General features: G+C 37.5%; 9 protein-coding genes, 3 long non-coding RNA genes and 1 pseudogene across 14 annotated transcripts; 6 read left to right on the top strand and 7 right to left on the bottom strand.

Moving 5' to 3' along the window:
* The first annotated feature begins 23,303 nt into the window (after positions 1-23,303).
* On the top strand, positions 23,304-24,132 carry LOC121760700 (annotated as a pseudogene).
* A 301-nt stretch (positions 24,133-24,433) lies between these two features.
* Positions 24,434-24,904, bottom strand: LOC121760699 (uncharacterized mitochondrial protein AtMg00240-like). The gene has a single exon (XM_042156332.1). The coding sequence runs from the start codon at positions 24,902-24,904 to the stop codon at positions 24,434-24,436; it is 471 nt and encodes a 156-aa protein (XP_042012266.1).
* Positions 24,905-33,066: 8,162 nt separating this feature from the next.
* On the bottom strand, positions 33,067-56,676 carry LOC121762892. Of its 2 annotated transcripts, none has more exons than XR_006042300.1 (6): positions 56,531-56,676; positions 34,857-34,924; positions 34,329-34,524; positions 33,573-33,642; positions 33,396-33,470; positions 33,067-33,127 (listed from the first exon to the last, which is right to left on the bottom strand). It is a non-coding gene; the product is annotated as an uncharacterized LOC121762892 (long non-coding RNA). The 2 variants fall into 2 exon arrangements; XR_006042299.1 differs by having other exon boundaries at positions 33,573-33,630.
* Positions 36,625-37,000, top strand: LOC121762893. Its single transcript, XR_006042301.1, has 3 exons — positions 36,625-36,688; positions 36,768-36,892; positions 36,989-37,000. It is a non-coding gene; the product is annotated as an uncharacterized LOC121762893 (long non-coding RNA).
* A 1,502-nt stretch (positions 56,677-58,178) lies between the features above and the next one.
* Positions 58,179-58,685, top strand: LOC121760698. Its single transcript, XM_042156331.1, has one exon. It carries the CDS (start codon positions 58,179-58,181, stop codon positions 58,683-58,685), a length of 507 nt encoding a protein of 168 aa, XP_042012265.1.
* Positions 58,686-58,935: 250 nt separating this feature from the next.
* LOC121762891 (malonyl CoA-acyl carrier protein transacylase-like) lies at positions 58,936-62,910 on the bottom strand. Its single transcript, XM_042158908.1, has 10 exons — positions 62,497-62,910; positions 61,930-62,015; positions 61,270-61,336; positions 60,850-60,992; positions 60,652-60,700; positions 60,424-60,561; positions 59,787-59,867; positions 59,535-59,711; positions 59,369-59,455; positions 58,936-59,276 (listed from the first exon to the last, which is right to left on the bottom strand). Exons 1-10 carry the CDS (start codon positions 62,809-62,811, stop codon positions 59,214-59,216), a joined length of 1,206 nt encoding a protein of 401 aa, XP_042014842.1. The 5' UTR covers positions 62,812-62,910; the 3' UTR covers positions 58,936-59,213.
* A 13,510-nt stretch (positions 62,911-76,420) lies between these two features.
* LOC121760697 lies at positions 76,421-76,960 on the top strand. The gene has a single exon (XM_042156330.1). It carries the CDS (start codon positions 76,421-76,423, stop codon positions 76,958-76,960), a length of 540 nt encoding a protein of 179 aa, XP_042012264.1.
* A 218-nt stretch (positions 76,961-77,178) lies between these two features.
* LOC121760696 lies at positions 77,179-78,399 on the top strand. Its single transcript, XM_042156328.1, has 2 exons — positions 77,179-77,886; positions 77,962-78,399. The coding sequence occupies exons 1-2, from the start codon at positions 77,179-77,181 to the stop codon at positions 78,397-78,399; spliced, it is 1,146 nt and encodes a 381-aa protein (XP_042012262.1).
* Positions 78,400-82,549: 4,150 nt separating this feature from the next.
* Positions 82,550-84,754, bottom strand: LOC121760989 (laccase-3-like). The gene is made up of 6 exons (XM_042156571.1): positions 84,641-84,754; positions 84,410-84,561; positions 84,072-84,316; positions 83,866-83,994; positions 82,832-83,773; positions 82,550-82,758 (listed from the first exon to the last, which is right to left on the bottom strand). The coding sequence occupies exons 1-6, from the start codon at positions 84,731-84,733 to the stop codon at positions 82,628-82,630; spliced, it is 1,692 nt and encodes a 563-aa protein (XP_042012505.1). The 5' UTR covers positions 84,734-84,754; the 3' UTR covers positions 82,550-82,627.
* A 1,789-nt stretch (positions 84,755-86,543) lies between these two features.
* On the bottom strand, positions 86,544-88,954 carry LOC121761026 (laccase-3-like). Its single transcript, XM_042156608.1, has 6 exons — positions 88,856-88,954; positions 88,611-88,762; positions 88,268-88,512; positions 87,784-87,912; positions 86,752-87,687; positions 86,544-86,674 (listed from the first exon to the last, which is right to left on the bottom strand). The coding sequence occupies exons 1-6, from the start codon at positions 88,934-88,936 to the stop codon at positions 86,544-86,546; spliced, it is 1,674 nt and encodes a 557-aa protein (XP_042012542.1). The 5' UTR covers positions 88,937-88,954.
* Positions 88,955-90,933: 1,979 nt separating this feature from the next.
* On the bottom strand, positions 90,934-99,451 carry LOC121762699 (N-terminal acetyltransferase B complex auxiliary subunit NAA25-like). Of its 2 annotated transcripts, XM_042158662.1 has the most exons (19): positions 99,140-99,451; positions 98,879-99,038; positions 98,689-98,807; positions 98,528-98,602; positions 97,423-97,516; positions 97,203-97,321; positions 96,848-96,918; positions 96,161-96,296; positions 95,911-96,083; positions 95,112-95,314; positions 94,608-94,738; positions 94,227-94,303; positions 93,772-93,846; positions 93,390-93,582; positions 93,154-93,273; positions 92,943-93,081; positions 92,765-92,805; positions 92,288-92,551; positions 90,934-91,931 (listed from the first exon to the last, which is right to left on the bottom strand). In XM_042158662.1, the coding sequence occupies exons 1-19, from the start codon at positions 99,284-99,286 to the stop codon at positions 91,245-91,247; spliced, it is 3,024 nt and encodes a 1,007-aa protein (XP_042014596.1). In that variant the 5' UTR covers positions 99,287-99,451; the 3' UTR covers positions 90,934-91,244. The 2 variants fall into 2 exon arrangements, with proteins under 2 accessions (XP_042014596.1, XP_042014597.1); XM_042158663.1 differs by lacking the exons at positions 98,879-99,038; positions 99,140-99,451 and having other exon boundaries at positions 98,528-98,598.
* Positions 99,452-105,400: 5,949 nt separating this feature from the next.
* On the bottom strand, positions 105,401-106,883 carry LOC121762683. The gene is made up of 2 exons (XR_006042271.1): positions 106,014-106,883; positions 105,401-105,654 (listed from the first exon to the last, which is right to left on the bottom strand). It is a non-coding gene; the product is annotated as an uncharacterized LOC121762683 (long non-coding RNA).
* Positions 106,884-110,002: 3,119 nt separating this feature from the next.
* Positions 110,003-114,538, top strand: LOC121762825 (sorting nexin 2B-like). The gene is made up of 5 exons (XM_042158831.1): positions 110,003-111,219; positions 111,395-111,604; positions 112,071-112,331; positions 113,799-113,885; positions 114,166-114,538. The coding sequence occupies exons 1-5, from the start codon at positions 110,143-110,145 to the stop codon at positions 114,241-114,243; spliced, it is 1,713 nt and encodes a 570-aa protein (XP_042014765.1). The 5' UTR covers positions 110,003-110,142; the 3' UTR covers positions 114,244-114,538.
* The last annotated feature ends 22,379 nt before the right edge of the window (positions 114,539-136,917 follow it).

The following is a 136,917-nucleotide window of genomic DNA, read 5'->3' as shown; positions in this document are numbered from 1 at the left end:
TTAAGCACATTAAAAGATGTGTCACTTCTCCTATGTGAGATAATTAACACTAGTTAATTATTCCCTAAGCTCAAACTCCAAGCTTTAGTTAAAAGCTAATTATGCCCAACTTTAATCCACTATTTCTCACTCACCGGAAATCGGATTTGAGAAAGTGAATATACTACATTTATCTACGTAAAATGTAGATCGACGCTATATCATTTAATTTCACAAAATTAGATGTGTCGTCACATTTATTATTTGGTCAAAATCCATTGACCGGGCATATTTTATTCCATGATTTCTACAATCCCCCACAAGAGTGGAAATAGCCAAATGCATATGCAAGCAGACACAAGCTCAACCCTCATGAGATATGTAAGTATTATGATAGGTAGTTTGTGGCTTTGAACCATCCATAGTCAACATCATCGGATACACAAGCGGACTAGTAGCGCGATGCTTTGAACTATTCCTTCATCGCGTGCATCGAGACAATAGAGTTAACACTTAAACACCTCAACCTCATCCGTTCTCACGTTTTGTGTCCATTTCGGCCTTGGACACCACTTTGGGTTCATAAGTGCTTAATACGAAGCGACCACACTTCACACTTACATAGGTGATTCCTATTTGAGTATCTTGCCCTACTCTATCTCCTTGAGAAGTTCATCTCTTAGAGATCTTTAGGATTCATTAAAAGTCATAGACTTATCCTCACCACTAGGCAAGCTTAGCAACACTCCTTTTTTGTCTGAGGAATAGATTTAGGTGAGTGTTTCACACGAACTCTCATAGCTTAGTTTTCCCATTGAACCAAGTTCTTGAGATCTCCAGTCATCGTGGTTGGGTTACCACTATGATCATTCCTTAGTTTGTGGATTTCAGTCTCATTCCCTCTACCAGTTTGTTCATTTGATCACGGTTTAACCCTTTGGTTAGCGGATCCGCTAGATTATCTATTGACTTCACATAGTCAATTGTAATCACGCCAGTTGTGATCAAGAGCCTCACGGTGTTATGTCGTCGACGAATGTGTCGAGACTTCCCGTTGTACAAGCCATTATTCGCCCTTCCAATAGCGGCTTGGCTATCGTAGTGAATCATCACCGGAGGCACAGGTTTAGACCAACATGGAATATCCTCGAGGAAATTCTTAAGCCACTCGACTTCCTCACCAGCTTTGTCTAAAGCTATGAATTCGGATTCCATAGTTGATCGGGCTATACAAGTCTGTTTCGTGGATTTCCACGAGACAGCAGCACCCCCAATAGTAAAGACATATCCACTAATGAAAGTGAGTCTTTATTATCGGATATCCAGTTCACATCATAGTACCCTTCAAGTACCGGGGGGTATCTTGCAAAATGCAGCCCATGATTTTGAGTATGTTTTAAGTATCTCAAAACCCTTACAAGAGCTTTCCAATGCTCTTTGCTTGGATTACTCGTGTAGCGTGCTAACTTGTTCATGGCGCAAGTAATATCGGGTCTCGTACAATTAGTCAAGTACATAATGCACCCGATAACCTTCGCATAATCTTCTTGTGCGACAGGTTCGCCTTTGTTCTTGCTAAGGTGAACATTTAGCTCTATAGGCGTCTTAGTCGGCGTGCTGTCATAAGCATTGAATCTTTTTAGCACTTTCTCCACATAGTGAGATTGTATTAAGGTGATTCCCTCGGATGTTCTTAGTGTCACACCTCAATCCCTCTGATGTATACTCTTATAATAAATAAATCCCTTATCATAAAAGCAATCAATACACAAGTCTAATTCATAGAACACCCATATTATACAAGTTCAACCAACACTTATCCGATACATATTTCAAAATATCCTGTAAAGTAGTGGAACCATCTCACCACTCTATATACTATACATTTATCTACATGCAAAATGATGAGGAGGAGAAGGTTGTCAATATGCGTCAGCCGCCGAACCTGATAACACGTGGAGTTCTTATGACCCACGTAAGTCAAAACATTACTGTTATCTTATTCCTGAAAATTTTAGTGGTTTATATGAGCCACAACTCAGTATATATAAATTTCCACATTTAATCTCACGTGATACAAACATCAAGCATATTCTTTTATCAATACATATAATCAGAAACAATATATATAACATAATTTTTAAACAAACCATTTCATATTCATATGCATATGCCACTCTATTCAGTTTATTATTCTGTAACAGTCAAGCCTGGTATCTCCCCGGGATTCCTCTATGACCCGAAGGTCTCTCTGTAATTGGACTCATAGGTCCTCTGTATTTGACCCGAAGGCCTCTCTGTAATTGGACTCATAGGTCCCTCTAAAATTTCAGATCCAGTACAAGGCTGTCACAGATCCTCTTTAATCACATGATTCATGTACTTTCAATATCATATGTAAAACATCAATTACATATTTCTATCATGTAATTCATTTACAACATCATATCCATTGCACCAATCACATATCCATATCATATTCCACCATCTATATCAAATAACACATACTCCCTCCGTCCCTGAAAATTTGTCACCTATTTCTTTTTTCGTCCGTCCCTAAAAATTTTTCACCTTTCACTTTTACCATTTTTGGTAGTGGACCCTACATTCCACTAACTCATTCACACTCACATTTTATTATAAAACTAATATATAAAAGTAGCACCCACATGCCACCAACTTTTTCAACCCACTTTCTATTACATTTATTAAAACCCATGCCGGGTCAAATGGTAATGAATTTTGGGGAACGGAGGGAGTATAATACTAAAAGTGTGATTTATACATACCTGATCACGGTAGATAAATTACTCAAAAACTCGACCCCTTTCTCTTCGTTTTCCACTCACAATTTATACATAGTTGTTACGTCTAAATTCTAAATATTATTCTCCTTATTATTTTCTACTTCTGCTGTTCTTCTCTCTCTTTTTTTTCCTCCTAACTTTCGTCCCTTTTAATACATGTATACTGTAGCTTCCTCCACTATCCTCTTTTTTTCCCTTCTCATGAAAAAAAAGAATATACTATATAGTCCTAATACAGTCAGCTGCAAAACTAGGTGAGTCACTTAGTATCATACTTTATATTTATACTAAAAACACGTATAAAAGGAAAATTTAGAAACGTGTAACTTTGAAAAAAATTAGACTACAAAATAATACATAGTAATGCATTTGCTACGCCACGTACACACATTTATTTTTTTAATGTATGTAATCTTTGTCTATCCACAAACTAATATTATTAATATGTATATATGTAAATAACATACATGAATAGTACTATAAACCCATTTACATATGCTCACGTTACAACACATGCATACACATTTATATTAATCATTTAATACAAATGAAATAATCGATACTAATTATATATTATATACACTTACATAAAAATTCTCGTGAAAGGAACTATCTATTTATTCGACTATATTGATTGATCATAACACTAAATACATCTTCTATAGGACACACTTAATATACTATAGTAAAAAATGACAATTTAATATGCAATGACATTATAATATGATAATATGCAAAATAATGCATGTTTCGGGTTAGGGATGTCACACTTAGAATCTTCATTCCAAGAATTACATCGGCTAGACCCATGTCCTTCATGTCAAAATTTCTTTTCAACATGACTTTAGTTTCGTTAATTATTCGGGTGTTACTGCCCATGATTAACATGTCATCAACGTAGAGACATACTATAACATATCCGTTATTAGTATTCTTAATATAGACACACTTGTCACACTCGTTGATTTTAAATTCATTTGATAACATTACATTATCAAATTTTAAGTGTCATTGGAGCGTCGCTTGTTTTAATCCATATAAGGACTTAACCAGTTTGCAGACCTTATTTTCTTGTCCATGTACTACAAAACCTTCAGGTTGTTCCATATAGATCTCATCTTCGAGTTCACCATTTAGAAACGCAGTTTTTACATCCATTTGGTGAATCTCAAGATTGTGCAATGCAGCAATCGCGAGAAGCACTCTTATAGAAGTAATTCTCATTACAGGTGAGTACGTATCAAAGAAGTCATGTCCTTCCTTTTGTTTAAAACCCTTGACTACTAATCGGGCTTTATATTTATCAACTGTTCCATCGGCCTTAAATTTCCTTTTAAGGACTCATTTATATCATAGAGGTTTAGCACCTTCGGAAAGATCAACCAACAGCCAAGTGTGGTTTAGCAAAATTGAGTCAATTTCGCTTTGAACAGCTTCTCTCCTATGCAGCCCGTCTGGGCCTGCATAGGCTACTTTCAAAGACGTTGGTTCTTCATCCAACATGAAGGCAATGTAGTCGGGACCAAAAGATTTTGATGTCCCTATTGCTTCGTCTCGTTACTACCTCATTTGGATCAGGCCTAGCACGCTTGCGAGATTCGGGCTCTTTATCTAATGACTTAGAGCTCGTTATGTCATCCTCAATTCTTGCTTCAGAATTAGATGCTACATTTTCTTGATTTTTACAAGGAAATGTATTTTCAAGAAATACAACATTTCTTGATTCAATTGTTGTTCCAACAGTCACAGTCGATATTTCTGACTTATGAACAACAAATCTATATGCACTACTGTTGAGTGCATATCCAATGAAGATACAATCAACCGATTTAGGTCCGATTGTAACTTCTTTGGGCGGAGGAACCATCACCTTTGCCAAACACCCCCACACTTTGAGGTATTTGTAGGATGGCTTCCTTCCTTTCCACAACTCGTAGGGAGTGACATCCTTACCTTTTAGTGGAATTTTATTCAAGATATAGTTAGCTGTCAAAACAACTTCCCCCCATATGTTGTGTGGTAATCCTGAACTGAGTAGCAGTGCATTCATTATCTTTTTTAGAGTTCGATTTTTGCGTTCTGCAACCCCATTAGATTGTGGTGAATAGGGAGCAGTTGTTTGATGAATTATGCCACTTGTGTTGCATAGTTCTTCAAACGGGGCTACATATTCGCCTCCTCTATCACTTCGAATCATTTTGATTTTAAAACCAAGTTGATTCTCTACTTCGTTCTTGTAATTTTTGAATGCTTCAATTGCTTCATCTTTACTTCTTAAGAGGTAGAGATAGCAATATCTTGTGCAATCATCTATGAAAGTGATAAAGTACTTTTTACCACCTCTAGTTTGCACCAACTTTAAATCACACACATCCGTGTGGATTAGTTCAAGGGGTTTCGTGTTTCTTTCTACTGAATGAAACGGTAACTTGACCGTTTTGGCTTCAAGACAAATTTCACATTAATCTTTAGTGTAAACTTCATTTGCCTTTATTGACTCTAGATTTACTAGTCTTTTAATGGCATTTGAACTTATGTGTCCCAATCTGCAGTGACACAAATTTGTACACTCGGTCAAGTAGGAGGAAGTAGATGCTTCATTCTTATTAGCCAATGGCTTTGGAATTCGAAGTGTTGCTACATTAAGCTTGAAAAATCTGTCGGTTACATAATCTTTTCCGAGGGACTTCCCAAACTTATACAATGCAAACATATTAGATTCAAATACAAGTTTAAAACCCTTATTCACTAGTATTGATCCTGAAACTAGGTTCTTCCGGATGTCCGGAACGTGCAGCGCATCCTTCAAGGTGATTGAGACGCCAGACGTCATTTTGAGGATTACATCACCAATTCCGAGGACTTCAGACGAAGCTTGATTCCCCATGTTAATCTTTCTCCATTCAACGTTGTTGTAGGTTGAGAACATACTCCTATCTGCACAAACATGTGCAGTAGCGCCGGTATCAATATACCAGCCACCCTTGTTGTTAACAATGTTGACTTCTTCGGTGACCACAGCGATGAGGTCGCTTTCATCCCAGTCCTTGAACTCATTCTCAATGACGTGGGCAGCCGGCTTCTTCTTTTTACTGCGGCAGTCCTTTGCAAAGTGGCCCGGTTTGCCACATTTGTAGCAGTCTCCTTCAAACTTCTTTGTAGGCTGCTTTTCCTTTCCTTTGTCACTTGGACGATTTGGGCGAGGGCGTTTGTTGGAGGGACCGCCCCGTTCCAATAGGTTGGCTTTTGCATCAAAAGAGCCCTTAGTCTTTTGATCGATTTTTCGCACGTCTGCCTCAATGCGCAGCTTCACGATCAAGTCTTCAAAAGTCATCGCCTTTCGCTTGTGCTTGAGGTAGCTTTTGAAGTCCCTCCATCTAGGTAGAAGCTTCTCAATGGTCGTGCTCGTTGTAAAGTTGTCGGGCAACGCCATTCCTTCGACAACAAGTTCATGGATGATCATTTGGAACTCATGAACTTGTTCCATGACTGGTCTTGTATCGACCATTTTGTAGTCAAGGAATTTAGCTATTACAAACTTCTTATTTCCCGCATTATCACTGCGGTACTTTCTCTCTATGTTTTCCCACACTTGCCCAGAGGTGTTTACAACTGAGTATACATTGTACAAACTATCATCTAAAGCATTTAGAATAAAGTTTTTACAAAGGTAATCTCCTCTGCGCCATGCATCATAGTGGGCCATGACCTCGATGTTCGTCTCTTGGTCACTTGGTGCGGGCGGCTCGTCTTCTGTGAGGAAGTTCACGACGCCCAATGTTGTCAAGTAGAACAACATCTTTTGGTGCCACCTCTTGAAGTCCGAACCTCTAAACTTTGGCGGCTTCTCGGTGGGTGGCATCATTCTTGGTGTCATTGGTCCCGGATTGACCCCATGGAAGGAGCCTATCCCGTTGCCCCCATAGGAGCCAACAGTTGGGTTGGGCATAGAACCCCCCAGGTTCGTGTTGGGCATAGTGCCCCCCACATTCGTGTTGATCCCGAAAGATCCAATATTAGTATTGAGCCCGAAGGCACCAACACTCGATCCATTAAAGGATCCGAAGGAACCACTAAAAGTGGAACCAACCGAACCACCAAAGGTGGAACCAGTGGACGCCCCAAAGGGGTTGTCCGAAATCCATGGGACAGTTGATGAGGCGGCTGGGAAGCCAGGGGTCGGCATCATCGAGATGGTGGATGCATTGGCAGATGCACCGGTTGATGGAGTGGAGACGGCGGCGTTGGTGGCCGGAACAGTGGATGCGGCGGTGGCCGGAGTGGTGGCAGCGGTGGTGTTGACGCTGGTCGACATTTCCAGCAAAGGATTAAGTTTCGAAAGTATTTATTTCGTTTTCTTAAAGTCTAAGGTCTTTTGTAGTGGATATCTCGTCTTGCGATTGTTGGGGATATAGCTATAAAAACACTAACCGGGCGTAATACAACCCAAGAGAAGATCGAAGAAAAGAAAAACAGAAACGAAAATTACAATAAGAAATTCAAAACTGTAAAGATGAACTTAGCCGAGTTGAGGAAGGCCTCTTTCCGCAAGACGAGATACGCCCCGGTAGTGTTCTCGGTTTTGGCGCGTTGTCCCCAAAGATAAAATGACTACGTCTCATTCGTTGCAACACCGCAGTTGGAACGAGCTCCGGCAAACTGGAAGAGGGCAGAGCTTCGAAAAGACTATGCAGAGAGGAAGTATGCTTTGTGATATTCAGTGTGTGAAATGTTGTGGAATGGCTAGCATATTTATAGGCCAAGCCACCATGCAGGGTCAACCAAGCCATGAACGCTCATCATGGCTCATTCGTAACCGTCGGCGGTTACAAGCTTGTGGCAGGAGTGTGCCTTTCGCGTGTGGAGCGTGTGGATTTCTCACGTGGTAGCCGTGTAGGCTTTGACTGTGCCACGCTTGACGATGTGTCAAGCCACTTGGATTGCTGACTCAGCGGTGGTCTAAAAAGATTACTACGGGTCCAGACCTGGGCCCAAAGACCAATTGCCAAGATCTAAGTCCAAGATCGAGACCGAGACCGAGGCCCGCGAGCACGAGCACGAGCACGGGCTCGGGCTAGGGCGGGCGGCGGCGCGCGCCGACGCGCGCGTGTGCCCTCTTTCACCCATCTTTGTCCACTATAATTATTAAGTAACATAAAGTCACTTAATTTAAGCACATTAAAATATGTGTCACTTCTCCTATGTAGGATAATTAACACTAGTTAATTATTCCCTAAGCTCAAACTCCAAGCTTTAGTTAAAAGCTAATTATGCCCAACTTTAATCCACTATTTCTCACTCACCGGAAATCGGATTTGAGAAAGTGAATATACTATATTTATCTACGTAAAATGTAGATCGACGCTATATCATTTGTCACACCTCAACCCCCCTGACGTATACTCTTATAATAAATAAATCCCTTATCATAAAAGCAATCAATACACATGTCTAATTCATAGAACACACATATTATACAAGTTCAAACCAACACTTATCCGATACATATTTCAAAATATCATGTAAAGTAGTGGAACCCTCTCACCACTCTATATACTATACATTATCTACATGCAAAATGATGAGGAAGAGAAGGTTGCCAATATGCGTCAGCCGCCGAACCTGATAACACGTGGAGTTCCTATGATCCACGTCACTCAAAATTTTACTGTTATCTTATTCCTGAAAAATTTAGTGGTTTATATGAACCACAACTCAGTATATATAAATTTTCATCTTTAGTCTCACATGATACAAACATCAAGTATATTCTTTTATCAATACATATAATCAGAAACAAATATATAACATAATTTAAAAACAAACCATTTCATATTCATATGCATATGCCACTCTATTCAATTTATTATTCTGTAACAGTCAAGCTTGGTATCTGCCCGGGATTCCTCTATGACCCGAAGGTCTATCTGTAATTGGACTCATAGGGCCCTCTGTATTTGACCCGAAGGTCCCTCTATATTTGGACTCATAGGTCCCTCTAAAATTTCAGATCCAGTACAAGGCTGTCGCAGATCCTCTTTAATCCAATGATTCATGTACTTTCAATACCATATGTAAAACATCAATTACATATTTCTATCATATAATTCATTTACAACACCATATCCATTGCACCAATCGCATATCCATATCATATTCCACCATCTATATCAAATAACACATAATCTATTGGATCCCATCATATAATCAAATCATTCATTTTGTTTAACACCTAGCAAGGAAGCAAATAAAACATGTAAAATTAAAAGTGTGATTTATACACACCTGATCACGGTAGATAAATTACTCAAAAACTCGACCCCATTCTCTTCGTTTTCCACTCACAAATTGTACATAGTTGTTACTTCTAAATTCTAAATATTCTTCTCCTTATTATTTTCTACTTCTGCTGTTCTTCTCTCTCTTTTTTTTTCTCCTAACTTTCGTCCCTTTTAATACATGTATACTGTAGCTTCCTCCACTCTCCTCTTTTTTTCCCTTCTCATGAAAAAAAAGAATATACTATATAGTCCTAATACAGTCAGCTGCAAAACTAGGTGAGTCACTTAGTATCATACTTTATATTTATACTAAAAACGCGTATAAAAGGAAAATTTAGAAACGTGTAACTTTGAAAAAAATTAGACTACAAAATAATACATAGTAATGCATTTGCTACGCCACGTACACACATTTATTTTTTAATGTATGTAATCTTTGTCTATCCACAAACTAAAATTATTAATATGTATATATGTAAATTACATACATGAATAGTACTATAATCCCATTTACATATGCACACGTTACAACACATGCATACACATTTATATTAATCATTTAATACAAATGAAATAATCGATACTAATTATATATTATATACACTTACATAAAAATTCTCGTGAAAGGAACTATCTATTTATTCGACTATACTGATTGATCGTAACACTAAATACATCTTCTATAGGACACACTTAATATACTATAGTAGAAAATGACAATTTAATATGCAATGACATTATAATATGATAATATGCAAAATAATGCATGTTTCGGGTTAGGGATGTCACATCATTTAATTTCACAAAATTAGATGTCTCGTCACATTTATTATTTGGTCAAAATCCATTGACCAGACATATTTTATTCCATGATTTCTCCATGTGCGTGGATTTTATTTTGCTTTTGCGTTTTAATTGGCTTTTAGACAAAAAGTAGAGAGGTTTGATTATTTGAAATTAAATGCTCAAAATTATTGTTGGAGTAGGTGGTTTTGACAAAAAGTAGAGAGGTTTGATTATTTGAAATGAAATGCTCAAAATTATTGTTGGGAGTATGTGGTTTTCTCTTGAAAAGTAGTACTCAGTTGGCTTTTAGACAAAAAGTAGAGAGGCTTGATTATTTGAAATGAAATGCTCAAAATTATTGTTGGGAGTATGTGGTTTTCTACTCAATTATGTGATACATTTTTTTATAAGAGATTTAAGAAAATGATGTTTAGAGAATCAAATAAAATGAAAATAAAATTAGAGATATTTTACGAAAAAGTGTAAATAACTCATTTTAGGTGAGACATTACTGTAGGGATCAGACGAATTCCGGATTCACTATTTACCGAGACCTCTTTGGTCTTGTTACAAGATGGCTCAGTCAAACCATCAACCAAGCGACTGATATGTACAAAAGATCTAGCTATTACAGTCAAGATACACAATAGCTATTACAGACTAAGTCCTTGTGCTTAATCAATTCAAGACAAGCATCAATAACCCTGCACACTCAACAAAACCTTGTTAGTATCACAAGGTAATAGATCCAAACGGATCTGGTACAATAAAGGCAGAATACCGAACGAAATCACAAAGAAAACAACAATCAACGGCTCAGCCACCCGCCGATGATACAAGCCTATTCTCCAGAACACAGATCCAAAGGAGCACAGCTGAATCTGCCGGTGATTGACCTCACACTCCAGATTCCAGGCCTAACCGACTCCTACACTTCAGATCTACACCGTTCGAGAACAACCTCGCACAGAAACACTCCAAACAGAAACCCTAGTTCCCACCCAACTCCAGCAACCGAAATAGTTGCTTCCTCTATTACTGTAGCAAGATCTGAAGCACTTTCAACCGTGCAAGATCACACAGAATCACCAGAGAATCGTCGGAGAAGAAGGGAAGAAGAAGAAGAGTCAAAGAACTCTGAGAGAGAGAGAGAGAGATATCCGAAGAGAGAGAGTGAGAGTATTGAATAAGATAGAGAATCAGGAGACTCACACACATAACAAGCACACCCTACAATCCGACGGCTGAGAGCCATGATCCGAGTGGGAGAACACGTGGCTGAATCTGGAGTGGAAGTCATGAGTCTTGGGCCAGGCCCAAATCAGCAATGCATGGGCCAGTAACTAAAACCAGCCCAAATGAGAGTCCACCAAATATTCAACATGCTCCACCTTGGACTTCATTATGGGAAACCAGCTTGCACCACACGGCTAAGGTGTAAATTCATCACAGCCTACATGGTAGCCCCCTCAGCCCCAAAGAACAAAGTTCACTGGCATTTTTGGGAACCACCAAGTTGCCTCTAGACACCAGAGGGTTGAAAACCCATTAGTCTAAGAGGACTTGTTGCCTCAAGTCACCCATCACCCTTACCACAGAGGATTAGGTAACTGAGGTCTTTTTTCCCCGGGACATGCACTTATCCAAAATCAAAATGCAAAAACTTAATGCAGAAAATTAGTTTTTCAAGAGGTAAGCATTTAGTACCCATATCAGCTGGGTTCTTATCTGTGTGTACTTTAGAAAGAAAAACTTCACCTTTTTCTACAATATCCCTAATGTAATGAAATCTTACATCAATATGCTTAGTTCTATCATGGAAAACAGGATTCTTGCACAGTTGAATAGCAGATTGAGAGTCAGAGAATACCACAGGAGGAGTTTTCACAAAGTTAAGTTCAGAAAGTACTCCCTTTAGCCACACAGCTTCTTTCATAGCTTCAGTGATAGCAATGTACTCAGACTCAGTAGTAGACAAGGCAACAATATGTTGCAGTTGTGACTTCCAACTAATGCAGGACCTACACACAGTAAAAACATAGGAAGTGGTGGACTTCCTCTTATCCCTGTCATTAGCATAGTTAGAATCAACATATCCAGCAAGTTTAACACCTTCTTCACACTTAGAATAGCATAAACCATACTTTGCAGTATGCTTCAAGTATCTCAACAACCACTTCAAAGCTTCCCAATGCACAGGACCAGGATTAGACATATATCTACTCAAGCATGAAACAGCATAAGCAATATCAGGTCTAGTACTGACCATTAAGTACATAACAGATCCAATAGCATTAGCATAGGGAACTTTCTTCATGGAATTGATTTCAAGATCAGTTTGAGGGCAAAGGTCTTTACTCAACACAAAATGAGCAGCTAAGGGCACTGAAGCAGGCTTAGCATCATACATGTTAAATTTTTTCAGAATTTTGTACACATAGGGTTCTTGATGCAAAACAAGAGTATAATTCTTTCTATCCCTGAAAATATTAATTCCCAGAATTTTCTGAGCATCCCCTAAGTCTTTCATGTCAAAATTCTTGCTCAAAGCAGCTTGCACAGCACTTATGGTGTTCAAACAAGGACCCATGATCAGCATGTCATCAACATACAACAATAGAAACACAGGAACAGTACCAAGGTTCTTCACATACAAGCAAGCATCAAAAGTGCTTCTCACAAAGCCCAAATTGTGCATACAAGTATTAAACTTAATGTTCCACTGCCTAGGAGACTGCTTTAGACCATATAGAGCCTTTTTCAGCAAACACACATGATTAGGAAACTTTGGATCTACAAAACCCTCAGGCTGTCTCATGTATATGGGTTTATCAAGATCACCATGCAAGAAGGCAGTTTTAACATCCATTTGCTTTAATTCCCAATCAAAATGAGCACACAAAGCAAGCATTAACCTCACAGTAGTAAACTTAACAACAGGAGCAAATATTTCAGTATAATCTACCCCCTCTTGTTGAGTAAATCCTTTAGCCACCAATCTGGCCTTATACCTCAGCCCCTCCACCTCATTCTTTAGCTTATACAACCATCTACAGTCAACAACAGAGGCACCAAGAGGCAGGGGTACAAGGATCCAGGTCATATTAACTTTCAGAGAATTCATCTCTTCAATCATAGCATCATGCCACTTAGCCCAGAATTTAGATTTTTTAGCCTGCTTAAAGGTTTGAGGCTCATCCCCATCAGATTCATGCACATTGAAAGCCAAGTTTATGAGAGCAATTAGCCCTACATATCTAGCAGGTTTATTCACATTCACCCTTCTGGATCTATCCCTAGCAAGCACATAGTCATTCAAATTTGGTGCATCAATGACATTTTGAACTCCAGGAGGACTGTTTAACACATTCTGAGCAGGCACAGGAGCATTACTCCTAATAGGACTAGCATGCACATTGTCATCAGGTAAAGCCACATTGTTAACATTATCCTCAGGTAGATTTCCCTCATTAGGTGTGTCACTAGGACTATAGGCTGGCACTGAGTTCCAAAAAGGTTGCTCCACCTCACTTGAAGCATCCACTGGATGCTCCACATCAGTGGGTAAAATTGTGGACTCCTCCTCACTTGGAGGGTCACTGTCCACACTCTCTAGAGCTGAAGGATCAGTCAACCTCAGACAAGGAAAGTCATGCTCATTGAACACAACATCCCTGCTGATAATGACCTTAAATCCAGGCTCATCTCTCAGCCAGATCCTATACCCTTTAACACCCTCAGGATAACCCAAGAGAACACATTTTCTAGACCTAGGTTCAAGTTTGTCAGACTTGGTATGCACAAAAGCAGAGCAGCCAAACACTCTTAGGTGAGAAAGGTTCAAAGGTTTTCCATAAAACACATATTCAGGGCACTGCCCCAATAAAGGCACAGAGGGAGACCTATTTACCAGATAAGTAGCAGTCAACAAAGCTTCACCCCAAAATTTTTTTGACAAACCAGATTTAGAAAGCATGCATCTAACCTTTTCAAGTAAAGTCCTATTCATTCTTTCAGCTACTCCATTTTGTTGAGGAGTATAAGGAACAGTTTTATGCCTTTTAATACCATGCCCAGCACATAAGTCATCAAATTGGTTATTACAAAATTCAAGACCATTATCAGTTCTGATTCCTTTGATTTTCTTTCCAGTTTGGTTTTCAATCAAGGTTTTCCAAGTAGTAAATTTTCCAAACACATCAGATTTATGTTTCATCAGAAAAGACCACACTTTCCTTGAAAAATCATCAATCACAGAGAGAAAGTAGACAGAACCAGAGTGAGATGACACAGGAGCAGGTCCCCAAACATCCATATGCAAATATTCAAGCACATTCTTACTCACATTAGCAGGGACAGGTGTAGGAAAAGATACTCTATGTTGTTTACCAAGCACACAAGTATCACAGAAAGGTAATTCACCACAGACATCAGAATCAGATAGAATGTCATGTTTTTTCAGAATATTCATACCCTTCTCACTCATGTGGCCTAGCCTATTATGCCATAGCAAAATTTTGTCAGACTTTACAACATTAGCAGATGCTTTTTCACAAGTAAGAGGCACAGCATTGCAGACATACAAACCACACCTTTTTTGAGCTTTAAATAAGCACATAGAACCTTTACAGATTTTCATACAGCCATCCCCCACTTCCCACTCAGACCAGAACCTTCAAGAGCATTACATGACATCAAGTTATAACACAGATCTGGAACATATCTAACACCCTTCAAATTAAGCACATAGCCATTACTAAATTTTAAACACACTGTGCCAATACCAAGAATTTCACATTTCTTGTCATCAGCCATTGACACATAAGTGCTAGAAACAGGCTTCGTGTCAGAAAACACCTGCTTGAAGGGACTTACATGGAAAGTGCAACCAGAATCACATAACCAGTCATTTAAAGTATAAGGACACATAGGGGAAGCATTGATATTCAACAAATCATGCACCATAAACACAGATTCATTGTCAGTTGTTTCATACTTAACCATACTGGCAATGTTTTCAATCTGAGAGCTGTTATTATTATGGTGAGGAGGCTTATTCTTCTTAGGCTTGGTACATTCCTTTTTATAATGTCCAGTTTCTCCACAATTGTAACATTTTCTGAAGGATTTAGGGTCCCTACTACTGGATCTGGACCTAAATTTCTTCCTTGAGTTGGATCTGTTATTAGAACCACCATTTGATTCATATCCCCCTCTTGAATTAGACCTACCCCTAACATTAAACACTTTATTGGCAGTAGATTTGTCAGAACCCCTTTCCCTCAGATCAAGTTCCTTAGATTTAAGGGAGCTAATTATTAAATCAAGAGGAGCAGAGTCTCTGCCATATTTAATGGCAGCCTTTACATCACTATAGGAATCAGGTATGGCATTCATTAGGGCAATACTTGTATATTCATCAATTGTTTTATCACCTGATCTCTTAATGTCTTGCACAAGTTTCTGAAATCTATCCACATTATCATCTATATCCTTAGACAAATCAAGTGTGAATTTAAACAGCTTTTCAAGCAAATACATTCTTGAGGACATAGAAGTTTCTGTAAACAGAGTATCAAGGAGTTTCCACATTTCAGAGGCAGATTCAACATGATCAACTTTCCTAATCACAGAGTCAGATAAATTGAGAATAATAGTGGCTCTAGCCAACTCATTCATTTCATCTTGCTTTTCAGGAGAAACATCATCAGACAAAGTACCATCAACAGACTTGAAAACCTTTTGCTGAATCAAAATACACTTCAATTTTTGTTTCCAAATCATAAAGTCATTTTTTCCATTAAAAGGAACCAAACCAATGGGCTGAGACATTTTGGACATCAATTCAGCCAAAACACAGTGAGCAAGGTAAGAACACACAACTCTGCACACAATAGGGAAAAGAGACATGCAGGCTAGGGCCTAACACAGATTTTCACAGAAGGAGCACAAAAGAACACGAAGTCAAGTACCCAGAGGGCAGTAACAGCTATCTGAACAGAAAATTTTCTCAAGAACAAAAAGAAAAAACACCATACACACAGGTCAAGCCCAAATCCCTGACTGTCACGAGCAGCACTGGCTAAGGCTATCCCAGATCGCAAGCACTCACTCTTGGAGGGCGCAGGGGGTCACTTAGGCAGTATATGTGCTTGGTGGCCAGGTAATAAGGGGTCAGAGAGACAGATAAAACAACAATCAAACACGGAAGCAGGTAAACACAGAGAAAACAACACAGATAAGCCTAAAACCTTGCCAAGGTTTGCTACCAGCAGCAAAAGCCCAAACCTAGGGTGGCTTTAAACAGGAAAAACAAGAAAACAGAGAGAGTCACAGCCAATTTACCAGAGCAAACCCCCTACTCGAGGGAGGGTTCCACTTGCCCACCTCCTTAATGCGACTCGGCGTGCCGGAATCGTCCCCCCGTGGCTCTGATACCACTGTAGGGATCAGACGAATTCCAGATTCACTATTTACCGAGACCTCTTTGGTCTTGTTACAAGATGGCTCAGTCAAACCATCAACCAAGCGACTGATATGTACAAAAGATCTAGCTATTACAGTCAAGATACACAATAGCTATTACAGACTAAGTCCTTGTGCTTAATCAATTCAAGACAAGCATCAATAACCCTGCACACTCAACAAAACCTTGTTAGTATCACAAGGTAATAGATCCAAACGGATCTGGTACAATAAAGGCAGAATACCGAACGAAATCACAAAGAAAACAACAATCAACGGCTCAGCCACCCGCCGATGATACAAGCCTATTCTCCAGAACACAGATCCAAAGGAGCACAGCTGAATCTGCCGGTGATTGACCTCACACTCCAGATTCCAGGCCTAACCGACTCCTACACTTCAGATCTACACCGTTCGAGAACAACCTCGCACAGAAACACTCCAAACAGAAACCCTAGTTCCCACCCAACTCCAGCAACCGAAATAGTTGCTTCCTCTATTACTGTAGCAAGATCTGAAGCACTTTCAACCGTGCAAGATCACACAGAGAATCGTCGGAGAAGAAGGGAAGAAGAAGAAGAGTCAAAGAACTCTGAGAGAGAGAGAGAGAGTGAGAGTATTGAATAAGATAGAGAATCAGGAGACTCACACACATAACAAGCACACCCTACAATCCGACGGCTGAGAGCCATGATCCGAGTGGGAGAACACGTGGCTGAATCTGGAGTGGAAGTCATGAGTCTTGGGCCAGGCCCAAATCAGCAATGCATGGGCCAGTAACTAAAACCAGCCCAAATGAGAGTCCACCAAATATTCAACAATTACAAAAAGAAATACGAGTTGCTTATGATGGGACGAACTAGCCATATAGTGTGATCAAAAGAGAACTACATTTAAAATGAGAACTAAGTGTCACTTATTTTAAAAAAAATTATTCGAAAAATGGTATTATTATCAAAATGTCGACATGCATCTTCTTACACTTGTAAAATGAAACCGACATTACTCTATACAATTGAGGTTATAAGTTTAAAATGAAAAACACTCCATATTTAGTTGTCAATAATATCAATATCAGTTAAAACATTTAACATATTTTAGTAACAATTTTATCGTATATTTTTACACTAACAAAATAAATGGGCGTATCAATTTACAATACAAAAATATCAGTGGTTTTTAACATCAGTATCAATTAAAAAATTCAACATGTTTTATTAACAAATGTATCGTATTTTATATTAACAATAGAATTGGGCATATTAGTTTATAATGCAAAATAAATCAGTTTCAAACGCAAAACATATCAGTTCTCTTTAACATCAATATCAATAGAAAAATTATTACTACAAATTTACAAGTATTCTGCTTTTTGCAAATATATGAACATGATACAATAATTTTTAAATTAATTTCTTAATCTGAACTCATGCAACTCGGAGTTTGTTAGATTTATGAAAAAATAATTTAAATCAAAAGAGGTACGTGAAATTCAAAGTTTATAGATAATTCTACTACAATAATGATACGAAGATCTATGATTTTTACTTTAACTCTTGTTGTTATTTTGACTTTTCAGTTACTTTTACATTTATTTGTTTGACCATCTTATAGATGAATGATTGCATTTATTATGAGATTCTAGAGATGAATAGCATTTGTTTGAATAGTTAATAACCAACAGCTTTATTAACAATAGTTGTAAAATTTGATTAGTGTGTATGAGTTGGTCTAGTGGTGCAGTGATAATGCCCTAAGTCTAAAGGTCTCAAGTTTGAGTCTATCTTGATGCAAAAAAGTATTTAAGATTTGAGGATCTTGTATGAAGGAATTGAATCTTCGAAGCTATTAAAACTTTTGTATCAAGTAAATTGAGAAATTTGAGATCTTATATGAAGGAATTGATTTTCGAAGCTATTAGGATTTCTTTGTTAATCATTAGAAGTGGGCTTATTTATTGGGTATTTCAAGAGAGTGCATAATCTATCTTAGTTATTAGGATTTCTTTGTATAGATTAATTGATATAGAACCATTGTTATCGAAACCTAGAACGCTACCTTCTCTTTATTTATTTGCACACTTTATTTTTATTATTCTTTACATAAATTGAATTTGTTAGAAGCATAGAAAATCAAATTCAATCGTTAATTGTCTAAATAATGATTTAGATTGATTTGTGGTACTAAATCTAGTCCAATAGTTCTTAGAACATCCACAACGGAGAGCATGTGCTCGTTCGTCCGTCAGTGCCAGCGGCGCGGAGGAGCTGTCCGCCGCTGCGCTCTTGCCGCTGGCACGGCGCTGCTCGATGCATTGAGCACGTCCGTGCCAGCGATTAGGCGACGTGGCAGCGTGTGATTGGCCAACGACATATCCGTTGAAAAATCATTTTTTTTAATTTTTTTTAAAATCGAAAATAATACAAAAAAATATATATATTCCCAATCCCAAAAAAATGGCCATTTTTTTTGCCAGTTTTTCTGTATTTTTTTTATTTTTTTTCCCCAAAATCATCTATAAATACACACATACATCATCCATTTTTAACATCAAATCATCTCTCATTCATCTCTCATTCATATTTTTCATACAACTTAATATCTACACCTTCATTTCTCACTCAAAACCTCAAATGGATTTCACTCATCTCATTGCGGAAGCGGAGTGCGAAGAACAAGAATACTACTAACAACATCGTGCCGCTTATGAAACATTGTCGCAGCGAATACCCCCGCCCATCCTCCTCAACCAACTAGATCGACTTGCCGCTACATCCATCGTGGCCGGGAGGGTGCCCACAAAAGGCTCGCTGCCGGCTATTTTGCCGACCCTCCGCGGTTTCCGGAAGATTACTTTAGGCGCCGTTTTCGCATGTCAAAGCGCTTGTTTATGCGTATTGTCAACACATTGTCCGCCCCTATTGAATTCTTCCAAGCAGGTCCAGATGCAGCCGGTCGGCAAAGTCTCTCGGCTTTGCAGAAGTGTACGTGTGCCATCCGACAACTCGCTACTGGGCAAACGGCCGACCTCTTCGACGAGTATTTGCATGTCGGTGAGTACACTAGAATCCTTTGTCTTAAAAAATTTTGCGAGGGCGTTCGTACAGCTTTCGGTGATGACTTCCTTCGGGCACCCACCACCGATGATTGCCAACGGTTGCTTCGTCTTCACGAAACAGTCCATGGCTTTCCCGGTATGCTTGGCAGCATTGACTGCATGCGTTGGAGGTGGAAGAATTGCCCGACTGCTTGGAGGGGGCAACACTTAAGCGGCCACAAAGGCGGCGGCCCAACACTTATCCTTGAAGCGGTCGCCAACTACCGCCTATGGATTGGTCATGCATATTTCGGTGTTGCCGGATCCAACAACAACTTGAACGTGCTCTATTCTTCACCCCTCTTCAATGATGTGTTGAATGGTGTAGCACCGGCGATCGACTTCACCGTCAACGGAAATGTATACCACATGGGTTACTACCTCGCCGATGGTATCTACCCAAGGTGGTCGACTTTCGTGAAGACGCTCAGCAACCCGCAAGACCTGAGATGGGTTCTTTTTGCGCAGCATCAAGAGTCCGCGCGGAAAGACGTCGAAGGAGCCTTTGGGGTCCTTCAAGCCCAATTCAATATTGTGAAGGCCCCGTCTCGGCTGTGGTACGTGAAAAATATCGCCGACATCATGTACACGTGTATTATCTTACACAACATGATTATAGCCGACGAAGGACCGAGGGCGGCTAGGTTTTACGACGAGGATGAAGCCGGAAGCTCAAGCGCGAGGTCTCCCCCATGCCGAGGTGTGCATACGACGGTGGGTGAGAGGATCGAAACAAGACACACAATGAGCGATACCCGAACCCACGTTGAGCTACAAGAAGACCTAATCAAACACATTTGGGCGAAATTCGGCCACGAGTAGTGGTTTTTTTTATTTTAGGAGTTTAATTATGTACTCCCTCCGTCCCGTGCTACTCGCACGTTTGCTTTTCGGCTCGTCACAAAGTCCTTACACTATTTATAATTTAAGTTAGAATTAATGCATTTAATTAATATGTTAGTTTAAGTTAAGAGCTCTTTTATTAAGTGATATCTCATTACACCTAAAATTCTTTTTTAATTACACAAAAAAATCAATCCCAAATTTACGGCCTAAAATGAAAAGTGCGAGTAGCATGGGACGGAGGGAGTATTTTTTATTGATTAGGAGTTTAATTATGTAAATTTTTAATTTTTAGGATTTTAATTATGTAATTTTTAATTTTTAATTTTTAATGTATTTTGTAACATTATTCCGGGTATTTTTAATGTATTTTATTTTTTTTAAATGTTTTTATTTAAATTGAATAATGGAATGGTGGGACCCTTGTGCTCGTCCTTGCGGAAGAGCACGGATGTGGGTGTTGTGCTCTTGCCTAAGAGCAGACAGAAAAAGTGGGGTCGGGCCCATATCCATGCTCGTTGGTAAGAGCACGATGGTGAATGCTCTTACACTTTATAAGTTACTCCTATTAAGGAAGCGAGTCAACGTTAATGTATGTAGCAGAGCTAACACCTGATTGGGCTTCTTCTGTTGGGTCTTCATCAAATATTTATTACTTAAGCCCAACCCATGCTACATGCAACACTTGTCTAAACCTTACAAGGCTATATTACCTATTTCCGATACAGGCACAAATCTATTACGAAATTTCATCATATTTACAACCTCGAATTTATCCTAATTTAAATATGTAGGCACGATAATCATTTTTGCTTTTGATTCTAGATTTCATTACTATGTTTATGTTTAATCGGGGATGGGAATATGAGTATTGTGTATTGACTCGATTTGATACTTGTTAGCTATTGGATACACGATATCCAATAAAATGGAAAATGAAAAAAACAGCCCCTCAATCAAGCTGCAATGCGTGGAGCTGGACCGTACCACCATATTGGTGGCCTCTTCCATTTTCCTCCCAAGAAAGATTTGACATAAAAATAATTAAGATATTGACGTCAATGTGCTCCGGACTTGTCCAAAGTACACATCCACGTCATGACCACGTGTCATTTCTCTTACGTGCTTGCAAAAGCACGTGAATGCGTCGACCTATGGGTGGCTTACACGTGGACATCCATTAATATTTTACCCTAAAATTATCTTAAAATAATTATAAAAAAATATAAAGAAAATGGGTGACTAGTCAAACAATTAATTTTTGAGTTTTTCATTCACATTTTTTTCATTTTTTTAAATATTCCCTCCGTCTCCTGTTGGCAATTGAAACATAAAAATAAATATAATAATATCACATATCGGTGTACACAAATAGCTTAATTCACTATATAAGTCTCATGAGTCTCTCCTCTTATTACCAATTGGTTGGTAGGATGGAACCCATGGATTTCTATCATGGTATCAAAGCAGGTCGCCGACTGTGGGTCATATTTAACTGACCCACCAGTATATCTGGGCTGAAACCGAAAAAATTGACTGACCCAGCAGTATAACTGGGCTGAAAATCCTCCAAGATCTCCTTCAAGATTCACCTTGAAGGGTTTGAGGGAGGGTGTTGGTAATTGAAACATAAAAATGAATATAATAATATCTCACATTGGTGTACACAAAGAGTTTAATCCACTATATAAGTCTCATGGGCCTCTCCTCTTATTACCAATTGGTTTTAGGATGGAACCCATGGATTTCTATCATCCCACATTAGGAGTCTTATTTGAGTTCGGCACGAGCTTTAAAAAATGTAAAAGAAAGTGGATGAGAAAAGATAGTGGAATATGTGGCCCATTTTTATATATTAGTTTTATAATAGAATGTGAGTGGAATGAGTTAGTGGAAAATGATGTGTACCTACCATTTATAGTAAAAGTGAATCGAGACTCCTAATGACGGATGGATTAAAATGGTAAACCGGAACTCCTAATAGCGGACGGAGGGAGTATGTAAATATCTATGCACTCCGAATATATTCTACACAACCTATGATCTATTGTCATTCTCCATTCCCAACACAGTTTATTTCACTTTCATTTTGTCGACTCAATGGATCCATTCAACAATGACGATGCTTCCTAGACATCAACTATAACCAGTTTTTTCTAGATGGCCTGTAATGCAGGTGTGGGGGCGATGCGTGAAATGCGTGCTCAAGAAGCCAATGGAAGTCGACGTAAGACATTGATAAAACCTTGTTCTATCAGGATTGAGCACACACGTTTATAACGAAACAAAAGAAAGATAAACCCTACTTGAGGTGCTAGGAGCGATTTCTGCCAGAACAAAAAATGAGAATAAGTAATTAACTTTATTTCTCAATGAATCAAAATGCTATAGAATTCTGTAATTTATAGAATTCTAAAACCCTAAACATATCTTGCTAAGCAAGTAAGATAATAAATAAAAAGGATTACAAAAGATATGCAAAATCAAATACTATTAAAAGATAAGTTGGAGATTGAAAGAGATTTGGACACGATCTTGGACGAGATTTAGATGCTCGAGGGCCCTATCAGACATACACGCATCAGGAAAGAGAAACGGCGGACCAACAACTGATGATAAATGATTTATTAGAGAATCCACGATGACCTGGAATATTTAGGCGCGACAACACTCCTCATGAGCATGAGTTGACATGCAATAAAAACATGACCAATTGTGACAAGATCTAGTTAATGAAATGTGGGCACACTTTTGCCATGTCGATGATGAGTAGAATTATGTAATTTTAATCATATTGTATTTTTTTTATTATAGTTGTCTAGTAAAATCATTATTTTTATTATGTTATACTCCATCCATTCCTAAAGAGTTTGTACTATTTCTTTTTTCATTCGTCCCCAAAGAGTATGAACATTCCAATTTTGGAAACTCTCTTCTCTCTAATGAGGTGGACACATTCTCCACTAACAATACTTAAAAAACTTTATCTATCTATATCTTTCTTACTTTACCAATAATTTATTAAAACATGTGTCAAACCTAAAGTTCACTCTTTGGGAACGGAAGGAGTAATTTCAAAATAATAATAATAATAATAATAATAATAATAATAATAATAATAAAACAATGGGAATAGTGTTTAAGTGATTAAGATCTAAACATATTTAAATATAAATACATAATTTGCCTTTGTTATTTCACAAATTATGGGGTATATTAATTTAGTTAATGAGGTTGGCATTCTCCTTCCAAGAGTAGAATTGGAATCCAATTGTTGACTCCTTCCAAGTTTCGTTCAATCACGACTCTCCTTCTCTATATGGCCAAATCCCTTCTCCCCAATTCCCCCTGTTTCCACCGCCAATGGCCGCCGACACCTCCGCCCTGCCTCACGACGGCCTCAAATTCTGGCAATTCATGATCGCCGGCTCCGTCGCCGGCATGGCGGAGCACATGGCCATGTTCCCCGTCGATACCATCAAAACGCAGATGCAAGCCCTAAGTTCCTGTCCGCTCAATTCCGCCACCGTCAATCAAGCCATCCGATCCATCCTCAAATCCGACGGCGCCACCGGCTTCTACCGCGGTATCGCCGCCATGGGGATCGGCGCCGGCCCCGCCACGCCGCCTACTTCTCCGTCTACGAGTTGTGCAATCGGAGCTTCTCCGGCGGGAACCCTAGCAGCAGCTCGGCCGCGCACGCCGCGGCGGGGTGTGCGCCACCGTGGCCAGCGGCGCGGTGCTGACGCCGATGGATGTGGTGAAGCAGCGGCTCCAGCTGAGGGGCAGTAATAAATCTATGAAGATCAACTCCATGAATGTGAAGGAGTCAGAGAAGAGAAAAGATATTTTGGAGAGAAAATTCAAATCTTAATCAAATTGAATGAAAATGAGTACAAAACCCCTTATATAATCGTTGCACATCTAACTAACTCATTTAACGAACTAACATCCAGCTGTCATTAACTAACTCTTATCTAACTAACTTCTAACTCCTCTTTGCATTCCATAGACTGAGCATTTCATGGGCTGAGCTCGTGTGTAAGTGAGATGATGGCTGGCTGTTGCTGCATGATGGAGATAGCGAGATAGCATCATTAATAGGCCCCCTCAAGATGGACTATATAGACTCTTGAAGTCCATATTGAACAGCAGATTGTTGAAAGGTTCCGTAGCTAGAGGTTTAGTAAAAATATCACTTCCAAACCAAAGTCCTTGAGCAAAGCAACAATCCATACTACTTCACAGCAAGCAAGGGCCATTGACCTATATTCAGCCTCAGCTGAGGATCTAGATACAGTGTGCTGCTTCTTTGATCTCCAAGAAATAAAAAATGTACCAAGAAATAGGCAAAAACCAGAGATAGATCTCCTAGTATCTGGGCATCCAGCCCAATCAGCATCAGAAAAAATGCTTAAAGATGGATCTGCTTGAGCAGAATAAAATTGGTCGTGGCCTATTGTGCCTTTTAAGTACTTGAGAACTCTTTCAACAGCAAGTGAATGGTCTGAGCATGGTTTAGACAAGAATTGGCTGAGCTTGTTGACAGCAAATGTGATGTCAGGGCGTATGATGCAAAGATATACAAGTCTTCCAATCAGTCTTCTATATACTGTTGGATCAGCAAGTGGTTCTCCTGCATCCATTTGCATGCTACTTGATGGAATCCATGGGAGTGGATGCTGGTTTACAACTAAGCAATCCAGCATCAGTTACAAGATCCAAAGCATATTTATGCTGAGATATAAAGATTCCAGTGTTATTTCTAGCTATCTCAATACCAAGAAAGTATTTAGGTTTGCCCAAATCCTTGAACTTAAAATGACTGGCAAGGAAGTCTTTAAACTCAGAGATCAAGTTATCCTCACTGCTAGCCACTAAAATGTCATCTACATAAATGACAACTCCAAAGAAGTTCCCAGAAGCAGATTGAACTAATCCAAAACCAGATAAAACCTGAGAAAATTTCAGGTACCACTTTCTGGATACTTGTTTAAGGCCGTATAAAGACTTCTTCAACTTGCAAACAAGCTGACCAGAACCAGGTGGAGGGTCTGTGATGATCAGACCAGGAGGTAAGGTCATGTAAATTTCTTCTTCTAAATCCCCATACAAGAATGCATTATTGATGTCTAGGTGAGCCAAAGACCATCCTTTTAAAGCAGCCAGAGATAGCATCATTTTTACTGCGGTGAGTTTTGCAACATGGGAAAAAGTGTCATGAAAATCTATACCAGCCTGTTGAGTGAAGCCTTTAGCAACCAAACGTGCCTTATACCTTTCCATAGTAGCATCAGCCCTGAATTTAAACTTGTACACCCATTTGCAAGAGAGATGTGTTTTGCCAGGGGGCAGATATGTGATCAACCAAGTATTAGTTCTGATCAAAGCCTGCAGCTCATCTTGCATAGCCAAAACCCACTCTGGGCTTTAAGAGGCTTTCTTATATGATGAAGGCTCAGTGAGTATGGAGAGTAGGATGATAAATTTGAGGTAGGGCTGAGACAGCTTGGATAGAGAGAAATAAGATGAGATAGGATATTTAGAAGATGTAGTTACTGAATTACATATGTAATCAGTGGGATGGGATGGAGTTTTGAGTGATCTCCCATATTTGGAATGATGGGAGATAGAAGAACTGGGATCATTTTGAGGGATGAGAGGTAGAGTAAGATCAGTATGAGATGGAGAATGGCTGGGACCATGTGAGATATCTGTTGGAAAAGGAGACTGAGACTGAGAAGAAAGAGGGAATTCAGACTCATGAAATGAGACATTTCTGCTTATGAAGATGTCATTGGTGTCTAGATCCATGACTTTGTATCATTTGTAACCAGAGGGGGGTATCCAATGAAGATACACTTGATGGCTTTGGGAGAGAATTTGTGTTTACTCTTATCCAAAGTGGATGCAAAACAAAGGCAACCAAAGACTTTTAGATTTGAGTAGGATGGAGCCTTTTTAAAGAGAGCTTGGAAGAGAGTTATGTTTTCTGGCAGAACAAATGAGGGAGTTCTATTTATGAGGAAAGAGGCTGTGAGAATGCACTCTCCCCAAAAAGAAATGGGCAAGTGAGACTGAAATAAGAGGTTTCGAGCTACATTGAGTAAATGCTGATGTTTGCTCTCAACTCTTGCATTTTGTTGTGGAGTTTCCACACAAGAATTCTGAGCTATAGTCTCATATGATGAAAGGAGGGAATGGAGATAGAATTCAGGGGCATTGTCACTCCTCATGACCTTTATTTTCTTGGAGAATTGGGTGTTAACAGTGTAAAAGAATTGAGTCATGACTGATTGGACTTCAGATTTGTGTATGAGAAGAAAAGTCCAAACAAAATGTGAGAAATCATCCACTATGGTCAAGAAATATTTGAAACCATCATGTGTATGGGTAGAAAAAGGTCCCCATATATCACAATGAACCATATCAAAAATTTCAGATGAAGTGTATGTGGATACATGAAAGGGGAGTTTCTTTTGTTTGGCAATGGGACATATTTGACAAGTAGTAAGATGTGAGTATGATGGAGACAAAATAGTGGATATGAGTTTCAATTTATTGAATGAGGGATGGCCCAAACGTTGGTGCCAAACATCAAGACTTACAATGGAGTTACAGAAGCAGAATTCAAAAGTGGTGTAACATTGTCTCTAGAACAAGGCTGAGGTGTATTTGTATCACCACATGATGGTTTTGAAAACTCAAAGATGTAGAGGTTCCCAACTCGATTACCCTTCCCAATCACTGTCCCCAGTAAAGCTTCCTGAATTTGGAAGCTATTGTGATTAAAAATGACAGTGCAAGTTGAGTTTTGGGTGAGTGCATTGGCTGAGATCAAATTGAAGGAAAATGATGGTACATGTAAAACTGAAGAAAGGGTGATGAGAGAGGTGAGTTTTACAGTACCTAGATGAGTGACCGGAGCTGTATTACCATTTGGAAGATTTACTGAAGCATTTGCTATTGGTGAGCCAGAATTGAAGATAGATTGATCATAGCATACGTGGTGAGTAGCTCATGTATCTAGAATCCATGTAGATGAACTAGAGCATGAAGATTAAATAGATTTATGCAAGGAGTGAAGAAAACTGTACCAGAAAAGTTGTTAGAGGCATGAGCCGAGAATTGAGCAGGAAGGTCATTGACTGGTGTGTTGGGTAGAGTGGAGGAATTGTGGAGTTTATGGCTCTGCAAGAGGCTGATAAGCTGTTGATATTGATCAATACTTGGCATATTAGTAGTGTCTTCAACAAGATTAATTTTGATGAGGACTTGAGTTCCCAGCAAATCCAAATGATTGTGGAGATTTTGCCTTCCCTCTTCCAAAGCCAGGTGGAAAACCATGAAGAATGAAACATTTCTCAACAGGATGATTGGTCCTTCCACAGTGAGAGCATAGGAATTTGTTCAAGCCTCTGCCAAATGAAGATGTTGCATTAGCAAAAGGCAATTCACTAGTGACTGGAGCTCGAGCAGGAGCAGAGGATAGGCTGTTTCCATCAATTAGTCTCCGCCTCTCTTCCTGAATCACCAAGGAGAAAACCTTAGATAGAGAAGGAAGAGGAATCATTGAGAGAATGTGAGATCTGAGCTGAGAAAAAGAGGCATTCAAGCCAATGAGAAATTGCATGGTGCAATCATTCTCTTGATGTTGATTCCACTTTGAAGCACTATCACAAGTGCATCTAGCACAAGTACACTAGGAAATAGGTTGTGAATTTTTGTATTCATCCCATAGTATACGGAGATTAGTAAAATAGGTATTAACATCATATGATCCTTGAGAGAGAGACATGAGCTGTTGTCTGAGTTGATAGATTCGAGCTGAATCACCTGTGGAGAAGCGCTCTTTCAGATCGAACCAGATCGCATATGCATCGTCTAGGTACATGATGCTTGAGCATATTTGTGGAGATACATAGTTGCGTAGCCATGAAATCACCATGCTATTGCAACGGATCCATGGCTAATAGAGTAGATCATCACGAGCTGGACGAAGAATAGATCCATCAACAAACACAAGTTTATTTTTGGCGAGTAGAGCAGTGTTGAAGGATCTGCTCCAAGCTACGTAATTAGATCCAGTAAGTTGTTGTGGAACAAGGATGATCCCCTGATTATCACTCGGATGAAGGAAGTATGGACTAGATGTGTCCTCGGTAGGTAGCTGGGCAACTCGATTGTGATTGTTCATCGCGAGAGAGAAGATTAATCGAAGAAGATCGAGATTTGAAGGAGATTAGAGAGAGAATGCGGAAGATTTTGTCAGTGATACCATAATAAATCTATGTAGATCAACTCCATGAATGTGAAGGAGTCAGAGAAGAGAAGAGAAAAGATATTTTGGAGAAAACATTCAAATCTTATTCAAATTGAATTCAAATCTTATTCAAATTGAATGCAAACGAGTACAAAACACCTTATATAATCGGTGCACGTCTAACTAACTCTTATCTAACTAATTAACTAACATCCAGCTGTCATTTAGCTGGAAACAATTTATTCGAAAAGCAAGGCTGTTTGAATATTTTACTACTTTGTCTTGTGATTGAAGAATGTTTTTAATGCTGCGGTATAAATTGTTGAAATAAAAGGAAAACTAGTATCGTACCTTTTGCTTTTGTCATTATTTGGCTAGTGGAAGGATAGAATTAGTTGGTATAAGAAAAATTACAGAGTAGTTTCTTAATTTGATGTCAATACTAGTACTATTTGGTAGGGAAAAGAAAATTTTCAAACTAGTTTCAAATATATATGAAAACTGATTCCCTGTTGGCATGAGTATGTTTTTGAAGTGGGTAAAAAATTTGAAGTGTAGCAAAGGGTAAGAGTATTTTTCTGTTTTGAGCTACAAGTCTTGGGCCCAAGTGCACACAACGTCCAATCTCAGAACATGTACTAGTAAAATTGTACATTGGAATGACTATTTCCTGTGTTTTTGTTGGCGGATGTGATAGATTCGAGAATGGTTCAATCCAAGATGTTTGTGGAACAATAGTAAAGAAAGATGGGTACGCCGGCCTCATGAGGGGATGGATGCCGAGGATACTCTTCCACGCCCGCTATCTGCTGGTCTACATATGAAGCTGCAAAAGCCTTCTTCCATCACACCACCGATGCTACTAATACTTGACCACCATTTCTATACACACCAACAGATTTATATTTGAGTGAACTACCTCAAAAGTCTCTAACGTTTCCATTTGTGTCACTGCAGGCCCCTAACAAAAAAATATATCGCCAGACAACCCTAACCTTAAACATAATCACATATCGTATTTTTTCTGACTATATTGCCCTTAAGCCCTAAAAGGGCATTCCGGTCATTTCAGTGATGGTTGGCGATTGGACATATTGTGCAGCATTTATTGTATTTAAGAATAAAGTTGGATCCATGATTGCAAATTTGTGTAGCATTTATTGTATTTAAGAGCATGCACAACGGTGAGCAGGACGGCGTCCGTCCGTGCCAGCGGCACGGAGACGCTGTCCGCCGCTGCGCTCGCGCCGCTGGCACGACACTGCTCGATGCATCGAGCACGTCCGTGCCAGCGAGCAGGTGACGTGACAGGCGCGGATTGGCCAACGGCTTAGCCGTTGGCAATTTTGATTGTTTTTTAAAAAAAATCGGTTTTTAATTAAAAAACCAATTAAAAATAAAAAAAAAATATATTTTCACACTTCCCAAAAAAATATATCCATTTTCTACCCACTTTTATTTTTTTTTCATTTTTTTCCCCCAAAAATACACATTTTCATCTATAAATACCCCCACTTTCACACCCAAAAATTCACACCACACTACTCCATTCTCATCTACATTCTCTCATCTCCATTCTCATCTACATTCTCTCATCTCCATTCTCAATCTTTCTTCTACTCCTACAACATAACAATGTCCGGTCACGGCGATCACCCCCCCGGCTCCCACGGTTGGAACCCCGATTGGTTCGGTTCACAACCGTTTCCTAGTCCGGAAATGGAATATTCGGCCCCTCCTCAAACCCAAAGTTCGGGAGTTCCGGGTGGCTATCGGCCTTACCCGATCGACGACCAAGATGCCCCCGAATGGCAATACGGGTGGACACCCGAGCCTAGAGCGAGGTCGAGCGGCCCCTCCCAAACTCCGACTCCTCCTACTCGCGGTGTCTGCACACCATACACTCCGGCGGAGATGGAGCAATTGTTCAAGACATTCTTGTCAATCTCCGAAGATCCGGAGGTTGGCACGAACCAATCCGAAGATCATTATTGGGGGAGCATCTGTCGCTGGTACAATGAAAACCGGCCGGCGGGAATAATCGAGCGCAACGAGAGTATGGTGCACAACGCCATATACAGAGCCAACGAAGAAATCAAAAAGTTCCAGGGGTATTACCTCCAGGAAGAGCGGTCGGCGGAGAGCGGCCGGAGCGAGGTCGACATCATCAGTTCCGCCTTGTCGACCTACCAATCCATGAACAACAAGCCGTTCAAGTACCTCAACATTTGGCAGGAGACGCGGTCTCATCTGAAGTATAGGGGAGGCGTAACATCCTCCTCTAGCGGCTCCTCCAAACGGTCAAGGTCGGTATCCCTATCCGACGCCGGCTCCGAAGACGTGGCTAGCCAACTTGCCGGAGCTAACTTGGGTAGCCCTGACGCTGGCCCGAGCGGTTTCCAACGCCGACCGCAAGGAAGGAAGAAGGCGGCGGCCAACCGCCGTCTCGCCGCGACTCCATTCGGCGATGCTCCCGAACCCGCTCCAGTCCCCGTTCCCTATGCGCCACCTCCACCCCCCACCAACTCGTTGTGGGCGATTTTGGCCCAACTTAATATGGCCGATAGGTCAACTATGACCCCCGCGCAACTTCGATCGCATGAGGCCATGATATTGGGTCTCCAAAAACAATTGGGGGTAATGCCGCCAGATGAATAGTATTCCACGGAGGTATTTTTAGCCTTTAATTATGTTTTTTTTAATTTTTAGGAGTTAAATTATGTAATTTTTAATTTGTAGCAGTTTAAGTATGTAATTTTTAATTTTTAGGATTTTAATTATGTAATTTTTATTTTATTTGTAATTTGTAATATGATTTCGGTTTTTTTAAGAATTTTAATATTATGGAAATGTTTTGATTTAAATTGAATAATAGAATGGTGGGACCCTTGTGCTCGTCCTTGCGGAAGAGCACGACTGTGGGTGTTGTGCTCTTGCCTAAGAGCAGGCAGAAAAAGTGGGGTCGAGCCCACAACCGTGCTCGTTGGCAAGAGCACGGTTGTGGATGCTCTAAGAATAATTGATAGTATATCTGTATATGACATTGCAAAATTCACAAAATATCAGAGTTTGCAATTGGGGAAAGTAATTAATACTATATCTTATTTTATGAACAATTGAAGCATGAGTGTAAATTCACAAAATAATGGTGAGAATTTGCATTTATACAAAATAATAAAACACCCCATAAAAACTTTTGAGCAAAGTTTTTACCAAATTTATTGACTTAAAATTGTATTGAATTTATCTTGTTTTTAGTTGTTTCATCAGATTCATCTCAACATTTAAAATTATCAAATTTATCTCTAATTTTCAATAATTTTGTTCTAACCTTTTTAAGCTTGCTGGTTTTATTTCACTTTTTAATATACACAAATTTTTAATTTTAGAAGTAAATATATGAAAAATAATTGAGTAGATTTGATAGATTAGTAGGTCGAAAATTTTGAGAATGTTGGGGATAAATTAATAAATTTAAAATTTTAGGATTGAATTGTTATGGAATGATTTTAATTATGCCGATTTAGGACTAAATGATCTAGTGTAAATTGGTTTAAAAATTAATAAAATAGACAAACTATACATACATAGGTTGTACATGCACATGCATGTAAATTAATTCGAAGTATTATTTGTTGTAGTAGTACTACAATTTATAAGCATGACTTGATACAAGTATTACTTTAGTTAATTCAGAGGGTTTGTTTAGAATAAAATAAATTTAATCATCAAGGTCTCAAATATGACATGACATTACAGAGGGTAGGTCTGCAAGGCAGTGGAGGTCTGCAGTGTAGGTATACAGGTTTTTGGTAAGTTGACTAAAATGCCCTTGAAGGCATTTGGGCATTTTGGTCCAAAAAATGGCTACAAATATATGATATGTGATTATGTTTAAGGTTAGGGTTGTCTGGCGATATTTTTTTTGTTAGGGGCCTGCAGTGACACAAATGAAAACGTTAGAGACTTTTAATGTAGTTCACTCTTTATTTTTTAGAAATACTAGTACAACACTTTATATAGGTTGGATTGCTGTGAATTATTCTACTTTTAACAGTTTTTCATTTTTGTGAGTAATAAAAATAACTGTGTTTGAAATAATTAATGGAAAGTTTTAATTTAAAATTTTTTGTACAAATTTGAAATATTGATGAAACTTTTTGTATGTATGATGTAATTGAAAGTAACGATGTTAGTAGGGACTTAACGAAATGTATTATTTTAAAACACTAAGTAAACTTTTTGTATGTAATATATAAACTTAATACTTTGTGTACCAAATTGAAATAAACATAAAATATTTTGTACGAAACATGGAATCTATACTAATCTAAAATGCCAGTTTGTTGAAAGGACTTATTTGCCCTTTTGGGCGGGAAACTTCAAAGCATCTTTGTTTACCCTTATGGTCATTTTAAAAATGGGAGTTGCTGTGTACTTTTTTTTCCATTTAGTTGTTTATCTATTACAAATAATACACTATTAAATGCAGAAATTGTGTCTTTACATGTGAATCTGTGAAAATTTAATAAACAATGTAAATTTCATGTTCCCAATGCTGCTGATAGTTGTGCTCATGTTAATACACCACTCCTTCCATATGTACCTGATAATAAAAATCACATTTGTTAGGTGGTTGATTACATCTAAGAAATAAAGTATAATCATCCTATATAAACTTTTGTATTCATTTGTGCAGTACACGTTGTGCAACATTTTTTTTAATTACAAACTCAATAATGTCACTGTTTGACTGACAGAAATCATATATTAAATCCAAATGCAAATATTGCCATAAAGAATCATGAAATTATTATCTTAAATCAATTAACTCTAAATGCAAATCATGACATAAAGAATCATGAAATTATTACCTTAAATAAATTCATAACCTTTGCACTTAGACGGTGAGAGTTTCAAAATTTCTCATCCTTAAATCCTTTGGTAACCTGTGTATAAACTATAATTGTTAGTATATTATCTTCTGTAAATCTGTTCCTAATCATTTCATAAAACTGTTATTGTTAATATAGTGATACAAAGTATCTAACCTTTGCACTTCAAACTGTGTAGAGATACATAGTTTCTCATCCTCAAATATTTGGTAATCTGTGCATAAAACTGTTATTATTAGTAAATTAGTAATACTAAAGCATAGATGAAAGCAATATATGTAAAGAGTGGTGTATTAACATGAGCACAACTATATCCAAAAGTTATAATACAGAAATGGTGTATTAATAAATCTCCATATTGCTTTCAAAGATGAAATAGATCTATTACCTTTTGATTATCTAACCTTTGCTTTCAAAAGTTTCCTAATCCTTTGTCTTAGTATTACTAATACAAAAGCAATTTTAGCCATTAATATACTTAAACCTGAAATCCAAAATTGTGCTCTAGAATTAAACTAATTAATAGTGTATTATTTGTAATAGATAATGTGCTCCAGAATTAAACCTGAAAATCCAAAATTGTGCTCCAGAATCATGTAAATCTGTTCCTAATCATTTCATAAAACCGTTATTGTTAATATAGTGATACAAAATATCTAACCTTTGCACTTCAAACTGTGAAGAGATACATAGTTTCTCATCCTCAAATATTTGGTAATATGTGCATAAAACTGTTATTATTAGTAAATTAATTACTTAAACCTGAAATCCAAAATTGTGCTCTAGAATTAAACTAATTAAATCTGAAATCCTAGATTGATAAATCTGATCGATATATTATGTAATCAGATTTAGAAAGTAGATTGGCATAGTTTGTGCTCTAGAATTGTGTATTATATTTGGATCTATTACCTTTTGATTAGCACCGATTTTCCACATCTGCAGGTGTAGCTGTAGAGTTTCTCATGGATGAATCACTCTTCTGCACTTTTCCAAGCTCTGTGTCGGTAGATACCAGCCTATGTCGATATTTTCGTCTCACTTTTTCGTTTGGGTAGAGAGGATGCAGCTGCTTTTTTTAGGGTTTCAATGAACCTCTTTTGTATTCCTGCAAAATAGGATTTCTTTAAATACACAAATATCCAGTAATAACACATTTATTGGACAGTTAGATGGGCCATTTAATGAATGAATAGCTTTTAATGATGCTTTCGTTTTCCCAGATACAACTGCCACTCTTTTTAATTCCTTTTTAAATAGCTGGGCTGTTTAATAACCCTGATTTTGTTCAGATACTCTCACACTCTAATTATAAATCTGTTAAAATATTATTTGTTATATATTTTATGGTAGATAAATGAAAGGTTCATATATTTCAATGCTTCATGTGAATGGAGTTATGAAATCATATTTTGGCTTTAGTTTTTCCAGAACTCTTACCATGCTTTTAAAAGATCTTCTTGGCATTCCTTTCCTTTCTTTTATCTCCTTCTTCAGTAGTATAATACCTGCACAAAAGTAGACTTTATAAGCAAATCTTATAAAGTATGATAAATATATTGCCATATGTGTAACCATGCTTACTTTTTTTTATCTAAGTATCATAATCTTTGTACAAAAAAGTCTCATTAAAGTCTCATTTGTTCAGTGTTCTTTAATTCATCAAAGTATTATTTTTGCCCTTCTTCAATCTTATATTTGCAGGAAAGCTAAGCACTAATATATTAAATAGGGACAATCTTTATTACCTATTTGTGTTACTTTAAGTTTAGGACTTCATTACTTTATTTTGTGTTTCATACTACTGATTATTTTCTGAGGGTATTTTGCTTCACAATCAAACCTAATACTACTGATTATTTTCTGAGGGTATTTTGCTTCTCAATCAAATCTAATAGTACTGATTATAAATTGAATCTGATTTAATAATAGTATTGAAACACCTAATCTGATTCTCTTTGAGTGACAAATTAGTATTGCGTGATTAATATTTAAATATATGTAGTTAAAAGAAGTATAATGAAAAGACTTATTTATTAATAGATTCTTATGTCAAAATATATTAATTTTGTTATTTGGAAGGCCTTTCTAATTATTATGTTTCTTTGGGAACCTAATTTTTTTTAAGAGCATGCTGGACATTTTTTACCCTATAAATACCCTTTCCTAACTGCTTCTACAATCACTCACCAACCCCTCACAACTGAAAACACTTAACCGAATCAGCACACAAACTTGGTGGAGTTTCTTTTCAAATTCTTATCTGCATTCCCCTTGATTGAATCTTCTTTATATATTTCTTCCTATTTCTGAAATGCACTTATCTGTCTAGAAGTTAGTTTATGATATATATCTCCTGTAAATATTCAGCTAGGAAGAAATGATAGAATGTGTTTTTCTTAACATTTTGTCATTTCTGAAATATTGACTGTTTTCCTATTGTTACCACATCTTCTTGACTTTCCTTTTCTTCCTTTTTTATGTCCATCTCAGTAGCATAATTCCTGAACAAAAATGGACTTTATTATGTGTTACAATTCATATATTTACTGTTACAATTCATCTTCTGACATTATATGATTGGCATCTAATTGAACAGATTGTGAAGTAATGGCTCCTTTTGTAACCTGCTTAAACAATCTTTCCAAGGCAATCACTACCTCCACCATTAAAGTAAGATGTGTCCGTAGGTATGAAGGGGTTCCTGAGAATAAAAATGATAACAGCCTAGAGTGTGTTTTGCATGATAATGCGGTATGATCTTTTTTCTACCAAACAACTATGCTTTTATTGTAAACTAAATGGAACTAATTATTAATGTCTGTTGTGTTACAGGAGACAAGAATCCAAGCATCATTCACTAATAACATTATGCAAAAGATGGCCTCTCCACTTAGGGAAGATGGTGTTTTTTTTATAAAAAATTTCTTGGTGCAGAGTAACACTCTTTAAAACAAAGCAACAAGCCACCAATTTAGGCTGGTAATGAATAGCTACACTGAGATGTTTGAGGTCAAAGTTTTAACTTTTCCTAGAATGATGTTTTCTTTCAAGCCATTCCCTGAAATTTCACAAATGAGACACTATGATGAAACATCCTTTTTTGGTAAGAATTTAAATTCTATGTTGTAATATGTTTGTTTTTAATACTCATTACATAGGTTGTTTCTGATTACTTATTTTACAGATGTTATTGGTGTCATCACTAATCCAGGAAGAGTTCTCAATCAATATAAGTATAGGCTTATTGAGATTGAAATTAGTGATGAACAGTAAGTTGTATCAAGAGTTGTAAATTAAAATTCTGTACTACAATTTGCCTTAAAGTTAATACTTTTTTTGTGTGTACAGGCATAATAAAATCTTTTGTACAATTTGGGAATCAAATATTGATTCTTATCTCTCTGATTTCAAAAAGAGTGAAGAAACCATTCCGATTGTTATTGTTCAAATTTGCAAGCCTAATTTATTTAGAGGTTTCATTTCTCTAACGTTGTTCTCTTTGTTGTTTGTTTTTCTTCTTTGTTTATCTGACATAGGCTGTATTAATCAAATGTGTTTTTATTTATTAGGTGAAATGAGAATATCTACACACTTTCAAGCATCAAATGTTCTAATTAATCCAAAATTAGATGAAGTTACTGATTTTAAGAAAAGGTATAAGCTATTAGCTGTAATATAGTTCTCACAGTTTTTAAAATGAATATGTTTTACTACATTTATTATCTTATTGTCAACTGATTTTGGATGATATTTATATAGAATTGAAGGTGATGAGAGATTTATTCACTATGGTTCTTTGGTCCTGTTGGACCAAAGATTAGCAATGAGTTTGATAATCCTACAGTGAAGTCCCTGCAGGATTTAGAATGTCTAGATGTATTTAATACTTCTTTTTCCAACTGAAATGAAAAGGTTTACCTTGACTTATTTTGTTAATTATACTGTCTTACATAATATTAGTTCTTTTCTGCCATTTATTCGCAGAATGGTTTATATTGGGTTTTTGGAAAGATTGTATCTGTGGAATCACATTATGATACATGGTATTACATGTCATGTAAGACCTGTTTTAAGAAGGTTGAAGCAGAGGATAATAAGTTTAACTGTTCACTATGTAAGAGCAGTTATTCCCATGCTTATAGAAGGTATGATAGTATTAAATTTTTATTTTAAGAATGTTGAAGCAAAGGACAATAAGTTTAATGTTTGATAAGTTACATATTTTGAATTTTTATCTTATGCAGGTATAAATTTATTGTCAATATTGTTGATGATACAAGCAACACTTCACTTTTAGTGTGGGATAGGGAGGGGATCCATCTGATAGGAAAAAAGGTTTATGAATTTGTAGGGGATGATAATCAGGTTTGTTATTTAAAATATTGATATGATGCTTTTATTCTTTATTAGCTTTTACTAAAATCACTTATATTGCAGGTTTTGCTAATGGAGGACATTGCTAAAGAAATTGAAAAGAAGCTGGTGGGGCAGAGTATGTTGTTCAAGCTTCAATTCAGAAATCAGTTGGAGTATTACAGATCTTATCCACATACTGTGAACAAAGTGTGCAATATTCCTCATGTTGTTGAGAAGTATACACCCCAAAAGCTTGGTTCGCAAGAAGTTAGGAAAGAATTGAAGTTATCTGATCTAATTTTTGGTTCTGATCTTCCAGAGGTAATCATATTTATATAGAATTGAAGGTGATGAGAGATTTATTCACTATGGTTCTTTGGTCCTGTTGGACCAAAGATTAGCAATGAGTTTGATAATCCTACAGTGAAGTCCCTGCAGGATTTAGAATGTCTAGATGTATTTAATACTTCTTTTTCCAACTGAAATGAAAAGGTTTACCTTGACTTATTTTGTTAATTATACTGTCTTACATAATATTAGTTCTTTTCTGCCATTTATTCGCAGGATGGTTTATATTGGGTTTTTGGAAAGATTGTATCTGTGGAATCACATTATGATACATGGTATTACATGTCATGTAAGACCTGTTTTAAGAAGGTTGAAGCAGAGGATAATAAGTTTAACTGTTCACTATGTAAGAGCAGTTATTGCCATGCTTATAGAAGGTATGATAGTATTAAATTTTTATTTTAAGAATGTTGAAGCAAAGGACAATAAGTTTAATGTTTGATAAGTTACATATTTTGAATTTTTATCTTATGCAGGTATAAATTTATTGTCAATATTGTTGATGATACAAGCAACACTTCACTTTTAGTGTGGGATAGGGAGGGGATCCATCTGATAGGAAAAAAGGTTTATGAATTTGTAGGGGATGATAATCAGGTTTGTTATTTAAAATATTGATATGATGCTTTTATTCTTTATTAGCTTTTACTAAAATCACTTATATTGCAGGTTTTGCTAATGGAGGACATTGCTAAAGAAATTGAAAAGAAGCTGGTGGGGCAGAGTATGTTGTTCAAGCTTCAATTCAGAAATCAGTTGGAGTATTACAGATCTTATCCACATACTGTGAACAAAGTGTGCAATATTCCTCATGTTGTTGAGAAGTATACACCCCAAAAGCTTGGTTCGCAAGAAGTTAGGAAAGAATTGAAGTTATCTGATCTAATTTTTGGTTCTGATCTTCCAGAGGTAATCATATTTATATAGAATTGAAGGTGATGAGAGATTTATTCACTATGGTTCTTTGGTCCTGTTGGACCAAAGATTAGCAATGAGTTTGATAATCCTACAGTGAAGTCCCTGCAGGATTTAGAATGTCTAGATGTATTTAATACTTCTTTTTCCAACTGAAATGAAAAGGTTTACCTTGACTTATTTTGTTAATTATACTGTCTTACATAATATTAGTTCTTTTCTGCCATTTATTCGCAGGATGGTTTATATTGGGTTTTTGGAAAGATTGTATCTGTGGAATCACATTATGATACATGGTATTACATGTCATGTAAGACCTGTTTTAAGAAGGTTGAAGCAGAGGATAATAAGTTTAACTGTTCACTATGTAAGAGCAGTTATTGCCATGCTTATAGAAGGTATGATAGTATTAAATTTTTATTTTAAGAATGTTGAAGCAAAGGACAATAAGTTTAATGTTTGATAAGTTACATATTTTGAATTTTTATCTTATGCAGGTATAAATTTATTGTCAATATTGTTGATGATACAAGCAACACTTCACTTTTAGTGTGGGATAGGGAGGGGATCCATCTGATAGGAAAAAAGGTTTATGAATTTGTAGGGGATGATAATCAGGTTTGTTATTTAAAATATTGATATGATGCTTTTATTCTTTATTAGCTTTTACTAAAATCACTTATATTGCAGGTTTTGCTAATGGAGGACATTGCTAAAGAAATTGAAAAGAAGCTGGTGGGGCAGAGTATGTTGTTCAAGCTTCAATTCAGAAATCAGTTGGAGTATTACAGATCTTATCCACATACTGTGAACAAAGTGTGCAATATTCCTCATGTTGTTGAGAAGTATACACCCCAAAAGCTTGGTTCGCAAGAAGTTAGGAAAGAATTGAAGTTATCTGATCTAATTTTTGGTTCTGATCTTCCAGAGGTAATCATATTTATATAGAATTGAAGGTGATGAGAGATTTATTCACTATGGTTCTTTGGTCCTGTTGGACCAAAGATTAGCAATGAGTTTGATAATCCTACAGTGAAGTCCCTGCAGGATTTAGAATGTCTAGATGTATTTAATACTTCTTTTTCCAACTGAAATGAAAAGGTTTACCTTGACTTATTTTGTTAATTATACTGTCTTACATAATATTAGTTCTTTTCTGCCATTTATTCGCAGGATGGTTTATATTGGGTTTTTGGAAAGATTGTATCTGTGGAATCACATTATGATACATGGTATTACATGTCATGTAAGACCTGTTTTAAGAAGGTTGAAGCAGAGGATAATAAGTTTAACTGTTCACTATGTAAGAGCAGTTATTCCCATGCTTATAGAAGGTATGATAGTATTAAATTTTTATTTTAAGAATGTTGAAGCAAAGGACAATAAGTTTAATGTTTGATAAGTTACATATTTTGAATTTTTATCTTATGCAGGTATAAATTTATTGTCAATATTGTTGATGATACAAGCAACACTTCACTTTTAGTGTGGGATAGGGAGGGGATCCATCTGATAGGAAAAAAGGTTTATGAATTTGTAGGGGATGATAATCAGGTTTGTTATTTAAAATATTGATATGATGCTTTTATTCTTTATTAGCTTTTACTAAAATCACTTATATTGCAGGTTTTGCTAATGGAGGACATTGCTAAAGAAATTGAAAAGAAGCTGGTGGGGCAGAGTATGTTGTTCAAGCTTCAATTCAGAAATCAGTTGGAGTATTACAGATCTTATCCACATACTGTGAACAAAGTGTGCAATATTCCTCATGTTGTTGAGAAGTATACACCCCAAAAGCTTGGTTCGCAAGAAGTTAGGAAAGAATTGAAGTTATCTGATCTAATTTTTGGTTCTGATCTTCCAGAGGTAATCATATTTATATAGAATTGAATGTGATGAGAGATTTATTCACTATGGTTCTTTGGTCCTGTTGGACCAAAGATTAGCAATGAGTTTGATAATCCTACAGTGAAGTCCCTGCAGGATTTAGAATGTCTAGATGTATTTAATACTTCTTTTTCCAACTGAAATGAAAAGGTTTACCTTGACTTATTTTGTTAATTATACTGTCTTACATAATATTAGTTCTTTTCTGCCATTTATTCGCAGGATGGTTTATATTGGGTTTTTGGAAAGATTGTATCTGTGGAATCACATTATGATACATGGTATTACATGTCATGTAAGACCTGTTTTAAGAAGGTTGAAGCAGAGGATAATAAGTTTAACTGTTCACTATGTAAGAGCAGTTATTCCCATGCTTATAGAAGGTATGATAGTATTAAATTTTTATTTTAAGAATGTTGAAGCAAAGGACAATAAGTTTAATGTTTGATAAGTTACATATTTTGAATTTTTATCTTATGCAGGTATAAATTTATTGTCAATATTGTTGATGATACAAGCAACACTTCACTTTTAGTGTGGGATAGGGAGGGGATCCATCTGATAGGAAAAAAGGTTTATGAATTTGTAGGGGATGATAATCAGGTTTGTTATTTAAAATATTGATATGATGCTTTTATTCTTTATTAGCTTTTACTAAAATCACTTATATTGCAGGTTTTGCTAATGGAGGACATTGCTAAAGAAATTGAAAAGAAGCTGGTGGGGCAGAGTATGTTGTTCAAGCTTCAATTCAGAAATCAGTTGGAGTATTACAGATCTTATCCACATACTGTGAACAAAGTGTGCAATATTCCTCATGTTGTTGAGAAGTATACACCCCAAAAGCTTGGTTCGCAAGAAGTTAGGAAAGAATTGAAGTTATCTGATCTAATTTTTGGTTCTGATCTTCCAGAGGTAATCATATTTATATAGAATTGAAGGTGATGAGAGATTTATTCACTATGGTTCTTTGGTCCTGTTGGACCAAAGATTAGCAATGAGTTTGATAATCCTACAGTGAAGTCCCTGCAGGATTTAGAATGTCTAGATGTATTTAATACTTCTTTTTCCAACTGAAATGAAAAGGTTTACCTTGACTTATTTTGTTAATTATACTGTCTTACATAATATTAGTTCTTTTCTGCCATTTATTCGCAGGATGGTTTATATTGGGTTTTTGGAAAGATTGTATCTGTGGAATCACATTATGATACATGGTATTACATGTCATGTAAGACCTGTTTTAAGAAGGTTGAAGCAGAGGATAATAAGTTTAACTGTTCACTATGTAAGAGCAGTTATTCCCATGCTTATAGAAGGTATGATAGTATTAAATTTTTATTTTAAGAATGTTGAAGCAAAGGACAATAAGTTTAATGTTTGATAAGTTACATATTTTGAATTTTTATCTTATGCAGGTATAAATTTATTGTCAATATTGTTGATGATACAAGCAACACTTCACTTTTAGTGTGGGATAGGGAGGGGATCCATCTGATAGGAAAAAAAGGTTTATGAATTTGTAGGGGATGATAATCAGGTTTGTTATTTAAAATATTGATATGATGCTTTTATTCTTTATTAGCTTTTACTAAAATCACTTATATTGCAGGTTTTGCTAATGGAGGACATTGCTAAAGAAATTGAAAAGAAGCTGGTGGGGCAGAGTATGTTGTTCAAGCTTCAATTCAGAAATCAGTTGGAGTATTACAGATCTTATCCACATACTGTGAACAAAGTGTGCAATATTCCTCATGTTGTTGAGAAGTATACACCCCAAAAGCTTGGTTCGCAAGAAGTTAGGAAAGAATTGAAGTTATCTGATCTAATTTTTGGTTCTGATCTTCCAGAGGTAATCATATTTATATAGAATTGAAGGTGATGAGAGATTTATTCACTATGGTTCTTTGGTCCTGTTGGACCAAAGATTAGCAATGAGTTTGATAATCCTACAGTGAAGTCCCTGCAGGATTTAGAATGTCTAGATGTATTTAATACTTCTTTTTCCAACTGAAATGAAAAGGTTTACCTTGACTTATTTTGTTAATTATACTGTCTTACATAATATTAGTTCTTTTCTGCCATTTATTCGCAGGATGGTTTATATTGGGTTTTTGGAAAGATTGTATCTGTGGAATCACATTATGATACATGGTATTACATGTCATGTAAGACCTGTTTTAAGAAGGTTGAAGCAGAGGATAATAAGTTTAACTGTTCACTATGTAAGAGCAGTTATTCCCATGCTTATAGAAGGTATGATAGTATTAAATTTTTATTTTAAGAATGTTGAAGCAAAGGACAATAAGTTTAATGTTTGATAAGTTACATATTTTGAATTTTTATCTTATGCAGGTATAAATTTATTGTCAATATTGTTGATGATACAAGCAACACTTCACTTTTAGTGTGGGATAGGGAGGGGATCCATCTGATAGGAAAAAAAGGTTTATGAATTTGTAGGGGATGATAATCAGGTTTGTTATTTAAAATATTGATATGATGCTTTTATTCTTTATTAGCTTTTACTAAAATCACTTATATTGCAGGTTTTGCTAATGGAGGACATTGCTAAAGAAATTGAAAAGAAGCTGGTGGGGCAGAGTATGTTGTTCAAGCTTCAATTCAGAAATCAGTTGGAGTATTACAGATCTTATCCACATACTGTGAACAAAGTGTGCAATATTCCTCATGTTGTTGAGAAGTATACACCCCAAAAGCTTGGTTCGCAAGAAGTTAGGAAAGAATTGAAGTTATCTGATCTAATTTTTGGTTCTGATCTTCCAGAGGTAATCATATTTATATAGAATTGAAGGTGATGAGAGATTTATTCACTATGGTTCTTTGGTCCTGTTGGACCAAAGATTAGCAATGAGTTTGATAATCCTACAGTGAAGTCCCTGCAGGATTTAGAATGTCTAGATGTATTTAATACTTCTTTTTCCAACTGAAATGAAAAGGTTTACCTTGACTTATTTTGTTAATTATACTGTCTTACATAATATTAGTTCTTTTCTGCCATTTATTCGCAGGATGGTTTATATTGGGTTTTTGGAAAGATTGTATCTGTGGAATCACATTATGATACATGGTATTACATGTCATGTAAGACCTGTTTTAAGAAGGTTGAAGCAGAGGATAATAAGTTTAACTGTTCACTATGTAAGAGCAGTTATTCCCATGCTTATAGAAGGTATGATAGTATTAAATTTTTATTTTAAGAATGTTGAAGCAAAGGACAATAAGTTTAATGTTTGATAAGTTACATATTTTGAATTTTTATCTTATGCAGGTATAAATTTATTGTCAATATTGTTGATGATACAAGCAACACTTCACTTTTAGTGTGGGATAGGGAGGGGATCCATCTGATAGGAAAAAAAGGTTTATGAATTTGTAGGGGATGATAATCAGGTTTGTTATTTAAAATATTGATATGATGCTTTTATTCTTTATTAGCTTTTACTAAAATCACTTATATTGCAGGTTTTGCTAATGGAGGACATTGCTAAAGAAATTGAAAAGAAGCTGGTGGGGCAGAGTATGTTGTTCAAGCTTCAATTCAGAAATCAGTTGGAGTATTACAGATCTTATCCACATACTGTGAACAAAGTGTGCAATATTCCTCATGTTGTTGAGAAGTATACACCCCAAAAGCTTGGTTCGCAAGAAGTTAGGAAAGAATTGAAGTTATCTGATCTAATTTTTGGTTCTGATCTTCCAGAGGTAATCATATTTATATAGAATTGAAGGTGATGAGAGATTTATTCACTATGGTTCTTTGGTCCTGTTGGACCAAAGATTAGCAATGAGTTTGATAATCCTACAGTGAAGTCCCTGCAGGATTTAGAATGTCTAGATGTATTTAATACTTCTTTTTCCAACTGAAATGAAAAGGTTTACCTTGACTTATTTTGTTAATTATACTGTCTTACATAATATTAGTTCTTTTCTGCCATTTATTCGCAGGATGGTTTATATTGGGTTTTTGGAAAGATTGTATCTGTGGAATCACATTATGATACATGGTATTACATGTCATGTAAGACCTGTTTTAAGAAGGTTGAAGCAGAGGATAATAAGTTTAACTGTTCACTATGTAAGAGCAGTTATTCCCATGCTTATAGAAGGTATGATAGTATTAAATTTTTATTTTAAGAATGTTGAAGCAAAGGACAATAAGTTTAATGTTTGATAAGTTACATATTTTGAATTTTTATCTTATGCAGGTATAAATTTATTGTCAATATTGTTGATGATACAAGCAACACTTCACTTTTAGTGTGGGATAGGGAGGGGATCCATCTGATAGGAAAAAAAGGTTTATGAATTTGTAGGGGATGATAATCAGGTTTGTTATTTAAAATATTGATATGATGCTTTTATTCTTTATTAGCTTTTACTAAAATCACTTATATTGCAGGTTTTGCTAATGGAGGACATTGCTAAAGAAATTGAAAAGAAGCTGGTGGGGCAGAGTATGTTGTTCAAGCTTCAATTCAGAAATCAGTTGGAGTATTACAGATCTTATCCACATACTGTGAACAAAGTGTGCAATATTCCTCATGTTGTTGAGAAGTATACACCCCAAAAGCTTGGTTCGCAAGAAGTTAGGAAAGAATTGAAGTTATCTGATCTAATTTTTGGTTCTGATCTTCCAGAGGTAATCATATTTATATAGAATTGAAGGTGATGAGAGATTTATTCACTATGGTTCTTTGGTCCTGTTGGACCAAAGATTAGCAATGAGTTTGATAATCCTACAGTGAAGTCCCTGCAGGATTTAGAATGTCTAGATGTATTTAATACTTCTTTTTCCAACTGAAATGAAAAGGTTTACCTTGACTTATTTTGTTAATTATACTGTCTTACATAATATTAGTTCTTTTCTGCCATTTATTCGCAGGATGGTTTATATTGGGTTTTTGGAAAGATTGTATCTGTGGAATCACATTATGATACATGGTATTACATGTCATGTAAGACCTGTTTTAAGAAGGTTGAAGCAGAGGATAATAAGTTTAACTGTTCACTATGTAAGAGCAGTTATTCCCATGCTTATAGAAGGTATGATAGTATTAAATTTTTATTTTAAGAATGTTGAAGCAAAGGACAATAAGTTTAATGTTTGATAAGTTACATATTTTGAATTTTTATCTTATGCAGGTATAAATTTATTGTCAATATTGTTGATGATACAAGCAACACTTCACTTTTAGTGTGGGATAGGGAGGGGATCCATCTGATAGGAAAAAAGGTTTATGAATTTGTAGGGGATGATAATCAGGTTTGTTATTTAAAATATTGATATGATGCTTTTATTCTTTATTAGCTTTTACTAAAATCACTTATATTGCAGGTTTTGCTAATGGAGGACATTGCTAAAGAAATTGAAAAGAAGCTGGTGGGGCAGAGTATGTTGTTCAAGCTTCAATTCAGAAATCAGTTGGAGTATTACAGATCTTATCCACATACTGTGAACAAAGTGTGCAATATTCCTCATGTTGTTGAGAAGTATACACCCCAAAAGCTTGGTTCGCAAGAAGTTAGGAAAGAATTGAAGTTATCTGATCTAATTTTTGGTTCTGATCTTCCAGAGGTAATCATATTTATATAGAATTGAAGGTGATGAGAGATTTATTCACTATGGTTCTTTGGTCCTGTTGGACCAAAGATTAGCAATGAGTTTGATAATCCTACAGTGAAGTCCCTGCAGGATTTAGAATGTCTAGATGTATTTAATACTTCTTTTTCCAACTGAAATGAAAAGGTTTACCTTGACTTATTTTGTTAATTATACTGTCTTACATAATATTAGTTCTTTTCTGCCATTTATTCGCAGGATGGTTTATATTGGGTTTTTGGAAAGATTGTATCTGTGGAATCACATTATGATACATGGTATTACATGTCATGTAAGACCTGTTTTAAGAAGGTTGAAGCAGAGGATAATAAGTTTAACTGTTCACTATGTAAGAGCAGTTATTCCCATGCTTATAGAAGGTATGATAGTATTAAATTTTTATTTTAAGAATGTTGAAGCAAAGGACAATAAGTTTAATGTTTGATAAGTTACATATTTTGAATTTTTATCTTATGCAGGTATAAATTTATTGTCAATATTGTTGATGATACAAGCAACACTTCACTTTTAGTGTGGGATAGGGAGGGGATCCATCTGATAGGAAAAAAGGTTTATGAATTTGTAGGGGATGATAATCAGGTTTGTTATTTAAAATATTGATATGATGCTTTTATTCTTTATTAGCTTTTACTAAAATCACTTATATTGCAGGTTTTGCTAATGGAGGACATTGCTAAAGAAATTGAAAAGAAGCTGGTGGGGCAGAGTATGTTGTTCAAGCTTCAATTCAGAAATCAGTTGGAGTATTACAGATCTTATCCACATACTGTGAACAAAGTGTGCAATATTCCTCATGTTGTTGAGAAGTATACACCCCAAAAGCTTGGTTCGCAAGAAGTTAGGAAAGAATTGAAGTTATCTGATCTAATTTTTGGTTCTGATCTTCCAGAGGTAATCATATTTATATAGAATTGAAGGTGATGAGAGATTTATTCACTATGGTTCTTTGGTCCTGTTGGACCAAAGATTAGCAATGAGTTTGATAATCCTACAGTGAAGTCCCTGCAGGATTTAGAATGTCTAGATGTATTTAATACTTCTTTTTCCAACTGAAATGAAAAGGTTTACCTTGACTTATTTTGTTAATTATACTGTCTTACATAATATTAGTTCTTTTCTGCCATTTATTCGCAGGATGGTTTATATTGGGTTTTTGGAAAGATTGTATCTGTGGAATCACATTATGATACATGGTATTACATGTCATGTAAGACCTGTTTTAAGAAGGTTGAAGCAGAGGATAATAAGTTTAACTGTTCACTATGTAAGAGCAGTTATTCCCATGCTTATAGAAGGTATGATAGTATTAAATTTTTATTTTAAGAATGTTGAAGCAAAGGACAATAAGTTTAATGTTTGATAAGTTACATATTTTGAATTTTTATCTTATGCAGGTATAAATTTATTGTCAATATTGTTGATGATACAAGCAACACTTCACTTTTAGTGTGGGATAGGGAGGGGATCCATCTGATAGGAAAAAAGGTTTATGAATTTGTAGGGGATGATAATCAGGTTTGTTATTTAAAATATTGATATGATGCTTTTATTCTTTATTAGCTTTTACTAAAATCACTTATATTGCAGGTTTTGCTAATGGAGGACATTGCTAAAGAAATTGAAAAGAAGCTGGTGGGGCAGAGTATGTTGTTCAAGCTTCAATTCAGAAATCAGTTGGAGTATTACAGATCTTATCCACATACTGTGAACAAAGTGTGCAATATTCCTCATGTTGTTGAGAAGTATACACCCCAAAAGCTTGGTTCGCAAGAAGTTAGGAAAGAATTGAAGTTATCTGATCTAATTTTTGGTTCTGATCTTCCAGAGGTAATCATATTTATATAGAATTGAAGGTGATGAGAGATTTATTCACTATGGTTCTTTGGTCCTGTTGGACCAAAGATTAGCAATGAGTTTGATAATCCTACAGTGAAGTCCCTGCAGGATTTAGAATGTCTAGATGTATTTAATACTTCTTTTTCCAACTGAAATGAAAAGGTTTACCTTGACTTATTTTGTTAATTATACTGTCTTACATAATATTAGTTCTTTTCTGCCATTTATTCGCAGGATGGTTTATATTGGGTTTTTGGAAAGATTGTATCTGTGGAATCACATTATGATACATGGTATTACATGTCATGTAAGACCTGTTTTAAGAAGGTTGAAGCAGAGGATAATAAGTTTAACTGTTCACTATGTAAGAGCAGTTATTCCCATGCTTATAGAAGGTATGATAGTATTAAATTTTTATTTTAAGAATGTTGAAGCAAAGGACAATAAGTTTAATGTTTGATAAGTTACATATTTTGAATTTTTATCTTATGCAGGTATAAATTTATTGTCAATATTGTTGATGATACAAGCAACACTTCACTTTTAGTGTGGGATAGGGAGGGGATCCATCTGATAGGAAAAAAGGTTTATGAATTTGTAGGGGATGATAATCAGGTTTGTTATTTAAAATATTGATATGATGCTTTTATTCTTTATTAGCTTTTACTAAAATCACTTATATTGCAGGTTTTGCTAATGGAGGACATTGCTAAAGAAATTGAAAAGAAGCTGGTGGGGCAGAGTATGTTGTTCAAGCTTCAATTCAGAAATCAGTTGGAGTATTACAGATCTTATCCACATACTGTGAACAAAGTGTGCAATATTCCTCATGTTGTTGAGAAGTATACACCCCAAAAGCTTGGTTCGCAAGAAGTTAGGAAAGAATTGAAGTTATCTGATCTAATTTTTGGTTCTGATCTTCCAGAGGTAATCATATTTATATAGAATTGAAGGTGATGAGAGATTTATTCACTATGGTTCTTTGGTCCTGTTGGACCAAAGATTAGCAATGAGTTTGATAATCCTACAGTGAAGTCCCTGCAGGATTTAGAATGTCTAGATGTATTTAATACTTCTTTTTCCAACTGAAATGAAAAGGTTTACCTTGACTTATTTTGTTAATTATACTGTCTTACATAATATTAGTTCTTTTCTGCCATTTATTCGCAGGATGGTTTATATTGGGTTTTTGGAAAGATTGTATCTGTGGAATCACATTATGATACATGGTATTACATGTCATGTAAGACCTGTTTTAAGAAGGTTGAAGCAGAGGATAATAAGTTTAACTGTTCACTATGTAAGAGCAGTTATTCCCATGCTTATAGAAGGTATGATAGTATTAAATTTTTATTTTAAGAATGTTGAAGCAAAGGACAATAAGTTTAATGTTTGATAAGTTACATATTTTGAATTTTTATCTTATGCAGGTATAAATTTATTGTCAATATTGTTGATGATACAAGCAACACTTCACTTTTAGTGTGGGATAGGGAGGGGATCCATCTGATAGGAAAAAAGGTTTATGAATTTGTAGGGGATGATAATCAGGTTTGTTATTTAAAATATTGATATGATGCTTTTATTCTTTATTAGCTTTTACTAAAATCACTTATATTGCAGGTTTTGCTAATGGAGGACATTGCTAAAGAAATTGAAAAGAAGCTGGTGGGGCAGAGTATGTTGTTCAAGCTTCAATTCAGAAATCAGTTGGAGTATTACAGATCTTATCCACATACTGTGAACAAAGTGTGCAATATTCCTCATGTTGTTGAGAAGTATACACCCCAAAAGCTTGGTTCGCAAGAAGTTAGGAAAGAATTGAAGTTATCTGATCTAATTTTTGGTTCTGATCTTCCAGAGGTAATCATATTTATATAGAATTGAAGGTGATGAGAGATTTATTCACTATGGTTCTTTGGTCCTGTTGGACCAAAGATTAGCAATGAGTTTGATAATCCTACAGTGAAGTCCCTGCAGGATTTAGAATGTCTAGATGTATTTAATACTTCTTTTTCCAACTGAAATGAAAAGGTTTACCTTGACTTATTTTGTTAATTATACTGTCTTACATAATATTAGTTCTTTTCTGCCATTTATTCGCAGGATGGTTTATATTGGGTTTTTGGAAAGATTGTATCTGTGGAATCACATTATGATACATGGTATTACATGTCATGTAAGACCTGTTTTAAGAAGGTTGAAGCAGAGGATAATAAGTTTAACTGTTCACTATGTAAGAGCAGTTATTCCCATGCTTATAGAAGGTATGATAGTATTAAATTTTTATTTTAAGAATGTTGAAGCAAAGGACAATAAGTTTAATGTTTGATAAGTTACATATTTTGAATTTTTATCTTATGCAGGTATAAATTTATTGTCAATATTGTTGATGATACAAGCAACACTTCACTTTTAGTGTGGGATAGGGAGGGGATCCATCTGATAGGAAAAAAGGTTTATGAATTTGTAGGGGATGATAATCAGGTTTGTTATTTAAAATATTGATATGATGCTTTTATTCTTTATTAGCTTTTACTAAAATCACTTATATTGCAGGTTTTGCTAATGGAAGGACATTGCTAAAGAAATTGAAAAGAAGCTGGTGGGGCAGAGTATGTTGTTCAAGCTTCAATTCAGAAATCAGTTGGAGTATTACAGATCTTATCCACATACTGTGAACAAAGTGTGCAATATTCCTCATGTTGTTGAGAAGTATACACCCCAAAAGCTTGGTTCGCAAGAAGTTAGGAAAGAATTGAAGTTATCTGATCTAATTTTTGGTTCTGATCTTCCAGAGGTAATCATATTTATATAGAATTGAAGGTGATGAGAGATTTATTCACTATGGTTCTTTGGTCCTGTTGGACCAAAGATTAGCAATGAGTTTGATAATCCTACAGTGAAGTCCCTGCAGGATTTAGAATGTCTAGATGTATTTAATACTTCTTTTTCCAACTGAAATGAAAAGGTTTACCTTGACTTATTTTGTTAATTATACTGTCTTACATAATATTAGTTCTTTTCTGCCATTTATTCGCAGGATGGTTTATATTGGGTTTTTGGAAAGATTGTATCTGTGGAATCACATTATGATACATGGTATTACATGTCATGTAAGACCTGTTTTAAGAAGGTTGAAGCAGAGGATAATAAGTTTAACTGTTCACTATGTAAGAGCAGTTATTCCCATGCTTATAGAAGGTATGATAGTATTAAATTTTTATTTTAAGAATGTTGAAGCAAAGGACAATAAGTTTAATGTTTGATAAGTTACATATTTTGAATTTTTATCTTATGCAGGTATAAATTTATTGTCAATATTGTTGATGATACAAGCAACACTTCACTTTTAGTGTGGGATAGGGAGGGGATCCATCTGATAGGAAAAAAGGTTTATGAATTTGTAGGGGATGATAATCAGGTTTGTTATTTAAAATATTGATATGATGCTTTTATTCTTTATTAGCTTTTACTAAAATCACTTATATTGCAGGTTTTGCTAATGGAGGACATTGCTAAAGAAATTGAAAAGAAGCTGGTGGGGCAGAGTATGTTGTTCAAGCTTCAATTCAGAAATCAGTTGGAGTATTACAGATCTTATCCACATATTGTGAACAAAGTGTGCAATATTCCTCATGTTGTTGAGAAGTATACACCCCAAAAGCTTGGTTCGCAAGAAGTTAGGAAAGAATTGAAGTTATCTGATCTAATTTTTGGTTCTGATCTTCCAGAGGTAATCATATTTATATAGAATTGAAGGTGATGAGAGATTTATTCACTATGGTTCTTTGGTCCTGTTGGACCAAAGATTAGCAATGAGTTTGATAATCCTACAGTGAAGTCCCTGCAGGATTTAGAATGTCTAGATGTATTTAATACTTCTTTTTCCAACTGAAATGAAAAGGTTTACCTTGACTTATTTTGTTAATTATACTGTCTTACATAATATTAGTTCTTTTCTGCCATTTATTCGCAGGATGGTTTATATTGGGTTTTTGGAAAGATTGTATCTGTGGAATCACATTATGATACATGGTATTACATGTCATGTAAGACCTGTTTTAAGAAGGTTGAAGCAGAGGATAATAAGTTTAACTGTTCACTATGTAAGAGCAGTTATTCCCATGCTTATAGAAGGTATGATAGTATTAAATTTTTATTTTAAGAATGTTGAAGCAAAGGACAATAAGTTTAATGTTTGATAAGTTACATATTTTGAATTTTTATCTTATGCAGGTATAAATTTATTGTCAATATTGTTGATGATACAAGCAACACTTCACTTTTAGTGTGGGATAGGGAGGGGATCCATCTGATAGGAAAAAAGGTTTATGAATTTGTAGGGGATGATAATCAGGTTTGTTATTTAAAATATTGATATGATGCTTTTATTCTTTATTAGCTTTTACTAAAATCACTTATATTGCAGGTTTTGCTAATGGAGGACATTGCTAAAGAAATTGAAAAGAAGCTGGTGGGGCAGAGTATGTTGTTCAAGCTTCAATTCAGAAATCAGTTGGAGTATTACAGATCTTATCCACATACTGTGAACAAAGTGTGCAATATTCCTCATGTTGTTGAGAAGTATACACCCCAAAAGCTTGGTTCGCAAGAAGTTAGGAAAGAATTGAAGTTATCTGATCTAATTTTTGGTTCTGATCTTCCAGAGGTAATCATATTTATATAGAATTGAAGGTGATGAGAGATTTATTCACTATGGTTCTTTGGTCCTGTTGGACCAAAGATTAGCAATGAGTTTGATAATCCTACAGTGAAGTCCCTGCAGGATTTAGAATGTCTAGATGTATTTAATACTTCTTTTTCCAACTGAAATGAAAAGGTTTACCTTGACTTATTTTGTTAATTATACTGTCTTACATAATATTAGTTCTTTTCTGCCATTTATTCGCAGGATGGTTTATATTGGGTTTTTGGAAAGATTGTATCTGTGGAATCACATTATGATACATGGTATTACATGTCATGTAAGACCTGTTTTAAGAAGGTTGAAGCAGAGGATAATAAGTTTAACTGTTCACTATGTAAGAGCAGTTATTCCCATGCTTATAGAAGGTATGATAGTATTAAATTTTTATTTTAAGAATGTTGAAGCAAAGGACAATAAGTTTAATGTTTGATAAGTTACATATTTTGAATTTTTATCTTATGCAGGTATAAATTTATTGTCAATATTGTTGATGATACAAGCAACACTTCACTTTTAGTGTGGGATAGGGAGGGGATCCATCTGATAGGAAAAAAGGTTTATGAATTTGTAGGGGATGATAATCAGGTTTGTTATTTAAAATATTGATATGATGCTTTTATTCTTTATTAGCTTTTACTAAAATCACTTATATTGCAGGTTTTGCTAATGGAGGACATTGCTAAAGAAATTGAAAAGAAGCTGGTGGGGCAGAGTATGTTGTTCAAGCTTCAATTCAGAAATCAGTTGGAGTATTACAGATCTTATCCACATATTGTGAACAAAGTGTGCAATATTCCTCATGTTGTTGAGAAGTATACACCCCAAAAGCTTGGTTCGCAAGAAGTTAGGAAAGAATTGAAGTTATCTGATCTAATTTTTGGTTCTGATCTTCCAGAGGTAATCATATTTATATAGAATTGAAGGTGATGAGAGATTTATTCACTATGGTTCTTTGGTCCTGTTGGACCAAAGATTAGCAATGAGTTTGATAATCCTACAGTGAAGTCCCTGCAGGATTTAGAATGTCTAGATGTATTTAATACTTCTTTTTCCAACTGAAATGAAAAGGTTTACCTTGACTTATTTTGTTAATTATACTGTCTTACATAATATTAGTTCTTTTCTGCCATTTATTCGCAGGATGGTTTATATTGGGTTTTTGGAAAGATTGTATCTGTGGAATCACATTATGATACATGGTATTACATGTCATGTAAGACCTGTTTTAAGAAGGTTGAAGCAGAGGATAATAAGTTTAACTGTTCACTATGTAAGAGCAGTTATTCCCATGCTTATAGAAGGTATGATAGTATTAAATTTTTATTTTAAGAATGTTGAAGCAAAGGACAATAAGTTTAATGTTTGATAAGTTACATATTTTGAATTTTTATCTTATGCAGGTATAAATTTATTGTCAATATTGTTGATGATACAAGCAACACTTCACTTTTAGTGTGGGATAGGGAGGGGATCCATCTGATAGGAAAAAAGGTTTATGAATTTGTAGGGGATGATAATCAGGTTTGTTATTTAAAATATTGATATGATGCTTTTATTCTTTATTAGCTTTTACTAAAATCACTTATATTGCAGGTTTTGCTAATGGAGGACATTGCTAAAGAAATTGAAAAGAAGCTGGTGGGGCAGAGTATGTTGTTCAAGCTTCAATTCAGAAATCAGTTGGAGTATTACAGATCTTATCCACATATTGTGAACAAAGTGTGCAATATTCCTCATGTTGTTGAGAAGTATACACCCCAAAAGCTTGGTTCGCAAGAAGTTAGGAAAGAATTGAAGTTATCTGATCTAATTTTTGGTTCTGATCTTCCAGAGGTAATCATATTTTGTGTTGAGGTTTTGCCTTATAATAATTCATGTTATTTATGTTGATTGATCTCTGATTAAATTTCTCTTATTATTATTGTTTCATGTTTTTCAGAAAAGTATTCTTGCTCCTGATTTGTCAAGTGTAACAAATGACATTAATCATGAATGCAACATTGAAGGCTCTGTTAAGAGATGCTTGGAGGATGCTTTTAATTGCTGTGATGATATTGTTGGCTCTCAGAAGAACAAGAATCAAAAAGTCAGCAAGGAGGATTAGATTTCGAGTCATTTTAGGTGTTTTTGTGCCATGGATTCCTACATTTTGATTAAATGGCAGAGTTGAATGCTCAGATTATCTTTTTTTGGATTTTAGTTTTGTTGGCACAACATGATATGAGCATTTTTTGGTTTATTCGCTTTAGTTTAATGCAGTGTTGTTAGGGTCGCGGGTCGGTCTGGGGCGATGAGGCTGGACCCCGGGTCGCGGGGCGATGGGGCGCCGGGGCGAGGGACCCACGAATCGGGGCGCAAAATTATTTATTATTTATATATTAGTAATAATAATGATTAAAGATAATTCACTATAATATAAATACTTATATTTACATAACAGGAAAAAAATATTTTTAAAGTTCAATTTTGACATTGGGTAGAAAAGAATTATTGGAGGAATTATAATCAATTTACTTATTATAATATTTAATTAATGGATTTTATAATAGAGTCATTTTGGAAAAAGATGAAAGATTGGAAGAAATAATAAATTATTATTTTATTTATCTTCATTTAAATAAACATAATTATTATTTTAAATCTCTTCATTTAATCATAAAACAAATTATCAAATAAACATATAATTATTATTTTATTTCTCTTCATTTAATTCATAAAACAAAATTAGGTAAAATGAAAAGCTCCATAAATAGAGATTGTGATGTTCTAAAGATTACTAAATTAGCTTTATATAAACCTAAAATTAAATTATAAATATAAGGAATTAATAAAATATGTTACTTATACAAATAATAAAAATAAAATTAAACAATAATTGATGGAGTACTACATGAATAAGTCAAAAAGCAATTTCGTTTCCCAATGTAAACTCTCTCTCTCTATCATGTCTCCGTCTCCCCTCCCTCTTCTTTTTTATGTGTAAAACAAAAAATCTGCAGGGCGGACGGTAACAGGTAAGCCCCCGCCGCTAGTACCGTCTGTCGCTCCAGTCGCCCCGACCGCCCAGAGCGCGCCCCGACGGCGCCCCACGTATCTCGCTCGGCTCACCCATGTTGGGGCGAAGCCGGCCTCGATCATGGCAACCCGCGCCCCGAGCGCGCCCTGGGCGCGTTTTTGACAACACTGGTTTAATGATCTTTGTTTAGTTTTATGTAATCCCTTAATTCCAAGTGTAGTTTTTATTTCAGTCTCTGCCCTTAAAATTTATGTACTTAATGACATCAATCTTAAATTGAACTGAGTCACTAAATAAACTTAACTAATGATAGTGTTTCATCCCAAAATAATTAGAGCTAAAACAGTTGAGATAAAACTATTAGATTTCTATTCAAAGTCTCGGTTTCAATCACCAACCTCTTTTTCAAATGAGTTTGAAGTTTCTTCTCTCGCATGCCATGCCTATCATTGTTTCTTATAATTAGATTCACCTTAATCCTAAACAATCAAAACCTGCAATATCAGATGCAGAATTTCAGATTTAATTGTAGAAGCCAACATTTAAAAATGGAGTGAATCAAATCTGTCAATGCTTACATCCAATTGAGAGAATCTATCCCCTCATTCCATGTCATCGCTGCAAATCACAATTGATTGATTTTTAGTTAGTTATAGTTTGTTTAAGGAGAAAACAACTAAAACAAAAGTTGTCACATAGCATTACAGAAATTCAAGAAACATGTAGACACACTTTCTGCAGCAATTAATGGAATCCTCTTTTAAGTTCTCAACAGTTTTTTGAAATCTCGATTTTGGCATGACATATTTTACAAGCTTTATATGACCAATATTAGTACTGCATCTAAATTGGATGTAAGCATTGAAGAAGTTAAAGACATACGTAAAGATGAGATCAGTTAAATCCCATTTGGAACCATTAAATTAAGTTAAGGACATGTAATACAAAAGTGTTAGGCATCACAACATAAATCTCATTCAAGTTTATGTACTTATATGCTTATCAACCCAATATTAGTATTGCATCTCAATTGAATGTAAGCATTGAAGAAGTTAAAGACATGTAAAGACAAGATCAGTGAAATCCCATCTGGAACCATTGAAGAGGTGAAAGACATGTAATACAAAAGTGTAAGGCATAGGAACATAAATCTCATTAAAGTTTATGCACTTATCTACTGAACACCACAAGTTCTAGGCATTCTTCTTATTCTCAATCATGTAAAGTAGGATTTTGATTTGGAGCAGTTATTCATGGCATTTCCTGTTGAAAGCAAGTATGAAGTAAGATTTCAAGATTGACAGATATTGTTCACTAGGTATAATTTTTCAAGAAATGTGTCGTAAATATATATTTCACACCTTTGAAGTCAAATATGTTTTTAAATCATTTAGTGTAAATATAAATGATTTATGTTTATTTTGAAGTTATTCTTTGGTTTTTTGTTACAAGCCCAACAGTAATACCTAATTTCCATTTTAAAGCCCATTTTGCAAGATTTAGGGTTCTGGAATGTTGGATGAACTGAAAGGTCATCTTGGTTTATGTGGAGTTCTAAACCTATAAAATATCAGCTTTTCCAGTATCCATTATCCCTCACTGTTTTCTTAAATTTTATTTCTGCTGAGCTGCATATTATTGTTCTTTATTTGTGTATCTTTTTCTAACTAACTAATACTCATTGATCATTAGTCATACATCTCTTATTTGTCATTTATTTTACTCCACTTATATCATAAATTAAAATTGTATAAAATTGATTGCCGAATATGAAATATTTCATTTATAGTTGATGAGTAAATTCTTCATTTATTAGAAATGTTTTATTTATAATCACATTTATATTTTTGTAAATCTTTATATTGTTTTTACTTCTTAATTTCTATATTTCATTAAAATTTATATTCATTATTTAAAAGTTATATGCCCCGCGCATAGCACGGTGCAAATACTAGTTACCCCTAAAACAACACTTTAGTTTATGCAAAAATACGGAGTACGCCATTTATAGGACGATTGGGGGGTTTTGGTTGTGGAGCTGCAGCGATGAACGCATCAGCTGATTTGCACGAGGATAACGGCATCTGCGGAAGCGATTCGGACTCCACTGCCGACGATTCAAGCGACTACTACCAGCCTATTTCCTCCGTCGATAACGGCGGCGAAGACTCAGACGACAGCGGCGGCGAAGGAGATCTATTCTATCGAGATCCGAATTCTACTTTCCATCAACTACCAAATGGCTGGGTGGAGAACGGAGTATCATCGCTTGATATAAGCGATGACGATGCCGATGAAGATGCAGAGAAGGAAGTCGAGGAGGCGACCGAATCTGAGAGAGCGATTGAGCGAGCTTTCAGAGAGGACGAGGTGCGGCGGAACGCTCCTCTGACGGCGGAGAACACCGGCAGGGTGATGGATGCGATGCGTCAGATCTCCTTCGGCGGCGGCGCTCCGGACTGGGCGGGTCAGATCCCTGAGGATCAGTGGATTAACCGGCTCCGGAGGTTGGGGCCGCCGTCCTCCGCCGCCTCTGCACCGATTGATCACTGATTTTACCGATATTTGAGATAGTGTATATTGTTTGCTAAAAATTGAAGCCCCTGATTGATCAATTTTCATTTATTGCTTTTTGATGAAATTGAATGCCTTTGTTAGACTATTCTAATGTAGAATTCGTGATCGGTTGTTAGTGTTTGCAATTGCAGGAATTCTGATTTGAATCTATCATTTTCACAAAGTAGTGTAATTGTGTTTTCTTCTCTCCTTTGCATTAATCATTATACAAGTAACATTAAACAAAAATAAAAACTTGTGCCAAAAATTGCCAATAATGAAAAAGGGTAAAGTTAATCATCCACAGATAATCAAGCTCAAATAGCTGTCATGAATTTCAAAATATCAGTACCGTCTATTGCTTTTAGCTAATTTTTCAAATTTGAAACTATAGATAAATCTGGTTGGGTCTCTGAAATCACAACGTTGGTCTTCAAGATCCTATCTGCTGTACGAAGTCTTGTTCGTATACGCAGAGAGATTTTGGCAAAAATCGGCTTGAAGAAGTAGCATGGGATATTATGATTAGGCACCAATGTTCTCAATGTTAGCACCTCTGTCCATCCTTTTCACAATGCCAGCAATGACCTAAAACGTACATCAAGATCGACTCAATATCGAAAATCAAGTTTGTAGTATGTTTCTTGAGACCTATAAACTCTACAGTGTTTGAGTTCTACCTTTCCGGGTCCTAATTCATAGCCTTTTTTCAAGCCTCTGCTCAACAATGTCTTCACGGTTGTCTCCCATTGGACAGGAGAAGTCACCTAGAATTGTCAATGGACATGAATGATTGGATGTAATCTGGTTCCTGAAGATAAGATAATTAATGGAAGCCATGTTTACCTGGCGAGCAAGTATTTTCTTGATCGTCTCTGGGTCTGCATGTGGTTCTGCGTCAACATTGGATATGACTGGTATTCTGGGTTTTCTGATTACAGTCGATGCCAAAGCGGCTTCTAATCTTGATACGGCAGGCTCCATGAAACCTGTGTGGAAAGCTCCAGCAACTGCTAACCGGACCTAAGTTCATATTTGAGGTAAAAAATCTGGTGCACAAATTGACCAAGAACAATGCCAATACAATGAGAGTATTACAGTCATTCGAGCTTTAAATGCTTTTGCCTTTGCTTCAACTGCTTCAATTCCTTTAAGGCCTCCAGAGACAGCATAGTTTCCCTGTGAGAACAAGTAATTTGTGTGAGTGTGACCAAGGTAAGCAGAGTGACCAATATAGCGTAGGGATGGCAGTTTCCCCCAATTCTGCATGGAAATCTGATAGCCAGCCCAAATGGAGGGCGTGTGGGAATTCTTTTCGGTCCAACTGGGTAAAAGGGAATGGGGATAGTAATGGGTATTAGGGTATCCACAGCAACACTAGTACCCAATTGATATGATCTATATTTAAAAGACTTACTGTATTTTAGAAAAAACAATACTCAAATAATTATTTTCCTTTATTAGGACAACGGGCATTAGGATGAATTCATTCTAACTTTTTGTGTATTAACTTTAGTTGTTTAACATTTTTTACTTACTGTTCTGTGATTATTTTTGTTAGAAGAACATTAAGGATGTAGATGTTAACAGGGAATTTGGGTAGGATAAGATTACCAGACCCTTTGTCAAGATTAGAGATGGGAACTCGGAGTGTGAAATACAGATACTACATGAATCTGATTCTGACCTATTGTCATCCCTATTTAAATATGGAATCTGGCATATACAAACTTACAGTGCACAAGAAGTTTGCAATTTGAACTTTATTTGCTTCATCTACATCTTCGTTCGCAGCATCACAGAGTGCCTGCACTTTATCAGAGTCTAGTCCAATAATACTAACCATGGCACTTTGAGCAGCATCAGCAGCATCCTGGTGGTTGCAAGAGGATACGTTTTTATATCAAGGAAACATGATGCTAATTCACATAACTACTCCTGATTTAACTGAATGTGTATGTACCTGCATTGCCTCACCCCTTAATTTCACTAGCTTAAGCCCATCTTCAAAGCTAGACCAACAAAGAGAACATAATCAGAGATGATATTTACTTGAGGCAGCATGTCATATGAATGTATACAAATTAGGCCAACCATAACATATTTAATAATGCTATCCGAACAAAACACTAGACTCAGTTGGTGGCACTTGGCAGTATACCTGAATGCTCCAGCAAATGCAAGGGCCGTGTATTCTCCTAAGCTTAGACCACATGTGACGTCAACAGAGTCAATTATTTGCTGACCTCCATCACTAGCTAGAAGCACCTCAACTGCAGCTAAACTTGTAACATAGATAGCCGGCTGGGAAATTGATTCAGGATATATATCAGTTCATAAATTCCTTTTTAAAACAAGACTGTGTGTCCTTCAGTCCTTCAAATTAGGAATAAACTTTGAGAATGGAGCATGTGTTCGCTGATGAAGCACTATTGTCTTATATCATATCAAGAAAATGCCTTTACCGAATAAGATATTTCAAACTTTATTAGGGTCCTACAGATGGTATTTTCAAAGTTGTGTCGTTTAAAATAATGATTAATATCACATATCTTCTTTTTGTAGCAAAATGACAGTATACCTGGCTTAAGACGGTGGAATCAAGTTTCTCTTTTGGTCCACTAATGCAAATATCCAAAAGGTCGAACCTTGATTCAATTAAAAAATGGTGTAAGATACTGAACTTCTATATCTCTAATATTAGAGAGGACACCAACCAAAATGAAAAAGTACACAAAAGTCCAGAACAGTCCACAAAACTAATTTCGAATGGTAATGTTAGAAGTAAAACCACAATTTAACCCATCATTTGAATATGCTGTAATCATAAGCTGGACAATCCGAAGTGACTTCCGAATGTCATGATAAAACCATTATGCTCTTTATTTGTATCTATGAAATAACCTGTTAGTCTATTGTCTTTGTCAACACCTAAACCTCTCACACAGTCACATTTCAACTATGGCAAAACGATCTATTGGTCACGGATGATTGGAACAAGATAAGTAAGGTATCAAAAGTTAACACATTTTAAGGGAGCATCATGTGGGAACATTGTCAAGTTTCAACTTCTTAAATTATTCAACAATATAATATTTGTCTAAGAGTAATTTAAGTAATTCCTGGACATAAAATGATAAAATACGACAGCAGATTAGTGTAGCCAATTTAGGAAAAACTTAGAACATGAATATAACATTTGGAAAAGCAAAGAACTACTACTTCATAGTGTTGAGCCTACCCTAAAATATCATTAGCTTTCTTGTACAATTCAGCTGCAGCAGGCACCTTTTGAGCTTCCAACCCCATTCCAACGGCTTGCGCACCCTTCAAAGAAATACAAATATGAGAAATAACATATACGACCCAAACAGCCAGCATATCATTTCAATGAAGCATCAACAGATACACAAGAACAAATGTCCTAAAAGCATTTCTACAAAACAGTGACAGTTTTATCTATACACATTTATTAAGTAAACCTGAGCATAACTTTTTGTGTCTTTTGTCATTCTTCTTTCACAGACATATTACTTAATTTCAATATACCAGTAAGAACAAGTTTTTTATAGTATATGATTCCAGACATGAATCAACTGAACTATTTATTCCAACAGTTATTGAAGGTCCAGTAACAATAAACAAATTTTGCAGTTCATTGTGCAACATTAAACTATCCATTGTAAACCAAACAACAATGGAGCTACAAATTGAAGTACTAATCCAAAACTTAATCAGCAAATCAAATCTGTAAAACATTAACCGCATAACTAAAACCAAACTGCAAAAGCTCAATTCAAACACTGACCTGGCCGGGGAAGAGGAAAGCAGTAGAAGGCGTGTAGTCCTTGAACAGTGTGTCATCAACGACCGCCGCATCCGATCCGACGGCGACGCTCATGAAAACCCTATATTTCCCCAAATTCGACCGCGAAATCCTCCTAGTCTCATTTCTAAACCTCAGAGAGACGGAGCTCCTGAAGGAATTGGGGTCGGAAAAGGCGGATTTGGAGAGAGAAATCGAGGGTAGCGTGATTGCGGAACTCATTGCGGCGGAGGGAGGAGTAAAGTGAATGAGATGAAGGGGGAAGCGGTGGTTGTGGTGGTGGAGAAGAGCGTGCATCAAAATAAGGGAGTGTTTGGCGGAGTAAACGAAGCAGCAGCTTCAGAAATGCCGTCGGCTCGGGCGGAATTAGGCCAACGGCTATCCTTCTGCACACTTTACCACCTGAGGTAGTTGTTTTTTTTTCACCGTGCGGTTATTAATTTTAAAAAGGCGTATTAGTTCTTACTAGTATTAACACCCTGCACGGGACATAAAAGTTTCAAATTATAAATACAAAATAAATGAATATATAAAACCATAAACCATGTATAGTTATATCTTTCACCCAACTATTACATTAGTACACATAAAAATATGGTCATTTTCATTTATGGAAAGTTATCCCAATTTATTACCCATATACACCAAATTATTTATAACTTATACCACCATTAAAACATTATTTCAACTACTCTTCCCCCTCTCATACTTTACAAATTTTATCTTAATTTCCATAGCATATTATATGCCTATATTTTTATTGAACGAAGAGAGTAATGTACATAAATATAATATTTTAAGAAGCATAAAAGAGAAATAGGAATCAAAGTTATAAAGAACAAAATCTTATCTCATAAAAGAAATCAAAATCAAATAAATTATACCTTGTCATACTACCTTTAGTGTCCACAATCTTATCTCATGACGCAAATTATTTTGTCACAATCTCATCCTATGAATATCATCACCCAAAATAAAATTATAATAAACTTTTATATAGTTATACTATCTTAATAATAACTTATAAAAAAACTAAATGTCTCAATAAAAAAAATACTTAAATCGCAACAAATATTATAATAGTAAGTACCGAATGGATCTTTATCACTATATGTTTTAATGACTTAGCATAACTTATGATGTATGGCCAAAGACTAAATACATAGTAATTATTTATAATAGATAAAATAAAATCAACTCAATTAGAATTATGTATACTAAATTTAACTGTAGAATTATGTATACTAAATTTTGTATTATCCGATAATCACATTTTAGTTGACTATTTATTTCTTCCGTTTAATTTCAGACCGTAGCATAACTTGATATATATGGCTAAAGACTAAATGAGTTGTTAATATTGAAAAGAATAAATATCTTACTTCCCACCACATACACGTATAAAAAGTAAATTGCCACTTAAAATAACGATAATATTTTATGCATCTTATTTGTTTTTAATAATATGAAATTTACACTACTCTTATATTTAGAAGTTATACAAACTTTATAAGTTAGATTTAATTTTACATATATATATATAATTTCATCTTATTCCGTAATTTATACAACTCTTTAGTAGTATTATTTAATTAATTAGAGACTAATTAAAATATGTGAACTGAAAACTTTAATTGAGTAATTATAGGATGAAAATTGTAAACATTACATATTTGTGTTGTCGTTTAGCTTGTGAATTAATTCAGAAAAAAATATTACAATAAAGGATTAAATTGCAATTTTAACCTAAATAAATGGAAAGCAAACTAAACTCTATAGTACAATTCTAATTTTAATCCAAATATAAGGCCAATTAACATATACTACTACTTTTATAATTAAATTGTAAAAAATGAAAAATATATATGAAGTATATACTAAATCCAATAAATTAATAGTCCAAATTAAATCTAACTTTTAAGACACAATAATACCTAATTTAGGACTATATTCAATTAAAAAGAAAATCAATCAATGGAGTATAAAATTTTCCAAAAATCCAACTCAATAAAAACCTAAATAAGCCCTACCAACCCTACGATAAAAGTTGCGCCTCCCTATTCTCCATCTCTCTCCCAATCACGCCTCTCTCTTCCTCTCCTGCGCCTCCACACTCTCTCTCAATTGGCCTCACCACCTCCCTCTCTCTGCCAATCGACGCCGCCACGCCCACCACCGTGCTCGCCGGGTTTCCTTCCATCCTGCTTAACTGTCTGTTTGGTCGGCCATGGTATCGCCGGATGGCTCTTGCAGAGTTGCAGTTCCTGCACCGCCGCTGCTGCCTCCGTCTCTTCCGCCGGATGGTTCTCTTCCAGCCGCCGCTGCTACCTACGTCCCTTCCGCCATCGCCGCTGCCTCCGTCCCTTCTGCCGCCGTTGCCTTTACTTTCCGGCCATGCATCTCCGGCGCTGGCCTCATCCCCGATGAAGTATCTTTTTCATGTTTCAGAATATAGAATTTAAAACCAATATTAAGTTATTCAAAGTTTCAGAAATGTATAAATTGAAAGATTCTACATAGATTTTTGCTAATTTGATATGTTTGTTCCTTTGCCAAAGCCATTGCCGGAGTTCTCGCCGGAGCCATCACCGGATTCCAAGCAGAACCATCCCTATTTTGCAATCAGAAAATTAGAAAATTAGTCCATGATACATAAATGTAGATTCAACTAATGGCAGGCTCTATTTAAAAGTGTTTCAAAACTTTCTCAAGAAACTAGAATTTTATTGAACAATACTCAAAATAAAATAAAGAAATAAAAGTCACTTCATCTCTCCATTTTCCCTCCAAAAAGGGCATCATTGTCTTTTCACCAAACTGGCACTTTAGATTATGATAGATTATGATAAATTGTCAAATAAATTACGAAAGATAATTAACCAATGGTCGGTCCCATACCTTCTAAAAATTAAATTATAAATTTGAAATAAATTCATAATTTTCTCAATTTTCTCATTCATTTCGTTTACAATGAAATACGTGATAATGTGGTAGCGAGTATAAGCACGTGAAAATGTTATAGCTAATGGCTATGTTATGAAAGTTACCCATCTTCATTAGGATGATACATGTTTATATGGTGAGTGACATGCTTAAAATCGGTTATTAAATTAAGATGGATGGTTAAATTGCGAACTACATTTGTTATAATTCCTTTTATAGAAAATGCAGTACAGACAAGATTTAACATATTATCATGTAATTTTCTTTTTTATCTCTTATATTGAGCTAATTTTATTTTTTAGTCAATAGAGCACATAAATCTGAATTTTTAAAATTTAATCTTGAGTATAAATTTTGTTCACCAATAATTTTATTCTATGAGGTTTAGTGGTAGTATGTAATTTGTAATTAATGTGTAAAAAATCGATATCTTTCCAATTATATTCCTAGGCGTTTCTTACTTTCTTAGTAATTAGCAGTAATGGGATGAAAACGTCATTCCTTTTTTTTATTTGCTTGATATAATGGAATAAGAAAAAAATAAAATAAAAACGCAAAGTAATTATCATTTGATTCTTATCGTCGTTCAATTTCATCTTCATTCCATTCTATATATCAAGGACCTTATTGTTGGATTTTAGTCGTCTAAAGCAAATGCCAATAATATGATATGAAAGTTTACAACCACAAATTCTATACTATATTTATATTTATTGAAATAAGAGTACTATTTGTTAGAAACTGAATGCTTCGAAACTACGGATTCGATTTTAAAATCGAACATAAAATGAGATGAATCATTGATTTACATTTATGATGAGCATTTCATCCTTTTACACAAAGAGGGTAATGGTCAAAATAATGTAATGCTTAAAATGGAAAAAAAATTGCAGAAATTATGGAAAAGCCCACGCCTCGATGGAATCATGGCTAGACCATTTTTGGTCAAGCTTCCAAACATGAAGTTCAATTATCAGCTTCATATAATCACGTTTTACAGCTCTATTTATTTTATTTATGTTGCAGGAACTAGGATGGGACAAAATGATATGCTGACAGCTAATAGCCTAATACAATATGATGAATACAAATGATCAACTGGTGTCCTCGACAGGTTCTAATTTATTTATTTCTTTGCCTAATTTTGTCTTTGGATGATTAATTAATCCCAATTTTGAGGCCAAGTTTTCTCTTTCGAGTAAACTTAGGTACAAATTTTAAGTTGTTTGACTATGTAAAGAAAGGTGATGGAAAAAAATTGAGTGATAATGACACTGAGATCGAATATGAAGGAACTTTCTCGTAAAGAACGAGCAAGCAATTGTTATTATCTTCAATGGTAGATTATGAAGGAACTTTCTCGTAGAGAACGAGCAAGCAATTGTTATTATCTTCAATGGTAGATTTTCCTAACGTGTGTTTCCAGTCAAATTTTTTGTTCTTAATCGAAACATTTGTACGACACCTTAGATAATTTTTTGGTGTTAGAATATTGTTCGATGAACAGTTTCATTCAATTTGTTCCAATTCAGTGTCTTTATAAGACAAAGTAGAGTAAATGCCACGAACATTGAGATAAAACTGAGTAAAAAGCCTTAAACGACATGACATAATTAAGTAAAACTAACAATTTTTCAAATTACACCACAAATGTGTATTGTCACATCACATAGATAATGATGTCTAACTTCGGCTATTATGTTAAATTTTCGAAAATTTGTTTACGTGACATCGAAAATTTTCGGATTACACAATGATGTCATCGAAAATTTGTTTACGTGACATTTATTCTCACCAATAATACTACTACATTGGATATGTAATGTGGATTACAATAATGATGAGACATTTTTAAGTGAACACCACAATCAATAGGACAAAATCTACTTTCAGCTTATATAGACTAAAGGCTCATTTTGGTCCTTAATATATTGTGATTTTTTATTTTGGTCTAAAACATTATCTTTTGAATTATTCGGTCTCTTAAAAATAAAAACGGGTCACATTTGGTCCATTTTGGATGGTTCCGTCAAATTTGACGAAAATTCCCCTCTCCAGCATCTCCGCCGCCAAGCTCCGCCATACCATCACCTTCGGTCCTCTTCCTCCCTCTTTCTATCTTTGTCATGTCCTTCTCTCGCTCTTTTCTTCTCAATTAGAAGTTCCAAATTGAAACACGGCCTTCTCGGTGTCATCCCCCTCTGCCTCAGAATCGATTTCGCGGCACCCTCATTTCTCCTCGGACATGCCGTCTTCCGACTACCGGTGTTATGCCGCTGCTGCTCACCGCCATGTCATCGTCTCGCCTCCTCTCCCTCTCCCTCACCCTCGACCCCTCCATCGACCACCTCCCCCTCGCCGTTGTCCAGGCACCCTCCGCTACGGCTGCCTCCCCCCGCAGCAGTTCCACCTCCTCCTCTCAAATCGTGGCTGCGGCAACATCAGAAGGCGTCGTCGCTAATTTTGTCGGAGATGAAATCGATCGGATACACCCCCGGTTGCGGCACCTGCGATTACCTATTTCTAACTCTTTCGAAAATCGGTCAATTTGGGGAAGCGGTGGAGGTGTTGAAAGGGATGGGGAGGGCGGAATGTGTCCCCGATTGCGACAGCTACGGGGGATTGATTGCTGAGTTGAGCGAGGCGAGGAAGGTGGACGACGTGGCGGAGGTGGTGAGGGAGATGATGTAAGGAGGGGGTGAGGCTGAGGGAAGAGACGGTGACGACGGTGGGTGAGGCTGAGGGATGACGGAAGGTGGACGCCGTGGCGTAGGTGGTGAGGGAGGTTTGGGTTTAGGGTTTCCGTCAAATTTGACGGAACCATCCAAAATGGACCAAATGTGACCCGTTTTTATTTGTGAGAGACCGAATAATTTAAAAGATAATGTTTTTTATCAAAATAAAAAAATCGCAATATGTAAAAGATCAAAATGGACCTTAGTCGCTTATATATCAAGATTAATACTTCATTAGTGTAGTATGTTGGCCTAATAGTTAATATCTAATTAGATCAAATGTGTCACATGCGAATTCACCTTTCCACGAGCTTTAAAGTTATATTCATCTATTAATAAAAAAGGACCAGTACTTCAGCATTGTGCAACAGTAATAGAGCTAGCAGCTTAAATTTCATCACATATATAGAAATTATACGTTATACTATAAATTTTATTTGCTTTAATTTTTCACTAATTGTCCCTCTTAAAACTCTTAAATTTTGCCTATATATATTTTTGCCCCTCTTTGTATTAATTTTTAGCTCCGTCCCTAGGTTAGCATGATTACTCTAGAAGTACTATTCGATTTTTACAATAAATGATAGTATGTTGGGATAGTTACAAACAAGATTAGTATGATGAGTTCAAAGAATTTGTGTCTAGCATCCGAAATCGTAAATTTTTAATTGCTCAATATATTTAATATGGACATTCAATATTTCATGAAATCATTAAAATAATGAATTTAATGATCTCAGTCTTAATGACAAAATATAATAAATTACAAATAAAACCAAATATAAAAAATAATTCCAACTTAAACTATACAAAGTCTTTCGCTACTGTTTTATCTTTATTTGTTTACTTTTATTACTATGTCTAAATATGGTAATTCAGATTCACTTATATCATCATTATTGGTAATGGTTAACTCTTGATTAAATAGAAATTCTAACAACCAGTCTTCTTGAAGATTAAAGTAGACAAATTTCAAAGAAGTGATATAAACTATTCTCATTAACTTCTAATATCAGACAAGACAACAATATAAATATAATAATAATTAACCTAACAAACATGTTAACATGATAGGTGGGACTTAAATAAGAAGCTTCTCAAATCCCTACTTTCAATTGGTTGAGCTAAAAAGAATGTCTTACCATCATCATGAAAGTAGAATAATTCATGCAACTCCAACGATAAAGATAATATAACCCACTCCGAATACTTTAATTTATAGTTCAATATGTAAAATTTAATATAGAATATATAAATAAATGTTTTAATGAAGTCAATTAAGTCATTTCAATATATGACACGCACGCTATATTTCTCATGTATATCCACCACTGAGCCAAAAATTGTCACTAGAATCCAAAAAGAGTTTTAAAATTAAAATTATGGAGCGTATAAATTTTATCATTTTCAAAAGTAGAGGTCATAACTTTTATACCTTTCATAAATATTCCATTCAATTAAAGTTCTGTAATTTTGTCATTTAAATCAGAAATTTTGATTAATTTCTGAATAAATTTGCTATTATTCTAAATTATGGTAGTTAAATAGTTATATATGTGGTGACGATATAATGAAAAAATATATAAAAATCACAACAAATTTCATCATAATTTAATCGTACGAAAATATTTGAAAACTATAGTTTAAGTTGCTACTCCGTACTTATTATTAACTAGAAGTAAATCAAAATTATAATTTAAATTATAATGTTTTAAAGTACTCCTAATATTTAGTACTTTAAATCTTAATGTTTAAAAGATAAAAGTCAAATATAAGCCCATCAAAATACTGGTCGGTACATACATCTTATATAAAAAAGACAATCAAGAATATTATAAAAGAAATACGTCATCATATAAGATATGGTGATGGTCACGTATAAGATTATATTCGTTCTCGAATTAATTTTAAAAATCAAACAAGATACCAAATCTTAGTTATCCATTTTTATAATATAGTGGATAAAATAAATCAAACAAATGATACGCTTCAATTTTAGATCATTTTACTTCATTTTGTACGAACTTCATTGCAGAAAGATATAACTAAAATGATCTTAAAATGAATTATGTGTTGTCTAATATGAATCATATTTTAGTTCTGACATTTGGCATTAAGAATAAAATCTGCTTATATCACAACCCTTTTCTTGAAAATATCAGGAATTTCATGAGACTAAGACATGTCCATCCATCTATGCTAAGAGCATCCACAATGACAATAGCTCAGTCATAGCCCAACTATAGTCTAGCCACAAACTCCTCCTGCCACATCATCAGCACTAAAAACTCCTCCTGCCACATCATCAGGACAAGCAATAGGCTAGCCATAGGCTAGCCACAATAAACAAAATTATAAAAATAACAATCACCCAAAATACGGAATTTAACTTACGACACAGATACGGGAAAATGTAATAAATTTATTTAAATAAAAAAGGTACATTAAAAAAAATTACATAATTAAAAAAAACTAACGTCGTGCAGTCCTCCGCGCCCAAAACTCTTCAATTAAATCATTTTGGAGTCGAATATGAGCTTCCACTTGGCGCATGTCGTTGGCCCAACTAGTCAGTTGTACACCTTCATCTTCGACAATCATGTTGTGCATGATAATACAGGCGTACACTATATCAGCAATGCAGTCGACATGCCACAAACGCGTTGGACCCCTAATTGTCGCCCATCGAGACTGGAGCACACCAAATGCGCGCTCCACGTCCTTGCTCGCCGACTCCTGCCGTTCCGCAAAGTAGGCCTTCCTCTCATCTGATGTGCACCTGATCGTCTTCATAAAGACGGGCCACCTAGGGTATATCTCATCCGCCAAGTAGTAGCCCATATCATGCTGGTTCCCGTTGGCGATAAAACTGATGGCCGGACCGACGCGTGACACTGCTCGTTGAAAAGGGGCGACGAGTTGAGGATGTTGAGGTCGTTGTTCGACCCGGCTACCCCAAAATATGCATGCCAAATCCACAGCCGGTAATCAGCTACGGCCTCGAGGATCATCGTGGGATTCTTTCCCTTGTAGCCGGTCGTGTAGAACTCTTTCCAGGCAGCAGGGCAGTTCTTCCACTCCCAATGCATACAATCTATACTTCCTAACATACCAGGGAACCCATGCTTCTCCCCGTGCATCTGCATCAGCTCCTGGCAGTCTTCGGGGTAGGGCTTCAAAGGTACTGATCACGGAATATTTCAACCATGCCCTGACAGAAATACTTCATACATTCAAGGGCAGTCGTCTCACCAATGTGGAGGTACTCGTCCCACATGTCTGCCGCGTCTCCGTAGGCCAACTGCCTGATTGCCGCAGTGCACTTTTGAATAGGTGTGTGGTCGGGTCTGCCAGCCGCATTGTGCCTGAAGCGGAAACACATATATCGACGCTCCAAAGCGTCAACAATACACATAAACAGGGCCTTGCTCATCCTAAAACGCCACCTGAAAAGGTTGGCGTTGAACCGCGGCTCCGGTGCGAAGTAGTCTTCATATAGCCGCTGATATGCAGCTACGTGATATCGCTCAATCACTGCTCGGCGGTGGACAACGGGTCGAGGTCAAGGTACCGGCAGCTGTAAGGCCCTTTGTATCAGCCGGTTTATCTCACGGGACGTATAGGCCTCCAACTCTTCGTTCATTCGTCGTTCGTACTCCTCAGCATCCCCACCACTACCACCACTACTACCACCCGCGCTACTCATTTCACGTTGTTGCTCTTGTACAGAAATTAAGATAGAGAGAAAACTTGTTAAAACAAGTGGTGCGAATGAAAATGACGTGCAAATCGCGTATATATAGTGTTTCGAAAATTAAATAAAAAAATAAAAAAATCGGCTGGCCGATCGCTTGCCGATCGGGAGCCTGCAATGGCGGCCAGCCGATCGGCGAGCGCATCGGCTAGCGCTCGAGAATCGGCGTACGCTCGCCGATTTTCTCGCCGATTTGGCGCTGGCCGGCTGCAATGGTTCGGCGAGCGGACCGGCCAGCGCCGGGAATCGGCTAGCCGGTCCGCTCGCCGCCACTGTGGATGCTCTAAGAGCACGTTCCAAATATCTATAGTTTCTTTTTAGTTTGTTTTGAATTAAAATGTTACCTTTATTTTTGTGAAAAAAAACATGCATGTCTTTTTACTGATTAAAAAATTCAATTACTCCTATTATTTTTTCTGAACTCTGCTATCGAATAATTCTACCTAAAGTTCCATATCATTTAAAAATGTGGTTATTTTGAATGAAATATAGAAAGCAATGGACAACATCTACTAAACCATTAAACTTATACTATGATAGTAATGTACAGTTGAATATATGCTACTTTATTAATTACAATTAATCACATCAATGCCTAATTAAATTGTGAGTATTTAGCATACCTATACATATTTTTATCCCGTTTAATTGTAAGACTATGAAGTCGTTGGAAAAAAAAATTTCGCCTAGTCCATAATAGCATGCAAGAGGTAGATTGAAACAAAAATTCAAGCACAACTAAGATCAACTAAAATTTCTCATGCATTGGTTGATAATTCTAGAATTTAATTTAGCATTGATCAAATCAAGTCGGCAATGTACGTTAAAGTAACATGTTCTTTTTTTCTCAAAATAAAAAGAGATTGTAACAATTGCAAAGGTGTGATGAAGATGATACCCAATTAAATATACTCTATATAAAAAAGTAGTGGTGTATTGAAATAAAAAATTTTCCACCTATAAATACACACCCTTTCTACTACGCTACACCATTCATGTAAATGCTTGAAAACGACCAAAACTCATGAGAGAGAGAGTAGAGAAGGAAACTGTAAAGCTCAGGAGGGATAGCACCATGGCTAGCTAACGAGCACTTCTTCGAGTATGTCATAGCGCTATCCATCCTGAGTTTCACGGTTCCTTCTACCTACAAGCTTCGTCGTCCTCATCCAAGTTATTTTTTACAGTATATAAGTTTTCTTTGTTGGATGAAATTAATAATTCTTGTTTTATATATTTTGTGTCTAGTTTGTTTAATTGCAGGCTTTTAGTGATGATTGTGGGAGTGCCCATGTTGGCAACTTGAGTCCAGACAAGAGAGGAGAGCCCTTTTCCACGTTTCTCGCACTTTCCTTTTCTCTTTCGATTAATTTCCCAAAAATCAAACAAAAATTAGCCTCTCTCTCTTCTTTTTCTTACCTAAATGCGTGTGTTGTTGATAGCACGGACGACCAAGATTCAACCATCGATATATTTATTTGCAAGAATGAGATTACAGATCAAAAAAATAAATGATTTAATTAGTTAATTTATGCTTTCATTATAACGTTGGAAAAATTGTTTGAGAAAGTTCTCATCAATTTTTTTGCCCTAATAGATCTCCGTTTATGTTGATTTTTCTTCTCAAGTTTGATGAATAATTACCATTTACCAACACATTGATACAACCATATAATTTGTCCCTAATTTTTGTATGGATTTTTGTTTTTCTAAATTGTATAGAGTCACGGTCACCGATCTGCATAAGCCACGGATTTGAAATTATAAATTTAAATAATGCATTATAATATAATTCCTTACATCCGCAACTATTGTCATAATCTAACAAATAAGGAGTAGTACTCGTACTTATAAAAAGTATAATGCGATAAAAGAATCCTATTGTACATGTATAAAAATAAGTATATACAAAAATGTGTAGATAGCAAGAAACTCATGATTGCCTTTGTTTTATGATTTATCACACCCTCTTGTACTATCTACTAACTGAGATATGCATGTTCTTGATCATCATGAGTTGGGGATTTTTGTACATGTATCCATAAATTCCTTGCAGAGAAATTAAATTTCTCCTTTCCTTTATATAGACAAGTGCATTAATTGTATGCAGAAATTTGAGGAATATATGATGAGAAAGAAAATGATTTTGCTGGTGAGGCATTCATTTGATGAGAGTTAATGCAGTGGTCAGCCATTTCCTTCTGTACAGAGAGAGAATTTAAAGAGTTATGGGCTAGGGTTTATATTGTTACTCCTTTTGACTTAAATTCTTTGCAGGCTTTTTACAATGGCCCCATCAATTTCTATAGCTGTGGATGTTGACTCCCTTCTCTTATTTATTTCTCATCTTCCTACTTGCACCACCAACCTCTATTTAAATTTAAATGTGTTTCTTCATTTTTAATTTATATTTACAATTGTGTTTATTCATATCAAATCAAGACTACTTTTTTAATTGTACTTGCATAGTTGTATATATTTTTAGATAATGTTACACTTGATGCATGCATGTGGGAGATAGGAGACCAGGGAGAATGGGGGGACGCCTAAAAAATGCCACTTGTAACATGGAGATTGGTTATGAATATATATTTTAGAGAAAAGACAACACTTTAGGGCACAACTAAACCAATACTCCTGTTTTAATTTGCAGGCGACATCTAAAATTTGTGTTACTATAATGAGGATTGATTTTGCAAATCTTACAAGTTGGTGTACAACGTGATTCCACGTATAAATACTGCTCTCTTTCTCTGTTGGCGAATAAGAGTCTCGTTTTTTTCATTTTAGTTTGTCCATGAATAAGAGTCTCGGTTCACTTTTACTATAAATTATAATAGAGTCTCACATTCCACTAACTCATTCCACTCACATTTCATTTAAAACTAATATACATATAAATGAGACTTATATTCCACTAACTTTTCTCACCCACTTTTTTATTATTTCTTAAAACCAGTGCCGCCAAGAAATGAGACTCCTAATAGCGGACGGGAGGAATACTGCATACTACTATACAACTGGGTATAGAGGTGTGATTCGTTGCTAACTTTTTAAAGTCGCTAACTCTATTAACTCATCAATGCAGTGTATTAAAAATAATAGCGCGATGACATTGAAATGTCAACATAAATTCAGTTGATATTTTAATACACTGTGTTGACATTGATATTTAAAATGTCAACACAAATTTATTTTAATGTGATCGTGTTGACATATTTTTAACACATTGATAAGTTAACAAATTAAATATCAATGTCAATACAAATTTATATAAATGTGATTGTGTTGATATTTTTAACATATTGTATTGATAAGTTAGCAAGTTAAATTAAGAATGAGTAACTAATGCACCACAATGGGTATATCTGTATATGTGTCGCGGCCGCATCGTCAGTGGCAGACGCAGGTGGAGGAGGTGAGGGGCTTAAGAGCATCCACAATGGCGGACGTCGGACCGGCGTGCTGAACGTCCGCGCGGGACGTCCGCCATTAGGCAGCATGCATACGGATACGGACGTCCCCTGCGGACATCGGAGTTCCGCAGCTTTCCGGGACGTCCGTCGGGACGTCCGCCATTGTGTTAACACGACGGACGTCCCGATTTTTTATTGTTTTTTTGTGGATGTCCGTCGAGATGTCCTTGGGGATGTCCGTCATTCTGTAGTGGGATGTCCTTATGACGTGGCAATGCAGTGGGATGTCCTTATAACGTGGCAGGAGGTGTTTTTGGGAAGTCCGTCGAGATGTCCGCCGGGACATCCGTCCCATTGTGGATGCCCTAAGCCCCTCCCAAACCATTTTTTTTTAATAAATTTCTACTGCAAAATTTTTTTAAAAATTTCGAACCTATAGTTAGCCCTCGCCAAGTTAATAGCTTTGATGCCTAAATTATTAGAGGTTTAATGGAAAAGAGGGGCTGAAAATTAAAATTACAGATTAAAACTTCACAACAATGGCGCTGAGTTGAGAAGAGGAAGACGATAATTAATTAAGAGCCATTAAACTTAAATGAATAAAATAATAAAAATAGAAAAAGTCTATGCCTACTGCCCTACTCCCTATTTAAACGGCACGTGTTAGACGTGTTAGGTTTACAAATAATAATAAAAGTGTCACCCATTTTAAAGTTATTAAATAACACTTTTAAATATTGATTCCTAAATTTTACCTAATGCTTTTATCACTAAAAGTAATTAATTAAAAACTTAAAAGGATTTGTCTTTGTCCAGCCCTACCCCATTCAAAGTTTTCCAAACGGCGGAACCAAAAAAATGAAACTTCTCCCACAAATTCCAAACGGGAATTACTAGTCTTCTTCACAACTTTCATTGGTAAAGTAAGGTCAGTTTTTTCTTTTCTTTTGTCATAGTTTACACAATCACAATGTGTTAGATACTTTAGATTCATAACTTTTATTTACATAGTATTTTGTGATTTATTAAACTATTTTACTAAATTGCTAATACAGAAGATGAAACGTTATTTTAAGAAGAACCAAAGTGGTGGTTCTTCATCTTCTTCAAATGCTAGAATTGTTGAATCAGTAGAAAATCAGTCTGCAATAGAAGTTAAATTGGATTGGAATGATATTGATGTTGATCCAAGAAAACGAAAGTCAATAGAGGCTTTTGATGTTGCTATTCGGGATAGAGTACAGAGAGAATATTTGGTTAAAGGTCCTTGCCAACCAATTGGGAATACATATCCGAAAAAGAAATATGGTATTCAAGAAAGAAGTTTTCAAGATGCTTGGTTTACAAAATTTCCATGGTTAGAGTATAGTGCATCAAAAAATGCAGCCTTTTGCTTTTGGTGCTATCTTTTCAAGCAATCGGATAAAGGAGGTCGATATGCAGAAGATGCTTTTACAAAGACAGGCTTTAACAATTGGAAAAATGCAGTAGAAAAATTTAATCAACATGTTGGGGCTGCAAATAGTTGTCACAATAATGCTTGGATTCAGTTTGAAGCTTTTCAAGATCAAAGACACGGTGTGGCAAATGTATTTTGATCAAATACTCGTAAGGCGGAAGTTGCATATCGTGTTTGGTTGACTGCTTCATTGGAAGTGACTTGTTTTCTTTTAAAACAGGGATTGCCTTTTCGTGGACACGATGAATCAAGTAGTTCTTCAAATCTAGGTAATTTTCTTGAGTTGCTTCAATGACTTAGTCAACATAATGGCGATGTTTCCAAAGTGTTGGTACAAATGCTCCTGCTAATAATCAGATGATTTCTCCACGAATTCAAAAGGAATTAGCAAATGCTTGTGTTTCAGAAGTCACACTTGCCATAGTCAAAGATATTGGGGATAGAGTTTTCACTATCTTGGTTGATGAGGCTCGAGATGTTTCATTGAAGGAACAAATGAGTGTTGTTTTAAGATACGTGAATAGTGAAGGATATGTGATTGAGCGATTTCTTGGGGGCGTACATGTAACTGACACTTGTTCTCATTCTTTGGATCAAGAAACTACTTTGGTAAGACCAGGAGACACTCGTTGGGGCTCACATTACTCTACATTGCTTCGTTTATGCTCTATGTGGCCCGTGGTTGAGAAGGTGTTGGAAATTGTTAGAGATGATGCCACTATCCTTGATAATAGAAGTACTACTGAAGGCTTGATCGAAAGGATGGATAATTATGAGTTTGTTTTTACTTTGCACTTGATGAAACACTTACTAGGAACTACAAATGAATTGTCTCATACCCTACAACGGAAAGATCAAAACATTGTACAAGGTATATCATTGATCCAAAGTGTGAAACATCAATTGCAAAGTTTTAGGGAGGATGGATGGGAAGCCTTGTTAGACCAAACAAATAGATTTTGTGAGTTGCACAATATTTCACAAGTTAATATGGAGGACATCATACCACGCCCTGGTCGAAAAAAGCATGGAGCAGAGTTGATCACAAACTTACATCATTATCAGGTAATCTAATATTTTTATTCATGTTTTTATCGATATATTTACTTGTCATTAACTTATTGTGGCTGCAATATTAAGGTTGTTGATTTAATTATTCAAGAGATGAATAATCGGTTTTCTGAAGCTAGCACCGACTTGCTAAAATGCATAGTGTGTCTTGATCCAAGAAATTCTTTCTCTGAATTCAATGAGCATCAAGTCATTCATATTGCTACTTTATATCCCGAGGACTTCTCTGCGAGCGAATGTTTACCTCTTCCACGGCAAGTTAGTAATTTTATTGCTAATGTACAGTGTGATCCTCAATTTATTGCGCTTAGTGATTTGGGAAGTTTTGCTATGACAATGGTCAAAACTAAGAAGCATTTAGTTTTTCTATTGGCCTATCGGATTATTGAGCTGACCTTGATTTTACCTGTTGCTACTGCTTCTATTGAGAGAGCATTTTCTGCAATGAAAACTATCAAGACTGATTTACGAAATCCAATGGGAAACGAGTGGATGAATGACGTCTAGTTGTGTATATTGAGAAGGATATTTTTTCAACGATTGATAACGAGCCTATCCTGCAGCGTTTTCAATCGATGAAAACACGTAGAATTCAGTTGCCGCTGCTTTAGCAAACTGTATTATTCTTTTTTTGTCAAACTTGTTTTGGATTAATTTTATGTATTAGATATTTATGCATTTTTAGAATTTTTATTATTGTTTTTTATAATATATATATATAGGGGTGCATTATAATGATAACTCCAATTTCCGTAATAACCCTATAACTAAATCTGGACCACACATTTTTAAAATCACGTGGTCTAGATTCAAACTTATATTTCCTTCATAAAAAAGGCGCAGAGGGTAAATATGTCATTTCGCTTATTTAATTTCTGAATTTCGCTCATGATAAAATTTACGTATCCAAATTTCGCTCATTTAAATACGTAAAATCTTATTTAAGTATCATTTTGTCAGTCAAAAGTATCATTTTATCAACTCAGAGTATCATTCTATCCGGCAAAACTATCATTCTATGCAATAAACCTAACATATATCATTTTATCATTTTATCAGTCAGTCAAAAGTATCATTTTATCAACTCAGAGTATCATTCTATCCGGCAAAACTATCATTCTATGCAATAAACCTAACATATATCATTTTATCATTTTATCAGTCAAAAGTATCATTTTATCAACTCAGAGTATCATTCTATCCGGAAAAACTATCATTCTATGCAATAAACCTAACATATATCATTTTATCAGTCAAAAGTATCATTTTATCAACTCAGAGTATCATTCTATCCGGCAAAACTATCATTCTATGCAATAAACCTAACATATATCATTTTATCATTTTATCAGTCAAAAGTATCATTTTATCAACTCAGTGTATCATTCTATCCGGCAAAACTATCATTCTATGCAATAAACCTAACATATATCATTTTATCATTTTATCAGTCAAAAGTATCATTTTATCAACTCAGAGTATCATTCTATCCGGCAAAACTATCATTCTATGCAATAAACCTAACATATATCCTTTTATCAGTCAAAAGTATCATTTTATCAACTCAGAGTATCATTCTATCCGGCAAAACTATCATTCTATGCAATAAACCTAACATATATCATTTTATCAGTCAAAAGTATCATTTTATCAACTCGGAGTATCATTCTATCTGACAAAACTATCATTCTATGCAATAAACCTAACATATATCATTTTATCATTTTACGTGATATTTGGCGAAATTCAGAAATAAAATGAGGAAAATGACATATTTACCCTCGCGCTTTTTTTTATGAAGTAAATCTAAGTTTGAATCTCAACCACAAGATTAGAAAATATGTGTGGTTCAGATTTGGTTATAGGGTTATTACGATATTCTGGGGTTATCATATGATCACAACTCTATATATATATATATATATATATATGTGTGTGTGTGTGTGTGTATGTGTGTGTGTGTGTGTGTGTGTGTGTGTGTGTGTGTGTGCGCGCCAAGATTTTTTAGTGAAGCCCCTGCCAAAAAGTTATCTCTCCCATTAATATAAATATATACTATTTTTTCTCTCCATCTAACACACAAAACATCTCCTAAAATCTCGTGTTATTCTTCAACTATGTCATTGCAGCAAAAAAGGTGATTCACTCTTCAACTATGTCATCTTCTATGGGATGGAGGAGGAGGGAGTAAGGGCATGAATAACGCAAGGGGCCGGGCCGCAAATCGCGAGTCCCGGCCCGTCACAAGCGTTGCATGGAGGAGAGTCACGGCCTGGGCCGGTCCCGGGCCGCATTTGCGGCCCGGTGACGCTCCCGGGGTCCGGCCCGGCCTAGGGTTAGCGTGATACGGGACGGGCCGCAAACCCCCAAAAAAATTATTTTTCTTTTTTTTTATTTTTTTTGTCTATTTTTACCCATTTTTTCCACATTCTTCCACCAATTTCTCCATTTCTATCCTCTAAATTATTTCACTATTTTTTCTAGGAATTGTAATTTTTATTTTCTAGGGCTTAATAAAAAAAAATTCTAGGATTTATAATATTTTGTCTAGGATTTGTAATTTTCTTTTCTAGGATTTGTAATTTTCTTTTTTCGACTGAACAATGTATTTTCCCGGCTTGAATTGTTCAACGCATTGCATTTACGAGTAAAATATGTTGAAGTTGTGAATAATGTCATTTATTAGTTGCGGCCCGGGTTGCGGCCTGCAGGGTTAGAGCAGTTGGGGCCTGGGCCGCAACTCTAGAGGAATGATGACGTGGAAGGGACTTGGGGCCGGAACTGGGGACGGGGTTATTCATGCTCTAAGATTTAATAGAATTATTAATATCAAATGATAAGGGTGATCGCATGGTACAACCTGTGACACGGTAGTGACTACATCAAAAAGTAGGGGTGTGCATTCGGGTTTCGGTTCGGTTTTTTGCCAAAACCGAAAAACCTAATTTAGTTCAAAATCCAAACCGAACCGAACCCGAAAAACCAAAAAACCGAAACCGAAAAACCGAAAACCGAACTTAAAAAACCGAAAAACCCGAAAAAAACCGAAAAACCTGAAAAAAATAAATCTAATATAAATATATATTTATATATGTGTATTTTATTTTATATATACTAATAGAATATTTATATATAATATAAAATTAATAATACATATAATATATATTATATAGTAGAATATATTAAATTAATAGAATATATATATAATTCGGTTATTCGGTTTTTTTCTTCGCCCGAACCGAACCGAAAAACCAAATTTTTTTATTTTTAAAACCGAACCGAACCGAATTTCAAAATTTCGGTTCGGTTCGGATATTCGGTTTCCGGTTTTTTTGCTCACCCCTATCAAAAAGTGTACTTTAACCTTATTTTCGGTCCATTTACACGCAATTCATTTTATCAGTTAATTTATCATGTCATTTAATCTCATTTCAAAAATCGTATCTTGTCATGTCATTTAATCTCATAATCGTAGCTTAATCTTAGCTTGCGTCTACCACAATATACACCGCCGCATCTTGCCAATGTAATCAAAACGCGAAGAAATAGAGATTTGCACATGCGCCATAAAACATATATATATGCCCCAACTTAGCTTCAACAACAATTATTTGTTCTCTCTTGTATAACTTCACTCATAATTGAATAGTGAACGTATAATTGAATTAGTACTAAATAGTCAATGAAATTAATGTCCTAAAATTTCCTTCTTTGATGATTAAACCTCGTTTTCCTTCTATTTTATTTATTTATGTTCTTTAGTATATAAAAATCCATCAATAAATTCTATGGTCTAGATAGACAGTACTCATCGATAAACTTGGAGTACTTAGAAACTAACTACTATTAATATATGTAGATACGATACTCGTAATTACCTTTTAGCAACGCTTCAATTTTAGTTGAGCAAGAATTACGGTACAATGCACATAAAATATCAATTAAGGGTATTAATGTCAATTGACCAAAAGTTAATTATAACAAACTTTCAAAAAATTTCTGAAAACTTTAAATAATTATAACTATCTCAATTTAAATTATTTTTTTACACAACATATATCAAATTAAAGATAATTTTACAAGGATTGTAACGAGATCTCGCTTGAATATATTACGATGTTGAAATTTGAAAAAAAAAATTCTTGAATATTCGTATTTTTCAAGAACAGTTCAATGTCAATATAGGTATCATAATATGTCAATATAACACATATATAATGTCAATGCTAAATTGTGCTAACATATAATCATATTAATATGTTCAATACGCCATATTAATATTTTGATCCAAAACCATAATTTTGGTAGTTTTATTATCTTTTTAAATTTAAATAATAATAAAATGAAATAATACATGGCAATTTATAGATCACTAGATCTCTACAAATCTTATAATTTTAAATTAGTTATTGTTATCCAAAACCCTTCATGTTTTCGATCATTTTGTATTTGCTTATGTTTTACTGAATTATGCTTTGCAAGATATGTTGCTAGTCTTTTTTTTTCGTAGTGACTTAATTTAGTAGAAAACGATTCAACTCCATATGAACAAGATTTGGAACGAGAACAAAGATGGTAAACATGGCATTTCTCTCACTCTTTACAAACTACCAATACAAATTCTTGATTTTGTCTGCCAACATAATAAAATAGACAATGAATGTAAGTACAAGAAACTTAAAGCTCCAAGCAAATTCTACAATCAACACACATTACATGAATCACATATTTTTCCTTAACAAGGAGGCAGATCAGGTGGAGGAGGTTGGACAGACTGCATCTTCCCCGGTCCATTTTCGACCAAGAACGACATGGCCAATCCCCATCTGAGATGTGAGTCTATGTGACAGTGCATCAGCCAAACCCCTGCACCAAAACCACCACAATTAGTACTCAACAAAAAACTACATAGACATGTTAAGTTGCAAGCTACATTTACCAGGATTATCCGCAACAAAACGAATCACGGTCCAGCCTCCAACCGGCACATTGATGGTGTTGCGAAGAGGTGGATCGACGAGGTTAAATCTCGCAGTGTCTCTTCTCGGGTTGAAGTTGCCGAAACCCTGCCCTACGACGTAGAAATGGTAGCCATGGAGATGCAGGGGATGGTCCTCTGTTGAGACAATGGCAGTGTCTTGCAACACTACTTGCACATTTGAGCCGTACTTGAGCTTGTACAGCTTAGTCCCGCGGCGCGGCTGCCACAGCCCCCTGCTCACGTTGCCTGTGTAGTCGAACGCAATAGGAGGCACCGGTGGGAAATCCGTGGTGAAAACGCCTGGTATATTCTGGTAGTATGCTTGTAAGAGCGAGGTGGTTCGTGGAAGCACGAATGAGACGTTGTTCATGCTTGCAGCGAAGCGCGTGTTGTTTGGCCCCTGGCAGCGTGGGCCGGGGGTGCAGTTGACGAGGCCTAATCCCACGGTGAAGAAGAGGTTTTCATGAATTTGAGTTGGGACTCTGTTGTTGTTGGTTGGCAGGCTTCTGAGCTGGCTGGTATACGCGGTTGCTGAGTTTGTGTCGTTGAATCGCGGAAGCGTGGGCATCAGAGGCCTTGTGGAAGGGGAAGGAGATGAGTAATACTCCAAGATTGCAGTGGTGGTTGTGTTGTCAAATGCTGCGTTTTGAGCGGTGGTGTATGCACGTGCAGCCATGTAGTAACGGCCGGCTGGCTGGTCCGCAGTGAGTAGGACGTTGGTGGTCTGCCCGGGGCCAATCATGACCACTCTAGTGGCGAAGGGCCTGTTGTAGGCGGCGTCGTTCCCAACCACGGTTAGCATATGGTTGGCAACGGTGAAAAATAGTTCTTGATTGAGTGCAGCATTGATGATTCTCAAGAGAACTATCTCCCCGGATTTGACATAGAATTTTGCAGTTTCTGTGTTGAGACAAACAAAAATTTAATGATCAAACAAGTAGGGTAAATATGTGATTGATCAATGCAGGAATTGGTGATATATTTTAGGTAACCTTTTCTTGAGCATCTGTAGAGGTCTCCTGGCTGCCCGTTGATGGTGTATGCATCGGAGACATTAGGAGCCGCGCCAGTGAAAATCGCCTGTCGTTGCACACTGATGATGTCTCTATCCCACCATTCCCCTATTGAGGAAAATCATGTTAGTAGGGAAAATTTTGTAGAGATATTTGCCATTTTTAGTCTTAGGTTAATTGCTTACCAAGAAGTATAGGAATCTCTGTCATAGGCTTTTGGAAAGGGTATGGAACATTGAGTTTGGGGTGAATAATGAGGGCCCCATATACTGTAGCTCTAAGCCATCTGCTATGAGCATGCCACCACAAGGTTCCTTCCTGATTCTCAATGGTGAATCGGTAGGTGTAGCTCGCCCCGGGCTGAATTGGGCACTGAGTCACGTACTCAGGCCCATCGGCCCAAGGTGTTCTCATTTGGCGAATGCCATGCCTAATAGATATGAAAATACATGAGAAATGAGGATAACATAACATGATGGCAAAGATATGATAGCATGTACTAGTAATGTGAAAAAACGGTTACCAGTGGATGGTAACGTTGTATCGAGCACTGTTGATGACTTTGACGACTAGGGCGTCGCCATCTCTGACCTCCAAAGTTGGCCCCGGGAATTGGCCGTTTACGGTGATTATGTCGTGAGTTCTGCACAGCCTCTTCACTGGAGTTGCCTGGACCTGAAAATTATATAGTACATGTATTCTTAGTGAATTCGAAATAATTGAAATGTATAACTATGTGGTGAGAAGAGAATACCACAAATTGATGGTAGTGAGTCTCGGCATTCGCTAGAGAGAGTGAGAGGATTATAGCAAAAATATTGGCAAGAAAATGAATGTTGCCTTGCATGGTGGAATTAAGATTGAAAGAAGATATTTGTTTGTGTGATGAAATTCAGAATGAAGTAGACCTCGCTATTTATAGTGCAAATTAGACATGAGTTTATGTCAACTAAAGCAATAAACGTAGTATACAACTACTACTATATTGAGGATTTGGTGCAACATTGTTTGCTTCTTTTATAAACAACTTTTAATGTGATTATTTGTTTCTCTCATGATTTGGTTGTTTTGTTTCATAAATGTAAGAATGGTTTTCTTTTTTAGGCAAATAATGATATTGATAGTGCATAGGTTGACATCCGAAAGCTTTATTCAGTAGAAGTAATAATATATGCAAGGATTAGGTCAAATCTACTTAAAGTCAAAGTACCTAATATGCGTTTGAAATAAATAAATCAGTGAATGTGTATAAAAGTAAGTAGAATCACTTTACTTAATAATTCAAACAATAATAAGTTCAATAGTAGCATTTGTTATACTTCTTTTCAATCTTGTTTCTCATTTTATACCTTTTAATCTCATTTTGTCTTAAACACTAGCTTAATTAACATTCATTACTATGGTTCTTATCATAAATATACCATCTGCAGCCGTTAATCACATGGGATAGAGGATCCCATCAATTAAGCCACTGCAAAAGTATTTGAAGTTGTATATGCAAATGAATGATTTTTTTCTATATGTATATAATTAAACCTTTTTCTTTGAGGGATGCATATAATTATAACCAGATAAATAACATATGCAGATATGCTTATGCGGCAAACCCTGGGCATAATTATTAAAATCTTATTGATAATTTGTTACTCCTACTTATTTGGGATAGTTAATAGGACTATATACGAAACTTTAAACTTAAGTAATTTTTTATTTCATAAGATAACAAAGATATTGATGAACTCCCGTATTTTCTTGAGAATAAAAATTGTATTATCTCTTACACGTCTAATATTAGGTTGTATTGTGGTACTCCTCTGTTCTTGTCCAAATTGTAGGCTTGTAGCAAATGTCTTCTGCAGTAAGGAACTTTTACGTTTTAGTACAAATTGTACAATGGTTTAACTTTTTTAGGTGACACCATATTTAAAACAGCAAATCTTTGTTTGACATACGGTATTAAAATCTTTGTCATCTAGAAAAAAATAATTGTAAAAATTGAATTAAAATCTAAATTATAGTCCATACAATATAAAGTTAAAGCACATTTACCATTTAACTAAATATTAATTTTATATTTAATTCAACATATTTATATAGAAAGCAATAAAAGTTTTTTCTTAAGTACAAAACTAAATTGTCGCATATTGAACTTACAGGCAATACTGAAGTTGAAAACCTATTTGTATGAATCAAAATTCACTTATCTAATGTGTATACCACAAAATATAATCTTTCACTACTTTACCGACCTGACATTAAATGTGGTAGGGTCATTGTAAAATTTTAGTTTATTTTACTTAAAAATTGTTTTTAATAAATAAAATTCAGTTTTTCAATTAATATTAGTTTTTCATAATTTAAACTTATTTATAAATATAATTTTAAAATAGGATAAAATGATGACCACACGCACATCCGTGAGTGGGCATCGCGACATGTGGTGATTGGCCTCCAACGTGTTCTAAACGCGACTCACCCTCCCGCGCGAGACGTGACAGGACCTACCCTAATAGTTGTGGATGCTCTAAGATTACATGGCAACAACTCAAAGGTTGTTCAACTCAATTGAGACAATACAAACCATATGTAGACTTGAGTTACATGAGACAATACATCATTTAAAAACTTGATTTAATACGAAAATGGGAATAGGCACTCTAGCACTTTGGCAGATCAGCCGGCGGCGGCTCGACGGATTGCAACGGCCCTTCTCCATTTTCGACGATGAATGCCATCGCTAAACCCCATGTCAGATGTGAATCTATGTGGCAGTGGAAAAGCCACACGCCTGCGACACGTGTTCCATATGAAGTACTGTATATTTAAATACAGTAAAAATGAAATGAGATATTTAATGAACTGTACCAGGATTGTCCGCGTGGAAGCGAATGACGGCCCACCCACCATCCGGAACATTGATCGTGTTCCGAACCGGTGGGTCCACGAGATTGAACTTAGAGGTATCCGTTGCCGGGTTGAAGTTTCCGAACCCTTCACCGACCACGAAGAAGTGGTAACCGTGAAGGTGGATCGGGTGGTCCTCCGTGGTCACGATGGCCGTGTCCTGCAGCACAATCTGCACGTTCGACCCGAACTTGAGCTTGTACAGCTTGGTGCCGGAGCCGGGCTGCCACAATGCCCGGCTCATGTTGCCCGTGTAGTCGAATTTGCGCGGAGGAGATGGCGGGAAATCGACCGTGTAGATTCCCGGCGTGTTTTGGTAGTAGGCTTGCATAAGGGAAACAGTTCTTGGTAGCACAAAAGATACATTGTTCATGCTTGCGGCGAAACGTGTGTTGTTATGGCCTTGGCATCTTGGGCCAGGATTGCAATTTATGAGGCCTAATCCAACGGTGAAGAATAGATTTTCGTCTATTTGTGTTGGGACTTTAACTAGGGCTCGTACGCTCCTGAGTTGGCTCGAGAATGCGGTGACGGTGGCTGTGTCGTTGAAGGCCGGTAGACGGGGCAGGACAGGGTTGGTGGCGGCCGAGGCAGTTTTGTAGTGGAGGATCGCGGTGGTGGTGGTGTTGTCGAATGTCGCGTTTTGTGCAGACTGGTAGGCCCGTGCGGCCATGTAGTAGTGCGCGGGTGGCTGGTCGGCTTTCAGGACGACGTTGGTGGTCTGCCCTGGCCCGACCATGATCACGTCGGTGGTGAAGGGCTTATTGTAGGTGGCGTCGGACCCGACCACGGTCAGTTTATGGTTGGCCACGGAGAAGAAGAGCTCTTGGTTGAGTGCAGCGTTGATTACTCTGAGCATCACAGTGTCACCAGGGTTTACGGAGATCTTGGTCGTGTCTGTGTGGAAGCATGGAGACATGTGTGGTTAATGTCTGAGGTGAATCCATCGTGATGTGACCTTTAAATTTATGTTCACTTATAAAATAAATGTACCTTGGGCAGAGCATTTGTAGAGATCTCCTGGCTGACCGTTGACCGTGTAGGCATTTGAAACCTTTGGGGCAGCTCCAGTGTGGAGGGCTTGTTTCATAACTTTGAGGATGTTTCTGTTCCACCACTCCCCTGCAGTTTGTGATTAGATATCATCATTATCTCTAAGTGTTTTTTCGGTAGCAGACCAAGATATATGAGTTATGGTTATTTGGATGTTTGGTAGATAAATAAGATCCATGAGTTATGGTTATTTGGATGTTTGGTAGATAAATAAGATCCATGCTAGGCCATCAAAGCTCATCTCTGCCTGCGGAGGCCTGGAGCGAATTAGTTTAAAAGGGTGGATTATTTAACAGTCCAAAAGAGTGAGATAGCGTATCATTATCTTAAAGCCCATCTTAATTAATTATCTTGTGGTAATTTAACATGCCTATCAAACATGTATTAAATATATTAATAAGCAGAACGTGTGATTTAAACTTACCAAGAATGATGGGAACATCAATCTTGGGTGCAGAGAAGGGATACAAGGAGCCCGATTTCGGAAAAATAATAAGGGCCCCATAGACTGTGGCTCTGAGCCACCGGCTGTGGGCGTGCCACCACAACGTGCCCTCTTGATTCTCAATCTTGAATCGATAAGTGTAGGTTCTGTCGGGCATGATGGGGCACTGTGTCACAAATTCAGGACCATCGGCCCATGGGGTCCGCATCTGTCGTATACCGTGCCTAGTGCCACGATCCAACAATTAGGCCAAGTGCATGTGAGCGTTTTGATTTAAAATAGATAATCTCAATTTTGAATTGTAGATGCTACATAGACTTACCAGTGGATGGTAATGTTGTAACGCACTCGATTGGTGACTTTAATGGCTAGTGAGTCTCCGTTTCTTGCAGCGATCGTTGGACCCGGGAATTGTCCGTTCACCGTGATTATGTTTTGTGTTTTGCACAGCCTTTTCACCGGGGTTTCTTGGACCTGCGCGTGGCGGTTGATTGGGTCGTGTTAGAATTTTAACTAAAATATGGAGGGAAAAGTTATGAAATAGTAAAGCATTAATTTAAAACGTACCACGAACTCATGGTAGTGAGTTTCCGGAAAAGAAGTGGTGACAGATAGTATGCCTAAAAGAAAGATGAGCAATACACTCATTTTTGCTTCTTTTGTTTTCTTTAACTTGTGAAGTGTGTGTGTGTGTGTGTCTTTTAATTGGCCTTTTTGGTTTAGTGAACTTGAAGTGATGAAGGTATAAGCTTTATACTAAACTGACAGGGGATGGAAATTTTATTTAGTGGTTTTTGAAAATTATTTGAGGAGAATGAAAACTATTGGGGTTCGAGAATGTAATGACATAGTCAAATTTATTATTTTCACATATAATTGTTATAGATTTTAAATCGATGGGAGTTGGTAAACTTTACTGATTTATAAGCAAGCTAATTAAATGAATGAATCCCTTCTCATTTATGCATAACTTTTTTGTGCATCATTATAGACTACTTTTGTAAATCTAGCTTTGAGATTTGAAATTAGAGTTTTGGACTGAGATTGTTGGCTAAACGATAAACCTTCTAATGCTCAAATTAGTATGTGTAGTAAATAAATAACAAATAAATTTTGTTGCTATCATTTGCACAATCCAGCGTTAACATTGGGTTTGTGAGGCAGAATTAAATATACAATTCATGAAAATGGAAGACAAATACATTCCTTTTAGTCTAGATGGTAGTTTTACGGTTAAAACACGTGACACTCTTTTATAGCAGTGATAATATGAAATGTAACTGAATTGGTAACAAAAAAAAATCTCACATATAACAACTTAGATTTGTAATCATGTTATCATTAATGATAAATTTACATCTCAAAATAGTAATTCAAGTGTTTTTATTCAAATTTTAATTAAATTAAATTAAATGGCGCGTAAAATAAAAAAAGTAGTTAGTTAGCCAAACAGTCGATAAATTAATAAAGCCAATCTGGAGAAGACAATTGCCACCTGAAATGTGTTAGTATGAGTTTATTTAGTTATAAAATTGACTTACTTTTACTATGTAACTTATGAAATTGAATTTTCTAGTGTGAAAGATAGGATTTTGTTGGCGAATTAGTGAAATTAGGTTGAATAGGCACCAGGTTTAGGAGATGTTCATATTTTTACTATCTCTTTCGCTTGACTTAGTTAATACAGTTGAAAAGTTTAGAAGAAAAAATCAACTGACCTACATGGCTACATCTAAAAACCAAACAAATATACACTTTTAGCAACCACTATATGTCGGGGTTGGCAGAGGTGTATTCGGATTTCGGATCAGATTTTTACCCAATTCGAAATATCCAAATTTATATGAAAAATAAACCTGATCCAAATTTTTTGAAAATCCTAATATGGAATGCTAAACTATGAAATCCGCTTCGATCCGAATAAACCCGAAATTACATAAAAATATAGTATAGAAATCAAAAAAATCAATACTAAAATCCAAAAATTTGCAAATTCAATACCAAAATTCGGAAGTCTAATACCAAACATCATTAGAATTTTTCAACACATATTTTATATTCGTTTGGTTTATTTTAATAATAATAATAATAATAAACATATATGGATTATATATATATACAATTTATAAATATATTTCGGATAACTTTGCATTTTAAAATTCAATCAGCATCCGCATCCGAAATTTTTAAAAAAATCAATTCAAATTTACCGAAAATCTAAATAGAATTTTAAATTCAATTTGGTTCGGATCGAATTTTCGGATTTTGGTCACCCTAAGAGTTGGTGTTGGTCTTGGTCTTGATTCAATACAAATATAATCCGATTTATTTGTAATTTTTATATAACTTCAACTCACTTTATTGTTTTGCCTTTGCAGGTTTTCGCTCTCATAAGCATTTTTGACTTTTCACTCTCATCTTCTTATTCTATAGCTTTACCGTTCATGTTTTTTTACTTTGTTACCTATAAGGATTTGGATCCCCTATTGTGGCTGAATGCACAACAGAGCTGCTATTTTAATATTAAAATTTATAATTAGATTATTATGGTGCATGAAACAATATCCATACAGTGCATTTAGCCGATCCAAACCCTCCCTATAACCCATGCTATATCAGGGGAGATTTATACCAAATACCAAATATAAGTACAAAATTAAAAGAAAATTTATCGACTCTAATATAAGTACAACATAGTGAATTCAACGTTACAAACTAGTAAAAATGTAAATTAACCTCAACACAAACAAGTTTCTTGTAATTTTCTTCTATAAAAAAAATGAATGGAAATAAATCTAAAAGCAGAATGACCCAAACTACAAAAATTGCAACAAATTATTTATATAAAAGGAAGAAAATGGTTGTTGCATGCAGATAATCCCCAAATCAAACAGAACATAAGGAGTCATTACCTGAAAATGATTCTTCAACTCACTCTTGCATTTGTAGTTTTGAGCTACAACTGAATCCTCAGAGCCTGCAATGATTTGATCCTCGATTCACAGATTTTGAGGAGCTCCAGCAGCAGGCCGTCCTGCCCTGCCACAATCTTCCTCACGACATCAGCAGGGTCCCAAGAGTGCAGCGCCTCAAGAATCCTATCTCCAACCTCAGCATCCTTCATCGCTGACACGGGAGATCTGAGTATCTTGAAGACCTTCCCTGGCCCATCACACGTGTCGTCTCTCTGTACCAAGGAATACATGGTTTCGAATTTCCCATCATGGGGTTTCTGGAGCTGATCTTTCAACCATTTTGTAATAACTTCTATAGTATCACGGAGAGACTGGATCGAGATATGAATCTCATTCAACAGCTGGGAGTTTGATTGCTCAACAGATCCACCTTTCTTTTTCTTCTTTGCCGAAGGATGCAAGGAGCGGACACAGGACTGGAGAATTAGAGCATGCCAAGCTAGGGGTTCGGTTACGAGCTGCACCAGAAAAGAAAGGTCGTTTCCTGGAGACGAAACTACGGGCCCTGCAGATTTGATCATCTCCTCGACATATTTCCTCAGAAAAGTATTTGCTAGCTTCCAAGTGCTACGGCCAGAATCGCCTTGGCCAATCTCATGAGAGTTTAGATTCCAAGCATTCAAAAAGACAACGAAATTAGTCCAGTCAATAATATCCATACTGGGTACCTGCATAAGGAGATACGAATCATTATTTTTCAGGGGATACGAATCGTTAAGGGGTCAAAAAAACTATCTTGCAACATGAATCAAACACTCAATCACGTTTGAAAAGATAAAGCATCAAAATTCACAACAAATACACGCAGATAAATCACTATTTAAGCCATGTTGGCATTCTTTATCCTCAGCTAATAAAATGATAGCCGAAAAATAGGTGACACATGCAAAACGTCTATAGCCCTCATCTAATAACACGGTCTGTGATAAGTAAACATTATGCAGGATTGCTTAGCCACAATAAACGGCAAGTTTTAGACAAAAAAAACAAATAAATCATAAGCTTTAGACGAAAAAGAACACACCTCTAGGGACTTCTGGCCGCTTGATACCCCAAAGACAAGTTCTACAGCTTCTCGGAAGGGAAACTCCAAGATCTTTGCGTAGCGTTCAAGTAATATTTTCAGCTCCAATGGGAGCTTCGGGTCAACTGTGGAACCATTGGCTTCAATGTTTTCCTTTACTGACGCTGAAGCGGAATATATGGATAGATATATCATTCGTGGAAGAAGGGATCTCTTTTCTATTTTTTTAACTGCATCCAGTTCTGTTTGCTTGATCAGATTTTGCTGCAACAGCCATGAAACATGTGATAATCTACTATAGTTTTGATAATAACTCCATATTCTTCCATTAACAAAACTAACAGAAATTTATCTTCTATATAAACTTTTTGAACCATTGAAATTGGATATCCATTTGCGACTTTAACCGTAAGAACTAATATACTGAAAGTTAAAACATAAGAGAATAGATACTAATTAACAGCTTAATATCATTACCATGTTTTCTCTAGGACAATATGATGGTCCTCCAAAGGGTCCTGCAAACACCATTAGAGAAAGAATTTTGCCAGTTAAGAATGAATTATTATAAAATTATCATATATATACAGCAATTGAATAATCACTGTCATTAACAGATATTTATAATGAAGCAGCCGCTGCAGAACACACTAACCTAAGAGATAATTTTTATCATAAGTTGGCGTCCACCAAGGCCGTAAATTGAAGTCTTCATTAAAGGTCAATAATTTGCTTCCAATCTCATTTGAGAGGTCAATAAAGTGAGTTCCATATCCCAAGCTCTCCAAGGTGGACTGAAAGATAAAATTTACTTGAATAATCTTGTAAACAAGAATTGGAAAAGCACAAAAGCATACCACAGTTACCTCCTCTTCATCAATATTATTCGAGTTCTGTTTTATCTGTAAAATTGGTAATTCAATCTTTGCCATTAAGTACTGACTGGAACGCTGCAATCTTTCTTTGAATTGGACAAATTCAATTGCCTAAGACCATGAAGACAAGAGGAACATTAAGCACTTCGTTGTTCAAGAGAAATGTGACATGCCACTGAGATGCTAATTTAAGTATAATAATATACAATCAAGAGCTGCCTTCTTACTTTTGAGTAATTCCTGTGGCGATAAGCAAGAAAGGTGAGATCTGCTGACTCTCGGAAGTGATCGTCCATGAATCTTAAATAATCACTCAACAGAATATTCAGATCTGGCCAGAGTGGAGATGCTAACATCTGTGGTAATATGTGGTGAGATACTGTCTCCAGCAATATATTCTTCACATCCAAGGATTTATATCTACAGAGATATGGAAAAGAACTCAAGTCAGGATTAGGAGATATTTTGAAATGGATCTCAAGCCCAACAACCAAGAAGTATAGTAGGCTTGATGCTTTTGTATGGATGTGGGTTTCTGTGTGTGTGTGTGTGTGTGACAGTGAGAGGGGGGGAGAGATGAAATATGCTGATGCAACATCTTCCAATTACCGTTCATAAGCTAACGGAAGGGAATTCCAATACGAATAAAGATGAACCAATAAAATTTTGTACTGGAAGACATATCTGCAACAAACCAGGGCAATTAAAAGTTAGATTCATACATGGTTATAAATAATACGCACAGTATAGTTTATTAATTTTCGAAACAAATATAAGTCTATTCTATTAAAAAACATGGTTTCAATTGACTAAAACCACTCATCTCATCATAAGCTTAGATGAAGAGGAAGTACAATTCTCCTTTCTCCTATGGACATGTCAAATTAATAAAATAAAGATTGTATGCCCATATCTTTCTTCTTTACAATAATGGGAAATAAACTTTACTTCTAGTAATACTTCCCAACCATGATTAATATACAATTATAGTTTCATGTTTGCCAACACTACGGTGAGGTAGACTTATGTAACAAGATAAAAATCAGCAAAATGAACTTTCTAACCTTCGGATAGCTAATCCAAACTCCAGAACCATGATAGCCTCCACCAAATAGCCAAGATCCCTTGTCCGCCAGTAAAGCTGAGTCACCATGTGTAAAATATTACAAGCAGATTGACATAAGTTTTGATCTTCTACCAAGCTACAAATATAGATAGCTAAAAACAAAATCTTGAGAGAGGAGTAGATGAGCAAAAAGGAGCAAAATGAAACTATATGTTTTAGCTTCATCAATATTCAGCTAACTCTATCAAAGTTCAATACAAATAATATATAGTACTAGTATATAATTTCAGGCTTACCACTGATGCAGCAGAAATTCCTGAAAACTTGAGCACGTAAACAAAGCGAAAAATACACTTTTTCAGTAAACATAATTTAGTACCTGAACCAAAATATTACATGCCATTGGTAAAAGCTCTTCACCATACATGCTCTCTTGTGTATCCAAGTCTTTTGACAGTGGAAGATTGTTATAGAACATTTGTGTCATTTGTACAGCCATATTCTCGAGCTCTGTCAGATAAATAAATGATTTGTGGTTACCTCAAAAAGCAAAACAACAGAACAATATGTCTATGCTTGCAACATCAGAATTCAGAGGATGTGTGATATAAGAATGGCAGTGGCAACATACACTAGTATTTAAGGGGGGAAAAGAAAAGGAGAGAGGTTGGGAGAAAAGCTTCTATAGTTTAACGAAGCAAATAATCCATGAGTAAGCATCATCTGGAAATGCTTTAACAAGGTAAAGGAGCGAAAAGTTGCTTTCTCAACAACTCAGAGAAACGCAAAAAAAGAAGACCACTATGATTGAAAGGCGATTAGTAAAGTATAAAAGAAACTGCTGGCCAGATAAATTTATTAAATGAAATGGCATCAGGCATACCATCCACTGGTAGAGATATTAAATTTCCAATTAAGTTCTGGACTTTGAATACAGTTATGGACTGCCCAAGAGCTTTAGCTGGCACGACTGTGGTCGCTTCATTCTCCTTCACTAGGTTTCTCAAAAACTCGCTCTTCTTATTACTAACAAGTACATGAAGAAATTCTTCAACGTCTGAAGCGAAACACGCCAAGTGACCAAACCTGTCCCGGAGAATAAAGTATTCAATTGTACAGTCAATTAAAATAAGTATGTACTCCCTCCGTTCCATGTTCATAGAGTCATTTTTCTATTTTGGGATGTTCCAAGTTGATTGAGTCATTTCTATTTTTGGCAAAAAGTATTTCTCCCTTTTACTTTATTCTCTCTTCATCTCTCTTACTTTATTCTCTCCTACTTTTTTCACCATCCATTTAACACACTATTCTTAAACTCCGTGCCGAAAAGAAATGCCTCTATTAACAAGGAACGGAGGGAGTAAATGTAAAAAAACATCTCATATACACTTCAACATTAAATTATTGAAAGATTTAGATAACTAGAGACTTTTGCAATTCCTCATATTCGCCCCGGGTGAAAATTAGAACATGTTGTAAGTTGAACTCATCATAAGTGTATGAATAGAATCATAGATCAACTTTTACACAAGATCGGAGTGAAATATCATAAAGAAAGTGAAGGCTGTGAAGCATGAGAGTGAGAAGAAAGAGTTCGAAGAAGATAGGGGACGGATTGCTGTCGAAGGAGATTACAATGTATTGGATCAGTAATAACTTCAGTGCAACATGTTGAAACATACCTGATAAAATATTGCATCAGACCCTGAAGCAATTTGTCAGCATCACCTTTCTGAAACAAAAGCTTCCGTCTTTCAATTTCAAGAAGTGCCAAGTATGGACCTCTTTCAGAATTACTACTGGCTTCCATTAATTTTTGTATGAAGTTCACGGCTCTTGACATGCGTGAATCAAACTGCATAGAGAAGTAAATGAGTCAAACGTTGTAGAAGCATAGCCTTAAGTTCTTTAAGTGAGTTTTCAGGAGCTTACAACTTCCCCGGGCATATGAAGATTCTTGCACTCGATAGATTTTGTTGTGTGAACAGGACCATTATCTTTGACCGAGATACTATCATCTTCCAGCAGAGAGCCAATGTATTGTAGGGAACATTCCCAGTCATCGGGACTAAAAGTTCAGAACAAAAAATATGTGAATATTAAGTGGGGATATGTTTAGAGTGCATCAGTGAAGATTGTGGAAAAGTAAGTTAAAACAATGGTAAAGTAATAGCTAATGTTAGATACTAGTCATTGAGTTTGACTATGGCCAATTGAAACTACTAAAGTCTTCTGAAAGTTGTTTCACTTCCAAAATAAAAAAGGCAAGGGTTCAACAAGTATGTTAACACAATTCATAGTGGTGATAAAAAAATAGTTTTCATGACATTCTGATAGATGGGAGACTCTGGAACTCACCGAAAGCCTTGTATGGACACCAGCCAAAGAATGCAGAATTTTCTTGGGTAATGGTTTAATTTTATCGCCTTATAAGTCTGAAGTCAGTAATATATAAGCAATTTATTTTTTCTGAAAAAAAGCTATGGCTAGCTCAACTGCATGTATTATTTGGGAGGACACTCAAACATAAATAACCGAACAGAAATGACTGGGCTACTACTAATAATTAACAACAAAAATAGAATTCTATACTCAATGCATTGATGTTTAGTAGCATACCATAGTTCTAAAACACTCTGAAACACATCAGCTGCAGCAGCAAAGTCACCTTCCCTAGCAAGAAGCCTTCCCTGTCAACTTAAAAGTTACAGGAACAAACTTAAATAAAGACAAACAGGAACTAACAGGACACCATGGAATCAACAATTCATAGAATAATAAAATATGCAAACACAAAGGCCTTTTGTTCACAACTCTTCTGTGAGATTTTAACAACTACTGTGAATCGATCTCAACTCAAGATCAACATGGACAATAGTTTAATATCAAAGATTCCGAAGCCATGACATATAATGAAAAAGGAAAAACTTTATACTGATACACGTCAACTGGAGGAGAATATTCTGCAATATACCTTCAGCCGCAGTTTGTCCACTTCAATCATCATAAGAGATCCCAAATTCCCAGAAAGAATCTCCAATGCATCATTATACTTATTTTGTTCCTCCAGGAGAGATATATAAACACTGAGAGCTGCACATGACATGTGGCTAAAAAGTTAACAATCTTACAAAATAATAAAACCCATTCCTTCAAATCACCAAAACATAAGGACTAAGAAAGAGATGAGAAACCTTCAGGTTCATGTAAGCCATGAGAAGCTATATGTTTCTTGAGTAAACCTTCAGCTAACTGAAAAAGCTTCTCTCCTCCATTGCCACAACAAACCTTTTTTACATTCAAATAACAAAATACAGTCATTAGCAATAAAATATTGAAACCATCCTGGCCAATGTAATACCATCTGCAGCTGACTATTAAGGAACCTATAATAGACTAAATTTAAACAGTCGTCGCATTATGAGGTATGATAACTTATAAAATTAAGCAGCTTATGTGTCATTACAACTTACAGAGCTCTGTGTGCAGAAATGCATATGCTTGGTATCAGTGTTGTCAAAATGTCGTACGGGTCGCTCGGGTCGCCCGGGTCGCCTGGGTCGAGACCATCACCGCCCCAACATGGGTGGGTTGATCGAGATACAGGGTCGCCGTTGGGTCGCCTGGGTCGAGTGGGTCGCCTGGGTCGCCTTAAACACATGCTATCTCTGATTTTCTCAAATCTCTCACATGTTTTCTGACTATCTCAATCATGATTCTCTATATATATGCATGCACCACATCAAACTTTTCAAACCTACTTTCTACACTTTAGAATTCGGCCTCTTCACTCCTAAACAAATAAACAATTCAAAGATCTTTTGCTGCCACCCTTCATATATTCCTTTGTTTTGATATTTTCAGACAATTGTTTCAATTATTTATTGTGTTATGACTAATGAACTGTTTTGATATTTTGATCATTTCTATTTTCCACTTTATCTCTATTCACATGAATTGCGTCTACATTTATATTATTTGATATATTATAAACATTAGAGCAATATATTTATTTTATTTAATATTAAAAGGCAAAAAAATTAGCCTAGATTTGTGGGTCTCTCGACCCCGTCGACTCGTCGACCCGCGACCCAAATTTTCACCTCATCGACCCGGTGCGCCCCGCAACCCTAACAACACTGCTTGGTATCCATTGTGTACAACTACTAGCCACTATTCTGAACCATGTAAAAGATTACAACTTTTTAAACAAACATAGATTCTTTGAAGCTTAAATTTTGGATTGACCATGCCATTATTAACCAGTGAGAAAACCTATCACAGATAAAATAGACGAACCTGCAACAGAATGCTGCAAACCGCCCAAAGCAAGAACCGTTCTTCGCCAGCAGTTTTGTACATCTTAATAGCTATCTACAACAAGGCACACCCATTAATCACAGCACAACATGAATACCAAACAACGAAGAAATCCCATGGAGAGACGTCACTACACCAACCTGCTGCTGTTTCACAAACGAATATTCTCGAACATAACAGTTAAAAAGGCCCATCATCAGCTCAAGATTGTTCGGGCACTTGGTGCAAGCATGTTCATAACAGCTGGTCGCCATATCCACTGCCCATCCCATCAGAGATTTCAATACGAACACTAATTAACTAAAGAATTGAACAAGTAAGTGCACTAACAGTGATCGAGCCTCTGGAAGACAATCTGCAGAGTACTCAAAGTGAGATCGTCCACAAACACATTAGAATCATTCGTGCACAAAATCTCTTTGGCATTTAAGCAAACACCTAGCGCCTCCTCGTTCTTGCCCATCCTCTCCAAAATCAGAGCTTTAAGCGCCTGCGCAATCGCAAACAACGATTCAAGCAATAAAAAAATATCAACTCATCCACTTAGCTAACAATAAAAACACAATCTTGAAACATCAAATTTGCACTCACTAGCGCGTAAGGGGAGCTGGGGTATTTGGAGAGAAGTGCGGTGGAGAGCTTGAGTGCGTTCTTGAACTGGCGAGAGTCAACGGCATCCCAAATGGGTCGGACCCGACGCTCCGGTATACCGCCCGCTAAACCAAATTTGGACGCCATTGGTGAAAAATGTGTGTGAGAAGCTGTGGAATTGAGCTTCCCCTCTTGTGAGAGAGAAGAGTGTGTATGAATAGGAACGGAGCTCAACGGCTGAAACGGGATTTGTGACGTAAAACCTAGCTACCGAAATAAGAGTGTGTCGCACCAGTTTTCCATCATTGTGGGCTTCATAAAGTAGCCATTTTCTCTAGTATTTTATTCTAATAATTTTACTTGATTATGATTATTTTCGATAAATTATAGATCTTCGTTAAGAGCATCTCTAATATAAATAGCTCAGCCATAAGCCAGTCATAACCTAGCCACAAACTCCACTTGTCACATCATCAGCACTAAAAACTCCTCTTACCACATCATCAGGACAAGCAACTGGACAAGCAATAGGTCAGTCATAGCCTAGCCACAATAAACAAAATTATAAAAAATAAATAATTAACAATCACACAAAATACGGAATTAAATTTACGACACAGATACTGGAAATTCAATAATAATATTAAAATTTTAAAAAGTACATTAATTAAAAAAAGTACATTAATTAAAAAAATTTACATTAATTTAAAATAAAACTCCTCCTCCACACACGAGCCCCCCGCCTCCGCCTCACTCCTCGCCGTCGTCGCCGCTATCCGGGACCCCCAAATCTGCGGCATCTGAGCCCGCGTCTGAGCCCCCCAACTGTGTCGCGGCGGCATTCAAATCGGCCCACATACTCACGAGCATTGAGTGAAGAAAACTCTTCTCCTCAGGGTCAGTTGTCGTCTTCCAGTCAGCTAAGATCTTGTACATCTGAGCCCGCGTTTGTTGACGCGCGAAGAAGGCGAGCTCGGCTGTCGACCTGCCAACAGGGGGATGCCGACTGGACCTCCTGGGACCCTGGCGAGCCAGTTGCGTCCGCCTTTGACCAACCGGGCGAGTGCGGTGAGTAAATGCGGGAGGGGACGGGAACTCCTGAACATCCTCGGGGAGGTCGTGGGAACCGCCGCTATAATCACCGGTATAGTTCAGTCGCTGCTTCTTCGGCCAGCCAACATCGACACCTTCCCGAAACTTCTCGGAGTCCATCAGCACCTCATAGCAGTTCCAGTAGGTGAACTCCTTATAAAGCCCGGGCACGGGGAAGGCTTTCTCCGCTATCCTCCTGCAGTCCTCGTCAGTTTGGCCATTGGTCTGCATGCGGAGGGCGTTGGTGTACAAGCCCGAAAATCAGGAGACCGCATCCCTGATTCGGTCCCACCCCTTCCGGCACTCCTCCCCGCTATGCCTTGTAGGCTGCTGCTATTTTAGCCCACAAGTTGACGATCCTCTAATTGTTCGAGGCGAGGGGATCATCGCAAACACTCACTCACGCCTTAGACAGCGCGACGTTCTTCGCATCCGTCCACTTCCTCCGTGCCGGGCTCTCGTCATCAGCCGGCTGCGACGACTAGCCGACCACCCTCTTGCCCTTGCCCTTCTTCTTCTTTGGCGCGCCCCGACCCCACCCTACTCCCCCCGTTTGAACGGAAGTGTCCGCATCCCCGAGATCTATCCCCAACTCCTCTAAGGAGAAAGTATCACACCCAGTGAACTGCGTCTCCGATGGGGTCGATGTGTGCGAAGAAGCAGTAAAAAAATCAAAACTGGGGCGATTGACGTTGTCCCCCCCCCCCCCCCCCCCCCGGCATCCCCAGCTGCAGCTGGGACGGACCCAGAAATTTTATACACCTGGGGCAAAAATATAGATAAAAGCATTTTAAGGATTTGAGAAGGGGCATATATAAGGGTACTTCAAACAAAATGTACAAATAATACTCAAAATAGCACAAATGAATTTTTTTTGAGGAGGGGCATTTGCCCCTTGTGGAACTAATGTACATCCGTCCCTGTCCCCAGCTACATCCCCGGCTGCCACCTCGGCATCATCTGCATCCCGGGTGCCCACCCCGGCATCATCTGCATCCCGGGTTGCATCTCGGGTACCCCCTACCCGCCCGGCATCGCCGGTCCGCCCTGCATCCCCTGCCATCCCGGCATACTACCCCCGGATGCCATCTCAGGCATCATCTGCTGCTGAGGGTACATGTTGTAGTACTTGGCCATCGGACCCCATCCACTTCCCACGGGTACCGTGGGAGTTTGAAACCCGCTCGTCACTGGAGTACACTCGTTGTTGTGCTCCATTTCGCGTTGTTGCTCTTGTACAGAAATTAAGATAGAGAGAAAACTCGTTAAAACAAGTGGTGTGAATGAAAATGACGTGCAAATCGCGTATATATAGTGTTTCGAAAATTAAATAAAAAAATAAAAAATCAGTTGGCCGATCGGGAGCCTGCAATGGCGGCCAACCGATCGGCCAGCGCCCGGGAATCGGCGTGCGCTCCCGTTTTTCTCGCCGATTTGGCGCTCGCCTACTGCAATGGTTCGGCGAGCGGACCGGCCAGCGCCGGGAATCGGCTAGCCGGTCCGTTTGCCGCCATTGTGGATGCTCTAACACTTGGATTTTTTCCTCTTTGTATAACTTGAACGGCTCAAAAATTATATCGGAAAAAACACATTCAAACTAAAGATATAAAGGGTATTTTTTTAATATAAAACTCTCTCAATTCCATAAAAATATAATATTTGGGACGCCACGAGTTTTTATGTATAATTGGTAACATGAAAGACATATAGAAAAAAAAAAATAATTATAGTATTGTTATTAGAAAACATGGCTCATCTTGTTAAAGGAAAAGAAAATACCAAAAATAGAATGGTCATTTTTATGGGACGACTTAAAATGAAAAAAAAATCATATTTTTATAAGACGGAAGTAGTATTAATTATAAGTGATAATTGCAAATTAAGTTCTTATATTTTGTCTTTTTTCCAAGAAGATTACTAGAAAGACTTTTACATTTTGGGGTACATTTTTTAGTCCAAAATACGGCCATAAGGTCACTCTACCAAAGTAAGTCTTCCTAACTCATGTGTTGCCCACTCGGTCGGATGGTTTTGCTTACGTGGTTCCATCCGACTAGGTGTCACCCAAGGAAATTTTAATTAATAGTATATAAATGTTTCACTAACACTATATTTTAGTTAACGTAATTAAAATATTTATTTTTCACTTAAGTATAGTAATATTTTCAAGTTTAGTAATATTTAAATATTTAAGTAACAATTTTTAAGTAAAAAATTACTATAGTTCATCATATTATTTTTCCTTCTCAAATTTAAAAAATTTAATTAAATTTTTTAAGTAAAAATAAATCCCACATGCAAAAAGAATTTTCTATAATTAACTTTAATATTTTTATTAAGAAAAAGTTACTATTAGATTTAATTATTTAATTTTTTCCTTGTATAGACTGAATATTATAATGGATAATATTTAATTTGAAAAATTAATAAAGTATAATTAAACTATTTTAAGATTGTATTTATTTTTAAACACATAATGACAATAAACTATTTTAAGTAGCTAAAAATACAAAATAGTATACTAGTATTTAAGGTCCAAAATGACCTCAAACATTAAAAATTCACTTTTTTTTGCTAGGATTACCTTAGTCTTATCGTACCAAAAATGCTGTAAAATTTTTTTAAGGACTATTGATGCATTTTTCGACAAGATCAGGAACTATTAGGGTAGTTCTCTCTAACCAATAAGCCCATATGGCAGGAGCAGAACCGCCTCTCCGGAAATTGCATCATCCATGCGTTTGGAGGTGCAACAATGATGCTTATTGGCTGTCTATTTGCAAAGGGAAATTGCGGAAAATTGGAAAATGAGGAAGAAGATGTGGATCTATCTTGTCCTTGGTCTATTTCCAGACTTTATATAAACGATTTGGTAGCCTTTGGCCTTCTTCTTAGAGACTTTTGGTCGCCTTCTCATAGAATTTTGGTGATACAATTTATTTGTAATTACTATTCCTTCCGTCCCATTAAATATGCAATATTTGGGAATCGGCACGAGTCTTTATATAGTGTTGTTTTGTGAATTAATGAAGAGAAAGTGAAGTAAGAGAGTGCAATAGTAGAGATAGAGATGTTTTCATTTTAAGAAATGTTTTAATAGGATAATCCAAAAAGAAAAACGTTTTATTTTCAATGGGAATACAAAAGTATTTAGAAGCCTAATGTTATACCATGGCATCAAGTGAATAAAGAATCATGTTGTCTAATCTTTGCGCCTCTGCCCCTACTTCCTGGACTTGCGAACTTGCCAAAAAATTGCAATCGAGTCGCTAACACCAACCGTCCTCCGATTGCAACCACCGACTCCCGAGTTTTTCAAGTAAGAATTTTAAATTAATTATTTGATAATATAATCAGATTGAAGTTTGATGTTATATAATGGTATTCTATTATTCACTTCTCCTAAGTCTATAGTATTTTTTTATTATTGAAACTTAGAAACACTTTACAAGGATTTTAAAAAAATTAAAAATAAGGAATGAATTAAGTTCAAGTATTCCAAATAATAACAGTATTTTATTTTTGAGATCGATTATCAACCATGAAAAAAAAATCAATGTTCCAGTGCAATATAGAATGGAGACTATTGAATGAATGATATCTTAATCTATCTATACATATATAAAAGGGGAGTTTTGAGGGTATTTATGGAATTACCATTTAATCTTAAATATATCATTTAGATACTATAATCTAGACATTTAAGAATAAACACTATAATATATATGTTGCCTTCCGTAGAACAATTCTTTTATTTTCATAAACATACATGGTAATAAATTCTGGCGGTTACAATTAATATATATACATTATAGCGTTTCCAAATCATCTAGGATAATTTTATTAGTTTCATTTTCTTAATCAATTATTAATTGATTGGCTTTATTGGCATTATTATATAAGTTAGATAAGTTAGATTAGTCTGCCATTTTTAAAAAAACTCTTGGAATATTGATATCTAGCCATATCATTTAATTAGGAGTATTTGAATTGTCGTTAATTTTTTTTAAATAATAACTATGGCTCTTTTATGTGCAAATCATCCCAAAAGTCAATTAAAAAAACAGTAACACGACTAATAATTAAAATTTGTGGTTGCCACATTAATTTTCGCAATTATATATTATGCGTTTAAATGAACAATACTCATCCCTATAAATCTTTTCTCTTTAAATCTCAACACTCACAATGTCTGATGTTTGTTTTTTAATAAATACACACTATAATCAAGATATGAAAAAAAAGAAAAGAACAAAAAAAAATTGCAATTCAAAACAATGCAATTTTATAACTTTTGTCCATAATTGCATCGATTAAATTAAAAGTATATTTCTTTAATAAATGGACATTAGAAAAATATAATTTACATGATGCTTACTTTTTAACATTAGAATTCTTTAATAAAAATTGAAAAAATTAAAAAGGTTTTAAAGCAAAATAACATAGATGATATTGGCATATCAAATCTTAAACATTAAAATTGATGATGGTCAATTTATTTAAGACAGTTCTTCAGTTACAGATTTACAACCAAGCTTCAGGTAAAAAAACCTCTACTATCAGTAAGGATTATCAAGTAGGCCGACCTAGTGTAAGATATCAAATACATATTTAAAACCCCCACAATAGAATAAGTGATCAACAAAGTATAATTGAACTGGGACGAAGGGAGAATTTTATTGATATTTGGCTCATTTGTTAGTCATGATGAGTATATTTTAAAGGTAAGGGTTTAAGTTGTATATAATGAGAGGGATATTTTCAATTTTTTTGAAAATGAGACTATTCTTTGATTGTTTCAAGGCATCGCGACTCGTCGAAAAAAAATTCTCCCTCCGTCCTCGAATAGGAGTCCCATTTATATCCGGCACGGGTTTTAAGAAATGTTAAGAAAAGTGGGTGGAAGAAGTTAGTGGAATATAAATCTCACTTGTATATATTAGTTTTAAATGAAATGAGAGTGGAATGAGTTAGTGGAAGGTGGGACCCTATTACCATTTATGTGACGCCCCGAAATTTCTCTCCTTTTGTTATGGATAAGCCGAATTTATTAGGCTAATTAATCCTCGCGTGGAGGGCGTGTAAACGTAGAAATTTCCGTTGTAATCTCCATCGTGGAATAAAACAAGTTTTGTGAAGGAAGCAAAGTACAAGAAATGTTTTCAAGAATAAAAGTAAATGATATGCTTTTATTAGAAGAGTAATTTGGAGATACAAATAGTACATGTTTACATGTGTGAAAGAGACAACACACATCTACACTACATCTTTCATCCTACCAACTCTAGTAGGCAAAACTAGAAGTTAACTAATTTGGTATGGGAACCAAATAGCTACAAGAAGAGATCCCCTTCCTCTTTCTCCACCTTCTCTCTTCTCGATTCTTGCTCCCACAAAACTCCAATCTTGGATAGCCATTGCACCTACAATGTTTACACCAAAAGGGGTATTAGATTTTGATATATAAGTAAGTAAAGGGAAGGAGACACAAGCCAATTAAGAAGAGAGAGGTGATAGACAGAGTAGAACAACCGAGAGGCTGCAATTTTAGTTGTGGGAACAGCCACATTTTTTGTCCCTTTTCAACTTGCATCAAGTGGGAATCAAAACCAAGCTGCCACCTAGTATGAGGACTCAACCACAAGCCAAAATTTGAAGAACAAAGTCCCCTTTATCGAGACTAAAGGAGCAGCCAAGGGAGGGAACCTCTTTCCCCAAGAATTTCACCAATATGGAGTGAACAACAATATCACAAAGCTCAAAAGCAAGCTAAGATTGTAACCTGAAATAGCATATCACTTCCCAAGGATTTCAGGCAAAATGCCAAGACTTGAGATATATATAAACAGCCCTCATCCCCCACACTTTAGGCACCAAGGATTCGCATAGCATAAGGAGGGCAGCAAGGGGAAGGAGCAGGGAGTGAGGTCGGGCAAGGATTGACACAAGCGGTAGTCTTAACCGAGAGGTAACTTCACAACACACTCTCTTTGCATCATGTGTAGAACAACCACAGTGTTAGCCAAGAACTTAGAAAATTCAATAGGAATCTCATCTCGTAGCAACAATAAGAATGACTCAGTTATCAAGAATCAAGCTGTTTACATGGCAATATAGGCGGCTAGAATTAAGCAGTACAATCCCCAAACTTTGAACACCCAAGTATCGAAAGCAATAATCAATCGAGAACTATGAAATTAATGGAATACGTAAGGGGATTTGGGGAAAGGTGACTTAGCTGGAGATGGGGCTGCCCGGAGATGACTGGCGACGGAGCCGAGACCGCCGCGGAGCAGCAGCTGTCTCCTCCCGAGCTCGAAGTGGTGGCGGCGGGTTTGCTCGTCGAGCAGCTGGAGACGAGGACGGACGGAGGCGCTGCCTCCCGATTCTCCGATCTAGGAATTACAAATCTGGAAAATTTGAGAAGAAGAAACGGTGGAGGTAGGCCGAGGAGGAAAGCTAAAAAATGAGAAGCCGATGTTGGAGGACTCGCCGGAGGGAGTGAGGAGCGGCTGCGGCGAATTTGGGGGAGAAGCCGCTGCTGCTGTATCCCTAAATTGGGAATTTTGTCTTGATTGAAAATGAAAGAAAGAAGAGGGAGTCCGATGGGTGAGAGTATGAGTAAATTGGGCCATTCTATTCTAAAATTGTGATTGGGCCAAGGAATAGAGGATTTAATAGTTGGACCAAGGGGATTAATTTATACATGGGCCGAGAATTATTTTATGCTTGGAGCTAGAAAAATGAGGAATTAAATTTCCAAATAAATTACTAAGTCCATAAATGGAAGATATTGAGAACAGAAGACGCGAAGGGCCGACCGGCGTCGCCCCGCGACGCCATGGGCGGCCTTAAGAAAAAATTTAAGAAATGGATTTTCCAAGAATCCATATTTTATTAAATAAGTGACCAAATATTTATTTAAGAGAAAATGGAATTTCTCCAAAAATTGTAAATAGAATAATTAAGTACTGCATAGCAGTAAGACCGAGTTAGGATTTAAGAAAAATCCTATAAGACGAAACTAAGATGTAGGTGCTATCCAATAGGATGCATGCATTCTTTTCTCAGAAGAATACTTCAAGTATTAATTAGCGTGTTACGCTATTTATTTTCTAAAGGAAATTATTCAAAGGGCAAGTGAGGCCAAACGAGGATTTGTTAATTGGAGATAAGCGTATCAGGTGAGCTTTCTTTTAATATCCAGCACTATAGTGTGGATATAAAGCAAATACTTTTGAAGTTATGAAATATATTTTTCTCAAAATGAAGATGTGATTATTTTAAAGTTGTTGTCATGCCATAAAGTGTTTATTTTCGAGGCATGTCTGATAGGGCTATATGCCGAGAGTTTGGCAATGCCAAAAATTTTAACGAATTCGGTTCCCAATAGGACCGCAAATCCTATTCGGAATAATGTGCACAAGAGTCGTAAGCCATCCTAGAGAGGTTGGCCGGCGAGGGTGTTGTTGAAGGTGGCCACCTTCACGGCACACTAGATTCTCAGACATGGCAGGATACACCAAGAACTTAGACTGCAGTCGGACTTTTAAGATCACAAAAGAATTTAGTATGATCTTTTTAAGAAAAACCCCCGTGTGATACTGTTGATGGATGACAACTTATATATGTATGTTTTGTCGACACGTGTCCACTGAGTACTCATGTACTCAGCCCTGCATGTATTTATAAATGTGTAGGTTGAACGTCAAGAGGAAGGAATATTGATCGGAGTCGATGCTATTAAATAATCAAATGGATTTCTCTACGATTCGTGTCTTCATACATGCAGTCGTTTAGTAAGGACCTATTCCGCTGTACTTTTGTCAAGTGAGAATTTCAAAGTCTCACCTTCGAACTCTGATTTAGTTGATATGCTGAAATATTCTATTTTGAGATCTTGTAATCAAATACTTAGCTTCTATTTTGTGGTATCAATTGATTGGCCTTTCGGCAAGTCCCTTGAGTTCTTTTCTCGTTTCGTTAATTCCGCTTATTAGTCACGGATTTCCCGCTTTTGCTATCATTAGCAAAGTGCGGTCGTGACAATTTATGGTAAAAGTGAACATGGACTCCTATTCGCGGACGGACTAAAATGGCAAAACAGGACTCATATTCGCGGACAGCGGAGTATCATCTAGGGCCCTATTAGGGTTAACGAATTCTATGTGGTCCTGGAGACCCTTCCATATGGGTAAACGCTCTTAGTATTGACATGGATAATGGGTAGTGGAGAATATGTTTTTGCTAAAGCCATCATCTGATTCCTTAGTCGTATATATATAACTATGATAATTCGCCAACTCAGTATATTAAACTCTTATATTGTATTTTAAAATTTCAGCACCAACTTATTTATATTTCTAGTTTCGTCACTGGTGTCACCCTCTTTTGTTATTTTGATCTGAACGCTCGTTCTTAACTTCGAGCACAACATTCGTGTCTCTAGTTCTTTCTTGATTCATCTTCCTTTATAAAGCTTCAAATGAGAGTTGTTGTCGCATCGTAGAGGTGACAGATTGTCATGTCATGACCCTCGTTCGTGGTCGACGCAAGTCCTTCAGCAAAGTTGGAATATGATGTGCGCCATCCATGGTTGCATCATATTGTTTCTCCGGTCACAACAAACCAGGAGCAACAACATCCAGTTCATCATTGCTTTATCAAGTGACCTAAGACAAATGAATCATGGTCCAGTCTCGACGATGATGATGGTTTTAGCAAAAACTTATTCTCCACTACCAGTTATCCATGTCAATTATAAGGGTGTTTACCAATATAGAAGGGTCTTCAGGACCACATAGAGTTCGTTCTAGAGAGCTAGATGACATTCACATAATTCATCTACACGGCATAAACAATATAAATTAAAATAATTATATATATATAAATCAAGTTCACTAACTTTTCACACCACTTTGAACCCAATTTTAATCAACTTCACAATCAACCCCTTTGCTAAAACACCAAATTCAATATATGTTCAACAAAATATAATTCAAACCTATGCATCAAACACAATTCAACACATTACAAACTAGAAAATTAACACCACACATGTAAAAAAATTATATAAAATCAACCTACTATAATCACATACTCATTTAATATCATAAACTATCCAACGTTGTAACTATCAAAATTACACAAAATAAAAAAATTTAACCTTATTTACTACAACAAGAATAAACTAGATGATTATCAAAATTTCTCCAATATTGGTCGAAAATAATGCATACTTAACGAATATGATAACTAATGCGTGGAAGAATGTGCCCAATTTGCAATCTTCTAGCTCAAATCGGCAATGGGGTAGAGAGAGGGCTAGGGTTTCACGTAGAAGAGAGAAAGGCGAGTCTCAGTTCTGGTTTGGGGAGAACATGATCCCGATTTATTTTTAAGGGAAACACGCTAACATGATCGGCGTATTTTTGTTTTTGTTTCTAAATTTAAAATGCCAAGTGGTGTTTCACGCTTCAATTACTGATATAAATTAAATTAAAACACTTCATGCACGTTGGCGTGTAAATAATAAAAACACGAACGTGGTTGACGTTTTGCCCATAAGAAAGGTAATTATAGAATGTATATTATGAAATCTACCAAAAATCGATTTTTTTTCTTACTTATTTTCCAATCAAGATGAATAAATGACAAAGTAGATCAATTGTAGATCAACTTAATAAAAATAAAAAATGTAACTCAATTTTATTAGTCCATATATATATATATATATACACATTTGTTTTTTAATTATAGGAGTATAAATTACTGAACAAAATCTGGTGTTGATGCTGGTGGACGGAAGATGAAGTGAAAACGAAGTTCATCTACTCTTTCATCAGTTATTTGATTCAAATTCTCCCGCAATCTGATCAAATCCCCAAAATTGCAGATTCACTGAAAGAATTATGGGATCAGAGAAGAATCCTGAAGCAAATAATGGCGAAAAAGAAGAAGAACGACATCAATTTCTTCACCCCCTTTCCGCCGACGATAAATTGCAAACCCTAACCCTCCCCACCGACGGCGAAAACACCTTCAATGGCCAACTCTCCACTTCCGATTCCTATTCGCACTATCGCAGTGCCATGATAACACTCTCCTCCTCCTCCTCCACCGATCAGCCTCTCTTCCCTCCGCCTTCTCCGGCCGTCTCGGATCCCCTTCTATTCCCCCCTCACAACCCCTCTCCCGATTCCCCATCCTACGCGGTCGTCATGTTCGATCCCTTCCACGACAGGCTAACGGAATCCAACGGCAACGGCGAGATCTCTGCCGCGGACGAGCTTTCTTCGCCGCTTTCTCAGTCGTCCAGCTCCGATTATCTCAGAATCAGCGTTTCCGATCCGCAGAAGGAGTCTGAGCCTTCGAATTCGATTGTTCCCGGTGGGAATACTTACATTAGCTATCTGATCACGACGAGCACGAACATTGCGGACTACGAGGAGTCAGATTTCAGCGTGCGGAGGCGGTTTAAGGACGTAGTCACGCTGTCGGATCGGCTGAGTGAGGCTTATAGGGGGTTCTTCATCCCGCCTCGGCCGGATAAGAGTTTGGTTGAGAGCCAGGTGATGCAGAAGCAGGATTTTGTGGAGCAGAGGAGAGTGGAGCTGGAGAAGTATTTGAAGAGGCTCGCAAGGCATCCGATGATCCGGAAGAGCGATGAGCTGAGGGTGTTTTTGACTGTGCATGGGAGAATGCCGCTGCCCACGAGCATTGATATGGCTTCGAGGATGCTTGATGGGGCCGTGAGGCTGCCGAAGCAGCTATTAGGGGAGTCGAGCAGCGTGATTGAGCCGCAAGATGTGGTGCATTCGGCTAAAGGTGGGAGGGATATGCTGAGGTTCTTTAAGGAATTCAAGCAATCTGTTGTTAATGATTGGGGCAATGCGAGGCCCTCTGTGGAGGAGGAAGATAAGGAGTTCTTGGAGAAAAAGATCAAGTTGAAGGACCTCGAGCAACACCTCACAAATGCGTCGAAGCAGGTAACTGCATCCAAGCCTGTATTTTTATTTCAGTTATTGTGAAAATTAATTTTTTTGGGGTCTAGGAGTTAAGCTTGAGAAAGTTGCACTTAGTCGCTGAAAGAGTTTTAGCTTTAGTTTGATTTCCATGTTCAACTTTCATGTCTCCTGATTTTTGTATATTATGAACTGGCAGTCAGAATCATTGGTTAAGGCACAACAAGAAATGGGGGAAATCATGGGAGAATTGGGATTGGCTTTTATTAAGTTAACCAAGTTTGAGAATGAGCAGACAGCATCAAATACCCAAAGAGTGAGGGCTTCTGACATGAAGAATGTAGCAACTGCAGCTGTTAAAGCGAGCAGATTGTATCGAGAATTAAATGCATACACCGTGAAGCATTTTGTAAGTGTCGACAAGGTTTCCCTTTCTCTTATCAAGTATCATTCACTTCTCATAGTTGTTAAGGATGATTTTCCTGATTTTGTTACTTATTTCTAATATTTCCATTTTGAGTTCCTATTTTTCTTGGCTAAAGCTGTCCCACCAACAATATAAGAGTTAAATACCTTCTGATATTTTCCTGTAAATATTAGTACCCCCTCCGTCCCAACTAAGTTGAGACATAACTTTTGGGCATGGAGATTGTGTTGAAAAGTAGGAGTGATGAATAAAGTAGGAAAGATAAAGAGAGAGTAAAGTAGATAGTGAAATAAAGTAAGAGTGATTTGATGTTTTGTTTTTTGTTAAAAAAGGAAATAACTCAACTTAGTTGGGACATCCCAAAGAGGAATACGACTCAACTTAGTTGGGACGGAGGAAGTACTGTATAATTTAGTTTTGAACTCTAATCTGTAATTCTGTATTGCAGGATTCATTGCATGAGCACATGGGAATGATGTTAGCTGTACACAATGCGTTCACAGATCGTTCTAGTGCCTTACTGACAGTGCAAACTCTTATGTCAGAATTGACCGCCTTGCATTCAAGAGCTGATAAGCTTGAAACTTCATCATCTAAAATATTTGGTGGTGACAAGTCAAGGGTCCGGAAGTTGGAGGACCTAAAAGATGCCATTAGGGCCACAGAGGATGCCAAAAGTTGTGCCATCAAAGAATATGAAAGGATTAAGGTATAAATTATTGGACTGTTTCCTGAAAATTTCCAAACTAGATTCATTGCCTTTTTGGTAAATTGAATTTTTTTTGGTATATTATAGTGTATTAAATTTTCATAGGGATTGCCTATTTTCAGGTTTTTGTGTTGAATCACTTGTTTTTTGGAGTGGTAAACCTGATCTTGTGGGTTCTGTACTTGAATTTTCATTTGTCTGTGTAGTTTACAATGGCCAGCATTTTGGATCTTCCTGTCTAATAGGTTTAGTTGACAACCATGTATTTGCCTGGTTTTCTCTTACAAAAAGGTGGTGCATCAAGTATCATTGGTATGGTAATGTTGCTTCCTTTTTTTTAAAGGAATAATTAAATTATTTTACAGATTTGAATGAGAAAGAATTAGGAATCCTCTTTTTGACCCCGACATTCGACTGTAGTTGTTTATCCACTTGTTCAACTAGAGAATCTTTAAGAGAGGCATCAGCTACTGGCTAATGCAATGATGCGTATTACCTGTTCCTTTTCGAGGGCTAAATAATTTGTGTAGGATTCACTGATTCAGTGCTGCACTGCTGCTACACATTAAATTTCTAACCTGGTATTGCATACTATCTTTGTTTCAGAGCTATTTAGTTATGGAGACCATTTAAAGTGTATGATGTGTTAGTGCTTATCATACAGACTTTGAATGCAGAAGAAACTGTAGTTTCTGTCTAATATGGCTCTCTACTGTAGTTGTTAGCTTAGAGTTCCATTATTTGTTTAAATTGTAGTCATTTGCCTTCCTGTTAATCAGACAGCAAACTTGAATAATATGTGAGATTTCATTGGATGGTCAAAAGTGATTTAGAAGGATGAGATGATACTTTTTTTGTTATAGTAAATCCTACATGAAGATCTGGTTTTAAATTGTTCCCAGAAGTGCTACTTTCGTGCTTCATTAGAGTGTTTGTACGGAAGCAATATATCCTTGTGTTTATGGGTATTCTACGCTTTTGCACTATCAAGAGATAGAGATGTGTAGAATATTTTGCTGAAGATATTCCATGTTACAGATTCCAAAAGCTTAGTAAATAGAGGCATCAATTTCTCTTTCATGTAATACATCATGTGCTTTATAGGTCTGAATTCCCCTGACTCTCAAGAGTGAGTGCAGTGTTCTACAACATGATAGTTTAATGCTGAGAACAATTCTAGCTGTTTGATCCGACTAATTCATCATGAAGAGAAGTAACGGAGTATAAGTAGTTGGTTTTATGTAGACTATGTAAAAGCAAATTCTTGGCCTGAATATTATTCAGTTACATGATATGTCTTCTTTTCCTGTTATATTTCTTTTCTTTGATGATAGTTTTTCTTAATTTTTGGGATAAATATTTGTTTCTCCCACCTAAATGTGGGGTTGAGCTGCCCATCATGTTAAGAAAGTGGAAAAGGGTAGCTTTTGTCTTCTTCCATTTAACTGCTCCAGGGTGTGATCACAGGAAAACAATCGGACCGAAATCCAAAGGCTTGATGAAGAAAGAAAGGCCGACTTCGTTAACATGCTGAAAGGATTTGTTAAAAATCAGGTTCTTCTTCTTCTTCGTAGAGTGGCTTGATTTCTCTGCCTTTTCAAATGCATCATCTCAATAATACATGCGGCTTCCTGACATTTGGCAAGGTTGATGTTACGATTACTGAATGTCGATCTATAGATCATGTCTGGCAGGCAATTGAAACGACACTGACACAAGCTAAACACTTCTTGAAAATAGTTGCTCATGTAGTCGAATCCAAAATGCATGATTCTCGAAAATGGATCTCTCAAGTCTCAACATGGAGGCTTAACTTTTCTCATGGTCGTTTCAGGTCGCATATAATGAGAAAATTGGAATCGAGTGGACTAAAGTGGCAGAGGAGACGAGCAGATACGCTGAGAGCACGTAGTGAACTTGTATATTACCCGATTCTTCTTCGACTTTTTTTTGCTATGAGGTGTGAACCACAGTAGTTGTTTAAAGAGGACTGATGGTTCGTAATAAACATCATACAGAAAGTAGTCTTAATTATATTTCTCCATCGGTTGGACGTAAAGTAGTAGTCTTAATTATATTTCTCCATTGGTTGGACGTTTATCATTTGTTGAATCATTTCCAATTTTCGTGTTGTAAAAAAATTGGATACTGATTTTTCTCCTATGCTTGAATGCCAATAGTTAGTGAGAGAGACAACGTTTCTATCATCACCCGTGTAACTCAAAGCATACCTTTTTATTTTGAGTGAACTGCATAAATAGTACCTGATTTTTCACTTTCGCACATAAATAGTACCTAATTTTTATTTTATATCGCTTTTTGTACCTATAAATCATATTTTTGGTACCTGATGCAATTTTCACTCTAAAATACCCTATTAACAAATTTATTTTTCCATTTATGTCATAAAAGGTATTTTAGGCATTGACAAAATTAGTACAAAAAGTGATATTATAATATCTTCTCTCACTCTCCTTACTCTTTATACTATTATTATTAATCAATATTAATATTATTATTTTGATGTTATAAATTAATAATTTATTTATTTTTTAATATCATTTAAATATACTTAATCATAATTATAGTTATAATTATATTTAATTATTATAATAATACTATTGTTATAACAGTAAAAACTAGTAGTAATTAATAAATTATAATTATTATTTTATATTAAATTAATAACTAATCAATATAGTCTTAATCAAAATTTAAAATTGTGAATTGTATTCATAATGATAAAGAGTTGAATATTTTTAGTTAGGTGTTTCAACCCTAAAATGAGTATAAATAATTTAATTAAAAATATTTAATTGATTTAATTACTTTAAATAATTATTTAATTAGGTATTTTGTTATTGATTTATATTATGAAAGAAGAGAAAAGAAAGATGAAGAGGTTACGAGGTGCGTAGGTGTCGTTCAGGTGAGGATATATCCTACTGGCAGGATAAAGATCCTAACTAAGCCTAGACCTCGTCTTCAAAGATTCCTCAACCCACTTCTACTGATCAGTATAGTGGAGGTAAGGGTCGAATCCCACAGAGATGGTGCGTTTAAACTACTGCGGTGATGTTTTGGAGGGTTGGTTAGCTACCACGCTCGGGTTGAGTTTCTACCTAGGCGAGTAATTAAAGGGTGGCGTCCTACTGACTAGGATGGGGGAGCAGATCATGGAATGCAACTGTGTACGTGGAAATGAGGGGACATGGTGTAACAGAAATTGTTTGGAAAGGACGGTATTTCTATTTTTGGCTAAACAGAATATTCAGAGTGTAGTGGAGGTAGTGGTGACTAGGCTGACAGATCTGCAGGTACAACCAGAGGTGAAGGACAAAAGAAAGCAAAAGTAAATAAAAGTAAGGTGGTCCCCAATCTGGATGTAGACATCGTCTTCTCCAACAACACAACTTAAACTCAGATAACAATTCCAGATCCAACCCGGCAAACGCAGATTAACAACTCGCGAACACAGATCTAAAACTAAGAAATCAAATCTGAAATCAAACGCTGAAACTGGACTTCTGCATGCTGGTCAACATGAAAGATCGATTCAGAAAATAAAACGAAGCCTTGCATGCAACGATCTACTTCCAGATCAAATAGTACATGTTTACCTATCCTAAAGAAATTTGTTACGTAACAGAATTTAGAGATTTAGCACTTAAAACACCGAGGAATCTTAGATCTAAGCTAACTAGACAAGGAAAGAAAAGAACACTACAATGAACGAAACGGAAATCAACTTCATAGCATTAACACGTTCGGATATCCAAAGCAAGCATTTCAAAACAACAAAATCCCAAAATGTAACAGAAATCCAACGTAAAGACGGAGAACTAATTAAACTACGAAAGCAATTTAAAGATTGTTTGCCACTCCGGGCGATAAAATCTCTGACTGGAACTACGATCTAGCTAACTGGAACGGACGATGACTGGAACTCGGGAACATTCTGAACGTCAGGTGATCATGGCTCGGCGAGGCAAGAAGTGGACACGGCTGAAAGACTGAAATTACCGAGAGAACTCTCTACCTAAAGATGATGGTCCATCCAGTCTACCCCCCCCCGGCTCCTTTTATAGGGAGGCTACCCTTGATTTTTAGGGTAAATCCTCGCTGCAATTTGACTTCTTTGCCCTTAATTGTGGGTAATCCGTCCCAGCTATCCGTCTTCTTCATCTCAAGCCGTTTTAGCACGTATACGGATCAGTATGAGACCATGCTGGCGCTTTTTCTACCCGAACACTCCGGAACTTCCCTACTGGCCAGAACACTTATCCTGCACACTTTGAGCAACTGCTTTGCAAATATAATCATTTAAACCTGTCATACTGACCAGTAACCGAGGCCTAGAATACGACTTATCAAACTGCTCACACTTACCACATGCTTGCCCTCAAGCGTGAAGAACAAACAAAAAGCAATAAGTCGCATTCTAGCCTGGTTACTTCCCTGCCCGACTCTACCTAAAACTGGACTCTAGACTACAACGACGAAGAAAAAAGAAAACACAAACACAAACACAGAAATACATAAAACACTAACAGATTGGGCTACATTTTCAACCATCCCTCCCCTCGGGATTAGGTGCAATCCGGCCTTAGACAGCCTTGAACTTCTGCCGCCCCCCTCTTTCTCTCCCAGTCAGTACATCTGCTTGTCAAGATCGCCCACACTCTCGGTCAACCACTAGGTTCACTCAGTCACTCGCACCTCACCAGGAACGTTAGGACTGAATTCTCTCATCATGCTCAACCACAATTGCTTTGGACTTAGATCTCACGTGCAGCTACTGAAGGACTTTAAGGCTTGTAACGGGGCTGTTGGGTTGTAGTGTTTTGGGTAGATGTTCCTAAGGCTCTAAGGTTCAAAAACTTCTATTTAATTTATGAAGGGGGATTGTGTGCATCAGGCTTCTGATCAGTTGCTTTTCTTAGCTGGTGCTTCTGGCTTGAGTTTCCAACTGGTTAGTAGGCTTCTTGTGGCTTCGCCACCCTTATTCCTTCATTTTTTTGTGTGGTCAAATCTCTGACCATTTTCTTCTTTTCTTTCTTTCTTCCTCTCTTTTTTTTCGTGGCTTTGCCACCCTTATCCCTTCCTTTTTTTGGACCTGGAATGTCTCCCTGGTCGATTTTCTTCTAACTTTCCTGCCCAGCTGGTTTCTGCTTTTTTCACACTTCTTCCTAGCCAGTAAGCTCCATTTGTTTCATGCCTTACACACAGTCCCAGGGGCTAGGGGTGTTTATCTGGGTATAAAAGGTTAAGAAAAAAGGGTTCTAAAGGTGGTGGTTTTTTTTTTTTTTTTTTTTTTTTTTTTTTTTTTTTTTGGGGGTTCCTACTGCCTTCAGTATTTGCTACCCGTGATCACTTCACCCTAGGCAAATTGTGGCAGCCTCCCTTTTCTTTAAGTGTATGTGGAAAGTGGTTCCACTTTAAGGCTTATAACTCACATTTTAGAGGGCTTTCGTGTTTGGCTCTAAGTGTGGGCTTTTCTCTCATACTCACATCATCCATACTGGTCAGGAGGTACTAAGGAGAGTGGTTTCGGTTTTCCAGCTTGTCTTATCTCCCTCAATTCCCTTCACCTCCAGCTCAGGACGGTTGAGTTTTAAGCCCAAATCAGCACACAACATAAAAAAAACTAGACCTAAAAAACACAAAACGAGCACAAACACAGAACACACATATATACATCATACTGGCCATTACGTCCCCCCTCCTACTTCACAAGTGTCTGCCCCAGATAAGGCTGTGAAGTGGGAAAAAAAAAGTACTGGCCAGTATGGTAGACACACAGACAACAAAATAACAAACAAAAATAACAACTCAAACAGAAACTTCTCACACTTAGGCTATGGAATAGGCTAAGTGGGAGAGGTTTGAACACCGGACAAAATCCACTAAACAAAGAAACACGTATATACAAAAAAAAACACAGAAAACATGCTACCAAGAAACAAACCCTAACTTCTCACACTTAGACTATGGAATAGGCTAAGTGTTATGAAGTGGGGTTTGCTCGCAAACACAGATTATACTACCTAACCGAATACCACAACATAACAAAAATACGAAAAGTTAAAAAAAAAGCTTAAAAAAAAACTAACTTGGTCAGTAGGGGGGGGGGTCTATCGAAGTCGCCTGCTCCTTCGTGGGGCAGGTGGTGCAGGTTGTTCCTTCGGGTTGTCCTCTTCCGTTCCAGTTTCATTTTCCTTCGCCGGCTCCTCGGCTCTTGCCGGCACCTCGGCGTCCGCTGTCTCTTGCTCATCTGCTACTCCGGTCTCTTGGATATGTGGTTCATCAGTCCGGTCACCATGGCCACTCGGTCCTGCAGCTTGCTCCTTCCTCAGGTAGGTCATTTCTTCTAAGATGTTATCCATACTGGCTAACATTCTGTTCATTGCTTTTTGCATCTTGGAGTTTTCCTCCCCGAGATCTGATACGATAGCTTCCATGGCCGCCTGCCTCTGATGCATCCTATCCTGCTCTGCAGAGCCCTTCAACATCCTTTCCACAACTCCTGCCAGCTTGATCACCTCTGCCTTCAATTGCTGATTCTCCTCTGCCATTTCAGTGACTGTCCTTTCTAGAGCGGCTTGCTTCTGAGTCAGTATTCTCTGCTCCGCAGACTCCTTCAATACCTGTTCCATTGCTGACGCTAAACGAATCATCTCTTCCCTCATCTGTCTATTTTCCTCAGCCATCTTTTCCACAGATTGTTCAATTCTGTCTCGCCTCTGGTCATGTCCTGGTGCTTCCTGAGCTGTTGTTATCCGAGCAGTGGGTATTGCCTCTTCTCCCATCGCATAAAAGTAGGGCACGCCCTGCCTCATGTACACCGTGTTCGTTCGGACGAACAGAGGGATGTCGAACAATCCTGGGGCGCTCACCATCGTTAGTGGGGTTAGGTCTCCGTCCTCCGAAACGGTGATGTTGTTCCTCATGAAGATTCCCAATATATGGCAGAGGGAAATATTCCGTGCTGGGTGAGTTGCGACGAGGTGACATGTGTATGCAGTCCAGAACCCTAAGTGCAGCTTCTTGCCCTTTTTTGCACACCATATAAGGTACAACTCCGTCATTGATGTCCGGACTGCCGAATTAGACTGCCCCAAAAGATTGTAGTCTAAAAAAAGTTGAACCAGGCGTAAAACGGGGTCGCTAAGGTGGATCGATCGGGAGATCGTGGATTGGAACTGCCCTGCTCCGGGGTGAGTAAGTTCCTCCCAAGCCGACTGGGGCTCAAATTCCACATGCCGGCGGGGAATCCCCCGCTCCCTGTTTCTCCATTCAAGTCCTATTGCCTCCTCCAAACTGCATATACCCAACCTCACAGTCCACTCAATCAGATTCATCCTAATTTCTCCTCCAAATACCCTGAAGCTAACACACTCTATATCCAAATCAGTTGTGACTTCGAATCGAAAAGTTGCGAAAAACTCCTTGGCCAAATCGACCGGGACACTTAACTTCTCATTCCTCAACAACCATTCAAAACCCAACTCATGCAAAAGGGCTAGAAACGATTCACTAATTTGCATCTCATCTAAGGATGGGAGATGAATTACCTTTCCACACTTAACCTTCTTGCCTTTTGCGTTCTTTGTGCGGTAAACTGACTGGAGCTTCTTGTCGTCAAACAACTTCATCTCTTCCACAACGTCATCCGTGAGTTCCACCGTCCAACGCTTATACCGGAGTGGTTCGGCAGGTGGATGCAACAGTTCTCGATGATCGTTGGGGAGTTCCCGCTCCTTGTATTCCTCCTCTTCCATGGTTGTGTCGCTATCTGATTCAGATTCTTCACTGGCCTCGTACTCACTATCGCTCTGTGTCTGCCGGTTTGATGGGGTCCTCCGGGCAGTCTCAGTGATCACTATGCCTGTGTTCGGGGTACGCATTCTTTTGGTTTTTGATTTTTTCTCCACAACGGTCTTGCCCTTTCTACTTGGTATCTAGCTTCCTCTTCCGCCTCGGTTGGTGGCGTCTCCTAGGTAGTGGAGCTACACTCTTTCTTGGCATCTTCCTTCTCCAATTGTTCGGGGCTCACTGACTCGGGTGCGAGGTCCAGTCCCTCAGCCACCCGCTCGGCTTCCACACCCTGATCCTCTTGCGCCGGACAGGGTTCGTCGTCACTCACGATCTCTAGGGGATCCTCCGCCGTGTTCGGTTCCGCCCTGTTGGGTGCCCACTTACCCAAACAACGTTGCGATTTCCTCTGCGGTTTGGGTGGCTCTGCCTTGGAGCCTGTCTTCACTACCAGTTTCCTTCTGACGGGGATCGGTTTAACTACCGGAGGTGCCCCTGGGGTGGATGCCTCTACCTCTGGTTCTGTTGTCTCTGTTCCTGCTTCCTTGGCTTCACTCTGCTTTTCCCTCTCCTCTTCTCCTTCAGACTGGGATGTCTTATCCTTCGGTATGGGTTCTCTAAAAGCTTGTTCATTCTCTCCTACTGATCTTGGTGCGAGGTCCAGACCCTCAGCCACCAAGTCAGTTGTCTCCTCTCTTCGGTTTACCCTGTTCATTATCGAGTCAAACACCTCGTCCGTCATGAGGCCCTGTTTCCTGGCTGATTCGTTCAGATCTATCTCTGGCCGTCTTACTTCTTGAAATACTGGGTCCTTCTCGGGCGTCATTTTTGCTCCGCCACTCTCTCCCTGGGTTTCCCTTACTTGGCTGGACCTTTTCTTTCGCTCCTCAGAGTCGGAGCTGTAAAACGCGGCGATAGCTTCCAGGTCTGCCGAATCTGGTACCGAGGGTTCCGATGCCGCGGTGGCTGAGGGAGATCCTTCCTCCGACTGTAGTTCTGCGTGTCTGACCTGTGCATGAGGAATTTCACTGGGTGCGGTTCCTATGCCCCCCGTGTGGCCGAAATTGGTCAATGCCGCCGTCCAGTCCCTAGTCGGGTCTTGTTGGCGAAGGAATACCATTACGGCATCCAAAGAAATAGTGGCCGGCGGTTGAGCAGTCGGTGCGGGTGGTTGGTTCGACTGTGGTTGGGCCTCCGGGGTATCTTCTCGCAGCGGCTGCGTATCTTGGGTGTTCGCACGACGGGGCTTGATTTTCCTCGCGATAGCTTTCTTACCCATGACTGTAATTTGTGATTTGACGGTAGAAATTAGGGTTTGGTTTGAGAACGATGGTTCTGTGAGAGGGATAGAGGAGAATTTCTTGAAAGGTATTTTGGAAATGAGGGTTTTTTGAGGGAGAAAGGGAGGGTCGGTTGGTTTAGTTCGGATTAGAAATGGCAGTTGCAGGTGGTTTCAACCGGCTATCAGTGGTTACCGGTCATGCCGCTTCATGTGAAAAGTGGTTGGGCGACAGGCGTTGGTTCCTGATTGGCTAGCGTGTGTACTCTCTCTGCTCCACACCATTCCAGCACTGCCACCCTGCAAAAGCTGCACACGCTTAATTCAAATTTACGTCCTATCCACAATTTCCCTCTATACTTACCTATTACCGAAAATAATTCAAAATGGCACTTAAATACAAATTGGAGTGACACTAAATAGGTAATCTCTTGGTCAAAGTGTACCCCAACCTAAATTTAAGGCCCGAAAATATATTTTTGGATTTTTAGAAAATTTTCAAGCATGCAAAAATTAATTACGTATATACAGTATTTACATTCTCCTTAGGTAATTTGGAATCCTACCTGGCCAGTATATGCAGAATATTATCAAAATGAAACTAGCCACGTGGAATTCCAAATTCCTATCTTACTAATCAGTATGTGACCTTAGTATGTGGTAGTAGTGGAATTTCATCCACTACCCCCACCTCACTATTATCCCTAAAGATTTTCAACCTATGTCCATTCACAACAAAAGGCTCAGAGTTAGAAAGACTCCCTGAAATCTCCACCGCTCCATTAGCTCGGAGGGCTGTTACGATGTACGGTCCTGTCCACTTAGATTTGAGTTTCCCGGGCATTAACTTCAATCTCGACTGGAAGAGTAGTACTTTCTGGCCAACATGGAGCTCCTTGGTTCTCAGATTTCTATCATGCCATAATTTCGTTCGCTCCTTGTACCACATGGCCGAGTCGAAAGATTCCAATCTAAGTTCTTCAAGCTCCTGTAATTGCAGCTTCCTTTCCTCCTCACAGGCTGTAGCATCCATATTCACTTTCTGTACTGCCCAGTATGCTCGGTGCTCGATCCCTACAGGTAAGTGGCACATTTTTCCAAAAACTATTCGGTAAGGGGACATACCAATGGGGGTCTTGTAGGCTGTTCGATATGCCCAGAGAGCATCCTCTAATCTCACGCTCCAATCCTTCCGAGAAGGATTTACAGTTTTCTCCAAAATCTTCTTTATCTCTCGATTAGAGATCTCGGCTTGGCCGTTAGCTTGCGGGTGGTAGGGGCTTGAAAGTCTATGGTGCACACCGTACTTTTTCATTAAAGCTTCAATTGTACGATTACAAAAGTGTGTACCTTGATCAGAGATGATCGCCCTTGGGACTCCGAAACGGCTGAAAATGTGACTCTTTAAGAATTTGGCCACCTCCTTTGCTTCACACGTACTTGTGGCCGTCGCTTCTACCCATTTGGAGACGTAATCCACCGCGACTAGGATATACAGATTGCCATAGGACGAGGGAAAAGGCCCCATGAAATCCATTCCCCATATGTCGAATAATTCACAAACAATAATCGGTACTTGCGGCATCTCATCTTGGGCAGATATTCCACCGGTCAGTTGGCAACGCTCACAGCTCCGGCAGAACTCGTATGAATCTTTGTTGAGAGTTGGCCAGTAAAAGCCGCTATCCAGAATCTTCCTTGCCGTCTTCTTGGATCCGAAGTGCCCTCCACATGCTAACGAATGGCAGTGGGTCAACACATCCCGCTGTTCCCAGTCAGGAATGCACCTTCTTATCACTTGATCGGATCCTACCCTCCATAGGTAAGGGTCGTCCCAAAAATAATATTTTGCCTCACTCTTGATCTTCATTCGTTGGGCTTTGGTAACACTTGGTACCTCTGGAAGTTCTCCAGTTACTAGGTAGTTGGCCAGGTCCGCATACCATGGCTCCTGCCCTACCTTCTCTTTTCCTTTTGCTGCATCATTCTGACCAGTAAGTTTGTACACTTCTTCCCAATCAATTTTTCTGGGTGCAAAAATCACCTCACATAAGTGTTCCTCTGGAAACTGGTCGTGCACCTCCTCGCTGTTTCCTTCTTGCACTATTCTGCTCAAATGGTCTGCCACCTTGTTTTCGACTCCTCTCTTATCTTCCACCTCCCAATCAAATTCTTGCAACAAGAGTACCCATCGGATCAAGCGTGGTTTTGATTCTCTCTTGGTAACTAGATACTTAAGGGCTGCATGGTCAGTGTATACTACGACCTTAGATCCCAGCAAATATGGCCGGAACTTCTCGAAAGAAAACACCACTGCCAGCATCTCCTTTTCGGTGGTATCGTAATTCCGCTGGGCTTGATTTAGAGTCTTGGACGCATAAAAAATTACGTGCCTCCTCCCATCGATCTTCTGACCCAGCACGGCCCCTACCGCAAAGTCGCTGGCGTCGCACATTACTTCGAAAGGATGGTTCCAATCAGGAGCTCGTATGATAGGTGCGGATACTAATTTTTCTTTGAGAAGATCGAAAGCTGCCTTGCATTGCTCATCAAAAACGAACTCCACATCATTTTGAAGCAGTCTGGTAAGGGGTTGGGCGATTTTGGAGAAATCCTTTATAAATCTTCGATAAAATCCAGCATGTCCCAGGAAACCCCTTATTCCCTTCTGATCAGTAGGGAATGGTAATTTGGATATGACATCCACCTTGGCTCGATCCACCTGGATACCTCTTTCTGAGACTACGTGTCCTAGGACTATCCCTTCGGTGACCATAAAATGGCACTTCTCGAAGTTCAAAACCAGACTCTTTGCTTGACACCTTTCCAAAACTATGTCCAAATGATGAAGGCAAGAGTCGAACGAGTCTCCGTAAACCGTGAAGTCATCCATAAATATTTCTATGCACTCCTCAATCAAATCGGAAAATATGCTCATCATGCATCGTTGAAACGTACCTGGAGCGTTGCATAAACCGAAAGGCATGCGACGGTATGCATAGGTTCCAAACGGGCAAGTAAAAGTGGTTTTGTCCTGGTCCTCAGGATCCACGTGAATTTGGAAGTACCCGCTGTACCCATCTAGGAAGCAGAAAAATTTTTTTCCAGCTAATCTCTCTAATATCTGGTCGATGAAAGGCAAAGGAAAATGGTCCTTCCTTGTTGCGTTGTTCAGCTTCCGGTAGTCGATGCACATTCGCCAACCCGTGACTAGCCTTGTTGGAATCAGCTCGTTCCTCTCATTCTTGACAACTTGGATCCCGGATTTCTTTGGAACCATGTGGATCGGGCTGACCCACTCACTGTCCGGCACTGAATAGATAATCCCTAGCGACAACAACTTCAAGATTTCCTTTAAAATTTCCTCTCGCATGTTAGGGTTTACCTTCCTTTGAGCATCTCGATGAGCCTTCGCTCCCTCTTCTAGCCTGATGTGGTGCATGCAAACGTCGGGGCTTATCCCTACTAGATCTGTAAGGCTCCATCCGATTGCCTTCTTATTCCTATTCAACACAGTCAGTAGCCGCGCTTCTTGTTCTTTTGTGAGACTGCTGTTGATGATTACGGGATATGAGTTCTCCTCCCCGAGGTAGGCATACTTCAAGTTCGATGGTAACTTTTTTAGCTCGACTTGGGGTGGAAGTGCGTCTTCGGGTAGAGGGTTTTTCTGGGCCTCCCCGTCTTTCTTTAAGTCTTCCCCTGAAGGTTCTTCCGTACTGACTGGAAGCTTGGCCCCTGCGGCTCCAATGAACGCCGACTTTTGACAGAATTCCTTGATCGCTCCTTCTATTTCTTCGTCGGTCAACCCCTGGCTACTGATCAACTCACACCACGCAGCAGCTTCTTCGTCGGCCTGATCACAAGCATCTAAAGCCTGGAGTTTTTCCTGTAATAGTTCGGTCTCAAGAAAATCTTGGACTAGAGGGTCAATCACATCAACAAAGCATAGATTTTCAGAATCAATGGGTTTCTTCATGGCATCATTTATATCAAAAGTAAACTTCTCACCATTAAAATCAATGCAAATAGTCCCCTCGTCCATATCCACTATTGTCTTAGCCGTTCTCAAAAAAGGTCTCCCTAACAAGACTCCACTAGACTCTCTCGCTTCATGCTCACTCATTTTGATCACATAAAAATCAGCAGGGTATGTGAACTCCTGTACTCTAACCAACACGTTCTCTAAAACTCCTTCAGGGCTTATGCACGACCTATCAGCCAGCTGGATCAACACCCTAGTGTTTGACAGCCTCACTCCTTTCAGTCGGTTATAGATTGATAATGGCATGACATTAATGGAAGCTCCAAGATCACACATCGCATGTTCAACCTTCACATCCCCTATAGTTATGGGTAAAGTGAACATACCTGGATCGGCCCTTTTGGGCGGCAGTTTCTCTTGCACAATTGCGGATGCGATCCCTTCCACCATGATTTGTCCATCTTTTTGAGCTTTCCCGGCTATGAAATCCTTAATGAATTTTCCGAGCGGGGGTAGTTTCACGGCTTGGAGGAATGGTATGGTGACGTCCAACCTTCCAAAAATCGACAAGTAGTCGACCGGGTTCTCTTTCTTCCTCTTTGTAACAAATCGGAATGGGAATGGTTTCTCCCCTTTTTTCTCTTCTACGGATTCCTCAGCAACTTTCCTTGGTAGCTCTTGGGTCCGAGCCTCCATTCTGGGATTTTTCTCTTGAGGAGGTTCCTTCCTGGTCAGTAAGGCATCGGGTTCACCTCTTATACTTGGTGTATCATCCAGGAAGAATGGATCCTGCATTCGAGGCATGAAATTCCCTATTTCCTCAGCTGAAATTGTCTCGCCTCCTATCTTCGTTCCATTCGATCCTTCACTCGGCTGTTTCGGTTGAGGTGCATCATAAGTAGTTCCTGACCTCAACGTGACCTTACTCACATTTGCCTTCTCGGGCATTTGGACTGTAGATGGGAGTTTTCCTGCATTTCCCTTCAAATCACCCATCGAACTGGCCAGTTGAGCTAACTGCCTATTCATCATATCCATGTTCGCCTTATGTTCTTTCTGGGCATTTTGCATCCCCTGCACGACCTCATTATGGGCTTGCAATTCTCCTTTGATGTTCTGTTGTGATGCTAGCATTTCACTCATCATGTCCTCAACGGATCTCCTCGGCCTGTTCGAGTTTTGGAAATGACCCGGCCCTTGGTGTTGATAGTTCTGGGAGGTTTGCTGTCCTTGATTAGGCGGGTATTGGTTATATTGGGCAGGAGGAGTGTACTGATCTTGAGGATATTGATTCTGGTGCTGGGCTTGGAATTGATTCTGGTTCTGATGGTGTTGGGATGCTTGGTTTGGTTGATTTTGGTAGTTTTGGAAATTTCTCTGATGGGGTGGCACGTAAACAGGGTTCGAGTTTGAGCTTTGTGGGTTATAGTTTTGGGCTTGTTGGTTTCTTCCTGACCAGTTGGGCTGGAAGTCTGGGTTTGCTGGTCCACGGTTAGGGTTTTGGTTCGGGTAAGGGTTATATTGGTTCTGGCCTTGACCTTGGTTCTGGTTTTGGTTCCCTTCTCCCCATCGAAAATTCGGGTGGTCCCTCCATGGTGCGTCCCGTTGTCTCCCCTGGATCCAATTCCCATTCTGGTTAAAATACCCAGCAGCATTAGCTTGCTCCGTACTGATCAAGTCATTCGGATGCTCGTATTGGGCCCCTTGATTCCCCTGCTCTGCACCCTTGTAGTTCCCAGTTGGGAGAGGTGGTGGAGTGCTCTTCTCGATGGCACTCAAAAGTGACTTCTTCAGTTCATCCATCTTCAAGTCCATTTTCTGCTCCAGCTTGTTCTCCTGATCAGTAGTCGATGCAACAGCAGCCCGCTCTCGGTTGTATCCTTCCCTTGAATGGTCATACTCTTTCTTTGCATTCAGTAGCTTCCTTAGGACTCTCTTTGCTTCGCTGACCCGTAGTTGCGTGAAGCTTCCTCCCGAAGATGAATTGGCCAGGTCTTTGGTTACCGCGTTCATGCCCTCGTAGAAAGTATGATGTACTTCAATGTCCGCCATGCGATGGTTGGGACACGATTCCAAAAGACCCATGTATCTTGCCCAATAGTCGCTCAAGGGCTCGTCATATCCTTGCTTCACATTCGTTATTTCTCTCTTCAGTGCGCTTGTCTTAGATGACGGAAAAAACTCGCCCAGGAATGCTGACTTGAAGTCGGCCCAAGTCTCAATAGAGTCAGGGGGCAAGCGCATGAACCAGGTGTTCGCTTCCCCCTTGAGCACAAATGGCAGAGCTTTCAGCCTATAATCATCTTCAGTCGCTCCTGCTGGTCTTCTCTGCGCTCTACAAATCTTACAAAATTCGTGAAGGAACTCATACGGCCCTTCATAGCTTTTCCCGCAGTATGTAGGTAGAATCGCTATGACATGAGGCTTCACGTCACAAGCAGTCTGTCCCGGGGTGACCACGATAGCTTGCGGTGGTTCTCCTTCGGTATGCGCATTCAGCGTACCGATCTCTGGATCTTCATCCATGTTGGCAGCCATTCCTGGATTGCCTTCCAACAGTGGTAACTCCACGGGAATTGGTCCTTCTATGGTGTCCTGTTCTTCGTCGCTACTCGTGTCTAGGTCGGACAGAGTTGTTGACAGGCCAGAACGAGTGGTCACAAGTATGGATCCTCGCTGAAGTATCTTCGGTTTCCACGGATTAGGATCCGAACTGCTTCTCATAAACTGAAACAAAAGAAAAAGAGAAAAAATTATACACAATATTTACGCCAAAGTATCACACACAATAGTATATAAAACGCCATCCATCCCCGGCAACGGCGCCATTTGAAGAGGTTACGAGGTGCGTAGGTGTCGTTCAGGTGAGGATATATCCTACTGGCAGGATAAAGATCCTAACTAAGCCTAGACCTCGTCTTCAAAGATTCCTCAACCCACTTCTACTGATCAGTATAGTGGAGGTAAGGGTCGAATCCCACAGAGATGGTGCGTTTAAACTACTGCGGTGATGTTTTGGAGGGTTGGTTAGCTACCACGCTCGGGTTGAGTTTCTACCTAGGCGAGTAATTAAAGGGTGGCGTCCTACTGACTAGGATGGGGGAGCAGATCATGGAATGCAACTGTGTACGTGGAAATGAGGGGACATGGTGTAACAGAAATTGTTTGGAAAGGACGGTATTTCTATTTTTGGCTAAACAGAATATTCAGAGTGTAGTGGAGGTAGTGGTGACTAGGCTGACAGATCTGCAGGTACAACCAGAGGTGAAGGACAAAAGAAAGCAAAAGTAAATAAAAGTAAGGTGGTCCCCAATCTGGATGTAGACATCGTCTTCTCCAACAACACAACTTAAACTCAGATAACAATTCCAGATCCAACCCGGCAAACGCAGATTAACAACTCGCGAACACAGATCTAAAACTAAGAAATCAAATCTGAAATCAAACGCTGAAACTGGACTTCTGCATGCTGGTCAACATGAAAGATCGATTCAGAAAATAAAACGAAGCCTTGCATGCAACGATCTACTTCCAGATCAAATAGTACATGTTTACCTATCCTAAAGAAATTTGTTACGTAACAGAATTTAGAGATTTAGCACTTAAAACACCGAGGAATCTTAGATCTAAGCTAACTAGACAAGGAAAGAAAAGAACACTACAATGAACGAAACGGAAATCAACTTCATAGCATTAACACGTTCGGATATCCAAAGCAAGCATTTCAAAACAACAAAATCCCAAAATGTAACAGAAATCCAACGTAAAGACGGAGAACTAATTAAACTACGAAAGCAATTTAAAGATTGTTTGCCACTCCGGGCGATAAAATCTCTGACTGGAACTACGATCTAGCTAACTGGAACGGACGATGACTGGAACTCGGGAACATTCTGAACGTCAGGTGATCATGGCTCGGCGAGGCAAGAAGTGGACACGGCTGAAAGACTGAAATTACCGAGAGAACTCTCTACCTAAAGATGATGGTCCATCCAGTCTACCCCCCCCCCCGGCTCCTTTTATAGGGAGGCTACCCTTGATTTTTAGGGTAAATCCTCGCTGCAATTTGACTTCTTTGCCCTTAATTGTGGGTAATCCGTCCCAGCTATCCGTCTTCTTCATCTCAAGCCGTTTTAGCACGTATACGGATCAGTATGAGACCATGCTGGCGCTTTTTCTACCCGAACACTCCGGAACTTCCCTACTGGCCAGAACACTTATCCTGCACACTTTGAGCAACTGCTTTGCAAATATAATCATTTAAACCTGTCATACTGACCAGTAACCGAGGCCTAGAATACGACTTATCAAAAGAGGAAACATAAACTAAGGAGAAAAAAGAAATAAGAAAGGAAGATAAAATACTAAAAAAAGAAAGAAGAATAAACTAAAGAATAAAAAAAGAAATAAGAAAGGAAGAAAAAAATCACATATTTAGTTCTATTTAATTAAAATTTTCAAAATTATTCTCCATAACAAAAAAATCACATGTTTGGTACCTAAGGTTATTTTTGTCATGGGGGTACCAAAAACGATATAAAATAAAGATTAGGTACCATTTATATGCGAAAGTGAAAGATCATGTACCATTTATGTAGTTTACTCTTTTATTTTTATGGGGTCGAGATTATTAATATACAAAAATTTTGGTTGGGGATTTTTTTTAAAACCTTATTAGGGTGTCCACTATAAGCCGGACACTTCCAATAGCCCCGCCATTTTTTTTGTCCACAACCCCAGTTTATTTATCCGCGCTCACAAAAAAAGTGTCCGCAGCTATAAGCCGAACACTTCCAATAGCCCCGCCATTTTTTAGCCACTTTTCATTTTATTTCATTTTTCGTTTATTTTAAATCAATTGTAGTTAAAATTATCGGAATGTAAATAATTAAAGCCGAGGTAATACTGAAATGTAAAAAAAGTATTGGGACCAAATATTAGTTGTATTATGGAACCGGGAAAATTATACAACGAACATTTTAAAAAAATACAAATAAAAATACTGCCACCGTCTACTCTGTGAAATGAGATTGGCTGGATTGGAAAGGGGTCTCCGGCCGCGGATGGTTAAGTGCGTCCAGGTTGGGACGGTAATCTCCAAACACCGAGCGACTCAAATTCATCTGAAAAGGTTGGGGCGTGGGACTCGACCTCCACGGCTGAGATGGATGAGGAGTTGGACTCGATCCCCACGGAGGGGGAGTTTGACTCCAACCCCACGGCTGGGAAGGATAGCCGTCATATCCCGATTCGTCAGTGCCGGGTGATTCGTCGTCTCCACCGTGCATTTTTAGAGTGTGAAAACGTAAATAGTGAATTAATGGAGAGAGTTTGAAATTGGTGTAAAATGAGTGGTGGAGGAGTGGTATTTATAATACATTTTTTTTTAAAAAAAAATTAAAAAATTAATTTTCGAGGGGCGGCCGGCGCGCCTATAGGCGCGACGAGGCTTGCCCGGCGCGTCCTCGCACTCTTCTCGCTGGAGGGCATTCCGCCTCAGAAATGGCGTCCGCCTCGGGGCGGACGCTGCCTGCACTATAGGCCGGCGGGGCAACGGCGGAATGGGGCAGCCGGCGCCGCCCCTACACTGGATGCCTTTAGCATTTGAGAGACTATGCAAAATAAATATAAATAAATGAAAAGTCAAATAGAAAGAATAGTAAGTAAACTGCAGACTTGCACCGTTTCATTCATTTATTTATTATATGATATGGTTAACAATTGAACTGACATCTGTCTTATTATGCAATTCAATCATAGAAAAAGTAATCAATTTTAAGAGAAGAATGTGGCTCATTCTTTATGATGTGCTAGCAATTGACTTTTGGGGTGTGGAGGTTGTTGGTTAGGCAACAGTTCATTGACTTGGTCTAAGATCAGAAAACTATTGTGAATATGTGATGTTTAGTGGGGTCAAACTTTGTCTTATAATAGTTGGTAGGCTCATTTTATTTTTATTTCAAGTCTAAGATCAGAAAACTATTGTGAATATGTGATGTTTAGTGGGGTCAAACTTTGTCTTATAATAGTTGGTAGGCTCATTTTATTTTTATCTGTTTTGAAGATAAAATTAGTGGACAAGTCCACACTTCAAATTCAAAAGTGAGAGCTTATTTCTCTTGCGATAAATCTACCCGATATATCAAAGCACTATGTCACACTAGTAAAAATAATTGTTAAATAAAACGAAATTACTACTACTATTTTGTTAGTTTTATTAAATAAATGCAATTACTATTTTGCTGACGAATATCGTTATAATTTAATGTAACAATATTCAAATTTAATGAGATAACTGTGTCATGTAAAAGTATCTTTATTGTGTTCAGAAAAGGGATCGGACCGCGAAATTTGCAGTGTAGTGTGACCTGGTGCATTGTTGGATACTGAGAGGGGGGCGAGGGACAATCCAAGATGTGATGGCAGTGCGAGACCATGCTTGAGGGGCGGTCCCGCAGTGGCTACGTTGCGAGGTGGGCTCGAAATCGCATTGCAACTAATTTTTCTCTTTTATTCAAAAATTTATTTTAAATTTTTATTTATTCAATTTTTCTTCTATAAATATATCACCATGCCATCATAATTCATATGTATTTCTAAATTCTCTCTCTAAAATTTTATGGATTCCCACGAAGAAAATGATCGTTCCAATGGCGAAGATGATATTGTTTAGTTGATATTAGAAGCCAATCGTATGGTGGAAAGACATGTGACAAATGGATGTTGTTCCAAGGGCTCGGTGACCATGGATATGTGAATAAAATTTGTATAGAAGAATACTCCAAACACCAATGATCTATCTCAGATGTTGTAGAGATTTTCAATTATGAATTCAAAATTAAATTCAACAAGCTAGATGTGCACTCTAACAGACAAATAAGAATTATAAAAATCATAAACCACCACTAAAGGACTAATATTTATAACTTTAAAAACTATGCCGGTTGCTCGCACCTTCTTCTTGAGTTTGTTTCTTCGATTCAACCTTTGAACTTTTAACCTATTTATGACTTTGCACTTAATATGTATTTTTGGACAATTACTACTCCCTCCGTTCCATAATAGTAGAGTCATTTTGCTATTTTGGTACGTTCCATAGTAGTAGAGTCATTTCATTTTTTAGTAAAAGTTAACACATTTCTTCTCACTTACTTTATAAAGGGGTTGGCAGCAGAAGCGTGCGTTCTTACGGATCACACAAAACTAATCTATTTAGCAGATTATTCAGACAAACTATATTCGCATAATTATCACATGTATCATGCTCGCAACTTGAATTATAAACATGCTTTAGCACAAAATATCCCTAAAACATGCGTACTACGGAGTTAGCCAATTTACCTCGTTGATTCACTTGAGAATCGAAGATGGCTTGCATGTTGTCTACGTAACGATCTTGAGAACTCGACCTAGGATCTTCTGACTGGTGTCCCGGACTGTAGACTGATATTTGTGTGGGCAAATCTCACCAGTGTACTAGGACTTAAATAACGAAGACAGAAAACTGCTCACGGAAGGAGAGCAATTTTCGATTCTCTCTCTAGATGGAGAGGGGCGAAAATTATGATTAGAAAAAAATGTATTTTCTGTCTCTTTTATTCTCCTATTTATATTAAGTCACATATTGGGCACAGTCAGAGATCTAAGGAAGAATTTGGACATGGCCTCACCCAATTAGCTTTTTACTAATTAAATTGAACCCACAATTTAATACAAGCTTATATTGGAATATTACAAGCAGCCACTACAGAAGTAATATTGCACTGCCTTTCCAAATCCAAAATTACAAGTATTCCGGGTTTCCTTTTGTGTGTGTAATTCATTTATCGTGCTTAAGATAGAAACATCCATTAATTAATCAATGCCTGGTATGGACTTAATTAATTCACATATTTTAATATCCAAGAGTGGACTTAGCAAGAAACTCATATTTATTATTCATAGAGTAATAAAACTCTAACTAGCTAGGTTTCGAATAATAAAACTTTGTTTCAAGCTCCTCTTGTAGATGTTATCAAACGAGACTCTCCTCGCGCACGATTCAACATAATAGCAATCCTAGCACCGCCAGATAATGATCACCACTACCCAATATACTCGGATCGTTGGTTGACGAAAAACCCGCACCTTTGGTAAGTCAAAGTAGTAGATACTCAATATCGTATGCTCAATGCTAACGTGCATTGATTAAGAAATTAATTATCAAGACCTCGTCTTTCAGTAGATAGCATAAAGACTCGTCTTGCTGTTAGATCCATTCAGTGCTATACCACACCAACGTCATCTTATTTCTATAAGGCTTAGAAATAGTCGGACTGGCATTGCAACCTTTCACGATAGGTAGTCTAGGCCTATCTAGGTTGTGAAATTTTTATTTTTCTTTATTCAGGACTGACCGCGTACCTTAAATTGAGCGCAGCCCACAACCGGTCTACTAAAACAAAACTTAGACTTTGTTATGTTCGCTTGTACATTTAAATATGCAATAAACATCCATTAAATGTAAAACATAACAACATCATGACAAAAATAATCTGTTGCATTCATTGCAAAATAATAATTAGAGTTTTACAGTATTCAATCACTCGAAAGGTGATTTCTAGTATACAAACCCTAACACTTTACTCTCTCTTACTTTATTCTCTCTTCATCTCTCTACCTTTTCCATGTCCTAATTTATCCATCATTTACTTAACTCACTTAACACAATTTTTCTTAATATCCGTGCCGGAAAGAAATGCCTCTTCTACTATAGAATAGAGAGAGTAATATAATAATTCTAGTTAAAGAAAGAAAGGATAAAAGATATTGCAGATTTTTGTTTCGAAATAAGAGCTTTATAGCAATTTTCTTTCAAAAAAGAGCAAGAGCTTTTTCAGTGTAGCATAATTGAATTGGTAAAACTATATAATAGTAGTAATACATAAACAACACGTAAAACACGATTTATAGTATACAATTCTAAGAACATCAGCAATGGCGCCGTCCCGGTTGAATTCTGACAGGCGTGCCTGAATTCCGCGGCAGACGTCCGCCATTGTGCATGGTATGCACGGATACGGAATTCCGTCGAGGAGACCGCAGTTCCGCGGCGTTTACGCGGAATTCCGTCGCGACGCCGCGCGGACGTCCGCCGTTGCGTTGACTCCCACGGACGTCCGCGCGGAATTCCTGTTTATTGCATTAAATGTTTTTTTTTAAAATTTCTGTAAATACGTCCCGTTGAACTTCATTTCATTCGCACCACTTGTATTAACGAGTATCTCTCTCTCTAAAAATACCTTTCTTTCGAAGAACAATGGAGCACCACGATAGCGATTCCCCCGCCACTAGCGAGTCACCGACGCCTTATTTTCCCGTTGGCGGGAGTGCCGGAATGCCGGGGATGATGCCCCAATCTCAAATGCCATCAGGAAGGTTGCCCGGGTACTACAACATGTACCCGCAGTGGTATGAGATGATGCCGCAGATGCCCGGGGCGAGTGACGGAATGTCGGGGATGATGCCCGAAATATCGGGAATGATGCCCAAATGCCGGGGATGATGATGCCTGGGATGATGCAGGGATCGCATGTCGCTGCGGGAGGAGTAGGCAAGGGGTCCCCCAATCGCCAGTGGACAACGTCTATCGGCCCTATATGGATTTACTGTCGACGGACAACCCGACGAGTTCTGCTCTCGAGACTCAGTTCACTGGCAATGACACGTTCTCGCTCGAGGAGTTGGGGCTTTCTCCGATCCGAGATTCTCCCACCGACGCACCACCGGCGACAGTGAGGAGGGAGAGGCCAGTGCGAAGGAGGGACAGGGGACGGGGCGTCCCGATGTACGGTGGTGAGGAGGGGGCCGCTGAGGTAGGGGAGGGATCCAGCGGGAACAGGAGGACCGTCTGGATCATGGACGAGTGCGTCGCGCTGGCGAAGGCGTGGATCAGTGTAGTGGAGGATCCTTACGTCGGGGCGAACCAGCACATCGACCGGATATGGTGGCGCATTAGCCAAAGTTACCTCTAGTTCAAACCGCCAGGGGGGAAGGCTCACAACGGAGAGCAATGCCGGAAACAGTGGGATCGGCTGAAGAGGCAGCTCAGCCGATTTGCCGGCATTTACACAAACAACCTCCGCTCGGCAACCAGCGACATGTCTGTCGAGGATGTGAAGCTCCTGTCTCATCAGCAGTTCCCCGACACTCAGTTGGGCTTTGGGGAATTCAAATATTGGGCGGTGTATCTTGTGGTGCAGTCTTCGGCCAAGTTCACTGCAGGTGTTGAATCTGGCTGGCCGAAGCGGACGAAGATCAGCGACTCCGGAGAGTACAGTAGCAGTGTCGGTTCCGCAGAACTCCCCCCGCCGAGGCAGAGTTCCCGACACCCACATCGTCGGCCCGCCGCCGTCGCCCGGTTGGGCCAAAGTCCGCGTCGCGGATGGCGAGGGGAAGCAGCAGCTGATCCGCCGAGGCCCAATCGGCAGCCGCCCAAAACGATCCCGAGAACCCCTCATTTGCCCGCATCGCGGCACATGAAACCTTGTTACGTGCAATGGTTGAATGACGCCAATCAACCGATCCTCATTACAAGCGGTCGCTTAAACCCCTCATCAACAGTATGCGGCCCGATTTGGGGTTCAGAGACATGTCGGACGGTGACGGCGGGGAAGGCGGGGGGGGGGGGGTGGCGGCGGGGACGGCGACGGGGAATCCGAGGAGTGAGAAGCCGGTTTTTATTTTAATAATGTAATTTTTTTAGTAATTATGTATTTTTTTATAATGAAGTATGTTTTTTTAAATAAAGTGGTTGCATTTTCTCCGTATTCGTGTTGACTATTTAATTCCGTAAATTTCTTACTTCCGGAAATTGTTTAATTTGTGAATTTGTGAATTTTTTTAATTGTGAGAAGTTCTTCGGGGTGTCCTTGGGGATGTCCGCCACTGTGCAGTGAGAATTACTTATGACGTGGCAGTGCAATGGAAAGTCTGTATGGCGTGGCAGGAGGTGTTTTTAGAAATTCCGCGCCACTGCTGATGCTCTAACAGTATGCTGTCTGAGAACGTAAAGAAATTGTTGCACGCTTCGTCCAAGATTATTACGACGATGAGCCCCAATGTGATCTAGATGTGTGTAGGTGTCATGCGCATATAGTTGTTTCTACATGCTAATAACAAGTTGACAAGGCGTGAAGAGTATTTCGAGTTAGCTATGAACGAACTAAATGAAGTTATATACTTCATTCGTCACAACTAAGTTGAGTCGTATTCCTTTATTTTTGAAATTGTTAACTAAGTTTGTCATTTTTTTGATAAAAAATAAAATATTTAAATACTCTTAATTTACTTCGTCACTAGTTTACTCTATTTCTGTATATCCTATTTTATTTATCTCTCCTATTTTTCACCTTCATTTCATAATTTTCGTGCCTAATTTGAGTCAGTTTAATTGGAGAGGTTATAGTAAATAATAAAATGAAAGTAAAATGCACAAAATGAGTGAGCATTAAATGTATCAATTGTTTACG

The sequence above is a fragment of the Salvia splendens genome, chromosome 13 (genome assembly GCF_004379255.2).
Source record: "Salvia splendens isolate huo1 chromosome 13, SspV2, whole genome shotgun sequence".
In the NCBI taxonomy this organism is placed as follows: domain Eukaryota; kingdom Viridiplantae; phylum Streptophyta; class Magnoliopsida; order Lamiales; family Lamiaceae; genus Salvia; species Salvia splendens.
The sequence above is the reverse complement of the archived record's forward strand: the minus strand, read 5'-3'. Positions and strand labels throughout refer to the sequence as shown.

What these genes read in the sequence shown, in the direction of transcription:
- LOC121760699 (XM_042156332.1), bottom strand. Translation starts at nt 24,904, where the DNA reads ATGGATGCAGGAGAACCACTTGCTGATCCAACAGTATATAGAAGACTG.
- LOC121760698 (XM_042156331.1), top strand. Translation starts at nt 58,179, where the DNA reads ATGAACGCATCAGCTGATTTGCACGAGGATAACGGCATCTGCGGAAGC.
- LOC121762891 (XM_042158908.1), bottom strand. Translation starts at nt 62,811, where the DNA reads ATGCACGCTCTTCTCCACCACCACAACCACCGCTTCCCCCTTCATCTC. An exon ending in CTTTCCTCTTCCCCGGCCAG is followed by an intron (nt 62,016 to 62,496) that starts GTCAGTGTTTGA and finishes ATTTCTTTGAAG; the next exon opens with GGTGCGCAAGCCGTTGGAAT. An exon ending in TTGCAAACTTCTTGTGCACT is followed by an intron (nt 59,868 to 60,423) that starts GTAAGTTTGTAT and finishes TTGTTCTCACAG; the next exon opens with GGAAACTATGCTGTCTCTGG.
- LOC121760697 (XM_042156330.1), top strand. Translation starts at nt 76,421, where the DNA reads ATGAAACGTTATTTTAAGAAGAACCAAAGTGGTGGTTCTTCATCTTCT.
- LOC121760696 (XM_042156328.1), top strand. Translation starts at nt 77,179, where the DNA reads ATGATTTCTCCACGAATTCAAAAGGAATTAGCAAATGCTTGTGTTTCA. An exon ending in CAAACTTACATCATTATCAG is followed by an intron (nt 77,887 to 77,961) that starts GTAATCTAATAT and finishes TGCAATATTAAG; the next exon opens with GTTGTTGATTTAATTATTCA.
- LOC121760989 (XM_042156571.1), bottom strand. Translation starts at nt 84,733, where the DNA reads ATGCAAGGCAACATTCATTTTCTTGCCAATATTTTTGCTATAATCCTC. An exon ending in TACAACGTTACCATCCACTG is followed by an intron (nt 84,317 to 84,409) that starts GTAACCGTTTTT and finishes CATATCTATTAG; the next exon opens with GCATGGCATTCGCCAAATGA. An exon ending in AGAGATTCCTATACTTCTTG is followed by an intron (nt 83,995 to 84,071) that starts GTAAGCAATTAA and finishes TTTCCTCAATAG; the next exon opens with GGGAATGGTGGGATAGAGAC.
- LOC121761026 (XM_042156608.1), bottom strand. Translation starts at nt 88,936, where the DNA reads ATGAGTGTATTGCTCATCTTTCTTTTAGGCATACTATCTGTCACCACT. An exon ending in TACAACATTACCATCCACTG is followed by an intron (nt 88,513 to 88,610) that starts GTAAGTCTATGT and finishes TCGTGGCACTAG; the next exon opens with GCACGGTATACGACAGATGC. An exon ending in TGATGTTCCCATCATTCTTG is followed by an intron (nt 87,913 to 88,267) that starts GTAAGTTTAAAT and finishes CACAAACTGCAG; the next exon opens with GGGAGTGGTGGAACAGAAAC.
- LOC121762699 (XM_042158662.1), bottom strand. Translation starts at nt 99,286, where the DNA reads ATGGCGTCCAAATTTGGTTTAGCGGGCGGTATACCGGAGCGTCGGGTC. An exon ending in CGTTTGTGAAACAGCAGCAG is followed by an intron (nt 98,603 to 98,688) that starts GTTGGTGTAGTG and finishes GCCTTGTTGTAG; the next exon opens with ATAGCTATTAAGATGTACAA. An exon ending in TTCATATGCCCGGGGAAGTT is followed by an intron (nt 96,084 to 96,160) that starts GTAAGCTCCTGA and finishes TTCTCTATGCAG; the next exon opens with TTTGATTCACGCATGTCAAG.
- LOC121762825 (XM_042158831.1), top strand. Translation starts at nt 110,143, where the DNA reads ATGGGATCAGAGAAGAATCCTGAAGCAAATAATGGCGAAAAAGAAGAA. An exon ending in TCACAAATGCGTCGAAGCAG is followed by an intron (nt 111,220 to 111,394) that starts GTAACTGCATCC and finishes ATGAACTGGCAG; the next exon opens with TCAGAATCATTGGTTAAGGC. An exon ending in CATACACCGTGAAGCATTTT is followed by an intron (nt 111,605 to 112,070) that starts GTAAGTGTCGAC and finishes TCTGTATTGCAG; the next exon opens with GATTCATTGCATGAGCACAT.